The sequence below is a fragment of the Empidonax traillii genome, unplaced genomic scaffold (assembly GCF_003031625.1).
Source record: "Empidonax traillii isolate 1590-97213 ecotype Southwest subspecies unplaced genomic scaffold, ASM303162v1 scaffold99:size1466351, whole genome shotgun sequence".
In the NCBI taxonomy this organism is placed as follows: domain Eukaryota; kingdom Metazoa; phylum Chordata; class Aves; order Passeriformes; family Tyrannidae; genus Empidonax; species Empidonax traillii.
Genome location: NW_020955292.1, coordinates 1,114,771 through 1,250,793, shown reverse-complemented (window position 1 = coordinate 1,250,793; position 136,023 = coordinate 1,114,771). Strand labels below are relative to the sequence as shown.

The 136,023-nt window shown below is 46.3% G+C and overlaps 8 protein-coding genes across 34 annotated transcripts in view; 4 read left to right on the top strand and 4 right to left on the bottom strand.

Annotated features, from left to right (window-relative positions):
• DEPDC5 (DEP domain containing 5) overlaps nt 1–23,140 on the bottom strand; it is a 42,189-nt gene extending 19,049 nt beyond the window's left edge. For 3 of the 6 annotated variants that reach the window (XM_027882004.1, XM_027882008.1, XM_027882009.1), the window contains exons 1-28: nt 21,808–21,916; nt 21,116–21,233; nt 20,425–20,512; nt 19,698–19,744; nt 19,197–19,282; nt 18,373–18,456; nt 17,648–17,697; nt 17,098–17,167; nt 16,675–16,753; nt 15,704–15,765; nt 15,210–15,279; nt 14,757–14,829; nt 14,509–14,612; nt 14,114–14,188; nt 13,555–13,689; nt 13,044–13,105; nt 12,866–12,939; nt 12,242–12,311; nt 11,730–11,766; nt 10,881–11,001; nt 9,572–9,792; nt 7,874–8,077; nt 7,297–7,432; nt 6,459–6,556; nt 3,853–3,918; nt 2,349–2,532; nt 1,131–1,291; nt 1–104 (exon numbers count right to left, since the gene is read on the bottom strand). The exon at nt 1–104 is cut by the window's left edge and continues 14 nt beyond it. In XM_027882004.1, coding sequence (XP_027737805.1) covers nt 1–104; nt 1,131–1,291; nt 2,349–2,532; nt 3,853–3,918; nt 6,459–6,556; nt 7,297–7,432; nt 7,874–8,077; nt 9,572–9,792; nt 10,881–11,001; nt 11,730–11,766; nt 12,242–12,311; nt 12,866–12,939; nt 13,044–13,105; nt 13,555–13,689; nt 14,114–14,188; nt 14,509–14,612; nt 14,757–14,829; nt 15,210–15,279; nt 15,704–15,765; nt 16,675–16,753; nt 17,098–17,167; nt 17,648–17,697; nt 18,373–18,456; nt 19,197–19,282; nt 19,698–19,744; nt 20,425–20,512; nt 21,116–21,173 — 2,619 coding nt within the window. In that variant the 5' untranslated portion in view covers nt 21,174–21,233; nt 21,808–21,916. Of the gene's footprint in view, nt 105–1,130; nt 1,292–2,348; nt 2,533–3,852; nt 3,919–6,458; nt 6,557–7,296; nt 7,433–7,873; nt 8,078–9,571; nt 9,793–10,880; nt 11,002–11,729; nt 11,767–12,241; nt 12,312–12,865; nt 12,940–13,043; nt 13,106–13,554; nt 13,690–14,113; nt 14,189–14,508; nt 14,613–14,756; nt 14,830–15,209; nt 15,280–15,703; nt 15,766–16,674; nt 16,754–17,097; nt 17,168–17,647; nt 17,698–18,372; nt 18,457–19,196; nt 19,283–19,697; nt 19,745–20,424; nt 20,513–21,115; nt 21,234–21,807; nt 21,917–22,876 lie in introns of those variants that run through there. The other 3 variants (XM_027882006.1, XM_027882010.1, XM_027882005.1) reach the window with 2 other exon arrangements.
• Nucleotides 23,141–25,443: 2,303 nt separating this feature from the next.
• LOC114056649 (protein PRR14L-like) lies at nt 25,444–39,396 on the top strand. Of its 4 annotated transcripts, XM_027882015.1 has the most exons (8): nt 25,444–25,479; nt 26,566–26,631; nt 35,992–36,057; nt 36,770–36,938; nt 37,267–37,373; nt 38,167–38,238; nt 38,884–39,133; nt 39,212–39,396. In XM_027882015.1, exons 3-8 carry the CDS (start codon nt 35,999–36,001, stop codon nt 39,236–39,238), a joined length of 684 nt encoding a protein of 227 aa, XP_027737816.1. In that variant the 5' UTR covers nt 25,444–25,479; nt 26,566–26,631; nt 35,992–35,998; the 3' UTR covers nt 39,239–39,396. The 4 variants fall into 4 exon arrangements, with proteins under 4 accessions (XP_027737816.1, XP_027737819.1, XP_027737818.1 ...); XM_027882018.1 differs by lacking the exon at nt 25,444–25,479 and having other exon boundaries at nt 26,617–26,631; nt 35,989–36,057; XM_027882017.1 differs by lacking the exons at nt 25,444–25,479; nt 26,566–26,631 and adding an exon at nt 33,040–33,148.
• LOC114056661 (protein PRR14L-like) lies at nt 31,134–32,862 on the top strand. Its single transcript, XM_027882036.1, has one exon. It carries the CDS (start codon nt 31,134–31,136, stop codon nt 32,844–32,846), a length of 1,713 nt encoding a protein of 570 aa, XP_027737837.1. The 3' UTR covers nt 32,847–32,862.
• A 4,559-nt stretch (nt 39,397–43,955) lies between the features above and the next one.
• On the bottom strand, nt 43,956–62,644 carry LOC114056642 (melanotransferrin-like). 2 transcript variants are annotated; one of them, XM_027881995.1, is made up of 19 exons: nt 62,568–62,644; nt 59,143–59,219; nt 55,943–56,080; nt 55,214–55,377; nt 54,014–54,113; nt 52,838–53,014; nt 52,187–52,349; nt 52,028–52,092; nt 51,196–51,353; nt 49,997–50,183; nt 49,682–49,830; nt 49,364–49,454; nt 49,005–49,073; nt 48,569–48,751; nt 48,130–48,286; nt 47,340–47,422; nt 46,032–46,216; nt 45,468–45,654; nt 43,956–44,716 (listed from the first exon to the last, which is right to left on the bottom strand). In XM_027881995.1, exons 3-19 carry the CDS (start codon nt 55,992–55,994, stop codon nt 44,667–44,669), a joined length of 2,220 nt encoding a protein of 739 aa, XP_027737796.1. In that variant the 5' UTR covers nt 55,995–56,080; nt 59,143–59,219; nt 62,568–62,644; the 3' UTR covers nt 43,956–44,666. The 2 variants fall into 2 exon arrangements, with proteins under 2 accessions (XP_027737796.1, XP_027737797.1); XM_027881996.1 differs by lacking the exons at nt 59,143–59,219; nt 62,568–62,644 and adding an exon at nt 58,689–58,794.
• Nucleotides 58,843–83,316, top strand: PISD (phosphatidylserine decarboxylase). 6 transcript variants are annotated; one of them, XM_027882000.1, is made up of 8 exons: nt 58,843–58,894; nt 61,707–61,801; nt 65,708–65,883; nt 78,144–78,380; nt 78,546–78,684; nt 79,155–79,301; nt 80,006–80,166; nt 80,547–83,316. In XM_027882000.1, exons 1-8 carry the CDS (start codon nt 58,878–58,880, stop codon nt 80,769–80,771), a joined length of 1,197 nt encoding a protein of 398 aa, XP_027737801.1. In that variant the 5' UTR covers nt 58,843–58,877; the 3' UTR covers nt 80,772–83,316. The 6 variants fall into 6 exon arrangements, with proteins under 6 accessions (XP_027737801.1, XP_027737799.1, XP_027737798.1 ...); XM_027881998.1 differs by lacking the exons at nt 58,843–58,894; nt 61,707–61,801 and adding exons at nt 73,686–74,100; nt 76,189–76,354 and having other exon boundaries at nt 65,783–65,883; XM_027881997.1 differs by lacking the exons at nt 58,843–58,894; nt 61,707–61,801; nt 65,708–65,883 and adding exons at nt 69,572–69,644; nt 73,686–74,100; nt 76,189–76,354.
• SFI1 (SFI1 centrin binding protein) lies at nt 80,080–108,218 on the bottom strand. Of its 6 annotated transcripts, none has more exons than XM_027881981.1 (31): nt 105,729–105,905; nt 103,933–104,115; nt 102,885–102,956; nt 100,644–100,751; nt 100,268–100,362; nt 98,762–98,879; nt 98,039–98,141; nt 97,557–97,713; nt 96,789–96,950; nt 96,274–96,344; nt 95,797–95,889; nt 95,320–95,417; nt 94,839–94,920; nt 93,888–94,066; nt 93,574–93,649; nt 92,529–92,624; nt 92,050–92,126; nt 91,475–91,577; nt 90,896–90,988; nt 90,139–90,303; nt 89,654–89,728; nt 89,299–89,373; nt 88,761–88,937; nt 87,800–87,933; nt 86,770–86,865; nt 86,333–86,594; nt 85,758–85,905; nt 84,946–85,069; nt 84,160–84,259; nt 83,535–83,671; nt 80,080–80,192 (listed from the first exon to the last, which is right to left on the bottom strand). In XM_027881981.1, exons 1-30 carry the CDS (start codon nt 105,746–105,748, stop codon nt 83,564–83,566), a joined length of 3,450 nt encoding a protein of 1,149 aa, XP_027737782.1. In that variant the 5' UTR covers nt 105,749–105,905; the 3' UTR covers nt 80,080–80,192; nt 83,535–83,563. The 6 variants fall into 6 exon arrangements, with proteins under 6 accessions (XP_027737782.1, XP_027737781.1, XP_027737785.1 ...); XM_027881980.1 differs by lacking the exon at nt 80,080–80,192 and adding an exon at nt 108,145–108,218 and having other exon boundaries at nt 83,439–83,671; nt 105,729–105,812; XM_027881984.1 differs by lacking the exon at nt 80,080–80,192 and having other exon boundaries at nt 83,439–83,671; nt 87,800–87,930; nt 105,729–105,906.
• A 112-nt stretch (nt 108,219–108,330) lies between these two features.
• Nucleotides 108,331–128,933, top strand: EIF4ENIF1 (eukaryotic translation initiation factor 4E nuclear import factor 1). Of its 8 annotated transcripts, none has more exons than XM_027881994.1 (19): nt 108,331–108,389; nt 109,017–109,140; nt 112,325–112,398; nt 113,175–113,302; nt 113,741–114,021; nt 114,650–114,851; nt 115,997–116,172; nt 117,551–117,686; nt 118,014–118,193; nt 120,243–120,472; nt 121,604–121,675; nt 122,045–122,228; nt 122,648–122,727; nt 123,082–123,221; nt 123,397–123,481; nt 124,523–124,655; nt 125,773–126,117; nt 126,345–126,509; nt 127,028–127,703. In XM_027881994.1, exons 2-19 carry the CDS (start codon nt 109,045–109,047, stop codon nt 127,252–127,254), a joined length of 2,934 nt encoding a protein of 977 aa, XP_027737795.1. In that variant the 5' UTR covers nt 108,331–108,389; nt 109,017–109,044; the 3' UTR covers nt 127,255–127,703. The 8 variants fall into 8 exon arrangements, with proteins under 8 accessions (XP_027737795.1, XP_027737794.1, XP_027737792.1 ...); XM_027881993.1 differs by lacking the exon at nt 108,331–108,389 and adding an exon at nt 108,491–108,564 and having other exon boundaries at nt 126,055–126,117; nt 127,028–128,933; XM_027881991.1 differs by lacking the exon at nt 108,331–108,389 and adding an exon at nt 108,491–108,564 and having other exon boundaries at nt 125,836–126,117; nt 127,028–128,933.
• Nucleotides 128,934–130,178: 1,245 nt separating this feature from the next.
• Nucleotides 130,179–135,351, bottom strand: DRG1 (developmentally regulated GTP binding protein 1). The gene is made up of 9 exons (XM_027882003.1): nt 135,235–135,351; nt 134,932–135,055; nt 133,985–134,160; nt 133,524–133,593; nt 132,813–132,982; nt 132,063–132,193; nt 131,713–131,880; nt 130,770–130,892; nt 130,179–130,297 (listed from the first exon to the last, which is right to left on the bottom strand). The coding sequence occupies exons 1-9, from the start codon at nt 135,274–135,276 to the stop codon at nt 130,198–130,200; spliced, it is 1,104 nt and encodes a 367-aa protein (XP_027737804.1). The 5' UTR covers nt 135,277–135,351; the 3' UTR covers nt 130,179–130,197.
• Between the last annotated feature and the right edge of the window lie 672 nt (nt 135,352–136,023).

Below are 136,023 nucleotides of genomic sequence, written 5' to 3'. Positions count from 1 at the left end.
AGTCACAGTGATGATTTTGTCTTTCAAGGTGACTTTGTGGAAGGTACGGCCCATACTCAGCCAGTACTGATCTTCCTCCTCAGCTCGATTTCTGGATACAAGGCCTGGTTGTGAAAGGCAAACCCCTTTCAGCTTATTGCACTAGTCAGATTTTAATAAATTGTGCCCACAGACTCCAGAATTGGAGTCCAGAATTGGGCTTCTGAACTCAGGACAAACTAAAATCCACCTTTCAGGCCATGTTTTTAGGAAACAATTGTACAATGAGTCTTTTGTTCTTCCAGTTCAGATTTGTTGGTATCACGACCAAAGAGGGGCATTCGGGATTCATACACCTCCCACATGGAACTTCTCTGGTCAGACCCACCAGATAAATTGTTGAGCACCTGGTGTGAGATGCGATGGGAAAGCTGGGACCCACTTGCACTTCCTCTCTGTGCCTTATTCCTGGAACTTAAGCTTGACACTTAACCTAAGGAGCCTTGCTGCTCATTCCCAAACCAGCATTAACAGTGTATCCCATTCACCTGTATTCCCTGCTCTAAGAACACTGTGTCATGCTGACTTGCCAAGGGAATATCCAGGAAAAAAAGACAATCAGAAGTCAAACAGCGAGTCAGATTCTCTCCAAGGAATACAATTCTCCCTTTACCCACCCCAGTCCTCTGGGGCTTAACTCAGTTTAGCTGACTCATGGTTTAAGGACAACAAAGCTTTGCCTTGGACCTCCACAGCTGTTCTAGTGTTAGAAAACTGCTTCCAGATACACACACCTGGGAGCTTTAGGGCTGCCTTCTCCCAGAGATGTGCCCTGCAGTCAGCACGTGACTTGTGTTCAGGAGGTATTCACCCCAAGAGCACTGAAGCCACTGTTCTTTGGGTTCACCATCAGGAATATGAGGCCAGTTTCTTAATAAAATTTTTAAAATCCTGCACCTGTCCCTTCACGGTGCAGCCTTCGTGCTGCCCCAGACAAAGCTCTCTCCCTGCAAAGACTTCCATATAACACCAAGGAACAAACCAACCAAACCAAACAGAGGGCTTCACTGAGCACCTGTGCCTCATTCAAGGCTGCAGGGACTGGCAGCAGGAAAGACAAAAGAGGGAATTGTCAGTCTGGGGTCACTCACCTCGGCTGTAGAGGGGACTGCTGCTCAGGGGGGGTGGCACGGCCGGGGCCGGTTTCTGTGGCTTGGGTTGCACAATAATTTGATAGCCTTGCATGAGGCGCTGACAAATAAACTCCTCAAACACCTGCTGGGCTGTCATCTGCACTCCTTCCTCATCCCTCCTGGACACAAAGGGCAAGCAGACCACAATAAGGAAGCTGGCACACACCTGTTCTTAGCCCTGTGCCTCCCAGCTGAGGTTTGTGGCCGTGCAGGGCCCTGGGCAGTGCCTGGAACACCTGCCTGCAGCAGCAGGAGGGAAAACCGGCACCTTTGGGAACAGGGGACGATCAGCTGTCTGATTCCCCAGAGAGGAGTTCTCCAGCACTTTGCAGACAGTCTCAGGGCAGTTTTTGTCCATGTTCAGCAGAGCTCAGAACTGCCAGTTGGCAGCAACGCTCCAGCCTCTTCCACAGTGGGAAGTGAGAGCAGAGAGGGATTAAAGACACATCACTGTGGCATCTCATTACATCTCCTTCTGCTCTGAACTTCACCTTCCTGCTGCAAAGGGACATTTGACATTTCTTTCAGGTGTTGCTTCATTAGTCCTGCTACTCACTATGTATTATTTCAATCTCCCTGACTAATATTTTGGTTTTGTTCCCATAAAGCAACAACATGAACGGGTCTTTTCATGCCTTACAAGCTGTGGAAAGCCTGAAAAATGCTGAAGATGACGAGAAAGCTTCAGTAAAAAAAACAAAGCAACTCTATTAAAGAATAGTTACCACAGACCTCTGAGACAAGCTGAGTTGTTCTATTTATCCTACCAGCACTGTTTTCCAGCAAGATTCTTTAAGCTAAAAATCCTTGAGAGTGAGGATAAGCATCTTAAACACTGCATGTCCATGTGCATTTGCTCATTTAGTGTTTCCAAAACACTTGCTGGAAAATAGATTAACAAAGCTTGAAGTTGGGTATTTTGATTGAATACAGCAACAGAAGAGAGACGCAAAAATCTGTGCACAAATTCTAACATAAAATCTACAGGACACCACACTGAGGGATGGTGACATCGGAAAAGGTGCAAGGTTATCACGGGGAAAAGACAAATCTTAAGTATCCTGCAGCTCTGTAGGAATTCATCCTTCACTCGCACAGGTTCCAGTGATCCTCTTCCATCACCTGCTCCTTAAGCACTCGGATTCAAGGCATTTACAGAGAAGGTGCTGGCCAAACCTGTCAATGTCAGCCTCTGGCAGCAGGTCATAGCAACCCTCGGTGTAATCGTTCTGCAGGCTCTGGCGGTCCGGGAAGTAATCGGTGGTGAGGGGGAGACAGGCCGGAGTAGTGAGGGATTTCCAGTCCACTCCAACTGTACAACAGAAGCCTGGCACTACGGGGGGAGCAGACAGCGTCAGAACTGCCTCGTTGTGTCACGGGGGGCGCACGGGGGGGGCGTGTGTGGGCACCCAGGAAAAAGCGGGGTGCGGAGGAAGATGAAAGGAGTGCGTGGAGAGGAGCGTTAAGAGAGAACGGGGGACAAAAAACAGGGTTGGCGTGAGGTCAACAGGGACAAAAAAGGGGGTGGAATGGGAAGGGAAAAGGAAAATAGGACGGGAAGAAGGGAGGGAGAGAAAGAGACAGAGTTTGTTAAACAATGCAGTGCACATGCTGCTCAATCCCATCATGCAAATGGCATTCACAGTTAATACATTTAATTGTCTCTTGATTGAAAGCTAGAGCTGACACAGCCACCGCTCTTCCAAATTACAGCAAGTCAGGTGCAGTTACTGATTATTAATAAACAGATCAACATTCCACGTCTGAACAAGAAAATCAGACCAGTTTTGCATCCTAGACAACTGCAGAAGGAGCTGGAGAGGAGGAGAGAAAGAATGACAGACCAGCCTCTTTCTGGAATAGTACAACAGCAGAAAAGGGAGCATTTCTACAGTTATAAAAACAGAAGACACATCCAGAGGGGTGGGAAGACCAGAAAAATAGCAACTTGGAAAGCAATCCTTTCCCACACCCTTTCCTAGAGCTATGCTGCAGTTTTGAGATTACAGAGATCTAAAATGAGACATTTAACTAAGTTATACCAAATCATCAGCTCACCACTGCCCTGTTTGAGTCAGGTCAGAATGCAATCTGTATCAAGGCCCTTGGGCAAATACTGATTCTTAACTTTTTGTCCCAGAGATCCCACAGACAGAGATTTATTTTACTGTAGAAGTGTTAAAACTAATGGCAGGAACACTTCACAAGAAACTAATATAGGACAGAAAAGAAACATTCTGTAAAGAAGATGTTTCTCAGGCAGTGCCACACTTGTTTCAGTGTTAGGTGAAAGCAGATATTTCTCAGTAAAAAGTACCAAATGCAGAAAGCGACTGAACTACTTCTGCTTCAGTGAGCTGGTGCCAAACAAACTGCTCACACTGAGAGGCAGAGACGAGTTCAGCACCTTTTTGCATAATAGTCTGGTGAGGAGAGAATTTCAGATGTAACACAACAACCAGCTTCACATGTTCCTAAGAGCTCCAGAACTGCAATCCCAGAGAGAGCCAGGACAGGGAGATCCTGCAAATTACTGCAGGGCAAAACAAACCACTGCCAAAAGCCAAGGAGGCTCCTCAGTTCTTGCCTACACCTCCTGATGCCTCTACATGTGAACATGCCCTTTCCCTCCCCATCTTCCCACCTGTCAAACTCTCTTCCAAACCTCCCTCTTGCTTACTTGGATCTGAAGAGTTGGAGACAGCATCCTCCAAGGAATCCTTGTTCTGAGGTTTGAGGTTCACCCCTGTAAGAAAGAAAGAATGGGGTTTATTTTAAGCAGTTATGCACTCGAATTTCAAATAGAAATAAATCAAAAGCATGCTGATGTTTTAAGATACAGCATTTCTCTGCTGTAGAAGCAGGGGAAGAACTCAGGGTTCTGCACAGCAGAAAAAAAACCCACAAAGTCAATTAATGAGGAAAAACATATATTGGATCAAATTCAGGCATCTCACTAGAAGTGCTCAGTAGCCAAAAAACAAGCAAAAACCACCTCCTGAAACAGTAAAATCTATCTTGAAAAGTAGATATCAAAAAAACCCACATATAACAAAAATAAAAAAAGAAGTCACCTATAATCATTGAGCTTCATAATCTCAAAGGTCTGAGGAACAAAGTACTTTCAAATATAATAAGTACACAAAGCCAGATTTTTTTTTAATTGGTTTTCTCATTTTATGAACAAGTTAAGAAGAATTTCAGAAAACACAGGGGAAGCAAGAAAAGAAAATATAACAGACTTTCACTGTGGGAGAAGAGAACCCATATATAAAGTTGTAGTTATCTAAGACTCTGAAGAGTCTAAGTAATTTTTCAATATCCTAATACAGATTTACTCCAATTCTACATTTCTAGGCATAAACTACCAGTACATATTTCACCCTCTGCCAGGGGGCAGGGAGGAAACCAAACAAACAGTTGATTTTTTTATCAGCAAATACAAACTACTCTTACCAAGCTAAAGATTTTAAAAGTATTCATTAGGTCTTCAGTGCCCCTAAAGAGGTTCAGTATATTTACTGCAGGTTGTTTAAAACTACCACCTTCTGAAAAGGCAGCAACTTCCATTATGTTTCAGCCTGGAAGATACACCTTGGCCCATATTTCAGTAAGAAAGGAAGTTGTTATTCACTGGGAAAGGAGAGAAAATGATAGAAATGCACAGTTTTTGAACAAAATTCAGCTTATACTAACATAAATAAAGACTAATAAGGGACTTAATACCAGGGAAACTCAAATATCAGTTTTGATTAGGACTTCAGACACTGTGACTCCTCTCATTCTCAAATGGCTTTGCTCTAAGCAGCCTATTAACCTGGAAACCAGAGACTAAAACTGCAGCTCAGTGAAACTAAGCCAGCAGGATGCTATGGCCCCCCTTGGCCAGTTGTGCCTGGCCCCCATCTCACAACTGTCTGCTGTATTTGCATCATGTTTGTGCATTTACAGTGCAACAATCCCCACAGCAAAGACAAACCCGTCTGGAGCAGTTCCCTGGGCTGGTACAAACAGCTGCTGTGGCACAGGAGAGGAAATGAGTAACTAAGGAAACAAGAGAAACTGCTGCCTTCAAACCATTTACCAAAAATACAGATTTCAGGAAGTCCCCAAACATTTCAGAGAAGCAATCTTTTAAAAAACTAGCTTGTGTGGATTTAGCCAGGAGATTGGTACCAGCACCTGAGCTGTTACCCTCTCACAGAAAGGGTGGTCACATCTGCTGCCATGGTGATGCCAGGGAAACGGCAGAGGAGCTGCTCTAAGTGCCATTCACCTCTCACCAACTCCTGGTGCCACCTGCCATTCACTCTGGGAACTGCAACAAGATTTAGTCACTGAACTATCCCCTCCCATCTGCGGGACAACAGAGACAAACGGCCAGGGAAAAAGTGAGGTCGCTTCTCACTCAGGGTGACTCCACCAAAGCAGGGGGTAGGTCACAAAAAAACCAGAAAACACAGCAGAATGTTTAGTGGGGATTACTGCTCTACTTACAGGGCCCAAAAGAAAGGCTGAGAATTTCCACTAGTGGGTAAGGCAAGAGACACTAATATTCAGCTGGAAGTGCAAACATGACATCTCTCAAAAGTGTGTTGAACTATTCTGGGCTGTGTGAACAGCATTTAGTATAAGCAGCACCATCTTCAAAGTGCTTAAAATCTGGAGAGAGTGCATTTGCAGACACTGTCAAGAAATGCTAGAAAACACTGAATCTCAGAACTTACCATGTAAAATAAACCTGCCTTTTTACAGTTTCTCTCAAAACCTAGATATGACCAAACTTCATTCTTTCCATCAGCTTCCATATGTTACATATATATATATACACACACAAACAAGTTTCTTCATCCAGAGGGGTCACACCTTAAGGCAGTGCCACAGAAAAAAAAAAAAGTTCTGAACATCAGTGCATATTTAGTTGGGGTTTGTGTCTGGACATCAGTGTTTTGGACTCAGTAACTGCCTGAGTTTATAATAAGCAAACAATGAGCATCTTTCTATAATAAAGGTTCTAAGACATACCTGGAGAAGTAGACACACATTAACCAAAGCAAACTAAAACCAACAAACCAAAAAACTGCCACACCTCAAGAAGTCCAAGTAAGAGCACCAACAGATCAACAGATCAACAGATCACTCCAAACCGCAAACTGGTTTTGCATTATTGGCTCTTCCTCCTCGGCAATGCCTGTGCTCCCACCTCCCGTGAGTCCTGTCCCTGTCCCCCTGCCACTACCAGGGAAGGGTTTGTTCAGGGCTCTCAGCTGCAGGCTGTGCCCTCACCTGCCCCGTTGCTCCCAGCCAGCCCGTTGGAGAACTCCTCTGTCCCGCTGAAGCTCAGGAAGGAGCCGCTGTCCCCTGGCTGCCGAGAGCTGACGTGCCTGCAGGAAAACACAACAGCCTGGATTGGAAGACCTTCCCCACTTGTGCCATTCATTCCCTGCTCTTGACAAATACAACTACCAGTTCCCAGCCCTGCTGCCTCGGCTGAGCCCAGGGTGGATCCCAGCTCTCCTGCCAGTGTTTGCAGAGATGGCAGCACAGAGAGGCTGTAACAACATCCCACACCTGTCCAGGCTGCTTGTTCCCTGCCTCCAGCAAGAGCCAGAGCACTGCCTGTGCAGGACAGTAAAGAACCAGCTCCTTGTGTCCTCTCAGGAGAGAAATAAAGCTTAGCTGGTTATTTACAGATCTGATGTCATGGTCCATAAACCCCACATTCCAGACTGAGCCAAGTGCTTTGCATGAGCACGTCATCCACAGAGACGACAGAGATCCAGAGAAGGGATTGTCAGGAATATGACATGAGAGATTGGTGTCATGACAAGATGCTTTAGCACACTAGGATGTACATAGTAAGTCACAAACAGGACAACAATTTTTCTATAAAGTGAAAAAAACCCCAGCCCTCTCCAAGCTAGAGGAAGTAAATGAACTCCAGTTTTGCCAAGAGAGTTTTGTATCTCAAAATTAAAGTACATCCTGCACACTTGGCACTGACACAACACACAATTCAACTTGGAGATCACAACCCATAACTGCCTTACTGTAACACCTATAAAACTTCAAACAAAGGGCATGTTCATGCAAAGTCTGCCCAGACTGAGCCTGAGCACCTCACCTGCCCGTGGCCTCATGGTAAGCCAGCTCCAGGAGCTCAGCAGAGGAATGAGTCAGGTCCTGCTGCCCACTGCCCTGCATTTCTGCCATGTTCTGCCGGGTTTGGTGATGGATCTGGATGGCTTCTCCCGACGGACCTGCAGTTACAACTGGATCAGTAATCACGTCTGCCCTGACTCCTCAGTTGCCTGCAGCCTCCTTTTGCCAACAGCACAGGCAATGATAACTAAAGGACATTAGGAAAGCATGTTTACAAAATCTCCAAGGCAAAATCTCTGGCATTTCTGAAGCCAGTGAAGTAGAATTTTCTTTTAAACACTTTGAAGGGCCTACTTTAGGCACTAAACAATTCCGAGAACAATTCAGCATCCGAAAGTCAACCCAAATTGCAGTAACAATTCCCTTCAGCAGCTACTACAGGATTATTCCCTGGTGCCTGATGCTGCTTGTTTGCCAACAGATGTAATATTTCCCAAAAGCAGGTCCATCCGCTCCGCTCAGCCTGTGGCACCGTGCAGGACCAGAGTTCTCAGGGGTCCTCTCATTGTGGTAAATTGTGTGCTGTCCTGTCCCCTTACCCACGGGAAAGGTGTGCATCCAGCGGCGCCGGTTGGACGTGAGCTTCATGGGCATGCGGGAGGGGGCGAAGGGGTTGATGAGGGCCCTCTGGGGGGTGTATCCCCCCGGCCGGATGTGCAGCAGGGATTCGGCACTGCCCACGTGGAACCTCCCCGGGGCGCTGGAGTCCCGCTGCTGAGACTCCAGCATGTTCTCCAGGACGTCTGGAAAACACAGCACCGGGTGAGGGTGAGCCAAACCAACTGCTCAGGGATGTAAAGATTCCCCAGGGCAAGAGGAAACAAGGAGAGCTGAGGAGTAGGCAGGGAGAGATGCTGAAAGCAATTTCAGTCCAGTCTGAAAACTACAACATAAACAAGAATCCAGACAAGAAAAAGCATTATTCCATCTGCCATTACAGCATTCCTGAGAACTGTGACACTAAGTGAAAGAAACCTGTAAAGAAACCACTTGCCAAGTCAATAATGAAGAATTTTTCAGAGCTTAGAGAATTTCTGAGAAATAAAAACACTGACACCAGAAACTTCAGGATGAATACCAAGGACATGGCAGAAGCTACAGCTGAGCAACATGTGCCTTTTCTGTAACATCCAGATTTGAGCACTGAAATCAGAGATTACTCCCAGAAGACATAGGATGTGACCTTCACAAGTTCATTGTCACCACTGGATGTAGAATACAAGTACAGTTATTTAGAAATAAGAGAAATATACCACATGACTAAGTAGCAATTACTCTGCCCAACAAGCAGAAATTCCAAAGAGAAGGAAGGGTCTCATTTATTGCCATGAGACAAACCTCGATTTCTCTGACTCTTTGGTCTCCACCATTCCCATTCCACATGCCTCCCCATCCAGCTGAACACCTTCAGCTGGTCACCACACTATCCTTCAAACTACAGGAATAAAGGAAATACCAAAAGAAGTTGTACTAAATGACAGTAGATGGAAACACGAAAGGCTGCTGAGAGCAGTTCCACACCCGTAACTCTGATTCCTGTGACAGGATAAATATGGTATCAGTGTCATACAGCATGACATGAAAAAACAGAAAAAGCCTTCAGGGATAGAATTTGATAGAAGATGAAGCAATTGCAGGAGGAATACAATTTACCTAGAAATGGAGTTGGGTTTGTGGAAGACACTGCATATTTTCTGAGAAAAAAAAATTAAATTGGAAGGGAAGAAAAGGAGAGAGCCAGCACTGCTAACACACAGAGACAGCTCAGCAGTGCATTGTCAAAAGGAAGGATCTAGAAAGTGAGTCTTAATGACAACAATTCCCCATGGAGATATTGTTATAAGCAGGGTCCCCCAGGGCTCACTGCTAAGGCCACTTCTCATTTGACAGATTATAGGTGACCTGGATAATGAAAGTTCCCCGTGTATGTCCACATTTGCAGGCAGACACAGGAGAGCAGCCAAGTACTAAAGAAGGCAATAGACAAGGGAGAAGAGTAAATCAGTGTCAGGACACTTCTATTTAGGGCGAGCCAATAAAAAAAGCAATGGAATTGGACAAGGATAGCACAGGGAGAATGCACAACCCAGGCACAGCTGGAGCTATGGAGAAGCTGTGCCACGAGTGTTAAACAAGCACCACGTCCCCTCTGCTGGCCTGGCAGAGCCCAACACAAACTTCCACCTTGCCTTCCCCTCTGCCCACCAAAGGTGCTCGCCCACGTGCCCCGGGCTGACCTCTGGTGCTGGTGTAGCCCAGGGAGCTGCTGACTTCACACTGGTGCAGGTGTGGCCGCGGGATCATGAGGATGTTGGAGATCTTGCCCAGGGAGCTGTCGTCAGACGCCTGGCTCCTCACCTCCTCTGGGGGCAGCGCGCGGCTCTGCAGGGACGGGCTGCACGACACGTCATAGGAGCTCGAGCTCTTCCTCGTCCGACTTTCCCTCTCCCTCACAGACCTGGCCAGGGGTAAGGAGGAGATTAATTCCCAGGTTAACAAGGGGCTTGAACAGGCCCAAGTCGTGTAAAGGACTCCCTGCTCAGCAGGTGAACTCAAAGGGGACTACAAGGAAGGCATCACTGTCTGCTTTGACCACGTGGGCACTTGATACTCCTGTGCCTCGGACAGCAGAGGAACAGAGCACTGAAATGTTCCCAGCACGGCTGGGAGGAGAGCACACTCCACTCCCTGTGCAATGCCACAGACACCACACTGAGCTGGTAGCACAGACGTGGCCTAGAAGATACTAAACCTGAGCCTACAGTGCCAGGAACATGAAGTTGTAGGAAAGCTGCTTGGAATTATTAACTATGTTAAATTGTATTGGCATCTTCCAGCACGGATTTCTACAGGCTGCTGTATTAACAAGTATTAATATTAACAAGTGAGTCCACATGCACAGTTTTCTTCACATTTAGGTAATGCTACTGAAAGAAGGAAAGCAAAAAACACACTTCAAAGCAAGCTCATCAATCCCATGTTCCTGAAAAAGCACTGAAATGGATAGTTTGTTCAAAGAATTTGGCCAGGACCTGAGAACAATCCAGCCTTTCTCCTCAGACAAAAGGCCATGGAATAGTTGAGAACCTGCACTCAGCTTTTCTGTTTCTGCTCTCATCCAGGGCCACCAGGATCCAGGCACCATTTTCAGGGAAGATTCCCCACCACTCTGCGTTCAGCACCGGTTACTAAGCAGTGCAGCAAATTAATTGCTTTTCTACAACTCTGTGGAAGTCTATTGTGCAAGTACTTTCTTAATCCCCTTGCAAAATCTGTTAGGAACTCAGCAAGGGAGACTGGTTTCATTCCCCTTGAGAAAAAATGAAAGATCTGAGGAAGTATATTGATGCCTTTTCTTAGATCCCACCCACCATCTCAGAAGCAAAATTAGCCAATCAGCCCCAAAGACCAGGTACAGACACAGCTTTTCCTGCAACTGTAAGCACGTGGAGCTTAATTCTCCTTGCATTCCTCAAAGCATTTGATGCCTCCAGAAGCCCAGCATAACATGGGTGCTCTGGAACCAGTGCATCCCAAGCCTCCTACCTGAAGGTGGTGCAGCGCTGGGCTCTGGAGGGGCCTGGCAGCCGGAACACCTGGGCATCATAGCCATCGTAATCCACCTGGATAGGCAGGGCATTCTCAGCATCCTTGGGAGTTCCTAAAGCTAAAATCAAAATCACACAGCACTGGAACCTCTTTCAAAAATGTTCAAGATCTGCAAGTCGGAGTGCCCAGCTCTGACCTCTAAGGAAAGGAGCTATTCCAAAAGAAATCCCACGCAAAAGGCTCATGAGCAGAACCAGCTGGAGCAGCTCAATTATCAAAGTTGGTGCCTCTGAATGAGAGTTGCTGTGGCCCTAATGGCTTTCCCCCATATGCCCTAAACATGAAATTATTAATCAACAAATCAATCCTTGCATGAACAGATGCCTTGATTTCTCTCATGAGGGAACTGCACCTTTTAAAGTATCTTTGAAAGAATGGACATCCTCACTTACAGAAGATCCACCTTCCTGAGACGAGGTGCTGTCAGCAGAGTGCTGCTTCTCCCACTGAAATTGTGTGCTCACAGCACTGACAATAAATACTCCAAGCTAGAGAAGGCCTCTCTGTCCCATCCCCATGAGCAGCATCACCACCACACCAGCCTGACACCACGTCCTCCTCTGGCCAGGTGACACAGCCAGGCCAGAAACACCCTGCTCCATGTTAGTGATCTGCCAAGGAGCCGATGGGCACGTGCACATGAACATCCCCAGGAACAAATATGTGGGTTTGATGGTTTTCTGGCACCACTGTCCCCTCCTTCTGCTGAGGTGTCATTGTCTTACTGCAGCTGTTTGTTAGCTTGGGAGTCAGGGGGGTAGATCCTCCCAGAACAGAATTACTCACAGGCATCTCGATTATTTTTTGCTTTCTCAGTCAGTGGCTGGAGGGTCCAACAAAGGAAGTGTGAAGTGACAAAAAAAAAAAAAAAAGAGAGAAGGGAAACAATCAGCATGTTCTAAGGAAATATCCCCCAGTGTGATCAAGTAGACTTAACGTTCATCTTGCTGACTCAGCAAGGCAGCCAGACCACTTCAGAAATATTAAATACTGATACTTGGTCACAAACCTGTGTGAAAAACACGTCTCTACCTATCCATGGAGTTCTTTGTTACAAAATGAAACTCTACTTTTTATGGTGGCTAAAACATTTCCCACCTACTTTTATCCTAGAAAGAACTACAGACTAGTCCCTCATAAATCCCTACAACAAACACAACAGCTTTGCTTTCACAGTCTTTTAACACAGAAACTTAGTTCAGCTGTTGGAATACCTGCTGGAAAGACTCTGATGCTTGGCTGAGAAAAGGCACCTGACCAGCCAGTAAGAAGAAAAGATAAATCAGAAAGATCCTCACCTTCCTTCCTGCCAGCTTGATCCGTGGAGTGAAGCTGTTGCACAGGAGCTGGCTCTTGGATGTGTAGAAACTGGAAGGGAAAACAGGGTGGCTTTAAGGTCTTCTAAGAACTGAACACAGCTGGTTTGGTACACAGCAAACAGCCTGAGAGCCTGAGCCAGCTAGGGCATGGAGAGAAGGGGACACCCTTCTCTGCACAGCACACATGGAAAAACTGATGGATGGTTAACTCTAAATAAACTACTCTTCTTTCAGTAGAGACCAGGCTTTGATACCCACACAGCCTCAGTCTCAACCACTTCTTAATATGCTTGACACCTCCACTTCCCAGTTCACTTCCCCTTTCTACAGAAAGGCATCCACTTTCCCTGTGCCATTTACACAGCCCTCCCCAATGTACGTGACACCAGTGACTGCCACCAGCTGTTTGAGAACTACAGAGATTGCCTGTCATTTCTGAGGTGTTGCATTAATGTCCAGGGTTCTATAGGAGTAATGTAATATGTGTTTTGTTTCACAAAGAGAACAAAGGAAACAAATAGTGAAAGAAAAAAAGAATTCAACAGATTATGAAGAGGAAAGCAAAGCAGGAGTGTTTAGCAAAGGCTGGTAGAATTCACCTACCTGTGATTTATCCAGTGTGGAATATTGTAGTCATCACCCATGCGGGAGTCCCCGGGGCCACAGCGGTTATGGAGCTGTAAGGAAATCAGAAGCAGAGTCAGCAGCTGCATCCAGCTGGTCACAAAAAGAATAACATTTGTAGCAGGAACAGATAGGAGGGGAAAGGAGCACACCTTACCTTAAAGAGTGGCACAGCATGTAAGGGTTGCTCTCCCATGCACACCAGATCCACCCCAATCCCTGGAAACAGAGAGCAGCAGAGTTCAGCAGGACTGATATGCTAAGCCAAAACAGATCATCAACTTGAGCTGAAGACCCGATTTCTATTCATGTCACATTTTAAGATGTAATTTAACTGAAAACAGCAGTTAACAGTCCTGTGGTATGTTTACCAACCAACAGCGCCTGTGGGGATACAAGAAGTGTTTCTTCTAAACTAGTGCAAATCACGCAAGATTATCCTTTAAGGGACACGTCTGCATGGACAGATGAGGTTCTCTAACACAAACAAGAGAAATTAGAGGTCTTTAAGTACCCTGCAAATCTGCCTGTTTCCACATGAAGTGCAGATAGGTGTTCCAGCTGTAACCCCCCTTCCCAAGTCGCAGCAGATACTTTTTCACAGCCACAAGAGGCTCCATCCTTCCCCACCCTGCCTGTTTGCCTCCCGAGCACCTCCAGCTGGTTACCATTGTCAATCATCCTCTGCTTGGTCAGGATCATGAGGAGCCGGTCGACCTCGAAGACGCCCACGCCGGGGGTGATCACCACGGACATCTGCCCCGTGCGGTCGAAGTTGCGGTTGATGTAATGCTTGTCAAACACTGCGGGAGAGAATTCGGGAACGCTCCATTGAGGCACTGCATGTTCCTTTTCAGAGCAAGGCAGGTGACTCTCTCAGCTTCACCTAAATCCCATTTGATCTATCCTGATTTTGAAACACCTCCACAATTTAAGATTTCACCAGAGGTTCTCATACAGATGCACAGCTGAAAGTTTCATCATATCAAGGCCCTGTAAATGGTTCCTGAGACCTGAAATGCTCAACACTGTTATTTGAGAGGCACTGGTTTTCCAAGGACACATCAGAAAATTTCTTCTGAAGCTCAAAATGATAATTTAACACCTAATTTTTCCCCTCCTCGGCACTGTGTTAAGGAACAGGCAACAGAAGTTCACACCCATTTATTGGCAGCTGCTTTCACGTTCTTTTCCCCAGCATACTTTTATCCATTGCTCATAACTTACCATTGAATGAAAGATTTATGGCCTCCAGGTAGTTCCCTTGTGCCGAGGTGGAATTGTAACCTGGAGGAAAGCCCTCTGGACAAGGGTTCAGAAGGGAAAAAAAAAAAACAACAACAAAAATCATCATCTCTGCATAGACTACCTTTATAAAAATAATAAAAAACCCAAACACAGAAAAATGCCTTTCTACTAAATCCTATTACTTCAAAAATTACAGGCAAAATTGGTGTTATTATGTTTTTACAGAAAGACCTGGGCAAAAGAGCCCAGCCAGCAGAACAGTGAGTAGAACAACACCAGGCTCCAAGTGAAACTGGAGAGTTTACAGACAAATTAAAAGAAAAAAAAGAAATAAAAGAGAGCAGAGGGTAAAAGCAGGGAAAGGAGTCTTGTACCTGCTTGCTCCAGTCGTACCAGCACAGGGTACTGGATGAAAAGCTTTTTGATGGTCACGAGCAGTGAGGTCCATTCCTCTCGCCTCTCATTCTGAACTACAACCCTAGAGAGAGCACAGCTGAGTGAGGATCATGGGAGGAGGGAGAAGGGATGAACAAACTGTAAGGGAAAGCACAACAAGGTGCACTGGGTTGCACACACACTGTGAGACAAGAGGGGAGAAGAACTGGGAGGAAAACCAACATACTTGTAAAAATCCTCATAAAACCTTCCCTCATGGTCCTGCCGGATGGATGCTCGATGTGCTTCAGGGAACTCATCTGAAATGGGAGCAAAAGCACGTCTTGTCCCAGGATCTTGGAGAGAAATGACTCATCTTTTCCAGAAAGGAGCTGCTTTTCCATTTAAAAAACCCAACAAACCAACCACCAAACAAACAAAGAACCGAAACACTGGGAGAAATATCAGACCTCCTACACAACAAAAACTGCTTTCAAACCAATGTGAGAGTCTGAATACGATGAAGAAACTTTGTCATATATTCTTCTTTGTAAGGCTTTCACTGCAGTACTTTCATAACAATGGCTGTGTGCCTACTCTGATAGAAAATAGTTTGATTAGATCATTAAAAGAAAAAGGGAAAAATTAACTGGCAACCTGTGACCAATTTTCAAGAGAGAAGGATACAGATTTTACATACCTATAGATTTTGCCTCATAAAATGTTCTAGAAAATAGAACCACTGTCACTTCATGGCTGCAATTCTTCTCCTGTCCAGGAAAAATAAATGAAAAAAAGAGAACTTAAAAGGTCAGATTCAGCAGTAAACACATAGTAACACCCTCTTTTCCCTCACACCTGGAAACAAAGGTAACTAAAAAAAGGTAGAGTATTGTACTAATGTATCTGCACAAATCCTGTATCTGCCTCTCTGAAATAACAATGGTCTGTCCTACAGACTCTGTTCTTCTTGGTTACATCACATTTACCAAGGGCACTCTCCCCTGCTCTCTAAAGAAACTCCTCTCTGTAGCTGCCAACATACAAGATTTTTGTTTAAAAACGTAAAGACATTTGACTCAATTTGTTTATACCTACAGCAATTTGATATTCTGATTTGTTATTTTGCAGAGAGGTGCCCCTAACAATTCCAGGGAAATACAAAATTAAACCTGAACTCAATCAGCTCTTTACCTTCCACTTTGTGAAGAGGTCAGCGAGGAAACCATTCACAGCCTTCTCAAAGTACAGGTCCCCTGCAAAGTAAACATCTCCCAGGCATCAGATAACAGTGGTTACCTCAACCAAGGGACACATCTAACCCTGAGATTCCAGGACAATTGTTTTTATCAGCCCCAGAGCAGCTGTGTGCATAATGAAGGCTCCTACCACCGAAATGAGATGACATAAATGTTAAAAAGCATGAGTGTTTCAGAGGATGTAAACACGACTCTCACTGACAAAAGGTTCTGGCCTTTAAATTAATTTTTCCAACACACTCCCAGCATGCTGGGAAAGCATCTGTACTGTCTTTTAGGCAGAGGATGCACAACTGATCCCCTGCTCTGTTCTGAACAGTTGCCCAGCTCCATATGCCTGAACACATGGGCACAGGAAGCGGCAAGAGGCTCGATAAAGAATTGAGCCAAAAAAAAATAGGATGATGACACAGAGAAGTGACTCATTCTTAGTGCCTGAAGTTTTAATATTTTCAGCTGAAGCCACTGAACTCTACCTGGGCCAGAGCAGGTTTTACTTCCTTGCTAAGCTAAAGTCAAGAGAAATCTAAAACATCAAGGTCCTTTTAGCACAGGACTTGCACACATTTCTGGTTTCAGGATTCCCAGACTGGCCCCACCCTCACCACCAAACATGGTGAATCGCACAGAAAACCTCCCCAGTGCTCACAGGGAGTTGCTCCTCGATTTCATCACCGAGATAAGGGTGCCCAGGCTCTACAGCAGGGACAGGAAAATGATGGCCCAGCCAGGAGACAGAAAAATAAGGATTTGAGGCACCTTGAAGCAGTGCCCAGGCCAAGGGCAGGGCATTTCAGCTTTCCAATAAGTAAATGGCAGAAATGAACAGCAGTGGCAGTTTTGTAGCAGGGGCAGAAAGGAGAGTGCTGGCACCCCCATTCCCAGGCAGGTCACTTATCTACCTACCATAAATGTCAAAATCCCACATTTCACAGCTCATCTGGATAAAAATATAAACCATGGCAGAAGTGGAGCGGAAAACCACCTGCAGAGGAACAAAGACCTTATTTCAAACAAGAGGCATTCCCTAATAGGGCCACATGAAGAGGTTAATTACACAGCAACTTCTGTGACTGTGCCCCTTGCATCACAGGCAATTTCCCCTCTAACAAGGGGGCATTTCAACAGCCCAAGTAACTCCTGGTGCTGCCAGCACAGCAGGGCTGAAGTTCACTAATCATTCACCCTCCTGAACTTATTGCCACTCTTCACCTCACAGCACAGCCAATTCCAACCATCCACACAAATCTGCAAGCAAGATAGAATTACAAGAAACCTGGCAAGGACAGGAAGGGGAAAAGCGCTTTCTCCCCGTTCCTGAAATCTTACCCGGGTGTCCTCACTGATGTATCCACAGGTGACTTTCTCACTCTTCACCCACAGCTCCCCTGCCTGAGCCCTGGAAGAAAAGAAGTGCAAAATATTTGCTGACCAGAGTGAACACGATTAGAGAATCAATATTTGAGCAAATAAGGGATGGACCAAAACCTGCACTCAAGGATGACTTATTTGGCTCAAATCTGATCTTTAATCCAAAAGGTGTCAAACAGGCTCTGCCATCTGCACATTTCCTTGTCCCTCAGTCACTTCATCAGAACTATTAATACATCTTGGGAGGTAGGAAATATTGTAAGAGATAAAAGGAGAATTATTTGGCATTCAACAGAAGCCACAAGTGTAGCTGGCTGCCCAACTCTTAGTTTCTTCCACCTCAACTCAGGTAGAAGCCTTCCCCCACCTGGTGGAGACAGAAATCTGTAGATGAGCACGAGAACAATAAAACATGAAGGATCTTTCAGCGAAGATTCTCCAGTTGGATGCTCAGAACTCATAAATCTAAAGTCATAAGTAACATTAAGCCCTCAGAGGAGGCACTGACCTGATACCTGCAAATTCAACCTTCTGGGTGACATATGCACATGTGCTGACCTAGGAGGGAAGGGTTACAGGGGTCAGAAGAACAGGAGGCTCAGAGTGAGCACAACAATGGACAGAAAAACCCATTCACATTTAAACACCTGATCTGCATATAACAAAGTAACAAAACCCACTGAGTGCAGTTCCTGTTAATATCCCAGCCTGCAAAACCTCTGCAATAGGCAACAGAAAATAATTTTGAACACACGTGAACTTTTATTTGGATCATTTGACTAATCCACTGCACTTAGAAGGGCCAGAGTCTGCACTTCAGAGATGCAGAAAGAAAATATTCTCACAGCTGCTTATTAAGTGGTACTGTCAGAGAGGGGACACTTCAGCCAACTTCTACTCTGAAAACGTTTTGATTTGATTCATTCCAAATGCAGCAAATCATTAAAATTCAGAACACAAGAAAAAAAATCTCTCAACAGCATTTGCAGTGCCCAAGGCAGTAATTAACATTACACAGTGGAGCAGGAAGTGATGGGATTCATTTTTCTCTAACATTTACACCCATGTCTCCAGCTCTGAGGTGCCACTCACAGCACAAGTTCCTTGGGAGCTGCTGACACTGCTCCTGCCCTCAGATTCCTCTATTTTGTAAAGCACTTATTTTCTTTCCCAGCAGATACAGAAAAAAGGACAATCTCCTGCCCCCTGCACAGGAGGCAGCAGGGGCCTTACCAAGCTCTTCTTCAGTCTCCACATGTCCCCACGGCCGATATACTGATCCTTAAACGTCAGCTCCACCAAGTCCAAGGTCACCTCCTGGGAAAGGGAGGAAAAACAGTGCTCAGGTTTTTCTGGTTGTTTCTAAGTAGTGCCCATCAGTGTGTTCATTTAATAACCAAATGGCACAGGAAGGGCCACTCTAGAGCAAGTCAATATTCCTGACAAATATAAGATAAAAGGGAATACCCCAATAAATGCCAAAGTTGTGTGTGCGTTTTAACTACTGTGAGATACAAAACACCGCCCAAGGACTAAGGCTGTGCTGCAAGTCTCAGTGCAAACTGGAAACACAAGGAAAACAAAGTACTGCCATTGCTGATGACATTAAGGGAGCCTTATTTCCTGCAGATTTGTGTCCTGTGCTGAATGTGAGCTCTGACTGCAGCTCTTGTGATAGTCAGGACATTTACAGGAAATGCCTCTTTTAAGAGGCTCTCTGGGGTCACATAATACAAATCCAGGCAATGATTCTTTTTTTGACTGGCCACTTTCTGTTTCTCTTTACTCTGCCTGGTCATCAAACTTCTGGAATTTAAAGATATTTGAAATGCCTACATCTCCATCAGGCTGCGCTGAAGCTGGTTCATAGAGTTCAAAAAGAGAGCAGGGATGGGAGGGAGAGAAGAAACACATAAGAAACCAGCAAATAATTTAACTGCCCAAGGCAATTAGGAAAGAAGACTAAACACCTTTCAATAAAAAATAAATGCCTCTCTTCCCCCAGCACTACTGCAGATGGAAAGCGCCAGGGCTGTGATTCGAACAAAGCCACACACCTTGGGGTCCACAACGTTCACGTGGACATCCTGGTACGGCCGCAGTCGGAACACCTGGGCAACTGTCTGATCCACACTGATCGTCTCTGCCACAAAAACCACACAGGACAGCAGGCAGTGAACACCTCAGCATAACACAGCAGCTTGTTTCAGCTGTGGCCCAGTCTAAGAGTCATTAAAATCAAAGCAGGTGAGAGAAATGCAAAGTTTAGGCTGAATTAATTCCTGCGAGAAGATATAAAGCCAGTCAGAAAACGCAGAAACAAAAATTCCAGGCTAGAAAGGTAAGTTGGTTTAAACCACATCTCACATCACTCAACTAAAAGCAGACTTAGAATTGATTATTTTCTGTTAAAATTATAATCCTTCCCTTCCTAAATAGACAAAGCATGGATTTTCCTACAAAGTTAAGATTGAAGCATTAGCCAAGCACGGGTACAGTTCAGTCACATCATCCTTGTCTGTGATTTCACTGTGCAAAAGATGACTCTGGAGTTTTACCTTTCTGCAAATCTTCCTTCAGTGACTTCACTTGCAGGAGCAGGGGACTAGCAGAAAAAAAGAGAAAAAAATATAGAAAAAAAGCAGACAAGCTGAGGTACCAACAACATCTCTGGTAAATAACTCAAAACTATTTAGAAACGTGGAGCACAGACAAGCAAAAGAGAAACAATAATATTTTCTAGGAAGCTTCATCCTCCTGCCCCCCTGCCACCCCCTCTTGTTCTCGACACTCATCATAAGGTACTCCTGAGGTAGAAATGATACTATAAATGGGAAATTAGGCACAAGGGAACTTCTCAGAGCCTCGCACCAGTGTTGTGCTGCTTTTCAGACAGGGGCTGCAGGATGAACAGCTTCATACCAGAAGGTTTATGTTTTTATGGCTGACAACATCATTTTCATTTTACCTAAGATACACTGTAGGATGGAGGGTAATCCTTAGGTAACAGCAGCTCTGTGAAGAGGACACAGACACTGTACATTCTGGATTCAGGTGCTACTTGGCTTATGAAAAGTGAGCAAACTACACCAAACACAAAGTCCATAAACTTTAGGTAAGAGCCTCTGCCAAAGTAAACCCTTTCACTTTTCTTCAGGCAGAAAAAACTCACCACAGCAAAGCTGTATCAGCTGTAAGAGCCCCTCACTGCAGGAGCCACTGCAGGCAAACACACCCTTTCAGTGCTCCCACCACACCTGACTGACATCAGCAAAGGGAACTCACCTGTACTCATCATTGGGATGGGCAATTTCCACAACATCTCCCAGCTTGATTTGAAGGAATACTTTAGGATTCACCACCAGTTCATCATCTACAGGACACAAACAAGTGAGGACAGTGAGCAGATACACACGAAATACAGATACCTGCCTGTTTGCACACAACAGTTCACCCCAGCCCAGGCTCCACGTGCAAGGCTTTACACTCACCCCAGGACAGCCCCCCCAGCCTGGCTTCCCTCACTGGCACAGACAGCTCAAACAACACAACTGGCACTGAGGGCGTGCTCAGCAAAAGAATGTGCCTTAATTGGGCAGCCAGGATCATCTCCTCTGTTTTTCATGTAACAAACACCAGCAGGAGAGCAGCCAGCCAGGAACCTGAACAGGAGTTATCAGCACGTGTAAGTCTAGAAGCAGGGGGCAGTCAAACCAAGGACAGTTATTAGTGCACAGGAACACATCCACCTGCAGTCAGGTCATTGACATGTCTGTCACTTAGGAAAGTGATTAAATACAAGGTTAAAAAAAAAAGTGATGCAACAAAAGGGGAAGAGTTTCCAAACTCTGGCTGGCAACACTGCTTGTTACATCTTAGTTCCACTTTCAGTGTTTTGTCAAAGAGCTAATTTATCAATCAATTGCTTTCAATTAGGTGAGTGCTGGTCTCAAGTTGCAAACCAGGAGATACTGACCACTGCCTCCAAAGCCCTTCTTGTGTATGACGAGCTTGTACACCTTGTTGGTTCTCATCTTGGACTCCAGCTCTTCTCAGCTGCTTCGAGCAGAGACAGCTGAAGGCATCTCGCATATCTGACAGGAAATAACAGCAAACACAGCCCTCTTGTCAGTACAAACCCGCTCTGTGTGTTCTGTGCGTTAGCACAGCCCGCTGTCCCCGCGGCGCGGCAGAGCCGGGCCGGCAGAGGGGAGTGCTGGGCAAGGACAGCAAACAGCCAAGTCCAAAACACTCTTTGCGTTACTTTGTCGCGGTGGAAAAAAAACCCCGTACATTCAAAACTCGTTAAAATAAACTTTCAGACTTGGAACCCGCTCGGTGCAGGGAGAGGTGCCAGAGAGCGCCTCCGGAGAGCACCAGAACCGCTGCGGTCCTTGGGCTGGCTCGTTTCTAAAGAGTGACCGAGAGCAGCCAAGCGAGTTGGTGCCGGAGCAGCGATGGGGGCCGCCGGGGCCCCGACCCTCGGGGAGAGGGCGGCAGCGCAGGGCGAGCAGCGCGGCGGCCGCGCAGAGTCCCGGGGGAAGGGCCGTGGGGAGCTCGGACGCCTCAGTGCCCGGTGCCGCTCGGCGGGCCGGGACAGCGCGACGGCGGGCCCCGTGCGCGGCGCAGCCCCGGCCGCCCCCCGGCACTCCCCGGGCGCGTTCTGACCTGCGGGTCCGTGTCCCCGCCGGGGCAGCGGCACCGTCCGAGCGCCGCTTCCGCGTCCGGGGCCGCGCGTCACGTGACGCCGCCGAAGACGCGGGAAGGCGCGTGACGAGCGCGCCACGCCCCCCGCGACGGGTGGGCGGAGTCAGCGGGGGCGTGGCGGCCGCTCCTGGGGGCGGGGCCGCAGCCGTTCCCGCGGGTGTGCGCGCGCGGCGGCTCCGGATGCGGAAGTGACGCGCGGGGCGGGCCGGGCGGGCCGGAGCGGGGCCGCGGCGCCGCCGCCGCTCAGGTAACGGCGGGGGAGGCGGGGCCGGGACTCGCGGCGGGGCCGCCTCCGCACAGCGCCGGCCGGGGGCGGGCAGCGGGCGGCGAGAGGCTGCCGAGACCCAGCCCTGCCCGGGCGCGGCGGGGGCGGTGCGGGGCCGAGCCCGCCCCTGCCGGCACCGGGGCGGACACCGGCGGGGGTGCAATTACCGGCGGCGGCGGCAGCTCCTCCCGTGCGCTGCCGCGGACCCCCAGGGTACCGGAGCGGGGACAGGAACAAAGGGCTGCCCGGGTCCTGCCCGCGGCTCAGGCTGGGAGCAACCCGGGAAGGGGATCGGCTCCCGGGGAGGGGCTCAGGACCCGGAAAGGGGTTCAGGACCCGGGGAGGGGATCAGGACCCGGGGAGGGGATCAGGACCCGGGGAGGGGATCAGGACCCGGGGAGGGGATCAAGACCCGGGGAGGGGATCAGAACCCGGGAAGGGGATCGGCTCCCAGGACAAGTGGCCTTGCGGGTCCTCCGGGGCGGGCGCGGTGACAGCCGTTTGTGCCTGGGCTGCTCTGGGTCCAGGAGTGGCGATGAGCGCCCGGCGAGGGCCAGGTCTCCCCTCCCTCTCCCCCGCAGCCTCCGCGGTGTTTATTTGGGAGCTTGCAGGGGGTCCCAACCCCGGGGCTGTGCCCGCACAAGGCATCCCCCGCACGTCAGGAGGTGCGGGGCACAGTGTGAGGGTGATGCCTTGGAAAGTGTTCCTTTAAGGCAGAAACGTGAAGAAAAGTTGGGATTTTTTTTCCAAGGATTAGAAACTTACAAAATCCCAGGAAAACGAGCGATGCTTTAGCGAAGGAGCAGGATGTCTGATACAAGTCCCGTGATTTGCTTTGTAGCCTCTTTCCAGGTTTTTCAGGAGATGAGGTTAAATCTGTAGGGAGATGTTTAAATGTGAAAACAAGGCTTTGGAATGTCTATTTGGCCATACTCGGTTCTTTTGTTTGTAAAGCATTTCCTTAAATACCCAAAGGTTTCTCAGCTCCTTTCTTAAAAACATACTTGGAAGTACCTTAAAATCATTTTTGGAAGTACCTTAAAAACATTTTTGGAAGTACCTTTCTTAAACATATATGGGTGAGGCTTGAACTCTTTTTAGTCTAGTCCAGGAATTTGACCTCAGCAAGCCTTGTGGGTCCCTTCCAGTTCAGGATATTCTGGGATTTCCCTACAAACGTTGATGTAACATTGCTTTTATTTTCAGGCTAAAGTGCAAAGCTCAGGACAGCCAATCCTCAGCTGCCCTGATGCTCTCAGCTGGGCTGGAGTCTCTCTTGGATTCTCCCGTGGCTGCTGTGCTGGAGTTGTACCCTGGGCTGCCCGGGAGCGTCTCCACGGAGCTGATGGCAGTGCCAGGCCCTGCCCTGGGACTGGGGGCACAGCCTGAGGGCTCGGTGCCCGTGCTCACACACAGGGACATTCCCTGGACTTCGGGAGCAGGGAACTTCTGCCAGAACACACAGGATCTGGGGGATGTGCTCCAGGTGGTTTCTCGTGGTCCAGCGGAATCCCTTCCTGAGGAATTGCTGCAGCCTGGGGACCTTGAGGGGGACGAAAATAGCCAAAAGAGACACTTGAGGAAAGTGGACCGTTCCGGTGATGGACACCAGAAAGAAGATGAAGAGGCCCAAGGTGCTGAGGACCATCATGCTGAAGGCTCTACTTTCACTCCAGGGGAAACTTGGTCAAAACAAGTAAGCAAAAGCAAAAATGAATCCCTGTGTGCTGTCTTGAATTCAGGGGCAGTCACCGGGCAGTGGGTTTGGCCAGGGGGTTTCCTGGTTCTCTTCTGTGTCTTCTGGTGTTTGTCATAAATGATTTGGGTTGGAAGGGAACCCTGTAGATCATTTTGTTCCACCCCCCTGCTGTGAGCAGGGACACCTTCCACTAGCCCAGGGTGTTCAGAGCCCCATCCAGCCTGGCCTTGGACACCTGCAGGGTGTGTGTCAGCATTTGGATTATTGTGGATCCAGGGAAAAACGAGGCTGTGCCTCAGCAGAGCAGCAGCGTTTCAAACCATCGGGGGGGGGGGCGCTTTGCTCAGTGCTATTGGAAGGGTGTGAGGCAGGTCTGGAACAGAGCAAAGAGCAAAACTGCCAGTGACTGGAAAGGAGAAGAGAAGCAACTCAAGCTGGCCTTGCCCAGTAAAGGTGTTCTGTGGTGGTGCTGACACCCCAGCCAGGGCACTGACCACAAAATAACAGTTACCTCAGGCTGGCACTGGAATTATAGTGCTACAGAGGGCTCCAGTTTAGCATTTCAGTTTTTGGGCTTAGAATTACTCTTTGTAATTACAGAGGAAATCACTGTTGGTTTGTTTACTCTTTCAGAAGAGTAAAAGGGTAAAAGTGTTACGGCTTTTTTTCTTCTCCCCTTTAGCAAATATTGATGATAAAAAAGGTTATTTCTAGGTCAAAGCTGCTGAAAAATATGCCAAAGAATATTCTATTCAAAACTGAGGAGTCACCAAACTCTATTTAAAAACGGAGATTTCTAGTGACATCCTTGATAATTTTCTTCAGTTTGTAAATACTTTTCACACACACCAAAAGCACACAGGGGAGAAAAAATGTATTGGGATTGAAGACATACCAGCCAGGAAATACCTGGATTAATGTTTTACACTAATTACTGGGTTTTTCTTAATGCTAAAGTCATTTGTGAGTTTAATTCTGAGTTTTGAAAGCTGTTCGATTTTTTTTAAATTTGTGAAAATAAAATGAAATAAATTTTCCACAGTCCTTCCGTTTTCCAAGATGAATATTTACATCTTTCTAAGTTTGGTTGGGGGGTGTTGGTTTGGGGTTGTTTTTGCAAGTAGACCGAGGTCATCTGTTGGGGGTTTGTGGTTTTGAGCCCAGGGAAGGGCTGGTAAAGGCAAGTTCCAAACCAGCCAGAAAATGCCCCCATCTTCCCAGAGGTGCAGGGGGGTGCTTTGGGGTGTGAGACACACCTGGAGACTGGGTTACTCTGCTCGTTCAGAGCATTTGAAGCCCTTTAGTGCCATTTTGGCTGCCTTTGCCCCAGGAGCTCATTGCTGCTGGGTGCAGATGTTCTGTGGATGTTCCTCGTTTCTCGGTGTGCGCTGAAAGGCTGAGGAAGGAATGACAAGTGCTGGTGGGAAGCACTTGCAGTGCCAGGCTCTGTGCAAGGCTGACCTGCCCAGAGGTTTCCTGGTGATTTGCTGTTCCTGAACTCACCCAGCTGAGGAGGTGCAGTCCCCGAGACACAACAATCAGAAATCCATCTGTCCGTGCACCCCACTGACATCTGTCTTGTTTCAGGAGGACCTTCACTTCACCCAGCAAGAGGCAAAGCCTTCAAGAGCCCGTTGCACTGAGGTTGCAGCATCTCTGAGGAGCACAGGTAGCTACTTTAGCTGTACATCCCTCTCTACCCCCTGCTTCCCTCCCAATTACTCCTTGTTGATTTAGAATTGATGAATGGTTTGGGGGTGGCTCATTTATTTTATGGTATTTTATAATATTTCCCTGCCCAGCTATAACAACACCAAACCTTAAAGCTTTGCTTTGCCCTGGTAGCATTATGTACTTTTCTGGAGACCTTTTCCATACAAGATGCATTTTAGTTATTTAATTCAAGTAATTATTTACCCCAAAGCAGAAGGGGGTGCCAGTAGCAGATGTTTTGCATTTCTTTTTTTTTTTGTTTCAAAGCAGGATTGTATGAGAGCGGTAATAGCAAATACATGGAAAAGTATTAGTCATTTTTGAATGGTTTTAAAAATGAAATTAAAAGTTCAGAATCCAAAGGAAGAAGACAACTAAATCTTAATTTCAATATGATCCTCCAGAATCTTCTAGCTCCAAATGCTTTGGTCACTTTGCCTGCATCTAGTACTTATTTTCTTTCTCCCTCCCTGCTTACTTAACCTGGACCTTACTAGAAAATCTGGAAAAGATCTGCAAAATTTTGAGAAAAAATGTTCCCTGTAAAATTTTGAATATGAAGATATTCTTCAGTAACTGTAACTCTCTAATTAGCACCTTCTTTGTGATTTTACAAAAGAAGTTTATTAATAATCCAAATGGCTTGGACAGATGAGATATGCCCTGTGTTCCTTTGGATGAGTCACTGCCAGAAAGGTCTCCAAGGAGGAAGAAATGGAAATGGCCACTCAATGCCCAACCATCTCTTTAGGCTGATCAAGTCCTCAGCTATGCTGAGTTTTGAGGTTAAAAATAAGCTTTATGTTGGTGGCCTGTGTGTTAAGTTATAGGACCTGCAAGCACCTCGCTCGATATTAGAGGAATCTGAAATCCCCAGCTCTTGGAATGCTCCTGGGAATGTCTGTATTGAAAAGGATTCCTCCCTGGTAGAAACATCCTGGGCCCTGACACTGCACTATTGTCACAGCACCAAAAGGGACTAAGCTGAATGCCTTCCAAATTCAGGGTATGGTTCTGATTTGCTTTATCTTTTCTTATGCAGAGGAAAACCAAGCAAATGTTCAGGTGACAGCTGAAACTCTGCCAAAGCTCCCTGAAGAGGTACAAGGTATGAAGGCTGATGGGACTAGGATATTTAGTAAAGCAGGATACAGGAGTGCCAGAGTGAGGAAAGGTCTTCCAGCTGAGAGCAAGGAATGCCCAGATGTAGATACAGTCCTGGCCAGAGCTGGGGTCACACAAACCAGCATCTTAGATTTTTTAGAGCCTTTCAGACTCCTGGACGTTGGAGCAGCCACACAGCATCCCCAAGAAACAGATGACTGTACTGGGCTGGAAGCCCACAGTGCCAGCAGAGCAGGGGGGAGCGGTGTGTCTGCCTTGGAGACTGAAGAAGAAAAGTTACCCAGACCAAATCCTGTTAATGAATTCAGTGCATCACTTGCTCATTGCCAGACGTGTCAGCAGGATGAAGAACATGATGCTCACGGCTTCTGTAAGGGTGCTGTACCCAGACAGAATGACCCTTGTGGGTTGCCCTCAGCAGGGAGCTGCAGGACATTGTCCACAGCCAGTTCTGGAGTTTTCTGTCCAGTTCTGAAAAGCAGCTCCTATCTGGACTTCAGAAATATGCCAGTAGAAAACAGTAGTGCTGCAGTTCATGGAATTATCAATGAACCCCCCCCAGAGTATCTTCCCCAAAACGTGGAACGTCACACTCGTTACGATCACGGAACCGGCTTTGTAGGAAGCCGAAGCTCCACATCTGTGCCGGTAAAACACATCCCAGCAGTGAGGAACAAAGGATTACCTAGTGCTAAAACTGATCCTAGGGAATTCAGTGCTGGGGTAGGTAAATCATACAGCTCTCAGTTTGGAGAGGCTGCTGAAGTCAGGAGAAAAACTGCTGTGGGAGATAATATGGAAGTTTGGAGGCGGCCTGAAGCTCAGCAGGGTGTTGAGCATTGTCGTTCTTCAGTTTTTAATTCTGTTACTTCATTTCCTGAGGAGTTCTCAAAGAAAAAATTTAAAAGAGTCCCATCCGAAGGTGAGAAGTTGAAGAAGGACCAGTGGCAATTCTCTCTCAGTGACCTGTGCAAGGATGGTATAAAAGAAAATAGTCTGTTGATGGAAACAGGCAACACTGCCTCCCAAGGAACTGGACAGAGAGACATGAGCTCTTACAATACCTCCAGTAAAATTCCTCCTCCCACACACCACAGCTGTCTTGACCTTAGCAGCAAGCAAGAAAAAGATCCACCCAAGGCACAACTGCTTGCAAGGGACTCTGAGAGCAATACAACATCAGATGGGCTGGCTGGTGGCGTAGCTGAAGCTGCAGAAGCTGATGGGAGCGACAGTTTGTCCACTGGGAAAGCAACACATTTGTTTTATACACTAAATGAAAATCTACCTCCTGTTTTGCAAAAATCAAGAGAACCTCATCATAATGAGCGTCCTCCTTGTACTGCTAATGAAGTTTCACACAGGGACAAGGCTTGGGATAATCTGTCTGGAAAAGAGACTGTTGGTGCTTCTGGAACAACAGGGGAACAAATCACTGCAGTTTTGCTTCATAAAGACAAATTCAAGTCTTCAGTGAGTTCCAGGACTTTTGATAACCCTATCATGGCACACAGAGTATCCCAAAAGGACATGAAATCTGCAGGAAATTTGGAGAGAGTGGGCACTGGTTTAGAAAATGAACATTGTTACACATGGCATTGTAGTAATCAGGGTATGAAAGACCAGTGTCCAGCTGCCAGTGCTTCCTGCATTTTATCAGGGACTGCATGTGTGGGTGAAGTTTTCCTGAACAGTCATTGTGGTGATGTGGGTAAGAAGATTGAAGAAAATGGTAATTCAGAAGGAGAGTCCTCAGCTGGATATAGTAGTCAAGAGGCAATCATCTTTCCAGAAGCACACTTCCCTTTGGCATGTGGATCTCCTCCTTGTGAAGATGACTGGGGCAACAGAGGTGTGGCTCTGCATGGGAGAAATGACATTCCCACAGGAAAACCCATGTTTTGCTCAGCTTATGCTGCAGAGAGGTCTGCTGCTACCTTGGCAAGAGATGAGATTTCAAATAAGAATATGAAGGTTGTGAAACTGTTTGATGTTTGTGAAGGAGCACAAGGCAGCAAAGCTGTTTGTGACAGAGAGGAGGCAAAGGAACAGACGGGCACGTGTGCTTCCCAGAAAGAGCAATGTGATGGAACAACAACTGGGGCTTCTCCAAACGCCCCTGAAGGCAATCAGAGAAATCAGACCAGTGAACAGTTATTAGTCAGATATTTGGACAAAAACACCTGTGTTCATAGTTTTGGATTTTGCAGCTCTCTGGGCACGCAGGAGCAGGGGGAAGTGCCCTCGCTCCCAGCTGATCCCTCAGACTGCAGCACTTCAGCCTGTGCTGCCAACGGGAACACCCCAGCACAGCGTGCCAGCTGTGACAGACAGCCCACCCTCTGCCCACGGGAGAACCGGGGTCACGGCCCTCACAGGGAGTTGGGGGGCCCAGGGCCAGGCAGGGAGCTGTGCTCAGAGACCTCACCCCCCCAACCAAAGCCTGGCTTACAAACTGCAGACAGCTCTGAGGAGGAGAGTGAATCTGGCTCCAGTGTGGGGGACGAGGTAGTGCTGAAAGCAGGGGATGATTTGCCTCTGTTAATGCACAGATATGCAAGAGAGGACAGGCTGGGAGGAACTCTGCGAGAGAATGTAGTGAATTTGGACTCTGTAATTGGTGTGGGAAATGAGGACTGTTCAGGATACGTGGGCTCCATCAATGATCTGACTGAAGAGAAGACAATCAAACCAAAAGAGCAGGAGGATGACTGTGAAACAGGCAGGGAAGGAACTCCTGAAGAACAGACTGGAAAGGAACTCCTTTGCTCTTCTGAGAGCAAAGCACGTGGCTCACAGCACTGTTGTATCAAACCTGCACAGGACAAAGCAGAGCTGGTGTTTGCAGGAAACAAAACACAGCCATCTTTGCCAAAGATGAAGTCGTTGGTGGAGGACCAGGAAAATACAGTTAGTGCCCAATTTCTACCCATCTCATCAATCCATGGGACATCCCTGTCATATAACCCAGAAAAGACGAATGAGCTTTCAGATCCAGAACACAGAGAAAGTCTGAGCATAAAACCTCTCTTAAGTAACACTTGCCCACAGGAAATGTCTGAGCCTGGTAAAGAAACCAGTGCTCCAAGGGCTGTTGGTCCATCCCACTCTGGAAAGTTTGACATCCAAGAACCTTGCAGTGAGACTCAGGTGGATTCAGAAACACAGTCAGCTCTGAGCTGTGGCATCTCCCTGCCTGAGAAAGAAAAGCTGTGTATGTCACCTGAGAATAAACAAAGAGAGAATTGTGAGCCATCTGCAGCCAAAGTTTTTAGCGAAGATTCTTCAATGACAAAAATTCTTTCTGTAACAATTTCTGTAAAGAGGAAATGCAGCAATACTGAGATTCCCTCTGCAGAGAATGAAATGGCAGCAGGCTCCCTGACTGGGGCAAAGAGCTCAAGGGTTTGTGCCCCCAGCAAAGAAAGCCTGAAAGGTGAGGGGCACTGCACACCAACTGACGTGGACAGGACCTCACCAAAAAGTCCTCCCTGTGAAGAGGAGTTTAAAAATACATCTGAGCCAGAAAATATGAATGTGCTTTCAGATCCAGAACACAGAGAAAGTCTGAGCATAAAACCTCTCTTAAATAACACTTGCCCACAGGAAATGTCTGAGCCTGGTAAAGAAACCAGTGCTCCAAGGGCTGTTGGTCCATCCCACTCTGGAAAGTTTGGCATCCAAGAACCTTGCAGTGAGACTCAGGTGGATTCAGAAACACAGTCAGCTCTGAGCTGTGGCATCTCTCTGCCTGAGAAAGAAAAGCTGTGTATGTCACCTGAGAATAAACAAAGAGAGAATTGTGAGCCATCTGCAGCCAAAGTTTTTAGCGAAGATTCTTCAATGACAAAAATTCTTTCTGTAATAATTTCTGTAAAGAGGAAATGCAGCAATACTGAGATTCCCTCTGCAGAGAATGAAATGGCAGCAGGCTCCCTGACTGGGGCACAGAGCTCAAGGGTTTGTGCCCACAGCAAAGAAAGCCTGAAAGGTGAGGGGCACTGCACACCAACTGACATGGATGGGACCTCACCAAAAAGTCCTCCCTGTGAAGAGGAGTTTAAACATACATGTGTAGAAGAGAAGATGGGAGAAGAAATAGCCCCTAGAAAAAAGTTGCTGAGAAGTCATCCATGGGCCTCGTTAAAAGATTCTAAAGAGTCTGGTGGCAAAATAGTCCCTCTCGGTGCTGAGAACCATGGCAAGGTTTGGGAAGAGATCCCAAGATCCAACCTAAACTGTGTTTCAAAGGAAAGAAGAAGTGATGGAGAGCTCCCAAATGCAGCAGGTACCAGCGTGCTTTCAGCAGCTGTGCAGGACTGCCAAGCTGTGTCTGAGGCAGGGGCTTCCCCAGGGCTGCAGGGGGATCCACCAGCCACGCTCCACCCTCCTCTGAGCCCCCCAGCAGCCAGGGGCACAGGGCCATGCCCAGGCTGGGTGGTTGGCAGGGCAGCACAGGTGCCTTGCAGATTAACTGCACGGAGCATGGAGCACGGACAGGAGGGAGCAGAGAGCCAGGAAACAGGAGCAGCTCATGCTCTTTGCCAGGAGAACGAGGCTTCAGCTTCAAAGAGACTCCACCAAACAGAGGAACAGAAAGCAACTAAACAAAAGAAGAAGTATGAAATGATGGAAGTGCATCAGTCAAAGCAGGCACACCAAGAGAAAGCAAAAATCACCCCCAGCATGTTGCACAGTTCTGAACTCTTAGGCAGCTCTTCAAATGAGTTGGTGACATCTCGAAATAAGAAGTTTGAAGGTCCTTTAGAGGAGACTTTTGCTGTCAGAAGCAGTGAAAGTAAACTATGTAGCACTTTACAAGAAGTTAAAAGGCCAAAGATTACCACAGATATTATTAGTTCACAGTTTTTGAAGACTCAGGATTCAGAAATGGAAAACCTGAACCTTAATTTAGGGTATGATGGAATCCCTGGTGCCTTTGGAACTACAAATAAACTAGGAGGAACTACAAAGAAACTAGGAGAGCCTCTTCCACTAAGAATACAACCTGGAAGGATGTGCAAAAAGGTTCCCACATTGCATCAGCTAAAAACCATTAGAAAACTCAAAAAAACTAGAGGTCCACCTTCCTTCGAGTTACCCCTGCAAATATTCCCCCAGCAGGAAAACACACCTCTGGAATCTTTGTACTTTCCATGTAAACCACCAACAAAGGAAAGGGAAACAGCCCTGAGATTTGCTCCTGTGCCAGGAGGGCAGAGGGCCAGGAGGGGCAGTTTGTTGAACAGCTTGAAATTTCGGAAATGTACCAAAGAGCCAGCCTTGCTGAGCAAGTTGTCTGCCGTGGCCAGCAAGCTCCTGGCCCCTGCCAAGGGCGTCTGTGACTTCCAACCTCGGCCATACTCCTCTGAAATGCTTCCCGTGGGTGACAGGTACAGCCACCAGAGATCGAAAAATCTCTTGGAAGCCTTTTCTTGCATTAACAGGAACGTTCACTCACGCTGGGCTGGCAGTTGGTGCACCAAGATGTTCAGCTTTCAGCCTTTGGCACTTTATCCTGTAGAAACTACCAAAATCCTTTTTTCAGACTCAAGCCACAAGCCTCCGACCTCTTTGTCGGACACCCCAGTTTTCCCAATTTCTTTTCACATCAAATTGGACTCCAGTCCCGTGACAGACCTCCCAGGGATTCCATCCCCGCACTCTGGACATCACGGGCCCGTTTCTGGGGAAATGCCAGCGCCAGCTTCCAAGTGGACTTGGTCTTTTCTCCTGTCTCCGAGCTGTTCAGATACCACAGCCTTCAAGGAAGATTCTACTCTAAATACTGAGCTTGGTTCTGCTCACTCTGTAACAACCCCAAGGACTGTGGCTCATCCTGACCGGGGAAGAAACGCAGTAGCTGAGAGAAGAGGAGGTTGTTCCAGGCTTGGCCTTCACACAGTGTTAGCACTTTCTTCCCCTGGATGTTACAGGATTTGGACAAGAAGAAGAAACTTAAGCAGTCACATTCCTACCATCCAGAGACTATTTATATCCCAGCTGGCACAGGGTTTGAAAGGGGCAAGGTATCCAAGCTGTGTGCCCGCTGGCCTGGCCTCCTCATTGCCATACTCCCTGGGCAGGGTCCTCTCCATATGGAGCCAGCACGGTCCTTCTGCCCGTCCTTCCGAAACCCCTCCTCTCCATCCCAATCACTGCAAGTGGCAGCCAAGTGTGGCCATCGAGAACAGGTAAAACCCATCAACTTCTTTCTGAGGTTAAATCTGTGCAGGGTATAAACTGGCTCCTTTTTGGGAGGGAGAGGGTGATTGCAGCTTGCATTGGAGGGGCAGTTCCCCCTCTTCCAAATCTACGCATTCTGCTCCGAGAATGGCTCGACGTGGAAGATCCTGTCCTGCAGAACAGTCTGTTAGATGAATTGAAATAAATTTGCCTTCACTTCTTTAATACTGTCCTGTTTTGGCAGAATGGCTAACTCTATTTTCTTCTCCCTTGCAAAATATACACACCATGCCTCAGAGTATATAATGCAAAAGGTGAGCTACTTCATTAGGTCTATGCAGAGTGACTGCAGAGCAACTGGATTTCCGAGGTAGGAGAGTTTCTTTCAGAGGTCTGAGCCACAAGTCGGAACCAACTGTAAAATGCTCAATATCAGGTTAGGAAGAATCGGAAGGGGAGGGGGGGTGCATTCAGTAAATTTTTAATTGTATTCTGTGACTGTTCTGTGCTAATTAATCTCTGTGCATGTTATACCTTCTGACAGTGGGTGCCTGGTATTGTCACACACAAATGTAGCTCCAGCTCATGTTGGTAATGAATTTTTCTGTGTGTGTCGTTCTTGTTACGAGTGGGGAGAGGACTGAAATCTACTTTGCATATTTAATTTGACTTTGCTGTCAGCATTTAAGATCACTTTACTAATAAACAGAATGAGGAAGAGGTTCCTAGCTCTGTCACAGGATTTTTGCATGCTCTTGAGCAAAGACTCTGCCCTTTATCTCCCAGTGGCACGGGGCAGTCAGTCCTTGGTTTTGTTCCTGGGCAGAGTGAAGGCTCCTGAGCCCTGCAGCAAAGTGCCTTTGATGAATTCCTTTGATTAGTGTGGCAGTCTGAGCTGTTGAATTTGTCTTATGCCACAGCTTGACATGTGTAACCAAAAATCCTGCCAGGCAACAAATGCTGCACTTTGCTTTCTATAAACACACCTAAAAGTTTAATATAAATTCTAATGTCTGCCAAAGGTGTGAGTGAGCTTATGGAAGTGCTGCCCCATTCTGGGAGCTGTCTGCGCTAAAATAAATTGAATAATGGCATAGGGACAACTCTCAGCACATTCTGTGGGACCTGCTTCTGTTTCCTTTCCAGATGAGTCAATTTATCAGGCTGAATTTTCTAATGAACAAATGAGTGCTGTGGAATAATCTTATCAGTGAAGTACAGTTTGAGCACCAAGCTTAAAAACAACACACTGTTAAAAACAAAACTTTTTAAAACTTACCTATGTGTATGAGGTGAATGGATTGGTTGGTGTTGCTGAGGCTTGTCCTGGACTGGGAGTGTGAGACGAGTTCGTTCCTGGCATGAAGGGTGGTTTGAAAACTGCATGTTTTGCTATGAATGAACTTCTTCCCAAAGGGAGAGAATTTAAATCAAACCTTTTCACTTCAAGTGAAAAATAACCGAGAGTTCAAATAGTCTAAAACTCCCTTTGTTTTTTCTCCAAAATACCTTACAAAATGTGTGTGAGGCAGCCTTAATTCTCCTGCCCCACCCGGATTTTCCTTCAAAGTGAAGTTATTTTAGCATGTGGTGAGTTGAAAAGTTTAAAGAAGTGCAGCAAATAAATCCTATTTCTAAATCAAACTGAATATTAAAGGTTTGGCTATAAAACAACATAAAGAACAAAACCTAACATTTTGAATATTTAACACCTTTTTAAATTCCATGTTGCTGAAGACTGACTGCCTGTTCTCATCAACTAATAATTCTTAAAGTTATTAACAGGAACAGTGACAAAAGGATAATTCAGTAAATCCCTCCTAAATTTGTGTGTACTCAGAAAAAAATCATTAAATAAATGTTCTGTATGTAATACAAGAAGTGTGTTTGGTGCAGTCTAACAGCATTTTCAGCTCCCAGTATGTCAGAAACCTTTGCCTATTTTGATTAAGATAGTTAAAAATCAGAACAAATTTAAAAGTTCCCTGCAGGCCATTTTCTTCTGGATAAGATTTTTCTCTTCAAATTATTTCATTCATAGTGTTTTTAATAACCAAGGAACTGGAGCAGTTCTCCTGCCTAAAAATAATCTTCTGTCCCTTCCACTGCCAATAATAAAGCATTTTTTAAGTGAAGTCTTTTCTCTAATTAATGCTTATTTAGATTAAATATTTCTAAAGGGTTTTTTTTCCTCTTCTTATAATTTATTATTATTGTTATTGTAATTATTGGATAACACAGTAAGCTCTGCCTCTGGCCTGGAGGGCTCTGCTGCACTACCGAGATGGTTCCAGCAGGGTTAGAATAGTGGGACAGGGAGAGAAGGGAAATGTTCCAGTTCTGCTGGAAATGAAAAACACAAGGAAAGGGTCTTTCTGACCACCTTCTCTATAGCTGGTTTGACCTCCCTGTGCTGCCAGCATGGCTGGGTTTTAGAACAGCAAAGTGCCTTTAGCTGTGGATTTGAGAGCACAAGATTTGCTGTTTAATGCCATAAAAGCTGGCCCAGCTGATTTCCTGCTGGCAATAGTATGGGCACAAAAGGAAAGCTTAATATCAAAGGACTTTCAGGCCGTGGAATGATGGTCATTACCAAGCCTTCTGGAAAGCCCTTTGCTTATTCCAATCCATTAAGAGTATTCAAGGCTGTGGGAGTTGGAGACAACAGGGAGTTAATCTTATGGAAATACTTCCTTTCACTTGGCACTGTTGCTATTATGCACTTTTTTTTATTTAGTAGCCAAATCCTTCAAGGGTTTTGGTTACTTTAAAAACTGGGGGGGTTAAATAAGGAATGTGGACTTTCATAGAAATAATTACAACTTTTAGGCTTTAATGATTACATAGAAATAATTATGACTTTCAATACTGCTGTCTCCCTCTCTTTCTATACTTTTAACTCCTTATCTCATCACTACCATTTTTAAGCAAAAGTAGAACTATTTCCTTAACAAGCTGTCAATGAAATTTAATGGCCTAAATGGCAGGTATATCTTTCTTTTATATCATTTCAGTCTTTCATTCTCATCCCTGATATGAGAGTATCTTTTGTCTTACAGTCCAGTTTATACTAATAATCTTTCCCTCGCCTATTTTATGGTGTAGACCTAATTTCTGCCTTGTTTTGTTTTGTTTTCTCGTTGTCCTTTCGAAGCAGCTATGCCATGTTCCCACACTTCCCTGCCCAGAGCATGGCAGCACTGCAGACTGCAGGTGCCACACGGTGAGTCTCGAGGTGGGGGATGTTTATCTGAGGGATCCTGAGGGATCCTGAGCTTTCTCAGAGAGCCATTGCTGGTGTCATCTTGGCTTTCAGGTTCTGGCAGCTCACTCCAAGAACAGCTTTGTGATTAAACAGTTAGTGAAGTGACCTGCCTGGATGGTGTGGGGTGTGAATGCAAACACCCCGTAGGTCATTGCACAGAACAGTTCTGGTGCTTTCAAGCACGTTGTGCCACTTTGTATGAAATGAATATGTGAAACTAGAGAAGTTTTGGTTCCTTACTTGATCTGCGTCCTTCCTGCCTGAGTGACTGGACATTTGGTGCTGAAACTTCCTTCTATTCTTTCTCAGTGTAGGGATGGCAGATAAAAGAGCTGCATTTTAAGTTTATCTGTAAATAGAAAGGACGATTAATAGTTGTGTCTTAGAAATTTGCTGGTAGAAAATGTAATTAATCCCTTTCTATCAGTAGTTGATAAACAGAGCTGTGAACCAGTTATAGGAAAAGAGTGAGTTTAAAATGACGTGTTCAGATGCTCTGGCAGTTAAGTTTGTGTCAGTACCAGAGTGGCTGCAGCAGTCGGGGGCAGTGTCTGAACTGCATCGCTTCTCGTGCCCAGACTGAATGCAGGAACATCACTGAGAGCAGGGAATGCTCTGCAGTGTCAGTTGGGTATTAATCTACACGTGTCCCCTTCTTGCTCTGTTCCAGTCTGGAAGCTTCACTCCCACTCCCGTTCCCAAAGCCTCCCACACTTGCAGAGTCACTGCCAGCCCCCCCCAGGCTTTCAGCAGCCGAGCTGCAGGTCCGTGCCCTGGATGAAGCCGATGCTCCCGTTCCAGCCTGCCTGAGATCCCAGGATGACACAGAACTGAAAAAAGTGAGCTCATTTTATACTGTAGGTCTCTCAGACTCTTGGTTCTCGAGAATTTGAGGCTGCTGCTGCTGCTGCTGAATATTACCCAGTAACTGTTAAAGATGAGGGGAGAGAACAGGCTGCAGGGTCTGCTCTGTGCTGCTGCTTTCTTTGCTTCAAGCAGAAAGAAGGTGGCAAACCAGAAAGGAATGTTTAATGTGTAGATAATAGCACAGTAGATAATACCCAGCATATAGACATACTCAGCATAAAAGGGAATCCTGTTGACTGGTGTGGTTGTAATTTTCTTCATTTTAACTTTTTTTTTTCCCCCTTCTTTGTTTTTTTTAAGACTGAGCCAGAAAAGAGGCCAAAGAAAGTCTCAGAGATCCGAATCAGGAAAACTGTTCCCAAGCCGGACACAAACCTTACTCCCATGGGACTGCCCAAACCAAAAAGGTGAGCAGTGTCATGAAAGGGACTCAGGCAGGCTCCTGCTGCTTACATTTCCTGCCTGTGAGTACAGTCATCACTGTCCTGCACAGCCCCAGCTGAGGGAGGTCTGGTGTTCGCTGTCAGCTCTATCAGAGCCACTCACTGAGGTTTGGCCAAAACGGGGAAAACTAAACTGCAAGGGAATGATTTCTCTAAAGAAGCAAGAAGTTTGTTTTGATAAACATAGATTGAAGATCAGTCATTCTGCAGTGCACAGTGAGATGAAGGGATCTGTTGGAAAGTTGTGTGATCACAGTGCCAAACGCTGATAAAGCTTTTCCAGTCAGTCATCTGGTATTTTGTTCACTTTTGTCTTAAACACAAGTGGCAGCTTTGACACAGGAATGCATTTCTTCAGAGATCAGCTTGGGAATGGTCAGTAACTAAAGGGAGTCTCGAGAGATGAAGTGTTGATCTGTCAGACTGGAAGATTTTTCTCAGCTTTCACCAGAAAGTGACCTGTGAAGGCATTTCCCCTTCTCCTTTAGAGCATCATTATTTCAAAGCATCCCAGAATGCTGGAAGGAACACTGACCTCTGCAGAAAGGGCAAGTCTTGACCCAGACCTTATAAAAACACTGCATGGAATTAGGTCCTTAATGAGCTCATTCTTCATTCCTCCCCATCTCCAATTAAAGCACAATCACTCAGCGTTGAGGCAGAGGACCTGTACTTGTCTCTCATAAATCTGCTTGCTGGGAAGAGAAGTGGGTTTGAAATTCTTCTTTCTTGATTGATTTGTCATTACTTTTTTCAGGCTTAAGAAGAAAGAATTTAGTTTAGAAGAAATTTACACCAACAAGAACTACAAATCCCCTCCTCCAGCCAGGTTGGTTGTGCTTCCTAATTAGAAAACGAAGATGAACGTAAATTAATTAGGCAGAGGGAGAGAGAGGAGATGAAACGTTTCTGAAAGCTGAGAGGGAGATACAGTTTTTAAATTGCTACTTTAAAGTGGTAGAGAAAGTTAATTCAAACATAGTATCTTTTACTATTTGGGTGGAAAGCAGTAAAATAGAATATGAACTAAGAATTTATCGCTGGCTAAGCATGGATTTGTATATTTTTTTCATCTGCTCATTCATTCCAGTCTCCATCCAAGTGAAGTAATTACTTTTTCAGAATTCAGAGGGAACTACATGTTCTTTAAGATATTAGTGTCATCAAATGTTCAAACCTAGTTATTCTATAAAATCAAGATTCTATAACTGAGCTGAAATACAGCTAGAGAGATTCTACCCCGGTGTCTGTGCAGCAGGGAGGAATTAGCTGGCAGGAACATGCAGTAGTAGGAGGTGGAAGCTGTGGATAATTTTCCTTACAGGAGGTGTGGAGAGGCTGTAAAAATGTAAAAGTTAAAGCAGGTTTATTTGGGTTGTGAAATCCCCCCGTGTCCCTGGCCATGGAAGGGGCTGCTGCTGCTGCTGCTGCTGCTGCTGCTTGAGTGTTCATAAGCGTTCTCTGCCTTTACCAGGAGCTTGGAAACAATCTTTGAAGAGCCCAAGGAGAAGAATGGACACCTGATTTCTGTCAGCCAGCAGAAGAGAAAGCGCATTCTCGAGTTCCAGGACTTTACCCTTCCCCGCAAAAGGAAGACACGAGGCAAAGTCAAAGCGGTGGGTTCTTTCACCCGAGCCAAGAGGGCTGCCCTGCAGAGTGCAGAGCTGGATGTGCTGCTGAGTGAGAAGCTGATGGCCCTCGAAGCCTTTTTTGCAGAGGAGGTGGAGCAGCAGCAGCAGCAGGAGCAACAGCAGGAGCAGCAGCAGCAGCAGGAGCAGCAGCAGCAGCAGGAGCAACAGCAGGAGCAGGAGCAGGCCTCCAGCAGCTGAGGGAGCCACAGAGCCGGGAGTGGGCCAGTCAGCCTCGGGAGGATTTTCCTCTGGGGAGAAATCTACTGACCTCGTCATGCATTGCTCTCTTCTAACATCTGATAATCAGTTCTTGGCTGTGACCCTCTTTAAGGTGCTATTTTGTTTTTTATTTTGTTTTTTAATGCTATTGGAGGGATTCTTTGACGTCCCTGTTGGAGTGTAACACAGCCACATAAAATTTACCCTTCCTTCCTCAACCTCTGGAAAATACTGCTTATATTTAATTAATTATGTTAAAACACCTTTTGGGGGTAGAGTAGGAGTGTAAAGGAGGAGGTAGTGCACTTTCAGTGATGCTAGAACTCTGTACTCCAGATCATTTGCACATTTGAGTCTGCTGTTGTTACTGTAATGAATGGCTATTTTGAACAACCTGGCAGAAGAGATACGGTGTTTGATAAAGATGAATTCTTGATATACCACTAACTTTTTAATAATTAAAAGTAGCTGTCTGGGTTTGCATTCAATTGTTTCTTCCTTCTGTTAACTTAGAAGGTTCCTTCTGAGTTTCTGTGCCCTTCCTGGCTTCAGGCAGCAGAAGCCCCACATAACTAGACTTTATATACCTTGCACTTTGTATATGTTTCTTTTTTTGGTGCATGAGGACACCTTTTAACATTATTAAACTGAAAAAAGGGGTAATGTTTTAAGGAAAAATGGTGCCCAGTACTACTTTTTCCCAAATAGTAGATTTTTTTACTTACTTGGCTGATGCCAACCTCTTCTCCAGAGGAAAAGCCCATGAGGATGTTAAACTGCAGGATACATAAGCAGAGATTTCTGTTTAACTGACCTGCTGCATGGAGGGAGTACCAGCAAAGTCTTTGAGCCTTGCTTTTAAATTATTTTAAACCTATTAAAAAGATTAACTTGATCTTAATGTCAACAAGAAATGGTTTTTTTCCATCTCGAGGGGTTTTTTACCACTGTAGATTTACAGTTCCTGGAGCTCTGAACTGGGTACTCTCTGTGCACACTGTTGGCCGTAACAGCCAGGGTTGTACCAAGAGCCTCCTGGCACGAGGACATTTTTGATGTGAGGTCAGTTGTCATCACCTGGTGCAGCTCTGGGCAATGTCTCAGCTCCACCTTGGGAAGGAAGAGAGCTCCCTTGTGGCATAACTCGTGTTTCCCTCGCTTGCAGCATCATTCCAGGTGAATGGCAGCTGCAGTTCAGGTCATTTCTGTCCCTCAGTGCCTAGAGGAGTTGTTCAGGCAAAGCTGTTGTTCTGGGATGCTCAAATGGAATTAGTCTCTTCTTTCTTTCACTTGAACTTGCACTTTCTTATTTACCTGCCCATGTAATAGAGTTTCTATTTACCTTCAAATTGAGCAAATATCTAGTGGGTGGGTATTTTTTATGAAGTCCCAATAAATGCAGGACTGAAGATACTATTATTATCTTCTGTTGCTCTACCACTTCTGTTACTGACCAAACAGAAAACTAAAAATTATCAAGCAATCTGTTGAATTTCAGAGCTTTCAAAGTAGAGAAATGGAAGAGGATTATTACACTGTGTGTGCCTGAGTCTTGAAAGAAATCTAATCTGGGGTGGTTTTTGCTCCCAGCTTATGTGCTGGGATTCCCAAAGGTTCACATTCTTGGTTTTAAGGGTAATTATAATCTTTAATCAGGAAGACTGAAGAAAAGAGAGGAGTGCACACTTAGAGGAGTAGGGTTTGGAGTTTGAGGGTGAAGTAACAAGGCAGGCAAACTTTGAACATATTGACATACTATTTTTCTGGTTAAGCTGTTAGGCTGCTGTAGAACATTCTAACTGATCCTCTTTATTTTTGTAAAAAGAAATCCCTAAAAAACAAAGGTTGACTGCCTCCTAAAAAAAAAAAATGTTTGAAACTTTCCCTATCCTGGTTTATTAGCCCAATTATGGACTGGTTGGAAGTGGTAGCAAGAGTGAGAGATATATTTTTATGGATTTATGCTGTAGAATGGGGTTGTTGGAGAACGTTCATTCACCTTCTATTAATATGGGAGGCTTCCAGTGCTGTGACACAACTGAGCTGTAACCTTAGTGAGGGCTTTAAGGAAATAAAGATATGGGTGGGGAGGGAAGAAACTTGGGTCCAGGAAAAGTTCAGACCTCTAATGTACTTCAAAACACGGAATGTGTTGGGATTGGTTTATTTGTTTGTTTTGGGTGGGGATTTTTTTTATCTGCCTCTCTGTTCTGCCTTGTCTCTGATTGCTTTAAAAGGACATTTCTTAGCTTGCTTTCTCCAAGCTACAGCAGAGAGAGCAAAGAGAACACTCAATTCTCTTTGGTTTACAGTAATGGAAGGAGTTACAAAATGTTGCAGTTGCTTTGGCCTGTCCCAGACCTGAGTTTGTGGCAACCCAAATATCCAGCATTATTCTCTTTTGGTTCAGTGTCTGTATGATGATGTGAGCTAATGGAGACCAAGCACCAAACAGGTGGCAGTTGTGCTTGTGCACTTTTTTCTCTTCTCCTTTGCCCCCTCTGTTCCTGTTTGCAGCACTCCTGGAACAGCTGCTCCCTGGGGCTGCTGCTGGCACACTGGGAGTGGGGCTGGGCAAAAGCTGGGCATTGGCCACTCTAAGCTGCTCCTGTCACAGAGAACTGACACAAAAAAGGAGAGAGGTGCATCTTTGGGGCTCCTGCCTCCATCCCTAGCTGAGGTTATGCGCATTTGCCTTTTCATCAGGTGAATCCGCTCCACTTTTGTGTCACCATGGGAAGACCTTGTACGTCTTTGCTCTCAGAGTGATGACCAGAGCAGCTTGAGAAGGATGCAAAGCTTTTGCCACGTCCTGTCTCTCAGTAGTAAGTTATACAGAGCCAGGCAGCTCTTTGCTACATTTGCTGATTATGGGAGATAGAAAGATCACTTTCCAAGAAAAAAAGATGTTATTTTCATCATGCTATGACTGGAGCAGCTGAGGCTCCCTAATGTGTGGTACAGCATTAGCCTGGCTGGCCTCTTGGCTGCGTACATTGGAGTTCTGGTGATTGCTGGATGTGAATTCCTGCAAGCAGTTCTCACTGTATTGGATTTCAGGTGGGCCTTTGGGATATTCTGTTCCAGGTGCTTTTCTAGCATATGGATGGTAACTGTGGATTGAAACTCTGTATGATGCTATCAAGTTAACAAATAGCTCCATGAGAATTTGTACACTTGTGCCATCAGCCTCCATCATGCTCTTGGCATTTTGTTTCTGTTCAATATTGTGTGAATCTAAAATTTTACTGTTTCTTTTGTGTGTGTTTTTAATTTATGGAAATAAATTTTTCTGAGAACCTTTCAGGTTTTTTAAGGCCTGCTAGCTTGCATGGGTAAACATGCACGATCCAGGTCGCGCATACACGGGGGAAAGAGGGCAAATCTCCAAAGAGATGGACACTGTTGAGTAACAGGGGGTTGGTGAGCACAGAGCAGCAGTTCTGGTGTTCCTTCATCCACAGCCCCACCTCGAGAGGGATTTTAAGCCTGATCTATCCTAGCATTGAGGCTGCATCCATCTCTCGAGATAGCAGAGCAGTAGCAGCCCGAGAGCACGGCCAGTTCCTGCTCAGATTCCAGGCTGGAGCTGGCCAGGGGTCGCAGCTGATGCTTGGGAACCAGAGCTGGAGCACAGGAACATCAGCAAGGCCTGTACTATCCGTGTCAGAAAACAGCAGCCCTGCCCTTCCAACCCCTACAATGCCGTGTATAACCCAGACTTTCACTTGGCAAAGCCAAGCTCCGGGTGCATTCCTTCCCCGTTCCCAGAACTGCCTTCTCCGAGGTGCAGTGTTCCGTGGGCCCCGCAGAGGGCAGGGAAGCTCCAGCAAGGAAAGGCAGGGAGCAGCTCAGAGGCTAAGGAAGCATCCCAGGATTCCTCTGCTCCTTCAGGGCTCCAGCTCTTTGGCTGCAAGGCAGTATCCGAGGATTTGGCTCTCTCACCAGACTGGGACTTGCTTTACTCACCATTCAGCTCTGTCCTTTGTGTGAAAGGTGGAGCAGTTTGGACTTGGGTCCTCTCCTGTTTGGGAGTTGGTGTCAAGCAATGGGACAAACAAGATGGAGAAGAGGCTCAGCTCAGATGGACTGAATCCTAAACCCTCATTACTGCTCAGAGTACCAAGTTTTTCCTTCTCAGGAAAGGAAAAGTGAGGAGAGGTGTGACTGTAAGTCACACAACAGGAAAGACAAACTGTTTAAACTTGTTGGAAGAAACTGTTTTAAGCCAGGTCTGTTTAGCAGCATTTTTTCCAACTGAGTATGGCTGCCTGGCTTTGCTGCTGGTGGTTTTATGCTTTTCCTTTACATGGCAGCTACATTGGCTTTATTGTCTGCACTGGTTGCATCTCATTTATTAATAGCTGAGGTTTATACAACTGCAAGAGATGTCACGAGGTGTGGAAAGTTTTGAGTGAAGGATTGTAAATTATTTTGTTAATTAAGAACTTAACCTTGTCTGGGAGCAGAGGGTGGTAACGCCCACAAACTGAAGTGAGCCCTGCCCATGAAGAGCCATCCACTCCCAATCTTCATCCACTAACAGGCAAAACCAATACATGATACATTCTGCTCAAAAGGCTTCATACCATGTTCAGCCACTTTCTGCCTGTAAATCCTATGCTGCTTAATTGATAAGTCATATTTTGACCTTTCACAGAATCTTACACTCAAAGTGTCAAAGAACTGTAAAGTAATAGTTGGAGGTTGTGAGAAGGATGAATATCCATTGCTTTTTTTTTTTCACCTTAAGGCTGCAAGCATCCAGTTCTGCTGGCTTTTAAATGCCTTAATACATTTATTTGTAAGAAAAAAAATTGGTTTGATTTAGTAGTAAAAATCTTTGGTTAAAAAAAGCAAATACATTTTCCCAGCTAAAAGCAGAAAATACCACTGCTCTGATAGCAATTCCATGCACAGCCTATGGCACATTTGTGCATTCTGCAAGGACTACCTGGCTGCAACCAAACTCACAGATACAGGAGGACAATGGCATTTACCAAAATGTCGGGTTTGTGCATGGAAACTCTTTATAAGACAAGCAAGGCAAAATGCTACCAACTAACCTGTGCTACTGCTGCCAGTCTGTATTTTAGCCCATGGTATTGGCCCTGCTGTTTCCACAGAAATGCTGATTTCTCCAGAGTGGTTGCAGAGAATTGCTGATCCTATTCTGTGCTCTGGGCTGGGCTGTTCCCTGTGCTGCCCTGCTCCAAACAGGACAGGGGTAGTTTGGCATTATCATAAACATCAAACCTGCTTAAAAAAAAAAGACAAGAAGATATTCAGTATCCCTCTCTAGAAATGCCTGTTTCCTTGCTGATTGCTTTGGGTGGGCTGGACTTGCGCACGTCCTGGTTTTCAGGAGTGAGGGTGATGTACGTGCCTTGCACAGCCTCTGGCTCTGTCAGTTGGATGAGGATGCACAGATATCCTGTTTGCAGAAGTCCAGGATGCCTGCAAACCAGCAAGAAAATACACACCTCAAGTTGCTATCAGCTTTCAAAGTAATACATTCTTCATATATACATTCATACGGTATAACTCAGTAAAACCACAGAATAGAGGTAAAATTTCCCTTTTGAACTTCAGTTCTAAGTTCAACAACTTAGACTCACAGAAGTGTAACTTTCATTTACTTCAGTACAGATTTTCAGATCCATAGGCAGTGCCAGCTTTGCTGACAGCTAAATGCACACTTCACACTTCAGACACTTTGCAGTGGAAAATAATGAAAAAGCCACCTTAAGGGAAGAGTTTATAAAGGTTTTGATCTTAATTTCTATAGTGGGTTCTTTTTAAAAAGGAAATTATTTAACTTATTTTGAGCTTAATTCAAGAATGAAATATAAAATTTCTTATCTTTTTCCCCAAGTTTGGCATATACAAAGGAACGTTATATTTCCTTTTCCTAGAACTGATCCCTGGAATCAAAGGGGAAAAAATTCAGAGTGAAACAGTCCTATCTCAACAACCTCATATTTGCTCTACAACGTGTTGGTTATTCTGTTTCTACAAAGCTCCATTTTCAGTGCTTTGGGATATGAGTTTTCTACAGGAGCTCCAAACACAGGACTCCTTGGGAAATTAATACTAACAGGATTATGTAGAACATACTTTCCATGCAGCCTAAACAAAAGGGTAATAGCTGTGCACAGAAATGCCTGCTGCATTTCTCTCTAACTCGGAATTAAGGACTTGATTTTACCTGCAGGTGTGCAATTAAACACTGACTCTGCCAGCTGGATGAAGGAATCTCCCAGGATTTCCTGATAGCTCAGGTGACTGGCAGGAACAAGGTACTGAGTAGCGTCTTTGAAAAGCAGATCACTTCCACCGTACTTCCAGGACTGAAAGAGCTGGAATTCAGAATCCAGTTTGCTTCCCAGAGATTCCTAACCAAGGAAGAAAGTTTCACAGCTTGGATCAGAAATAGCAAGGTTAAGCTTGTGAGTCTCAATTTTAGATATAGCAGAAAGGAGGGTCCACATTCACCTAGCACCTTCCTGGTACCAGAAGATGCAGTTTTGCAGTGCCTTATTTTTCAACAGAAGTATGGCCACTGCTGAATGGGAACTGGGGCCAAAATACCCCTTCAGAGAATCCAAATCATTATTTTCTTAACACCCTCTGCACATTTCTAATTCTTTCATATTGGATCTGAAGGCACTTTATGTGTGTAGTATAGAAAGCTTTCCATCTTGGCAGGGTTTTCAGGAGTTGCACATAACAGGTGATAACAAGCCAAGCTTTTCCCTGTTCCCTGCCTTACCTGGGATTGCAGCAGGAAGTCGTGGATCTTAGTGACAGTGACCGGCCGGGTGATGACAGTGCTGGGGGGGATGTGGCCCAGGTGACACCCTGCCCACTCCGTGACTGCAGCGCGGGTCCCGTCCGGGCACAGCAGCTCAAAGTCAAGGGCGCTGTAACCTTTGGCCCAACCAGAGCTGTCCAGATCTGAAAAGAAAATGAAGTAAAAGCAAATCCTTTTGAAAAATTAAAACACAAGACAGGGTGAATCTCACGGAAAATGTTGAAAATGGAGAGGAAGAAGCTCAGTCGGTGTGTTCCAAACAGTCTGTGGGGCCATTTCTGGGGAATACACAAGGCCCAGGGAGTGGTTGCACTGAGGAAACAGGGCAGTGAATTTAAGCTGTGCCTACCAACTAAAACCAGAGGAATATCAAGGCCTATCATGTCTCATCTTCATCTGTGACCAGATCTTTTTCTAGAAACAAAGCACTTTGGCCTGCATGTCCTTTGCTTCCCCCAACAAACTGCTCATTGCTGCATGAACTCCTGGGGCTTTCCAGGCCCTTACACCCCCACTTGATTTCAGAGAGATTCTTCTCTTCAAAAAGTCTCCTTTTGTTACTGAAATTGCCTAAAATAGAATTTCAGTGTGCTTCACCAGGCTGAACAAATGAGGATTCCCTTTCCCCTCGACTCTGTGAAAAGCATGTCTGGGCTGTTAGAGCAGTAAACATCATTTAAGAGACTGAGGGGATTTAAGCTCCTGCAACCAGAATCATTTTCATCAACAAAATCCAATTGCTAGACTGTTGCAAAGATCAGTGTTTCCCAGAGGAAATTAAGTATTTCACAGTGTAGTAACACTGCTATTTTAGAGACTGTGAAAGGCAACATAATTTGCAGTGCTTTTGCCTATTAAGCTGCTTGGCCTGTTTATCCCATAAGTGCCTGTGAGACAATCTAAGGAAGTTGCCACAGAACATCTCCCAGCACAAACACCCACAGCACTACCCTTAGTTTCCAGAATGAAAATGGCAGCTGATTTAAAAACAAATTAGTGCAGTCTCCCAGGATGACTATCCCCCAACACACACACTGCTCTTTGCACTCAGGAATTCTTCCTCTTTCCTCTCCAGCAGTACCTGAGTGTTGAGCTTTACTGGAACCCCCACATGCAGGAAGGTTCTTGCAGTTTTCTGGTCACAAACACCACTCCACGGACCCAGATTAAACCCATAAAGGCTGAGCCTCACAAGTGATGGTCACTTTGTGGGAAGTCACTGACACTAAGGAAGATTCTCAAAGGGAAAGAGAATCTGCATCTCACCTTCAATGTTCTGGAGCAGGTTAGAGTGTTCCAGGAAAGCGACATCTCCAAAGCTTCTTCCACTGGGATTGCCAACTAGGCACCTAGTGAAGGAAAAAATCAAGTGATCAGAGACAGTCACTACACGATGACTGACATTTGGACAGTCAGCTGAAGCTAAAGAGGAGTAGCTGGAAGCATCCCTTCCATCTGTAATGACGTGGTTGTCATGTGGAACAAGTTAGTGATATCAGTACAGGTCTCATATGTGTTCAGGTATTTAAAGCTAAGACAACTCCTTCATCCCTTACACCTCCCAAGCCAAAGCTGTGGCACAGTGTGCACCTTCACCCATGCCTAAGCAGGAAAGAGAATGCGTTATAGATTTTTTTTCTAAGAGTTCTTTCACCTTTTATATTCTTCTCTGCTTCTGTCTTCAACTATTTTTTTTTGTTATCTCCAGTCTAATACCCTCCTGTATCCTACCCTGCTTCCTCTCACATCACCTCTTCTCTCTGAGCTCTGAACTATCTTTCATCCCTTCCCCTTAATGAGTCAGTACCAATGCTCTAAGCCTGACATGTTTGGAAGCATTGCCTTGCTTTGGAAATGGTTTCATGACTATTTTAAATCACCAGTCAGCTGCACATCCCATAGCAACTGCAACCAAAACAAAATACACTCTGGCAAAAGTTTACATGGCCAGTTGCTCAACAAAAAGGGGGAAAAAAAACTTTCCAAGGAAACCATCAGCAAAATAATAATCCAGTTCTGGTTATTGCTCTGCATTTTTGGCCGACCAAAAGCTCACCTGAGTGCTCCCATGTTGCCATAGTAATGTTCATTGTGACCTGCAGCACATCTGCTGGAGACTCGGGCCCCTTCCACCTCGCTGTCCCCAACGCACACCTTGCACATGTTGCCATCTGCTCCCGGCATGCAGCCCTTCCAAAAGTAATTCTGGTAAGCTGAGGAAATACAACCGAGGTGAGGTTAAGGCAAGGCATTCCAAATGCTCTTCACACATGGGAAAAGACAGGAATGGATTTCCATCCTAATAGCTGGCAAGAAGAGGGCTAAATAGTGTGAGGAATCACCCAGAGTCAGATATGGGGAAACGCTGCTTTGACACCCTCTGAGACTGCAACCACTTGCTGGCTGAGTCCTCTCGGCCCCATCTCTATTACTGCCAGATTTAGGGCTTCAGATTTTCATGGTCTAGTCAACAGATAACCCAGAGCAGCCCTTACCAGAGCCAATGTCACAGTTCTGGGTATCATTCCCCAGAGCTCCCACTGTGTGCCTGGACAGCAGTAACCATCCTGCAGGACTGTACAGGTGACTGTGGCAGGACCTCCTTCCCTTCAGGTTATGGATGTTAATCTGTTTGGCACTTTTCTTAGCTAAGGCAACAGCAAACACAGGTGGTAGTGCTGCAAAACAATGACAACTCGTTATGCCAAGGCAATTATGTATTCCAGACCGGTACAGCTCCCTCTTCCCTCCCTCATCCTGTCACAATATCTTCACTTGGAGTACAGGACCTGCATTCTTTGCTTAGCCACAAACTCTTGTCCTAGCCAGAAAATTCTTTTCCAAACCAACATGCAAATCCATTCTTACATAAACCCTAGAGCAGTCTCAGGAAAATCTAAGCATTTTACCCTCTCAAAGTTATTTTGTTACCTTTGTGCTTAACGTGAATTAGTTTTCCTGTTTTCTCCATGCTCTCGGCAGCTTGGGCACAATCTCCCCCTGGAGAGGAGAGACAGTCATTAAGGATGTTGCCACTGCTGTCATTCCTTTCACCAACAAAACCCTTGTGATCCTCTTCAGCCATGCCAGCACGTCTGTCCCTTTTACAGAAGGGATGTGATAAACACACCAGATGTTAGAGGCAGTGGAGGAGCTGGGGGGAGAATTTGGACATACATATTGATTCCTGCTCCCATCACAAACCATCACAAACTGGGGAAATGTAACTGCATTCTTAATGGCACTTTTTTGACTCCCTCTCTCCTTGAAAAGGTCACATGAGAACTCACCATAACACTCTGCAGCTACAGGCACCAGCCCACACCTGCCTGCGATGTAGACGTGTGTCGCATCCAGGGTCACCGCGTCCGCCTCGCTGCTCTGCCAGCAGCATTCCAGGAAAGAACAAAACCAGCACTGCCATCAGTTGTGTATCCAAGCAGCTGTGCTCCTCCACTGCTTACAAATTCCCCTGCACAAACTCCGTCTCATTCCCACTTGTTCACCCGCTTGGTGAACAAGTTGGTTCTCCTCTAGTTCAGGTCAGAGCAGGACAAACACACCCTGTGCAGTCTTATCACACGCTCCAGGCAGAGGGAGTGTCCTACCTTGATCATTTCAATGCATTTGGTCATGGAAGTTGCTTGGACACAGACTAAGGGGTCGGATTTGATGCTCAGTGCCCACTCCTCACATTTGCGAAGCTCGGCGTCGCTGATGCAGCACCAGCGCACGACGCTGTTCTCCAAAGAGCTCCCTGAGAGGGAGGGAAGGAGCACAGTGAGATCACGTCAATGCACCAATCTGTTATTTGATAAGGGGATGTTTGGGTCTGTGCACTTGTGCCTGGCAGGGAGGAATTTCATGGAAGGAGAACTTTTTCTTCCCTTTCCTTAGCTACAATCCTCTAGAAGGCTTCTCACCTTCGTGGCCCAGGCCCTTGAGGAGAGCCACATAATCCAGGCCAAGGACATAGGCAATCTCCAGCTGCTCCTCCAGAAGCTGCAGGTGCTGAGTGGCATCTCGGAACAGCAGGTTCTTTCCCCCAAAGGGTGCTGAAGTGAAGAGTTCAAATCTGGCTCTTTCCTTCCCTTTTCGCCCAAAGAGGCGCTGGCACAAGAACAACACTTTCAATTGCAACAGATCTGCTCAATTCCAGTATCAGGCAGCCTCATCCCTCCCTCCCTCCCTTCCATCAGTGCTTTGTAACATAGAACTCACAACAAACCCCACAGCTACTGCAGTGAGCAGGTGGTTCCAGTCCTAAAAGCATTATATGGTTCACCTTTTTTAAGTTTCTTTTCCTATTTTAATTATTTCAAGTTACTGGATTGTGCTCAATGTCTCCTACCCTGACAAGGCAACCAAGGAAGCAAAACTGAGCGAGAAGCATTTGTGCAGCAAAGGGGTGCAAAGGTATCCTGTACTTTCTGATTGGGAAGTACCACCTGCAAAGCAGCTCCATTCAGCCTGATGGCACTGGGAGAGAAGAAAGCACTGAGAATGCAGCAGGACCTCTGCTGCACAGCTAAGATGTGTTAATAAGTGCCCTGGCAAAGGCACATGAAGATCTCTCAATAAGGGAGAGATCCTGTACAACTGCTCTCTTACCACAGCGTGCGTGACAGCACAGCTCAGCCCACTGGGGTGAATTATTCACTGTCTACTGAACTAATTTAAGGGCTGAGTGGCTTCATAAATTCTTTAAGCATGCATTTCAGGTTCAGCTTCAAATAGATTCCAGGATGTCAAGATATCGGGTACTATTTGGAAGCTGAGAAGAAAAAAGAGAAAAAAAGGTGAGCCCTGACAGAACCTGCACATCTCCCTCAGCTACATAGAAGCTACACTTAAGTTCCAGGGCAGAGTGAACATCATCAGCCATTTTCCAGTTTGGGTGTTAGGGCACCTTCCCCTTCTTTACTTATTTACCCCCAGCCTCCTAGAGAAGAACACCTCAGAGAAAAGCAAAACCTTGCAGAAGCCAGTGCAGGAACCTTCCCCAGAACAAACGATTTTTAGGGCTTTATTCACACTAACTACAAACTTCTCAAGAAAAAAGGCAAACTGGGAGGTAATCACCACACAAGCTGGAGATCTACAGCTTGTAATATGCACTCACCTGGATCATGCTGAGGAATTTGTTGGTGATCCTGTGGAAGTTGCTGCGGGTGACGATGGCCCGGCCAGGCCCCTTGCCCAGGTTACAGGTGCTGTAGGCGCTCAGCTGGGCTGTGCTCCCATCAGGACACAGGAGTTCATATTCCTGCTCTTCTGACTCTGAAAGGAGCAGCCACTCGGGAATCTGCCAAGTGAACCCTGACTTGGCAGCAGGCACAGAGAGGGAATGTAAGGAACATTGCAGGGGAGGTTGCTCAGAGGTTGTGCAGGCAGAACAGGGTACCAAGAGCACTTGGGAAAGTGGTCTTTGATTTGTTCTTCTCTTAACAAAGAGAGGGATCTCAGCCAGAGGTGACTCAAAATACCCTTTAAGTTGTGCCCCTGTAACTATGTTTGTTTAAAAATACTTACCTGCTGACACTACTGCTAAGCACCTTCAAAAACATCAGTAAAGAGATCCACTGAGTTTAAAAGTACAAAGCAGGTATACAGGAACTTCACATTCCAGCAGCTCAATACACTGAATTTAAAAAGGAATCTTATAACTCATCTAAATCAAACACTGGCAGCTTTGTCAGAGACTTTAGTCTAAAGAAATCACCTGTATAAGAACATCTTTATGCTTCCATTTTAAGAATCTGTTGTGAGCAATTATTGCTCACTTACCCTTTCCTCTTCTGTTTCCTTGTGTGGAAAGCCAAGAAATACTATTGAGCTGCTCACAGGGATTGAATTTTCACTGGAAACAACATAAAGATTGGCATAATCCCCAAACTCCTCTGCAGCAAAGAGCACAGCCATAGATTAAAAGAAATCTGAGTTTTTAGGGTTACCTGTGGCCCTCATAATTCTTAGATGATCTAAAAAGGCAACATCTGCCACTCCCTCCTTCAGGCACCTGCAGGAAGACAAATGCCATCCTATTAACATGTCACCTGCCTTTCCTCCCTTACAAGTTCTTTTTGCCACAGTCCCAGTGTCCCAGAGCTCACCTGAAGGCTCCCTCAGAGTCATAGAAGGGTTCATTGCTGCTTGTCTCACAGAAGTGGTTCTTGTCTCTGACATAGGATTTTTGTCCTTGGCAGAGAGCACAGAGTCGAGGAGCAGCAACACCAACCCCGGGGATGCAGCTTGCATTGAAATACTCACTGATTGCTGCAGATGGAGGGGCAAAAAAACAAACCAAAACAAAAAGAAAAGAGTCAAATTGAAAAAAAAACCACAAAAAAACAAGGAAAGGGGGCCAAATATATCAGGGACATAACTAACACTATGGTGGTTTTACAAATAAATAAATTCTGCAAATGCAGTTTTACTTGCTCTAAACTGCAAATCTGAAATATTTGCTGTAAAGAGAGTGATCAAATTTTGCTTGTTTAAAATCATCTTTGTGCTGGTTAGATATTGCAAAGATTTGTTCCCTGCATACAGCACACAAAGATTTCCTGTTTTGGTAACAACTCTTGCTGCTTTGAGATCACTGGAAAAGTTCTGAAGAGAGCTAAGAGTCAGTATCAAAAACACTCCAAGAGGATCCAGTATCCACAAATCCCTTCAATGCCCACACAGCCCAGTTCATCCCACATCAGCTGGCATTTCACTGACTCCTGCTGAGGCAGAGCCCCGTGGCTCCTCTCACCCACCTTGGCTCAGAGGTTGTGCCTCATCCCAGGAAAGGTCATTTCTTGCAAGGAGGAAGCCAAGTGGAACATTCCAGCCCGACGTCCACCTGGCTCCGTTGTGGCAGCTGCGCACACCTCGCAGCCGCTGGATGTCCAGAGTTCCTCGTCTGGCCACGGCCACGGCAAACACACAATTTCCTGCAGGAGGACAAAATATGTGACAAAAAGAAAAAATACATCCTTGTTCTGCAGCTTCCACTTGTGCACAGGAGTTGAACAACTTTGGTGAATATGGCCAAGGAAAAATCGACATTGGGCACATTAAATGTAGGTGCTGATGCCAGAAACTCAACCATACACTGGGAATGTGGCACCTTGTCACAAAAGTGATGCAAGTGATGTGCAAGCAAGAAGGTAAAAATCTGGTGGGAAAAGCTTACAAGCCCATGCAGATCCATCATACAATCCAACTGCTTCTCAGGAATTTTGAACGTTTGCATCCCACTCTTTAGGTATTGTAATGGAAAGAACTCCTTATCCTCAGAACATATTCACCATTCATGGTGTGTCAGCCAAAACAAAGTTCCTCTCTGTTCTCATACCTTCTGCTTATTAATCCCTTCTTACATCCATCTGCTAATTTGGCTTCCTTCTCAGATTCCTGTCCCATAAGTATTTTCTCCTGTATGCTTGATTTTGGCTCAGACTTATTTATTCTTGCCTTATGAATCATTCCCTGCAGGACTGACAGGAGCAAAGAGGAATCTTATCGTGGTAAGATTCTCCCCCCTATATTCTTGTCTCTTTAGGTCGAGAAGGAGAGAATTAATTCATGAGAGAAGTTCACCTCTCAAAGAACTGCTCGTGAACGTTCAGTTATGCTGATAAAGAGCATGGTGTAAGAACTGACACAGATGGAATAAAATCCTAGAGGATCCAGAGCTCCAGCCCAGCAGTGCTGTGGGCAGGGGTGGGTACGGTCAGTCTGTCCCAGTGTCAATGCCACAGGCAGAAAGGCTGTTGGGTACAAAGCACCACTGGGGTTTTATTCATCATTACTAAGTATTTTAGAAACAGTTGTTTACCACCTCCATACTCCTATGAAGTTAATAAAAAAACACAGGGTTTTTTTTCAAGAACTCAAGAGTAACTTAGCCAAATCAGAAGTACAGTTTATTCTTTTCTTTGCCAGCCTACCTTGATCATAGATCTCCTTTGCCACCACTGCCAAACCATAAAGTTTTACAGCAGAGTAAACATCTCCAGCATCCAAGGAGGCAGCATCTGCTTTATTTGCCTTAAAAACAACAGCAAAACCCTCAAAACAACTGTGTTTACAAGAGAACAAACAGAAGCTTCAAGACCACATTTTTTTGCTTGAGAAGCAGGAACCAGGGATTTTTACAAGCATTTGTTTTGTTTTTAATTGAACCCCTGCTACAAAGCATAGTGAAATGTTAGCAGTGAAGGCTGAGTTACCTTCAAAAAATACCAGTTCTTTTCCACTAACATCCTTTCTCCCTTCTTCTCTGGGTCTTCCATTCCAAAAATACAATTCTGATGTCAAGTGAAGAAAAAGGCAACTTTTGTTTCCTCCTACTGCTCCCCAAGACCCCAAATCCTGCTCAGAGTTCTCCTGGGTATAATCTTTCCCTAACCCAGGAAGCTGAACTGAATTTTATTTAAAATGGCTGCAGGACTGAATGACAACACAAAATAAACTATTCCCTGAACCAACAAGAAAGGTTTTCTTTGTTGTATTTTCCAGGTCAGATTTGGACTCCATTTTTTGAAGGCAACCAGGACTGAATATAAATGTTAATGAAATTATTCTACAGAAAATGCTTATCTTCCTTTTCTGTTAATGATTTTTGTCAAAGCATTTACCATTATGAAAACTCCATTTCAGGACTGCTCAATCACAAGAGATTACACTTACAAAAGGTCTGATGTGTAATTTTATTCAAAATTAAAATTTTTTAAATGAAAAAGACTTTGCTCATTACTTCAGAAAGGACTGATGAGGGGCTAAAAATAGTATGGAAGAAAGGGAAGATGAAATATTAATTAGAGCCAGAGTAGGACCAGAACACACAAACAAGGGAAATGCTCTGAGCAAGTTCTACTTTAATAGTTTGAGTTTATCCATTTATTTCCAAGCAGCTTTCTATCTTTCTTAGAGATTGCAAGGGCATTAGCTGGGATAAAATAGTACTTTTAGTGGGATGCTCATGGGATTTAACTCTTGCCTCTCAAGGGACCACGCACTTTGTCATACATGCAGCTCTGTCTTTTCGGTATCATTTTATTCTCCCAGAGATTCTGTTTGCCAGTTACTTTGTTAAAAGAGGATTTGGTCTCAAAATCAACTTTTAAAAAAAGTCCCTGTGAACTCACCCTGATTTTATCGATGCAGTCATAGGTGTTGTGGGCTCTGATGCAAGAGACCCTGGCAAAGGCAGTGGCAGTGGCAAGGGGCAGCACAGCCGAGAGCGCCTTAGCCAGCTCGGCACATTTCCTCTGCTCCAGGTCAGACAGGGTGCACCAGCGGAATTTCTTTCCTGGAGCATCAAAAAAAAAAGTCAACATTTGTAGGATTTCACAAAAAAACCCTTCAGTTTAAGACCTTGCAGTTACTGTAACTCGAGAGAATCTTTAGCCATGTAATGAAAGCCAGGAGTGAGTGCCCAGCAAACACCACAACAGCTCTACATTGTCATTTCCAGATGTTTCAGCATAGCATCAGACATTAGTACTCCACTTGTTTTGATGTTAATTCAGCACAATTCCAAGGAGAAACTGTTGTGGATTTAGAGGGGAACTGCTTGAAGTTCCCTGACACATTTTGACAGCGTTAATGAGCACTCAGATCCCATCTAGTCAAAGGAAGCAAACCTTCCCTGAATCACTAAGGATACACTGAGTGTATCAAGCAGCTTCCAAACTAACAGTGTCACCATCTGCTGATGATCAAAAAATACAGGGAAAATACAGGCAAATGGAAACCACAGGCACAGCTCAGGCTGCAACTTCTTTGCAGAGAAGAAAACAAAACCAAAGTACACACGAATTTGAAGGTCACCCCCCTCCAGAGGTCACCTTTCTCCCTCTCTGCATCAGCCTTACCTGAAGACAGCGATGAGAAGATGATCAGGACAATTAAAATCACTGTCCTCATGGTTACAGCAGTTCAGCAAGGATCTTCTCTCTACCCTGACTCTCTGCCTTCTCATACCACGAATTCCACAGTGGTGACCACAGCTTCTGGAAGATAACAAAGGGGTTTTAGGCATCAACAAGGATAAAGCAAGATCTAAGAAAACAAACAGTCAGGGGATGGTAGATCCTTGTATGCAAAGGAGAAAGGGACAGTGTCCTGTTGCTATCTGCAGATGGAAAAAATCTGTGCGTTTGCTGCTTTGTTTTGATCAGACACAGGAAGAGATGTAATCCTCTGCTTCAGAAATAAATTGTGCTTCTGCTTTTTCAAAATGGGTAGGACTTGAATCTATCTTACAACAAAGATGCCTAAAGCTCAGCGAATTGTCCAAACTACTATTATCTCTCTGCAGAACACTGAAGGGTCTTTCTTACTTTATTTTTTTCACCTGATAATGGTTTATCTACTGAGTAATTTTTAACAGAAAGTAATCCTATGCCTTCCCACAAAATCAGAACAGAGCTGTGACACTGCTGACTGTCTTGATCCTCTTCATTCCATTCCAGCACAGCAATGTCATCCAAACTGCCTTATTTCCCTGTTTTCTAACACTTAGCCTGGAGTATTATTACCTCTTAATTACTTTACAGCAGCCATCAACATCATTAATTCTATGGCAGAGGGAAAACACACAACACATTGTACATATATGCTATGTGTATTACATATATATTTTATATATACAGGCATACTGATCTGATGATGCATAAATTATTGCTCATATGGCTTCATCTTTCCTGTTCAAGAGATAATTAACTATTCCAAGAGTCTTGGAGGAAGAAAGCCTTTCTCCTAACTTTCTTTTCCTTCTTCATCTTACAGATTTCCTCAGTACCTTTTCTGCTTCATCTGTTTTTGCAGATACTTTTCCCAGATTTCTTTTGCTGCCTTATGTTCCCTTCCCTCTTGATTCCCAGTCATCATTCATCACTTGCTTCCTTCACACTCACATATTGCTGATCTCTGAGTTTCACAGGTTCCCTCTCCAGATCTGCAACATTTGTTGGGGTGTTAACTGATCTGATCACACAAGTTACAGAATCACAGGATGATTTGGATTGGAAGGGACTTCAAAGCTTATCTGGTTTCACCGCCTTCCCTGGGCAGGGACACCTTCCACTAGACCAGGTTGCTCCAAGCCCCGTCCATCCTCAGGCTTTTCTCATTCCTTCCTGCACTCCCTGAGCAAAAGTTCTGAAGCTCCAAGATCTCCATTCTCTCCTTTGCTACGAGAACAGCTGTGCTCTGAAATCCCCTGTGACTTGGCTCACCTGCACAGCCCAGCACAGCTCAGCACCCTGAGGGGAGTGTGTTTTATCCGTCAGCGAGTGCAGGCTTTATAATCTTACCAGATATTAAAAATCCCCCATAAGCGTAAAAACAAAACACATGATAAAAGTAATTTTGAAAAAAGTTAAATGTCCACATATTTACTTTGAATTCCAAGGAGGAAGATTAGATTAGGACAGGTCATTAATCACTTCAGCCTGTGACAATTATTATATACTATATTATATACTATAAACAAGTGTGTTACATTTAACCTCTGAATCACTTCTGAGTCAATTCTGGGGAAACTTGTCTGTCAGGCCCACCAGCTGTTAGACATCAAAGCTAATGGCTCTTGCAAGGCTTGTACCAAAGCACCCCACACTGTCAAACCCCACCTTTTTTGAAGTTTTACTTCCTGACAATCCTACCATTATGTACAGGATCCCAACAGTTCAGTCAGTTAATAGCATGAATGTTACATGAGGGCTGCATCTGGATTTCTGCTCAAATTTTACATATTTAATGTTTAAAGGCTTTCCTGCACATGTCTAAGATATTTTTACAGATACTATGCTGCTGCTTGAGTTATGTGAAAAATGCAGAATGACATGAAGGTGTTGTAGACCTCATTCAGGCCTGGTTAGGAAAACAAATAAACATCAATCACAATTTAAATTAATCAGGATTGCCTGAGGACCATGTCCTAAAGCTCTGAGGATGCAGAAACACAGGACTTTGGAATTCTTTTCCTGCTGATTCACCCTGTGAAACTACCCCCCCTGCCACCGTGGGAGAAAGGTAATTAGCTACTTCCCAGTAACGTAGCATCTATGTATCTATCTAGGTATGCATCTAAGAGTGTGGAAAAGCACATAATCTCTGTAAAATTCACTCTGTGCTGCCGGGATCCAGGCAAGGGACACCGGAGTAGGAACAGATGTTACTGCACTACCCTGCCAGACATCTCACTTGGAGGAACAGCACTGTGTCTGTCCCATGCAGAGTGTCCTCTCCCTAAAATTCCTGCCCTGACACCCCTGGTGCTCCCACACCTGCGGTCAAGAACTCAGCTGCCCCTCCACAGCAGCGCTGAGAAGGGAACCCTTCCTACCTCACCCACAACTCCCCAGCAGCGGCCCCTTCTCCAACCCTCTCTCCCTTTGGCCACAACCCCTTTGCGGAGCAGCCTGATCCCCACTCCACAGCCCCTCAGGGACCACCATGCTGTCCTCACACTAATCCCCCGGGAAATGTCCCCACACCACGTCCCCTCAGGGCCGGCCCTGTTCCCCACATCGCCTCAGCGACGGCCCCTTCCCCGCAGCCCCCGAGAACAGCCCTCATCCCACACCAAACCCCCTTTGGCGAACAGCGTCGCACCCGTGCCCCCATTCCGCTTCTCCCCTGAGGAAAGACCCCATCTCTGCACGCCGTACTCCCTCGGGGAATTCCAGGGAATCCCTCCCACCCCAGCTCTCCCTCGGGCTCTCCCTCGGGCTCCCCTCAGAGCGCCGGCCCCGCCCCGGCCCCGCCCTCCCGCGCGGGCCGCGGCACAGGCGGTGCGGGAAGATGGCGGCGCGGAGCAGGTACGGGCATGGCAGGGGGGTCGGGGCTGGTGCTGTCATTGTCACTGTCATTGTCGCTGTCCGGGGCCGGCAGCCCTGTGTGACAGCCGGCACCTCGCGAGCGGGGGGCGTGAGGAGCAGCTGGGGCGCTTGGCCGGCCTCCCCCCGGCCGGGGACCGCAGCTGCCCCCTCCTCTCCCTCCTCTCCCTCCTCTCCTTCCTCTCCCTCCTCTCCTTCCTCTCCCTCCTCTCCCGCTGACGTTTCCCTACCGCGGCGAACGCCGCTGTCTCCGCTGCCTCGGCCCCGTCCCTGGCATGTGCGAGGAGCCTTGTGCTCGTGCCCCGGGCTGGAAGGGAAGATAAGGGGTTTACGTATTTTAAGAAAGAGAAGCGTGTGGCCTTTGATAATTTTAACTCAGTTTCCCAGTCTGTAGGTGTCAGTGTGTAAGTGTTGAGTAGGAATGGGTCGATGGGGGGCAGTTGCAGCCCCTCGGGTTATGCAATCCCGGGGTAGGATGGCTCTGAGAAGGACCTGGCCGGGCACCGGCAGCCCTTTGCAGGAGATATCCTCTTACAGGTTGTGCTTTTTATAACAACTAAACTGATTAAAGAATAGCGTTTCTAGGCCACAGTTCTGTGTTCTTAGAACGCACAGCCCCCTTACTCCACCTTCTCTCTGAGAACCTGGAGCAAACCCCTCGTGCACAGAGCGCTGTCACCTCCGGCTCGGTGCCGGCAGCCGAGGGTTGTCTCTTGTCCAGAGACTGAAGTCACCGAGGAGCTGAATTAACGTGGAATTCCCTGGCAGTCCCCGCTCCGACAGCCTCCAGTCGGGTGGCAGAGGCGGGAGGTCAGCACTCGCCCAGACACTTGTACCCACCAAGGTCAGGCTGTCAGGAGCAGGGAAGGTGAGGCTATTTAGTCTTGTCATCTTTACCTAATTTTCGACAGATTTCAGTGTAAGGAGGACACTGATTTTCCCGTGTTGGGCGCTAGAAACAATGTGGGTAAGAGCTAAGGGTCTGCGGGGAGGTGTTGTGCCCTTGCTCAGTGCTGATCCAGCTGAGGAAGTGCCACGTCCCGGAATGCCCTGCCCTGCCCCGGCAGCAGGAACAGCTCCTGAGGCTCCTGTGGAGCCAAGACAGCTCATCTGTTCTGGCTGTGCATTTTTTATAGGCTGTCATGTATGAAGGCTAATAAATGTCTTGAATACTAATGCCTTGGGCTGTAGCTAGGTTTGAATATTTTTGCCTCCATTACTTTTTAGGGTTTGAAAACTTTTCTGGTAAATTGAAGTCTAATGCTACCTGGATTACTTCAGTGTTTGACTGCCTTCAAAGTAGCCCACAGGCTTCCAGCTTGCTGATGAGCAAGTGCTCCTTTTACCCCCGGTGGTTTAATATGTTGTAAAACAGGCCTTGTAATAGCCCAGATTGGTGTAGGTCTGGTGTGTGACCCAGCAGTGTCAGCTGACCTCGTTGTTCGTGACAAATGACGTGTTGCTCTGTAAAACATACAGGTTCTGCAGCACTGGGGACTCCCTGCCTTGCCAAGGAAATATTATCCTGGGAGATGATGTAGCACTGTGGCACGTTTAGCACCTGCTGACAGGAATCTGGGGTTTGGGGAGGGTTTGTCCTGTCACATTTGGGTTACCATGAAGGTAGAGTGAGCTGTTCCACCCCATTGCCATGGGACAGGTGAACACTGCAGCTCTTTGTCCTTGGTTAATGGTAAATCACTGTTAGCAAGTGTCTGTAGTACCATTATGTGAATTCTAGACAAGAAATCTGCTATTTGTAGAATCGTCTTCAAAATAAAGGGATCATGTCTGTTTGTAACTCAGTAGATACCTGAAGTTAATTGTTGAAATTCTTTATAATCACTTCCTGGGATTGAATGGCCCCAAATGATGCAATAGCTTGTAAGCTAATGAAGTAACTCTCAGTGTATATCTGATCAGGAGCAGATGAAAGGCCAGAGGGCCAAATGAAGACATCCCAGCTGTGCTATTGCATCTCAGGAACAAGTGGGTTGCCCAAAGACCTGCCAGGCCTGGTTATTCCCAAGGACTTGAGCCTGTTGGTGTGGGAATGCTGCCCCTCTCCCCTCTGTGATCCTGCCTGACAGCAGGATGGGCTCTTGCCAGGCCACAGTCTAGTACTTGTTTAAACCTGCTTATTTACAGGCTTTGAGCAGTTCTTGTACAACTGGATGGCTCCTTTTCAGATTTATTAGAAACATGAAAAGAAATATATAATATTAAACATAAGAAAAGTCCTGGTTTAACCTTTTCCCTATGGTGGGCAGTTCCAAGTGTATTTTCTGTGTTTTCAGAGGGGCAGAACCACTCTCACTGCAAACAGAAGGGTAAGGCAAATTCTTAAGAAGAGCTGCTGTACCTGGCAGCCTTTTTACTTTTCCAGCTACACCATTGGTCTAGCAAATACCATTACTGCTTCATAAAATATACAGCTTTTCCAGGTATTCCTTCCCCCCCCCCCAGGATGGTGAGGAAAAAGGTACCTGAACCAAATCATGTCTCTTTAGATAGTTGCTGTTTGTTATAGGAGGTTCCAAATGACACACTTGAGTAGCACCCCGGTGGAGATGGAATAATCCCAAGTGCTAAACAATCATTATAAAATTTACCACTCCATTTGCAAGCAGGGTTTGTTTTGATCAGCATCTGCCCCTCATAAACATTACCTTGGGATGGCAGTGCATGTTATGTCAGGAGCTTCTGACTGTGAGATTGTCACTGCCCTGAGCTGCTGACATTTGCATTATTGAATATCTGTGCTTAAGCAGCTCTTGCTGTTTGTTGTTTGCAGTTTGGTGTGGAGCTGTGCCCTCCTGGTCCAGAAGAACCTGTGTGTCAGAGCTGGGGTCCTGGGGAAGAGGCCTCCTTCCAGGACATTTTTCAGTGGTAAGTGATGGCTTGTGCCTACCAGGGCTTTTAAATTCAGGGTTACTCCAGCTTAAGCAAATTATGGTCTCACAGTGGGCAATATGAATTTCTTGAAATAAAAGCAGAAGTGGGAGTGCAGCACCAGAGAACAGCTTATGGCATTTCCACAGATACAAGCTTGCAAATTGTGTTTTACTCCTCTGGTGTTATGTTCTCCAGATGGTAAAAGAAGTGTATTTACTTCTTTCATAAGTTTCATTATGAGCTGTTATTAATTGCTTTTAAGCTTTTCAAAACATCTCTTTTTTTTTCCTAGTGAAGATGATCCCTTTATAGCAAATTAAAACCCATTACCCATAGTTTTATTTTTCTTAATTTCTGCACATTAGTTGGTTTTCTGAGGCGTCTACAGTTCAGAAATTCCTTTTTTAAAGACACAATATAGCTTACCAGAGTGATTCATGTTAGGAAAATGTTTTTATATTTAAAACCTCCTGCTTTAATGAACTCACAGGGAGCAGGCCAGGGGTGCCTGGGTCCTTGTTTTGTTGGACAAGATCATGGAGGGGACCTGGAAGAGTCTGTGGATGTTGGCTGAGAGGTCTTTGTAGTAGCACAGTCCTGAATAAAGAACCTGCCAGCTGAAATGATTTCTGTTCTCAGTACACAAGCCAAGGGAATAATGATAGACATGAGGTGACACCGAGAAGGGCATCACCAAACTCTCTATGTAATGCATAACAGAAAGCAACATACTCATATTTAGAATATTCAGCTGTTTTACCTGCTTTGTAGTGCAGCTCCTACCAGCTGTTCACCTCAAAAAGCCTGAGGAATTCTGACTTCATCAGTTTATCAGGCCTGTAAGAAAGAAAGCTTATAAATATCATTTTATATTTCAATCTGTACTTGTAATTTTAATAAATCAGGAAATCAGAGTAGGTTTACGTGAAATGCTTAAGAGTTGGTTAAAATAGTACTTGCACTCAGAGTTCCTCTGGCTGGGTAATGCTGGAAGAGCAGATATTATTTGTTTTTAAGAAATATTTGTTTGTGAACTTGTAGTATATGCATTGTCATATATTAATATCATAACTGCATAGGGTCTTCAGTGTTTGTTTCCTTGCCAGCTGAGCTATTGATCCCACTTTCTATATCCATTTTTTTTGTTAACTTGCCTGTCCAAATCTGTCTGGCATGTCATATATGGATATTTCATTATTGAAAAAGATGCTTACACAGATGAATAGAAACAGCAGCTCTTTGTTGTCTAGAAATCCAAGATAGTCATTGCAGAAGAAACCTGGGAAGCTGAGACACATCGTGCAAAGTTGTTCATCACGTGGAAGAAAAGGTCGTTCTAGTCCAAGCTAGCTTTGAGTTTTGAACAAATCAAACTTTTAGCCAGTCATTTTCTAATTCATTGCGATTTCAGACTGATTTGCATGTAAATCTAGATGACTTGCACGTGATGTCATTAGAAAGAAAAGATAACTCCTTAGTTTTCTCTCTGCCCCTTGTAACAGCCTCCTCCAAGTGTGTGTGTCCTTTCCTAGAAAGAATTCTTAATTAGGTCAGAGTAATGAAGCAGCACTTCTGACTGCAGAAACCAGAGCACATCTGCCTTCTGCACTTTGCTTTTTCATCCTGCTTTTTTCGATGTTTCTGAGGGAATGTGTCTTTTTCACCTGTTCCAGAGCAGGAACTGGTTATTTTCTTTTCATTCTCTTTGCTGACTATACTTGATGCCTGAGAGAATTCTGAAACAGATTATCTGTCAGGGATTCAGATTTAGGGTAGTATCTAAAAATGTTACTAGCACATCAACAGTCCTGCACCTTTTCCCTCTTGTCCCGGACTTGTTTCTAGTGGTTTATGTGCCAAGACATGAGTTTTCCACACACTCTCGTGCTGCTTCCCAGGGAGCTGCAGCAGCATCAGCACGATGTTCAGCTGCCACCTGAGCAGGGCCAGCTGCCTGAACAGGAATTTGTTTCAGAATCAGTTACCAGTGGCTTTGCCTCAGAATTTCTAAACTTGTGTGAAATTCATTCATGTCTGAAAGGTGTGGAATTTTGTTTTGTTGGGGCACAAGCAGCAGAGTGCTGGATGCCTGTGAATCGAACAGTCACAGAGGTGCTGTTTCATTAACAGGGAGATGGGGAAAAGTCCACTCCTCATTTATCAGGAGATAAAGTTGTGTTTGCCGTGGCTCGTGGAACACAAATGGTTTGGTCTCCAGCACAGGCAGAGAAACTTCACATCGGTGCAGTCAAGAGGCTCTTGGGGCAGAAACTTCCCTGGATTCAAACCCAAGAGCCGTTCCCCCTGAGGGGGTTTGGTTTGGGAATTTGCTGAGCTCTGCTGAAACAGCTGAGCAGCTTTGCTAACTCAGAACCAGGGATGTGGTGGAAGGGAGTTAAAGGCTTTAGGGCTCAGGAGTGTGGTTGGACTGTGTACAGACATTTCTGTTGAAACACTGATGCAAAGTTGAAAGGTTGTAGAGTCTGTAAACTCAAATAAGTCTGTCTTCATAAACGTTTAGCTGTCCTGAATGATCCCTCTCCTTTACTGAGCATTGTTCCTTAGGAAAGAATAATTTTTAGAATCTTTACTGTAACTGTAGTTGTTGTCTTGTTTGTTTACTGAGTTTGGGTTTTAGATTCTTTTTTCTAAGTAAGAACAGAGCTGATTTTGTATTATGTTGTATTTTAGGACACATAATTTAAGCGGTGTTTTAAATCACAGATGTAGGAAAGAAATTATCCAAAAATATTACTTTGTTAAAACAAAATGTGAACAAGAATTACTTTTATTGGCCATCTTTTTGCAGCATCATGGCTGAATGCTTCTAATCAAAGCTACTACTTGGAACTAAAGCTTCCCAGACTGCAAAACAATTGTGCTTTGTCCCTGTGCGTGCCTAGAAATGGAGGTGGTGTTTAGTGAATTCTTTTTGTTGTTAATGCAGCCTTTCATAGTCAAACCCTAAGCCTGACTTCGCTGGAGGAAGATTTAGGGTTTGATTCTGGCTCACCCTGTTCATGATTGTTGTGGAAATGACTCCAGTCAGGATCAGAATCGGTTCCTCTGGGCCTTTTCTGTCAGGTAATGACTTGTACTCACTGCTGAGAAGTTGGGACTGACTGTTAGACAGGTTGGAGCAGCACATTCCAATGCTGATTTAGCCCTGAACAGGTTGGTTTTCTCTGCTTTGGAAGGGAAGCACTCCCCTGGTTGTGCAGGCCCTGTGCTTGGGCTGTGGCTCAGTGCTCTTGTTCCTCAGTGACTGGAGACTGGTGTGATGCAGGAGGAGCTTGGGAGTTACTCTGTGGAAAACAGACATAATACTACGTGTCTTTTTTATTTTTTTTTCCCGTGGTGACCTGTATTACAGCAGGAATGGGACTGTTTCCCTGCTTACCAGGAAAACTGACACCTTACTAAAGCAGGTCATCATTTCCTTCCTTCTTCCAGTTAGCTGGAATTCTGGGGATCTGACTGGAATGGAAGCTTTAATGACTCAGAAGCACCAAGTACTTCACATTAATACAGCCTGTTCCCCAGCAACTGATTATTCTGCATAATACCAACATTCTCACGGTTGGAAAGTAGGATGGTGCTGTCAGACACTTGTTTTATGTATTTCTCCCTGGGGCTTTCAGGGAGTGCATGTTATATATTTTGGGGAGAAGAATGTTGGAAGCATGTGGGGTGGGGGATGAGGTTAAAGCCACTGATGACCCCTTAGTGTTGGTCAGCTGGGTTTCAGTAACTTGCTAAGCTGCAGTAACATCCCTTCTGTGTCCCAGAGTTCTTTCCTGAGCTCATTTTCATCCCCTGAGCTCACAGCCCTCACTGCACAGAACTGCTTTGTGTTTACTGGGTAGCTGTTCTCTCCTGAGGTCTGTGTTTGTGTTGCAGGCAGGAGGAAGCTCCACACTGCTCCGCTGGGACAAGTGTTCCGCCTGCGCCCCTTCCACGTCCTGGTAGCTACAGGTGGAGGATATGCAGGATACAGAAAATATGAGGATTACAAGGTGGAACAGCTGGAGAAGAGGGGCATAGAGGTGCCTGTGAGGCTTGCAAGTGACTGGGAGGTAAGAAACTTGGGGCAGTTTTGATGCAAAGCTCCTTGGCTTCCATTCCAACAGGGGAATGTTGAGTTCGTCCTCTACTGCCAATGCCTCGTGGAACTAAAGTTTCTGTCACTTAAAGAACCCCTTTTGGCTGAAGTGGTGATACATTAGGAACTGCCAGTGACTCCTCCATCTTTTACTGTGGCTGACACAATATATACTTTACAAGGAGATGGAATTAATGCCTGGTTAATAAAAATCTACCTGTTTCCATGATGAATGTACAGCAAGACCATTTTCCATAGGTAACACCTGGGTCTGTAGTGCCTTCTGCTGATCCTGAGGGATTTTTGCCTTCTCCTTCTGGATTCCAAGGAGTTTAGAAATTACTGTGGGATTGCAGTGTGTGTATCAGATTCCCAGGTCAAATACCCACTGCAGCATTGCAGTAAGAAATACTTCATGACTTCCTCTGACTGTTGTATCACCTCTGAAGTATTAATTTACAACTCCATGTTAAGAGTTGTGTTTGTGGTTTTCTTCCACAAGTTTAAAGTGTTTAAAATATATATGATGTTCTTCCAAACAGCCAGGTGAGTGCCTGTTGCAGTGCCATTTCTGAAGGGAAGGAGTTAAAAATTCTAGGACTGTAAGGAGATGCCTTGGTGTGACCTTTAGCATCCCATTTCTTTGCATTCCTGAGCACACTGCCTGTGTGAGTGAGTTGGCCACGTGCCTGGGGGGGACTGGACTGGAATCTCTAAATTCATTTCATTAGAGACCCAAATCAGATATGGCCCAGACAGTGCAGATGCCAGCAGCTCAGGCTGTGATAGCTCCTGAGAAATCTGTCTGTAAGTCTCTCCTCTGTATATTCGTATATTCTTTTTCTGCTGATGCTTGTTTCAAACAGGTTCTGATTAAAAAGGAACTGGTAAGTGTCCATGGAGTATTCATGTAACGAGGCAATGTCAGTCCAATTTTGACACTCAAAAACAAATATTCTTTTGTTATTGTTCATACTTTTAGGTTGGAAATTAGTTCTCTCATTAAATTTGCTTTTTTTCATTACTGATATGCTGGTTTGTTGTTATTTGGTGAAGCTGTGAGTACTGCTTTTGATGGAACAGCTCTAAAGGATTTGGTTTTTAGAGTGGGGAATCAAACAGAGTTTCAAACTGATAGGCAGGGCCCCAAATGCAGCAGATCCCAGTAGGAGGCACTAACAAGATGTCCCAGTCCTTCCCGATGTGCTTCAGTTCTGTTGAATGCTTCTGTAGGAGGGAAAGGAAGCTTGACAGTTAGGAGGAAAAAGAGAAACTGTTCGGATGTTGTTAGAAATACTCCAAACAATGAAGGATTCAAGAAAAATAAGAGCTGCATTGTTCCTTTATATGGGAGAGTGGAGTGTCCTTTTTGCTGACCTATCAATTTCCATTCTTCTGAGTTGTTGCATCACTGGAGGCACACTTAGGAATGTGGCAGAGGGGTGTTGTCGTGTTTTTAGGGCAGAATAAGCCTTTGCAAAGGCAAAAAGAGACCAAGTGTGATTGAATGGGCTGTGAAAGAGTAATGCAGAACAAGAAGCTGCTGCTCGTGCCCTCCCTGCCGAGCCTGCCACTCAAGTTCTGATTCCACAGTGCCAGTCTGGTGTTCCTGTGGGAATAAGGACCATCTCCCACCTGCCAGCTCTGTGTGTAAGGCAGATCCTCTGCTTCTGAGCAGAAGACAGGGATGAAATGGGTAATCCTCACCCTGCTGTGCAGGCAGGGAAGCTCTTCCTGCTGCAGAGATAAAGTGTTGGGATCCTCACAGAGCTGTGCGTGGCTTTTGATTGAATTACAAAGGGAGTTACACTCCTGGAGGGCTTTGTTTTGCTTGAGATGTACAAAAGAATGGGGGGAAAATGAATCTGATCCAAGTCAAGTGTCCCTTAAGTTTCTCCACAGGGAAAAGCAGAACTATTGTTTCTTCAGCACAGACCCTTTGTTCCTGTAATTTTCTTAGAGACATTATGTTGCTAATAGCTTGAGCTGATTAAGGCCTTAGTGTCTCCTACGAGGAATACCAGTGGGGATCAGCTTTCATTTAATTAGATGAGGTAAAGCAGAGGGCTTGGAGGGAGACAGGTAGATGTTTATCAGATGGATGGAAGCTTATTGTTCCAAATCCTTGCTGTCACAGAAGCTTCCTGGCTGGGATCTGCATGCATGGCATGTCATTCATGTGCTAACTAGAGGCATTTTGCCTCTCACCTGGGCATGGGGGCAGTTTTGATACAGGATCAGAGAATTACTGTGGGAAACCGTGTGAGTTTGGAGAAACAGAGTGATCAGGTGAACAAAGAGTTTATCTACAGAGAGAGGAACTTCTTGTAAGTGTCCTTTGCTTCCACAGTTTTTCTGTTTCCTGTAAGCAAAAAGCAGCATTTGTTGGAGTGACATGGGCCAGGAAAAGTCCAGTGAACCTGTAGGGAAGTGATGCTGTGACAGCAGATAATACAGATGAGGGATTAAATCACAGTTCTGTCCTGTTACAACTGCAGCTTATTGTCACAGGCCATAGTTTTGGAAAACAGCTTAATACAGCAGGGAAGTGCTTGAAGACAGGTTTAGGATCTTGATTCTCTCGAGGGTAAAAACAACAGAGTTTTCCTACTGATGTTAGAAAGTGCGTGTATTATGTAGGAGGATAGTGGAGCTCTTGGCAATACAATACAGACAGTGCTTTTTTTGGCCCAGGGGAGACATTTACTATTATGGTAAGAGGTGTGTATCAAGTTCAGGAAAGAGCTAATAATGGAAGGGTATCTGATTATTTTTTTTAATCCAACATAATCTCCAGTTGGTTGGTCTCTTACTCCTCAGTCTTGCTCCTGGGTTGTGATATTTGGAGTTTTATTGGAGCAAACATGCAATTACAAAATAACTTTCCCTATGGAGTGACCCAAGGCACACAGCAAAGGTGGTGAGAAAATGTTGAAAGCGGTGACAATAGCGAGGATGTGATGGTGCAAATGTTTTTCTCAGCTGTCCTGGAAATTGAACCTAGTAAAATCAGTTTGTTTGGGTTTTTTAATCTGACCAGTGGGATGGCTTTTGGCTAGATGAGTCTGTTCTACCTCGTGCAATTTCCTGAGCATCTTGTGGGATTATGGAGCGATTTATCTGAGCGTCTGGGGAGCAGTTCATGAGTCTGCAGCAATACTTTCCTGCTTCGGCTGCCTGTGCGGGATTGTGTTCCCGCCCCGGGACAGGCGGTGGGAAGGGCTCTCGGGAGCTGTGCGATGTTCAGCTCCCGCACCGCTGCCTTGTTCCCGGCCCAGCGGCTGATAACGGGCCCTCCTCGGTCCCGACCCTCGCTGTGCAGCCCCTGATCCCGCGAGTGCCGTCGCGTCCCGGAGCCCTCCGGGCTCTTCGTTTTCGCTTCTCCTGCCATGGCCCCTCCTCCGAAGGGGCCGGGACCCTGCGGGCAGGGCTGGGGCGAGGCGGGGCAGGGCCGGCCCCGCCGCTTCCTTAAGGCGAGGAGAGGGCGAAGCGGGGCCGGGAGCGAGCGGAGCGCGGGCGGCGGGGCCGGGGATCGTGTGCCGTGCCCGGCAGGTAGGTGGGCACCTGCAGCCGCCCTGCGCTGCCCCGCCCGGGGCAGAGGGGACCCCGGGGGCGGCGGGAGGGGGGGGTTCGCATTCCGCTGTTTTGTTCACGTGTCTGAAAACTGCTTTGGAAGGAAGGGTCGTTGGAGGCGAAAAGGCGGGACGGGACAGAGGAGACCTCGCTGGGCATCAGGTAAGGGCCGCGGGACCGCAGGGCAGATGTGAGAGGGCGGACGGCCAAGAGTGATTCACCGCCGGTCTGTGGCTTGCTGGAAGTTTGAGGAGAGATGTTCCAAAGTCTCGGCTCTCTCATGAGTAATCCCTGAGCAGATGTAAAGAGAATGAGTCTCCTGGGGCGGCCTTATCGGAGTCCAGAGTCCCGCGGGGAGGGCGGGGGGCGAGGAGCAGCCTGTGCGCAGCTTCCGCCGGGCGCTGCTCCGTGCGGAGGATGGAGCGCGGCTGCTGCTTCCTTCGGAGAGCCTGTGCGGAACCGAGAGCTGGCTCTGCTGAGATCTCAGGCTAAAATAACGCGGGGGTGTGCTGGGGTAGTGTTCTAAACCGTGAATCGGAAATTATTACTACAAAGTATTAAAAGGATGCCGTCAATTTTCATGTCGCCTTGCAAAGTAAATAAAACTTCTCCTTGTTCACAGAAGAGATCTTTGTGACTGTGGAACAGGCTTTGCACAGAATTCAGGTTTAAGCTTCAGAAGTAATCCAACTTTCTCTACCTTTTTTTCCGCCCTGTTCATAGAAAGGAACTGAAACAGGAATGTAAAGTTAGGGGAAAACAATCAGATGTTTCTTCATAATACATGAAGAGAAAATATAAAGAAAGGCTTCTTCGTCTGAGAGAGAATTTCAGACAGGAAGGGTGGCTGAAGCCGAGCGGGGTGCGTTTCCTTAGGCAGCGCCGGGAAGTGCGCGGGGAGCGGTGCCGGTGCCGTTGGCTGTTCCTGTTCCCGCCAGTCCCGGGCCTTGGCTCGGACAGCGCTCGGGTTTCCCGGCACCATCAGCGCGGTTCTCTTGTGCTCTCGGCGTTCAGGAGCCTCCTGGCTGGGTGTGGAGCATCCAGTGTTCCTCCTGCTGGGCTGGCTCCGGACGAGGCTGGGTGGGAGCAGGGACGACGTGTCTGGAATTAAACAGTCACTGCTGGGAAAGGAACGGGACCTTTACCGAACGGTCAGCGAGGGCTTCGCCCCTCAGTGCAAGCCCGTGTTTTTGCTGGCACTGGAATACAGCACTGGGATGCTTTCCGTGCATTTTTTAAACAGTAGTTCTGTTACCAAATGTAGAAAGTGTGACCAGCGGGTTTTGAGTGCCCCGGCCGGCACATTCCAAGCCCAATGATTCACGCCTACAGTTAAACCGAGGCTGCAGGTTTGAAGTTAGTTGCATATTAGTCTTTCTTGCAACTGCCTCGCTACTTTTTAAAACTTGAGGGAAGGGCTTGAGGTGGTAATGACTAGTAATTAAATGAGGTCACTGGATTTGACGCTCATTTGAGCTGACAGCAGAACGGTGTTGCATGGCTGGCAGATTAGCAGTTGTCCATGAGATAATAATTCTCCAGGGATTGATACCTGCTGGTAACTGCTGCCTTATTTACCTAACGGGGATTCTGGAGTAGTTCAGACAAGCGGGGGAGTTTGGTACTGGTGTCCAACCTCCTACAAACCGACAATTGTAAGATTCTCCTCTAAGCTGATGACAGGCTTTGGGCACTGCCTGCATCCTGAGGGGTCCAGCTGTTGAGATGCCATTCTGTGAGATCCTCTGTCATGAGCTGACTGATGAGCAGTTCTTGTTCTTTTCCCCATGGAAAGCAGGTAAACTGAGGGTGGGTTTTTCCTTTCAGCCTTCTTACCCTGTAGGAAGTGCAGGCTGCTTGTGGGGCAGCCACAGCAGGGATGGCAGCTTGCCACGTGTGTCAGCATTTCAGCAGGACTCAGGTGCTGGCATCCTGGTGAGTGTAATGGGGGCAGTAGCACAGAGCTTAAGAGAAACTTCTTTCTCAGCTGAGCTCAGGTTTTTTAAGAAGGGGAGAAGAAAAAGCTTTTAACAGCAGTGCTTCTCCCTTTCTGGAGAGGAATCTCTCTTGCACTTTGCTTTGGACCAGAGTGGGGTAGTTCCCACTTCATTGGGCTGCAGAACATTTCCATGCCTGTTTTTAGGGAGCAGGTCAGACATTCAGCTTGTTCCATGCTTTGACAGAGTCAGGCTTATTCAGTCTACAATATAATAGTTGCTTGAAAATGTTTTGGGGGGTAAGATAGAATTTACTGAAAGAGCTTGTGGGTTACCTCCCTTACCCTCAAGGGAAGAGTCCTGAAGGGAGGGTAGATAAGGCTTGTGTAGGTAGATAAGGCTCTGCTGTCTGCAGAGTCCTGCAAGGGGGAAGGTCTGCCTGGAGGAGGGGGATTGGGAGCAGGGTGCCAGCCCAGCTGTGGGCTGGGGACTCTGCTGCTCCTGCCCTGCTCCACCAGTGCCAAACAGACTCTCCCCACAGGCCTGTGAACCCCCATGTTCAGTGTGAGAAAGGTTTCCATCTCGGCCTGATGAAGTGTCTTCTGAAACAATGTTGTCAAATTAGCTTGCTGCTGTTTAACACGAAGTATTTCGTGGTGGTCATTTCTAATGTTCCTGGTGAATCAAGAGAAATGGCTCCTCATTGCTTTTCTTTGGATTTTGGTGGGATTTTGGGTAACTGCTTTCATCATTTGACTAGACAGATGGCTTCATTTTTGTTGTGTGGGAGTTTCTTGTGCCAGCCAGAGAAAGACTGAATGATACTTTAAATAGGAAAACAAAAAGAGTTGGCACAGAGCTCAGGGAGGAAGGAGGATGTTTTGAGTGCTCTCAGTTAATCTCAAATTTGCCTTCTTTCAATTAACTGGATTTTTTTTTTTTAATATGCAGTTGTTAAAATTCAGCTTAAACAACAACAGGCACACACAGATCTTACAGAATAATACCATAGAACAGTTTTCTCCCTGAAAAAGTACTCTAATGCAGGGTCTCCAGGGGTGTTTCTAGGGAGTAGCTGTAATATTTGGAGTTGAAGGCCAATCCAAATACACAATTACTGCTAGAATATTTTCCTTTTGAGGCCTGAGTGGGATGCCATTAGCTAGTTAATTCTGGCTTTTCCTGCTGGTCCTCCCACCACTCCTGCCTTATCCCCAGTACAATACAACCCTTTCCCTCAGTCAGAGCAGCAGTGCTATTTTTGATCTACCCTCTTAGGCACACAGCTTTCATGGTGCTTACAAAGCTTTGGGAACAAGGAATTGTTTTGTTTTAAACACAGCCTTTAGCAGAAAAACAAAGTGAAATGGAGCCATTAGAGACTTAGCCCTGAAATTGTTCTGGGTAGTTAGTTTAATCTTGAGGTGAGATGTAGCTACCTGACTTCCACTGTCTGACCAGGGGGCTGGTTTCAGGCTCCCTTAACAATCCAAATCCAGTCACAGGAGATGCAGAAAATCTCCGTTTTGTGATGTGGTCTGAGGGGTCAAAGAGGGAAATTTCTTTACGTACATTTAGAATGTTCAGATAGAAACACTGTCTTTTAAAACCTAACCAGCTTCCTTTACCCCTGTTTTGTGTTTTATTTCTGCTGGGCATAAAAACAGTGACAGTGCTGAGAGTCACATGAGAGACACAACTTTATACCCAATTCCCAAGCTGGCCCCAAGATTGGCTTGTTTTGTATGGATCTGGTTATCTGTAGATTGCCCTTTACCTGCTCCCTCTGTGAGTCTTTTGGAATGAAAAAAGACTTGAGGAGGTGGAAGTTTGTGCCTGGCAAGGGTTGTAAGATGATAGAGAGCCATCTCTTTTCTTTCTGTTTCCTTCCCGAGCTGGACACTCCGAGCAGGGAAGGATTTTTGGTGCCCGTCAGTCCAGAATTCTTTCCGCGGCAGCTGCAGCACTGCAGAATTGGAGCTGGGGGTTGTCTCCTCCTCCTCTCCGCCCCATTCCTCCTCCCAGCCCGGCGCTCCGGCTGCTCTGGGATGAGCTGTGCGAGCCCTGCTGGCTGCTGCCCTCACTGGTGCGTTGCTGCCCGGCAGGCCGGCACTGCAGGGGCTTTTGGGGGAGTTGGGTTTCAATGGCCACCCCGACTAGGGAGAAGCAAGGACTGCTCCTATGGACAGCTCGTCTTTGTCTTGTGCAGACTCGGCTTTGTAGTGGGATGTTGAAATATGACACAATGCCTGTTTGTTTGCAATAGCTGCAACCCTCGTAGCAGAGATTCAAGTGGGAAACAGAGAGGGAATCCAGAGACAAACCAGCGGGGGATTTAGGAACTGTGACGCCGAGTCCTCTCTCCTGTGCCGGAGCAAGCAAAGGAAAGAGAGGTAGAGGAAAAAAGACTGAGCCTTGCACCAGCCATCACCTGACGATGTGTCAGTCAAACACCCTGCAGGGACCAGATCTGCACACAGGGAAATGGTGAGATGCTATAAAGCTTTATCTAACCCTCCACCCTCTTGCTACAACCTCCACAAAGTTAAAATCCATGTCCGGAGGCTGCGTTCAGGGAACGGCGGCAGCAGCAGCTGTGCCGGGGACCAGCACCCACAGCTGGAGAGCCCAGGCCCGACTGGCTCTGCCGGTGGGACACCAAGTAGGAGAACTCGTTTCAGGTACTGTTCAGCGTTTTGTGCTTTGCAGGAACGGTGACCGAGGGGGAGGGAGGCCGGGAGGGTTTCTGGGCAGGAGGAGACGGAGCCATCTGCGAAGCTTTTGTTTGGCCTAATTACTATAAAGCTCCTTATGCACCGCGCGCCGGCAGGGAAGGGCAGGCTGTTCCGCGGCAAGGGGGATGAGGAGGCTTTCGTTCCTTTCCTTTCTCCTCTCCATCACTGGCAGAATGGAAAAATTAGTTGAGGGGCCGCTCTGAAACCAGGCCAAGGCAGTGAGGAGCCCGAGGGCTCCGGAGCGATGCAGCTCTGCAGGGATTGGTCCAGGAGCGACTGCAGTGAAGGGGGGGAGAGCAGCAGGAGGGGGAGCCGGACCCAGCCCGGCTCCCGGCCCGGCTGGGGGGTGAGGATGGGAGGGGGAATGTGAAGCGGCCCTTCCTATTCCCATGGCAGTCCCACCTCCTGCTGAGATAACACTTTTGCTCAGGGCTCTGTTTACCCCTTGCATTGTGATGCACAGATCATCATTCTCTGTTGTTTATTAATTCCTGGGGGGAAAGAAGTTGTGTTCACTGCAGAAAAAAATCTCTGAGCCAAAGGCACCATCTTGCATTTCAGAGTGGTGGCAGTCATACCTGCCCACGTGGCATTTTAATTCTGGTCCAAGTTTTGGAAAGAACGACTTGGCAAGAAAATCTCCTTTAAATTCTCAGCTTCTTTCTGTCTTGGAAGGACATAGGCAGTATGTTTGTTGTTCATCCTTCGTGTCACAGAGTCCCTTGAGAGAGGGAGCTGTTGGGAGCAGCCAGGCCATCCCACTGGAGTTTGTGAGGCCACTGAGAGGGCACATCAGCGTGTCCCAGCTGCAGGGGAACAGTTTACTAGCCAGGAGTTCAGTCAGTGCCAGGTTTGAACAGTTTGCCCTCAGGTGAGCAGACTTCTATTTGATAATGTGACCTTGGAAGTGCCAATGGTTTCTTCATAAGCAGAAGCCAAAGAATAAATGGGGACCTGAAGGCTCTTGCATCCAGACTTCCTGCCAGGGCCTGAGCTGAGGCCTGTGATGTGCTCCAATAAGCTGAGTAGCTTTTCCCTCCGAGAGTTACAAGGTCAGCTTCTCCTTATGGCCAAAAAGAGACCCCTCTCAGGACATCCATGTGACGAAAAATCAGAGATGCAGCTGGTTCTGAGGCAGAGGAGTTAGTTATTGTACTCTGGAGACCAGCTTGTCTGGCAGCAGTAGCAATATTGGCTTTGTCCACACCTTCCCTGTTCACAACCAGGGTGCTTGGGGAAGGTTTTAAGACCTTGGAAGATGTCTTTTGGCATCAGGTATTTGTGTTAACTACCTTAGGAGTGCCACTCCTGTTGTTTCTCAAGTACTTTTTTCCTAAAATTAGTGAGTGACCAACAGGTCTGTAAATTTGACTCCATCATCCCTTGGGATATAAAATACAACTTGAGGCACAATCTAGTCAATGCCTTCAATGCATGAACCCTCGGAGGGGCCTCAGTTTATTAGGTTTCAAAGATTTCTTTCATCAAAGTATCTGTTCTTTCCATAAATTTGTCCCTTGGTAGAGTGGTTTAAGTCCCAGCATCACAGATTCCCAGCTTTCAGAATATTGTTTGCTGCCCACTCTGGCTATCCAACAGCTGGAGCAGTCCAAGAAATGTTTTCTGGGCTTGTAATCTTCTGATATTTGGGAGAAGCACCTTTGTGCTTTGTTATTTCCACTTAAAGTCTCGTGTTATTATTTGGATGAACCATCTGTGACTTAGTTTTCCAATGCCACCTGCAAGTGGTCTTGTCTTTCATTTTTGAGAGTGTCATTCCTCAAATGTGACCTGTGCAGTGAACACCATCTTTTGGACAGAGGATTTTTCTTCTTTTGGGGTTTTTTTGGGTTTGGGGGTTTTTTAGGTTCACCTATTTTGGGGAGGGGAAGAACTGACCAAAATAAAGGAGTGCAGACGTGCAGAATGGATGCTTAAGTAACGTTTAGCAGCAATAAGTCGTGCCCAGCTGTCAGAGCTGGTGGCTCTGCAGCCGAGCTGCCTGACCCTGTGCTGTTGTGTGTAATCTTGCAGGTTGCAGTTCCCCCAGCTGGCCCTGAGGCGGAGGTTGGGCCAGCTGAGCTGTATGTCTAGGCCTGCTCTGAAACTCCGTTCTTGGCCTCTGACTATTCTCTATTACCTTCTGCCTTTCGGTGCCCTTAAACCCCTGACCAGAGTGGGATGGAGGCCCATGAGCAGGGTAAGTGTGAGCAGGGCTGCGCTTCGGGCTGTGCTGGCAGCACCTGGGGGAGGATTCCTTCAGTTAGGACAGGCTGCTGATGGCTGGGGTGAAAGCAGAGATGTAATTCATGTTTCAGAGGAGTGTTGGCTAATTGCTTCCCAGACTTCTTCAGTAGCAGAGAATTTGTCCTGGAACAGTCAGGGGAAACCAACAGAAACTTGTGAATGAATTCAGTCACCTCCCAAGTTCAGGGGTAGGACAAGGCAGACCAAACCTCCTGGCAGGTTCCCTTTCCTGGCCACCTTGGAATGGTCTCTGGCTTTCTGTTATTTTTGCACTGGGAGGGTTTGTTCCTCAGGTTCCTTGAGCATTTGTGATCCAGCCTGTCCAGATGATGTGCAGCTCTGCTGTGACACTGTTGAGAGCAGGGTGTGGATGCCTTGCACGTGGTTATTCTCCCCACAAATGGTGCCATTTCAGAATGCAACAACCACACAAATATTTTGATTGAAAACTGCAACAAAATTGCCATTCTTAAGACTATTTCCTTGAGCAGCTGTTCTGTTTGATTCCATCAACTTCAAAACAAGGTTCTTTTGAAGAGAAGGGGTTATTAGGAAATAGCACTTTTGACAATTTGTGTGACTTTTTAAAAGTTCTATCTGCATATTCTCCGTGTTGGTGGAAAACAGCAAAATTTATTTTAGAAATGAACACTCTATAAGGTCAGCTTAAAAAACCCAAGGTACTGTTTATTTAGAAGGTTTTATCTGAGGTAAGATTAGGTTGGCATTTTCATTCTGAAATATCACTGTATGGACATGGGATGGTGATTTGTAAGTGAAATCTTAATTTGCTGGATTTTATAGGATGGACAGGCTCTGAGCCAGTGTGTTCTGTCTCTGTTTATGGCTGTATTTTGCAAGACATTTTGAAGGATATGATTAATGTTAAGAATAAATGATGACTCTCACTAAGAAAAAAAGCCAACAACTTTAGCTGAGCTGTACTGTTCAAAACCACAGCACCAGAGTCAGCAGACCACCAGTTCTTTTCCAAAACTGGTTTCAGAGCGTTCAGTTCCTTTGATCCACATCCTCCAGCCCCCCCAATTACATCATGGCCACGTGAGCTTTTTGGCTGACAGGAAGTACCACAAACCCCCGAAGAGCTGTCTGCTGGAATTATCAACAGGAAGTTGCTGTCATCTGTCCACTTACATCAACAGCAGATACCTCTCGCCAACTTCATTTCATTTGTTTTCCTTGCTAGTAAAACTCAGGCTTATTGCAAGTCCAAAGGTACATTTCTACAGAAGTAAAGGCACTTAATTTAATACTCTTGCAATTAGCAACTCCCGTTGTTGTGAGAGAAGGAGTAAGGCTGGTGTGAGTTTATTCTGGTGTAGCTGCATCCACATGGGTATGTTTCTTTAATGGTACTGGAGTCACAGCTCACAGGACTGGGATGTGGAAACACAGTAAATGCATCTGAGGAGCAGGTCATCAAACACTGGGACATTATTTTTCAGTCAGTTTTCATTTGGTTATTCACAAAAATTTGGTAATGTTAAACCTTTGTGATTAACGTTCTACTAGAATGTGCAATGTCTCTTTTTTTCTATAAGCCTCACGTGGGCAGCTTCCAGTAACTTGAATGTGGAGCTTCAGCCTGCAGGGCACTGGGAATTCTGTCTTCAGTGGAAGGTTATAGTGACCCACAGTTGAAGGGAGGGTTTGCAGGCAGTGTGATCCTCTCTGTGGCACGGGGAGAAGCCCTCAGTGAGCGGGTGCCGTTCTCTCCGCAGGTCGCTCTGTACAAGTCGGTCCCCACTCGGCTGCTCTCGCGGGCCTGGGGGCGCCTGAACCAGGTGGAGTTGCCCACGTGGCTCCGTAAGCCGGTGTACAGCCTGTACATCTGGACCTTCGGCGTCAACATGAAGGAGGCGGCTGTGGAGGATCTGCACCACTACAGGAACCTCAGCGAGTTCTTCCGCAGGAAGCTGAAGCCGCAAGCGCGGCCGGTGTGCGGCGTGCACAGCGTGGTGAGGGAGGGAGGGGTGTGGGGAGGGAGGGAGGGAGGGAGGGCCGGGGTGAGAAAGGGAAGGGCTCTGCACAGCTCTGCCATCTCCCCTCAGCCCCAGGGACACAGCGCTGCCTCAGGAGGAAGGAAGGAACTAATGTGTCTCATTTCTTTCTCCTCACCGTAGATTAGTCCCTCTGATGGAAAGATCCTGAATTTTGGGCAGGTAAAAAACTGTGAGGTGGAGCAAGTAAAAGGGGTCACTTATTCTCTGGAGTCTTTCCTGGGACCTCGTGTCTCCACAGAGGAACTGCATTTTAGTCAGGGTGAGTTTGTGTCAGTTCTGCATTTATTCTGCTCTGCCCTTTCGGTGTTCCTGGAGATCATGAGAAATCACTTTTCCTCCCCCTTCTCTTTCTTGCATTATCAGGAACAAAAGCAGGTCTGATTTCTGTTTGGTTTTTTTTAATTTGAGGATGAACATGTCACTGTTTTAGTTCTTCTCTTTCTCACCAGTGGCATTATAGTGTCATGCCACTCTGATTATCTGAATTTAATTGCTTGGTTCCTACCCTTGGCTCTAAGTTCTGTCACTGTGCTGAGGCTGGAGCCCCCCTGCTGTCACACTGAAACAGGCCCAAGCACCTGCACACCACAAACTCTCTAAGCTGCCCCTTAACAAGATTCATGCTCAGTGCTGACCCTCTGATGACCGACTGGTGCTGTTACTGCTCTGCTGCACCAGCACTGAGGGAAGAGGATCTTTAACCCCTTCCTTTCCCTGCTTTCTCTGCAGCCCCACCTGGTAACTCTTTTCAGCAACAACTGGTGACCAAGGAGGGGAATGAGCTGTACCACTGTGTGATCTACCTTGCTCCAGGGGACTATCACTGCTTCCACTCGCCCACCGACTGGACGGTGTCGCACCGACGGCATTTCCCAGGTTGGTGTCTGTTCCTAGGAAAAGCTCTGGAGGGAAGCAGCACTGCTGTGGCCACTGCTGAGACACAGCAGAGCAGCAGCTGTGCAGACACATGAGAGATGATGGCAGCAAAGGGATTTGTCACAAACAGGGATGAGTGTTACAGCACTGTGGTTTACCAGGACAAGCCACATATAAATGATGCAAACACCAATATTGTGTTCAAGCTCTTTTAGTTCTTTGAAATACCTGACCTGATTTGTTCCCAAACACTGTTTATTCAGTTTGAACCTGAAATACAGATAGTTCTGCAGATCACATGAGACAGTAAACCAAAGTGTGATCTCTGATTGTGCTGGGGAAAGAAAATGCAACTGAACAGTTGCACTGCTGGAGCAGGGATCGGAGGTTTTGCAGACCATCATACTCTAGCTCAGCAGAGAAAAATATTTTACGTCTTGTCAAGTGGCAAAAACCTAAGTATTTGGATTGGGTTTCAAACACCCTGAGAGACATGACCTGCCACACACATCCTTCTGTGACCCCTTTGTTTTCACCACAGCCTTCTCTCTCATTCACCCTGCCAAGCATTTGCCTCTCTCCCTACAAACAAGTGACATTGTTTACTGGATCAGCCACAGTCACACTGGAAACCCCATCTGGGTGGCATTGCAATGCGGCTCCAAACCACACAGCCTAACCTGAGTATTTTCTGCCTTGTGCAGGCTCTCTGATGTCTGTGAATCCCGGAGTTGCTCGCTGGATCAAGGAGCTGTTCTGCCACAACGAGCGGGTTGTGCTCACGGGGGACTGGAAGCACGGCTTCTTCTCCCTGACAGCGGTGGGGGCCACGAACGTGGGCTCCATCCGCATCTACTTCGACCAGGTGAGCGGGGCTGTAGCAGCAGCTGGCTGGGTTGGATGGCTGAGGTTGGCACAGCAAAACAGAATTACAAAAAAAAAAAAAAAAAAAAAAAAAAAAAAAAAAAAAAAAAAAAAAAAAAAAAAAAAAAAAAAAAAAAAAAAAAAAAAAAAAAAAAAAAAAAAAAAAATTAAATCTTATTACCCTGAAATTTGGGTGTTTCTTGTACTGATGTTCTAAGAGTGATCTAAACATCATGGCCAGTATAGATTACTTCTTTAATGTTTCTGTTGCACCTTTGAATTATGAGTTCTTGCATTGAAAATGCCTGAGCATCTGCAGTCTGCAGCTGTGCTAATGAACACTGAAATCCTCAAGTGACAGTTTCTTCCTTCTCTGTCCAGGACTTGCACACCAACAGTCCAAGTTACTCTAAAGGTTCCTACAATGACTTCAGCTTCATATCCAACAACAACAAGGAGGGAATCCCCATGAGGAAAGGGGAACATTTAGGGGAATTTAATTTAGGCTCCACGATCGTCCTGATCTTTGAGGCACCCAAGGACTTCAAATTCAACCTGAAAGCCGGACAGAAAATCCGCTTTGGAGAAGCGCTGGGCTCTCTATAGAAACTGTCTCAGCAAGAAGATTTTCTATACAAAGGGACTCTTTTCACACCACTGAGTGTTTCACTTTACAAAGTCCTTATCACTCAGCAGGACCTGGGTGAGGAGAAGATGTCACTGCTGTGTTAACCTGGAGAGTATTTGCTCTACATTTACCTGCTGCTGAATGTAGAAACTGAACTGAATGATCATGGATGTATCGGGTACAGCTGCCTTTAAAGATGCTGCCCATGGAGGTTTCTGTCCCACCCTGTGCCTGTTTCATGTTCTCCCCTCAATGTGCCACAGGATAATTATGTTCTTAAGTCCCTTTTAAGCCTTCTGAGGCTGTGCAGGTGCACTGGGGAGGGAGGGAGATTACCTGTGTTTAAAGGGACACTGACAGGCTGAGCCAGACCTTGTACTTTGGAGCTGCAATATTTGTTTTTCAGACCTCGAGTAAAGAATATGTTCTCATATTTATTTTGTGCTAAGAAACTCTGCTGAATTTGTTACATAAAGAGAGCCTGTGAATGCACGCAGAGCCAAACAGTGACATTGGCTGGTGTGGCTTCACAGCCCAAACAAAGCAAAACATGCAACAGAGCATCACCAGAAAGAATTACACTCAGCCAGGTTTTCCACTGTTGGATAACTCCAGTGCTTTTGCCTGACATTGTCCCTTTAAAAATGGACTTTGCACTGTATTTTAAACCTGCAAACACTGTGTCTACATTCCAGACAACAGCACTTGTCATCTTGGGATTTTCTTTTAAAAAACAAACAGACAAACCCAGACAGAGGTGTGCGTCCTATTCCTAATCCATGGGTTTATTTTGCTACTCCAGGCCTTAAAGTTTTTGTCTGTATGAGAGACAGTTACTTCACCTCTTGGATTATGGAGTTGGAAGACACAGGGAATGTTTTTCTTATGTGATGTGATAACAACTAAACTATGTTTTTACTTTCTGCTATGTATCTTCATTATTGCTTTGTCACTAAATTATTGAAGAATTAATTCCTCTGTTACAGAACAGCTTCAGCTACTTCAGGACCATTTTTTATTGCTCAGAGTGAAATGCCCTATGCACTGACTGTGTTTAAAAGCATTATGGCTCTTTGAAGAAATCCCACGTTGCCTCCCAGGTGCCAACCTGGCCCTCCCTTGACCGGCAACGATTTCATCTCACTCAAAATATTAAAAGAATCCCACACTGGCTCTAACTTCTGCCCTCATACTTAATGCTAGGAACGTGCTGGGGGCTGAAAGCTCTGTGCTGAAGCTTCATCCCCAGTAAAATTTGAGAGTTCACGTCAAGGAGAGTTAAACTCTCACACCTGGGATCTGTTGCAGGTGGCACCATGTGGTGCTGACAGAAACCGCTGCCAAAGTGAAGAGGAATTGAGTTTTAAAGCAATGCAAGAGTTGTTTTTGGAGAATAAACTGTTTCAAGTCCCAGCACTCAAACATTTAGAAGTGATTGTGCTGTCCAGAGCCTGTTGGAGTGGACACGCTTATGAAACCTGCCTTTCTGCTTTTGAAAGATTTCTCATAGTCCTTCCTTGCTTGAGCTACTTTTCTGCTACTTTCAGGAGTCAGGCTTTGAGCAGCTCTGATCTCCTAAAGAAACCCTTTTCCTTCTTTGTATGCACTGCAGAAAATAGAACATCATTTTGTTGTCCAGATGTCCAGTTTGCCAAGTCCTGTATGCTTAGCTTGTCATCAGGGAGGAAGGGATGATGAACTGCCTCTCAGTGATGTAGCCCAGCCCTGGGGCAGGTGATGGTGGTGGCTATGGGGGTGACAAGCTGGAGAAAATTCCTTTGGCTCCAGGAGTCAGTGTTTCCTCACTTTACACAGGGGGGAGTTTGAAAGCTTGAAGTGGCTCTCAGCCACCTATCTTGTTAAACTTCTTGGCATTAGCAAGGTTACTCCTGCAGCAGTATAGTACCAGATGCGAAGTTGTTTTTTTTTTTAAACCTTTGAGAGTGAGAAAAGAGTAAGTCAAATATCAACCCCAAGAGGATAAAGTTATGGTGAGATTTTTGATTAAACTTCAATGTTGTGTTAACAGTAGAAAGCAAATTTGTTCCAGTGGATGAGAGAAAGAGACAAGTGAATCTTTTCCCCCTTTTCCACTGGGGCCTGTGGCACCCAGACACAGCCAAAGGAAGTTTAAGCTTTAATTTCTTCCTACTCAGCATCATCATCCACAGTATGTGAAGGTCACTGTTAGCCTGGGATGGAGGATGGATTACCTGATGTTTGCTTTATTAGAAAGCTTAGGAAGAGGAAAGGATCCAGCAAGTGGCTGTTTTTAGGATGGTTTTGATACTGTGCAGAGTGAGCTAATAACCCAACATTGCTCGTGATGCAGGTCCAGCAACACACCCAGAACTGAAAGCAGAGTTCCTGGAGGGTACTGATAATGCTGTGAATTTCTCCTGCCTGGAGAATCCATTTAATTCAACTGTATCAGTAGCACGGTATTTTTGTATGTCAAAGTGTATGACTTACTGACATGAACTCATTTAATTGCAAACATTTTGAAATAAAGAGTCTTATCTGTGTTGCTTATCTTTCTGGCACAACAGGGTAACCTAAACTAGGTACTTCAAGTGCAGCACGAGGTAAATGGAGCTCCGGTGTAATTTTTAATCAGCTTTAGTAACAAAACAAGAAAAAAGATTTTAACTTAATTTATCAAATATAAATGCTGTCCACAGAACTAAGTGAATGTACACATCTCCATCCTCCCCTGCTATCAGAGGGGCAAAAATTCCTACCCCTGAGCTGGCAGGTTGGTTGAGAGGCTTTACAGATGCAGGGCCAGCTGGATCTCACGCAGGCGGGCGAGCAGGCTCTGCACGTGCTGTCTGTCTGTCTGCTGTGCTTGGCTCAGAGAGCTGATCCTCACCTGCAGCTGCAAGGGAAGAGGAGAGCATGAGCTGTGTGTACAGCAAGAGCTGCTCCAGCAGCCTTTGTGTTACCCACTTAGAGCCAGTTAAGGGACAGGAGGTTCCCTTGGGAACAGCTCTGCTGTGGATTCAGAGGTACCAGAGCGGTCCCACTCCTGGTGTAGGAACATGGGGATAGTGTTGGCGCAGGCTGCACACAGGGGAACTGTCTTGAGAAACTGCAGACTAGATTCTGAGACTGAATCTCCTAAAGCCTGATCTGTAGCTTGGAAATAATCTCAGAGAGGTCTGTTGGAGCTGGAGGTGCATTTCTGAACAAACAGGAAGATGCATCCCCAGAGCCTGTTGTCCTCAGCCCACTTCTGCCTACAAGTTCCCCTTCCCTTGGCATTTTCCCAGCAGCTTAGTACAGAGTTCCTCACAGCTGCCATCAGCCTTTATGCTGAGTGCAGAGCACAGTGACAATCACCTCTGCAGTTTGCTTTGTACACACCTGAGCCAGCTCTTCCTGAACTCGCACACCAGCTGGGGCTCCTGGTCCTGGGCTCAGTTCCAGCCACTGCTGCAGAATCTCTGCCTGCTGCTGACAGGACCTGATAAAATGGATTAGAAGGATTTTTACTCCAATTAAGAGCTCAACAGTCTAAGCCAACTTAGACTTGCAATTGATACTTGCAATAACACCCAATTTTTTGTCTCAAACCTGTGAATGGTTAAAATCTTTTAAAAAAGTGGAAAGGAAAAAGGATGCTGGAAAGCAGAGGAATCTGAAAACTGTTTTCTCCATCTACTTCTAGTCACTGACTTCTTCTTTTCCTGAAGGAAAATCCCCTCCAAGCTTCATTTTCTTTTAAGCAATTTTGTAAATGTTTTCTTGTTCTAGTTGAGCAGTTATCAAATACCAGCCATATTTATTCTTTAATTGACAGTTGGAAAAGCTCAGTCTTCATTCCTCTTGATAAAAGATCTAAAAGCTGAATTTCAGCTGCTCTGCCCAATTAATTTTTCCTGCCTTCAGATTAGACTGTGATACTTCTGACATGTCTCTCCAAGAGCTGCCAAAGGTATAATTAAACCCCTTGCTGACTACAGAAATTGTGCACATACTCCCTTTCACTGGGAGGGAACTCAAAAGGAGAAAGTTAAAACCTCTAGAACTTTTGTCTGTTCTATTCATAGTTCCACTGTGAACAGACTGACTATTTTCAGGGTAGATGCATACAAATAGTGCAGCATTGACAACACAGAGAAGGGCTGGCTAAAGGGCCTTTGAACATACATGAGCTCCAGCTTCCTGCTGTAGTAGTACTGCATCTGCTGCTGGATGTGTCGGAGTTCAACCTCCACCTTTCTCTGCAACTCCATTTCTTCTCTGGAACTGTGCTCCCTCTCCTCCCCTTCAGCTGAACGGCAGACACAAAGCACAAGCAATAGGAGTAGAACAGACATCCACTGTTTCTTCTTTTCAAAGAATCAGGAAACATTTTTAATAGGCAGGAAAAAATGGAACCCTCCTGAGTCCTTACACGGTTTGTGACCCTGTGACATGTACCTGTTCACCCAATAGGTCAGTACAGAGAGAGCAGCACAAGCTCTGAAGGTTCAGTTTGAATATACACCAGGTAAGAAGTGGTCTATTCAGGATTTAGTGGTTTATATCTAGTCTAGAAGAAATTCGGTAGTTAAAGTCTAGTCCTGCAGAGCAGAAATGTCATGCCCTCGTGTCATTAAAAACACCCCAGTGAGGGGTCTCAGACACCCTTCACACCCACAGTGTCACACAGGGAGCTCTCAGAGCCTTCCTGGGTGAACTCTTCCCTCCTGAAGCAAATTCTGCCCCAGCACTGAGCACATTCTTGCTAAAAGAAACCAACCCTAAGTAGTTCCCACCCTTCAATCCCTAGAACAGCAGGTTCAGCAGAATCCACACAACTGTATTACCATCCCAAAAAGGAACACCGATACCCTTTCCCTCTTGATGATGTCATACAAGACTGCCTTGTCTCCTGTCCATTTTGGGGAGGTGACTTGCAGTCTTGCATGTGTTAGAGGAGGCTGCAGAGCTGCTACAGTTCAGATCTGAGGACCTACCTGCAGTTTGGTGACTCCACTGTCCCATCAAGTCTTCAGGTGACAGCAGATGTGGCTGCAAATTTGGTTGAAACTTCATCTCTGCAGAGTTCTGTTGGGAGCCTTGGGAATGGGCTCCTTGGTGATGACTCACTGGCTGACCTCCTCTCTGCAAGGTCAGAAGGATACTGGGTGTTTTCTTGCCTCAGCCCTACAAGCAGGATGCACCTGACCTACTCCACTCAGACAACCCCTGCAGTCACTCAGCCCCTCTCATATAGTGCCACAGAAGAAGCAGAGCTTAAAAAATGGGCTCTTTCATTTCTAGCATAGAGACATTACATCAATATTAACCCCCTCATTCTGTGTGGAACAAGGGAGTTTAAAATGCAAGCACTGACTTGCAGGTAAAGTGAATTCCAAGTTTTTGAGCCTCTCAGACACAGCCTTTCCTCCTAAAGTGAGTTATCCCTAAATCCCTGTAAATCTGGATGGCCAACTGTAAGTGCTCTGAGCTCCAGCTGGGCAGCTCAGAAGAGCCACAGAAAAACACAGCAACAAGCAACAGGCTGTTGACAGCAGCCCAGTGCACTCACCTGCTCTGATCCAGCTGTCATTTGGGGCATGAAAGAGGCAGGAGAGCAGAGCTCTGGGCCCTGCCCAGCACGGGGCACACCTGGAGCCCACAGTGGGAGAGAGGGGAGAGCAGCACGTGGGAGAGCAGGACGGGAATGAGCAGCACTGCCCATCTGAGACAAACATTTACAGGTGCTGCCCTCCAGGTGAGGTGTCTGCAGTAAGGTCCCAGTCTGGGCAGAACATTTATTCACAGGTGTTTGCTGAAAGGACACCTCTGACCTGTAAAAGAAGAAGGATGAGGTCACTACACAGTGCAACCTGTTGGTCTTGTCCTTTGCAGTCAGTGGGAATAAAGGGAGAATCTTGCAATCTCCTTGCACACAGCTCCCCAGTCAGCTGCCTCACCATGCCCACTGTAAGTCACCCTCTTTCCTTCTCAAAATAGATTTTCTACCTAGCAAAAGGAGGTTCCAGCAGTTCCTGGCTTTCTAGAGACTCCAGAAGGAAGTCAGGCCTCCGTGGTGGTAAGCTGGCTCGTTGAATAGCATTTCTGAAAATAAAAACAAAATAATGCTCCAGATTAGGGATTATTTTAAATTGGCATAATCTGCCCTTGCAGCTAAACAAACAGTTGTGTTTCATCATCCATCCCTGCTCTGCAACATTCCCCTTGCATGCAATAATAATTCCTACAGACTAAATTTCCTCCTGTATTGATGTGACCATCTGGTTCACTGTGGGAATGGCTGTGCCCACACAGGGAGTGGTGGAAGGGACACAGCTGACCAGGGCAGAAACACTTCTGGCAGCACAGACAAGCTTAAAGCAACGTGAAGTTACCATCTTGTTTCCCTGTAGGGTTCCTGTCCTGGGCTGAGAAGCTTCATGGAAGATTACTCCTTGCAATTGCCCTGTGATCAATAGGAATTTTTTTAAGAAAAAGCTTCCCCAGGGAAAAGGGGCAAGATGAAAGTTCAGCTTCTATATAGCCAGGATCTTGACGTTTATCACTTCATCAGAGCTTATGCATGTCTTCAGTGAAAAAAACAGGAGCTTCAGTGACAGCTCTAGGTCACTTGGGCAAGATAAGCTCTGCTGATGGCCAGTCCCACAACAATCTTTCAGTTGTTCCTCTGTGTAACTGTTCCTATGACAAATGACCAACACTCCATGAATTCAGCTGTATCTTGAGATAGTGAAGGTCTGCAGCTGAGCTGCTTCTACCTGTTGCTGATATGCAAATATAAAGTCAAAAATTCCTCCATTGTGTGTGGGCTGATGTTTGCATTTCACAGCAGCTCTTTGTAATTGCACCACCAGCCACACGATGCAGGCTCAGAGAAAGAGTTAAGGAGAGTGCATGAAACTAAGTCATCAGTGTGAAAACTTGGAAACAGAAATGAGACACACTTAGATGGACTACATATAGGCAAAGCTACACATATGCCAGGGAAATGGGGGAGGCACTAGAAGTTTACACTCACAGATCACTGCCAACTGAGCCCCCGTCAGCAGGGTGCAGTGGTAGATGTCTGCATTTTGAAGGCCGTGGCTCTTCCTCTGCTGCATGTCCTCTTGTCTCAGGGCTAACATCAGGCCTCCTAGATGTCACCTGCTTCTTCAGAGGTGGCAGAAAAGAAAAAGGTTTATTTATTTTCTTGGAGAGAGCCTTCCGTTTCCACAGCGTGGAACAGCGGTACAGGAGTGGGGAGGGTTGTGGGCTGCCTGGTAACACAAAGAACAGCAGAGATGTGATGGCTGAGAGCAGGAGCAACACCACATCCCCCAGGGAGAAGGACACTGCAGAAAGAACTGAGATTTCTGATGACCTCACAGCCAGAGCAGCTAAATTAAGAGGTTACTGTGGAAACATTGAGGCAAGAAGGATCGGGTAGTTCTGCAGCAAGGCGAGCTGCACATTGTAGCAAATGGAACAACTGGTGTCTTGGAAAGCTGCAACAGAGCTGGGAAGGCTGCCCAGGAGCAGGAAGAGAGCAATCAATACAGGCATCCCTATCTTCCTTTGCACACACAGGGCTGGGCTCATACTCAAAGGCAGAAGGGACATAAGCCCACATTTGAAGGTACAAGCAGAGCTGAAGCTAAGGCAGGATCAGATGCAGCCTCTAATGCTTCATTCTGGCACAGAATTTAGAGACCAGACCCATGTCACATGCAAAGGTTTTATCCAGGAATATTGTCTGTGGCAGAAATTGGTTGGTTTTGAAATCGTTCCATTAAGAAGGTTCCCAGTGAGCAACAGGAGTGTGAAGTGCTCCAGTCTCAGCTGAATAAAATGCTCTGAACCACAGGCAAAGGTGTGTGTGGGATCCAAACAACAGCTGGGATGTGGAGCTCCAAGATACACAAACACATCCCCACACAGAGCAGGGACCAGAGCAGCCCAGTTCTGGATGTATCTGAGCAAACACTTCTCTCTCTCACCTGCAGCTGGTGCTGGGCATGGAGCTGATCCTGCAACTGTTTCAAGCCACCAGTGTTTCTCAAGGCCCAGGTTCCCCCTTCTCTCAGAGAAGCCCTGTGGTGAACTCCTGTGCCTTTTTCAATGCCAACTTTCTTCTCCTTTTGCTCCTTGGCAAATGTGAGCCAAGCATCAAATACCTGCAACAGGAACGAGAGAGAGCTGGGAGTGTTACCCAGACAGATTCCAGGCCAGGGACTCCCCCTGCAGACAGAACACTCTCCGTTCCACAGGATAGGAACAGACAGAGCTACTGCAACAGGACACTTCCACAAGGACAAAGGGACAGGGATTTCAGTCAGCTGAGGCTGGATGGGGTAAAACACATATTCATTTTTTAATGGGCTAAGACAATTTAAGGACAGTTTTCCAGCATCCCAAAATAATGTACAGAAACCCAAAGATGACAGGAAGCAGATACTCAGTGTGCACCGTGCTGACTGCAGTCAGACCTGTCCCTGATCTGCACATCTGTAAACCCCTGCCCCACAAACCCCTCACCTTCCTCTGCACCGCCAGGGACCAGTGCCACAGTGCCTGCACCGTCTGCTGCTTCTCCCACTGTTGCTGCAACAGCTGTCAGGGAAAAAAAATGCACAGCAACCAGGTTAGGAGTTCACACACCCCACACCAGCCAAAGCATCAACCAAAGAGGAAATGCTGGTAGAGCCAGAGCAGAGAAACCTACTCAGTTCACCCAGTCTATGGTAAGGTGTGTCTCGTGCTAGTAGAACCAGAAACTCCTGAAAATGTTTAAATAAACTTTTTTTGGTCCTTGTGTAAACAGAACATGACAGAGAAGAATGGATAATGATTAGCAAGGAGCGAGGGATCTCCCCAGGGGGAAATTCCTTACCCGGGCCTTCCAGCAAGAGAAGGCAGCAGAGCAAAGCCTGCGAGTCATGAGGTGATCTCCCAGTCTCTGCAGCAGCTGCAAGGCAACCAAAACACTGAGTCACTTGCAGGCAGACCTCATTTATCTGAGTCAAATGCTGCTAGAGCAGAACAGCTACCAAACAGCCTTTATCAGCCTCCCTTTGTTCTGCTGAGGTCACCCTCAACACCCACATGCCCTACAGTGTAACCCATCTGCAGGTATCTGAGTCCAGCCAGGATTTCAGGATTTCATTCACAGTAAATGTCCCACCCACGGCAAGCTCAGCTTGTCATCTCTAGTTAAGTCTGTTACTTCTATCAGTTTCTTCAGGCAAGACACAGGCAGGTTCCTTCCTCCTCAGCACATAAGGCTGTCACGCTGCTCCTCAGCCAAGACTGTCATTCCCCTCTCCAGGGCACACGTGGCACTTCCCACAGGCTAGGGAGGCTGCTGATCCCTCTCACCATTTTCTCAAGGCACTGCTGATGATAATTTTTCCATTTCCCCAGGTACTTGTGGAGCAGGTGCTGCTGGTGGTGCTGTACTGCCCTGAGGTGCTGAGCCCTCAGCATCAGACACTCCCTCGTTAACTGCCTCCAGTGAAGAAACAAGGTCTGCAAACGCACTGTCAGGAGAAGATAAATTAACCCATGTACCAAAAGGAGACTATTCATTTCAGAGTATCAAGTGATCAGCTGCTCTTGCAGACTGTTTCATCAATACTGAACACGGACAACACACAGCACTGACAGAATTCACTGTAAGGAATAAAAGTGAGCTGTGACTTGCAAGTCCTCCCTGCTGCCACTTACATTCTTTATAACCTTTAGGAAAACATTTGCCCTCTGTGCTTCAGAGTCCTCATGTCAAGAATGTGGCTGGTACCATGAAAATGCTTGCAGAGTTTGAGGGCCTTGAAGCAGTAATATTGAACTGCCCTCAAAACAGGTGTCTGAGCTTCTCAAAATTAGTAATGGGAAAATTGCTTTGAGGAAGGAAGTGTTACCATCCCTTATACAGACAAGAAACCAACAGAGAAGCAAAAGCCACACCAGCCGCCTTCAGCAGATCACAGGAGTGCCAAGTCATTCTCCATTCTCTGGGGATGTCCTTTGTAAGTTACCAGACCATCCAGTCACTTCATCTGCCCACATGACACAACAGACCATACACAGAAAACGAGGTGTTTTGAGAGATCAGTATCTCCATCAGCTCACCTACATCCAGATGTTTTCTGGCTTCCCTCACAGCTGTCACCTTCTCCTGGCGGTGACGCGCTCGCAGCCAGGCCGTGTGTCTCCAGTGCAGCAACACCTAAACACACCATGCAAACAGGGATGGGACACTCACTGGCACTGCAATGGAAGGGGAGGCAAAATACTCCCCACTGCTGCCAACACAACCATTTCCATCTCATTTTCCACATAAGGCTCAGCAAGAGAGTGAAAATTTCCCAAAAATTAAACACAGCAGTACTTCAGAGGGTCCCCCTGGCATTTTTCAAGGCATCCTTCTTTTCCATCCACCCACCTTCCTGCTCCACCTCACCAGTATTATTATGCTACATCAGACTGGTTTCCCCTTCCTGCTAAGAAATGAGGAGAAAAAAAGGAAGAGGAAAAACTGTGGGCTCTCAAGTTTCAGAGACAACTGTAAAAACAAGATGAGGCTCTCAGTTTTTAGACCTTTCTTAGTAGTGACTCTCAGATCAAGTTTTTGGTTGTTCTAATTGCATTACCTGACGCCTGCCCTGAACCAGCACCTGTACTGACCCCTGGGCAGCTGCTGTGCACACCCTACCTTTGACAGCACTGCCCTCCTGCAGTGCTCATCTGCCTGAGCTGTTGCCTTGGTTTCCTGTATGAGAGCAAGGGCATTTTCTCTCCACGTACACAGCAGCTGCCTGAAGGCAAAAATACACCAAAAAATGTAAAACCAAACATTAAGAATGATTCTCACTTGTTTATTTGGCACCTTCCTACTCACAAGGGAACCAAAACCAGCTGCCTCTATAAACTCAGTCATGCAAATCACCTTGTGCCCGTTCAGGTCTCTGCTGAAGAGAAGGCAGTGCAAAACACAACTCTCTGAAATCCAGAGCTCAGCCAGTCAGGCTCTGCAAGGGACTCAAGTTTCATAGCATTAAAAAAAATAAGGTAATTAAAACTAAAGTAACTGCAACCAGTGCAGTGTGGTAATCTCTTTAATCACTCTCCTCACTAATGGCAGACAGCCTCTACATCTTCTACTAAAGCATGGCAGAGTCAACCCCCAGCACTGAACACTGGAAAAGTTACACAGGTGGCAGTGAAAGAAAGTGGTGAATTTGCCTGCAGGGCAGTCCCTTCCCCCAGGCTGCCCAAGGAAAGGCTCACCCCAGCAGCAGCCTGGTGTGCTCCTCCTCCTTTGCAGCTACTCGGTACAGGACACACTGGACATTTTGTTGGTAACTCTGAAAAAAAAAAAAAAAAAAAAAGCATTGAGAGGTAAATTTCCCTCAACTGTTAACACCTCTGAGGAGAGGAGACATCTGGAATCTCTAAGTAGCAGCTCAGAAGAGTAACAGTGGAGAAAAAAAAATACTTGGAGCCACTGAAATCAGATGCTGCTTTTCCGTGACAAGCAGTGAACACAGCCTAGTTCCTGCTCCCTGTGATACACCCTTCACCAGAGCCACGAGATGACACTGGGTGTGCTCCACAGAGCAGTGCCAGAACTTACACAGCCCTACCTACAACAGCCTGCATTCCACCTTCCTCACCTGGTGCCTGGAGTGAAGCAGTGGGGCAGCTCTTCAGCTCTCACTGCAACACTTAAGCACAGCCAGACAACAGAAAGGGACATTCCCTCCTACCTTCCAGGCTGCCAAGGTCTTGCCCAGCAGTGTCTGTCGATAGTGCAGATCTGCTCGCACCAACTTCCTCCACTTGTCACGCTGATGTCCCACATACTGCAAGGAATCATAGAATTAATCATCAAGTCCAATCCTTGATCCAACCCACTGTGATTACCAGATCATGGCACTCAGCGCCACATCCAGCCTCGTCTTAAAAACCTCCAGGGACTGTGAATCCACCACCTCTCTGGGCAGGCCATTCCAATGCCTGATCACTCTCTCTGAAAAGAACTTCTTTCTAATATCAAACCTAAACCTCCCCTTTATGAAGGGGGAAAAAACCCAGAAGATGCTTACACATGAAGGAAGGAAAACAGGCAGTGGCAGAGGGAAGAAGGAAAGGCACCATTCTCAGTCTCTGGGGAAACATCAATTCTTTATCCTGCTCTGAGAGGTTGTCACACAAATTGGTGCTGCACTCTGCTATTCCTACAAAAGGTCTAGTTGAGGTGGGTTTTATTCCTGCCCTTTGTAGGAATCCTCTTGCAGACTGATTCAGGTCACTGAAGTTAACAGGTCTGCACCAACACACAAGTGCCAACTGTAACATTTCTCACAGATTCTCACAACACGCTGCAGGGCACACCTGGTACATCGTGGTAAGGGAAAGGCCCAGCATAAAAGTACCCTGGGACAGGGTCTGCTACAACCTGCACAGAGCTACAGGCCACACACAAAGGCCTGGCTGCAAACGTCCAACCTGAAGTTTTGAGGACACACAGAGTACTGGGTAGGGACAATTTCATCACCTGACTCTGGTTACATTCTCAGGTGCATCTAAACTATAATCCCATCCTCACCACATCTAGACACATGAACAAGAAGTCAAAGAGCTCCCTCCCCTCCCTCTACTGTTCCACCCACACTGAACTAGTTTTACCCACCTGGAACAGGACAGCCTAGGACTGACTAGTGTTTAAATAAATAATTTAATTTCTAGCCATATGGGTACAAGCAATCTGACCATAATAAAGAATTCTTCCCCATCTCTTAACTCTCTCACCTCCCTCCACTTGTTCCAAGTCTTCTGCAGACACTTTGAACAGTGAAATCTTAAGGCTTGCATCTCCTTGAGCCTCCTATAAAGAAAAATAATTATTTCTCCTTCAATGCAATCCACGTTACTGAACCCTTCTAGCACAGAGCTGAGTCCACATTTGTTATTTTCAGTAAGTCATTTACTGAAACACAAACTAGTAGGCTCCAAAGCACAAATGAGGAGTCGGCATCATTGTGAATTAAATGTTGTTTGTCCTCAGTAGGCCAACGCAGGGCCAATCCAAACCACTCCCCCTTTTAAAAAAAACCTCTTCTTACTCTTTTTTTCTCTCCTGAGTACTTTGCTTCCAGAGGCAGAAGGCCTTCAGCTGCAGGAGGTTCCTGTAGTGATCCCTGGCACGAGCCAAGGCCTCGTGCTCCTCCAAACGTGCCGCTGTTCTTCTGCGCCAGGAGCACCAGAAACAGAGCAGCAGTCGCCTTTCAAAATGACACCTAGCCTAAGGGGAAGGAAGGCGGCAATGAACACCTGACACAGGGCACCTACAAACAGAGAAAATCCTTAAAGATGACAGCACAGAACTGCCCAGTGCTGTTTTCCTCTCCTCAGGCTGAACAGCAATGGACACACCAAAGGCCCTTTGCTGTGAGGTTATGTAACATGTTCTGCAGGTCCCTGTGTGCATGTGGAGGGAGGAACTGTCACCAGAGACCAGCAGAGCAAAGAGGGGAAAATTACAAATTGGCAAGTGGCATGTGAAGGGCTCCGAGAACCGATAAGCCCCAGAAACCAGTCCTGCTGAATTCACAAGAGCTGATAATCTCCCACCAGCAAGAGTCAGCCATATCTGCACAAGGTCACCCACACTACCAAAACCTTGGAGTTGTGTAACAGACCACAAAAAAAGAGGCAGTGGCTCTACATATAAAGGCTCCAGGATTACATATATACATATATATATACACACATCTTAGGAAATGAAGGACTCCTCAAGCAACTTTATGGACACCTACCTAGAAGCAACTAATTTGTCAGTACAACCCTGGACTTCTTAAATAGGCTGGGGTTGGTCCTTTAATTATTATTATTGTTTCAGTGAAGTAACTATGAAAATGACAGTGTGAGAGTTTCCCCTGACTTGATCTCCCACCAGGGAACAGGGAATTTACAACACCCAAGTCCATCTCATGCTAACTCACGTTCACAGACAGGGAGTAAGAAATCATCCCCTCTATTTCCTAAGCAAGGGCAGGTAAGAGAGTTACATTTACCCTCTCCTCCCCTCTTCGATCCTCCTGCAGCTTGCAGGCCTTCAGCAGCCACGTGTCAAACGCCCATCTCATCAACGCCCTCCTGCAGGCAAAAAGGGACAATGTCAGCACAGGGGAGAATTCCTTCAGAATACACACTGACTGTATGGAAGTCAAACAGCCAACCCATCTACAGCTTAAGCAGTTACTTGGTTTTTCAAATCATGCAAGCCTTCTTTAGAAACGAGGCAGCAGATAGATCATTACTCTGATATAGTCCAGCTCTGAAATCCAAACAAGCCTCAGAGCTTGGCTTAATCAATCTCTCTCTCACAATCCACAGAGAAGCAGGAGATGTAAATTGTTCAGTACTCATAGAAAATATCAGAGCAATTGGCATCAAGATGGTCATGTTCCCAAAGTATCACCAGACTTTAAAGGAGAACCAAAGGCCCACAAGCTCCACATTTGTACAAGTTTGTATTAATATTTCTCTGGGTACCTGTAACGGACACAAGCCACTGATGTTAAGGCCTGATGCTGCTGCTCCTCCTTCTCTTCCAAACGGCTCTTCCAGCGGTTCCAGAACTTCTGCAGCACCTGAAAGAAAACAAGATAGACACAAAAAAACCCCATAGATGTCAAGGGAGGAGAAGAATGCAGAGAAATCCATTATTAAAGTTCTACTGAAACTGCATACTGCAGTGGTTGCCTCCTGCACTGCTTCACATCCCAAACCTGCTCAATAACCTGCTGTGAATTTTTCTGGTAAAAGAAAAAAATCAACATAAACGTAAGGAAACAGAAAACTGCATTAATGTATCTAAGAGTGGCAGTTGACTTACACAGGAGATTTTCTGTGGTTATCAGTATTTAGGAACAAAGCCACTGCTGTAATGAAAAAGTACTTTGTAGGTGAAAGTGGAAGTTGAGGGGACAGCTCAAGAAAAACTAACCCAAGAACAAGAGTCAAACTCACTGTGACTTGGTGCTGACGGTGTGCCAGGTTTTTCCTCATTCTCTGAAGACGAGTGTTCACCACATTCTGCCAAAGCCCCTTGAAGCCAAGTTTCTGTAACAGCCAGAAACAGACACAACTTTTATGTAATCCAAATCAGGGAAGTTTAGAGCTGGCTGCTCCTTACAGACAACGTGCTTGATGCTAGTCCTTGCAATAGCCAGGATTCATGAACTTCTCATCAAAGCAAGGCATCCATTTCCTCTCACAAACTGTCACTTCTCCAGTTTCCCAGCTGGAAGAATAATTGTTCTGGAGAGTAGCACAGTTTCCCCATTTGTATTTAACTGGTAGATTCCAGAACAGCTGAAATTTAGAAACCTGATGTCCAATCCAAACTTGCTACGGCATCTCCCACTGAACACCCCCACACCACTGTCAGCATTCCAGGGACAGTCCCCACAGCCCCTGCCACCTGACACCCGACAGTGCTCTTACCAACAGGTGATGTCTGTAGTGCTCTTCAGCCAGCTCACACTGCTGAGACTCTTCCACACACAGCACAACATCTGTCACTGAGTTAAAGGACCTTTTACACAGAGACATCCATCCCAACACACACACAACCTTCTCCCACAGAGGGGCACTACATCTCCATCTAAATTTGCTGCAATATTTGAATTTCCAGCACTGTTATCAGCAGAAGTTTTGACTAAAGTCAGGGTTTTTTTTTGATTTTGATGGCTTATCACAATGGATTTCTGATTCACTGTTAAGGAATTCCTGCACAACCGTAAATTATCTTCTGCAGGCTCTCAGGTGTCAACATGCTAACATCCTGTAATTGCAGCAGGTTAATTAATTGTTAGTATGGCATTACACGCATCTCTCCAATGATAACATGTTTGTTGTCACCCACGCTGCTGCCCAACATTCCTGCTTATTAACTGGATCTTTCCCCCACGGGAATGCTTTTAACCTGTCCGTGCTAGGGGTAAAGACAGACGGGATACAATGCTTCCAGCGTGCAAAGACTCTCCACAAGGCAATCCTTGCTGCTTGTTTTTCCAAGTCCCTTTGGTGAGCACAAATTCTTCTCTTGCACTCCAACAACTTCTGCCAGTTGGAGAAACAGCGCCGGAGTGTCCGGCTCCGGTGAAGCTCCTGGGCCAGCTCTGGTAAACAAACACAAATTACCCCTGCCTTGTTCTGTCCCGGGCTCTTTTGTGTCAGGAAGATCATGGCATCTGAGCCACTGGTTCTGAAGTTCAGTACACACAAGCTTGCTCACATTTCACCATAGTCCCAGCACTAGCTCCTAGTTATCCAAGCTGGGTTCTTCTCCACTACCACCAACCCAAAGGCAATTCACACAAACATCCAAACTCATTTCAGTGACTCCAAGGGAAGAAACAAAAGAACTGGTGTAATAACCTTTACCATCCTGCAGGAGTTTTGATTTGTCTGATTATCAAGAAAATCCACAGAATGCTCAAAATCCTGAATACATCCTTCCCACAGGTACCCCAGTTAGAATATAATACACAATGTGCAAGTTTCCATTGAGGGAACAGCAAAGCATTTCCTCTTCAATCACATGGAAGGCAGGTGATCTTCCCTGTGGTTCAGTGCACAACCTCTGCCAGCCAGGCCTGTCACAGTGTGCAGCCTAAGCTGCATCTCATCATCTGCTGGGCAGAGACACAGCAGTGTCTCCTAGAACAAAAAACCCCAGCAGTGTGCCCTAAGCAAAGGGGCTGAGCCCTTCCATCCCCACTCACCATTCTGACGTTTCTTCACTCTGTGGAGGTTTAAGTATCCCAGCCATGCTCGCAGGCATCTCCTCAGTTCCCAGTGCTGATGGTGAGTCACTGCCCTGGTCTCCTTCTGCTTCTCGTTCCGGCTGTACAAATACAGCTCTCGCCACTGCAACCAAGCCTGACAGAAGAATTGAGGGAGGGCAGTAAGGAGAAAAAACAAGATCAGGAAACTAGTACAAAGAAGAGAAGAGGAAGAACACACAGACAATAGGAAATTCCATGTAAGTTCTAAAAGGTGAAAGCCATGAGCAATGAACTTGCAATCTGAACTTGCCCTGATGCAGCTTCATTCCATTTGCTCATGTCCTGATACGCTACTCCTCCATAAGTACTGCAGTTGGCAAAGTAAATTAACACAAGGCCTAATTTTTATTCATCTGTGACATTTTCACATGTGTGCCACTTAAAACATTAGAGAAGTTTAAGAAACTCCTGGGACTTACTCGAAATTGCAGGCTCTGGGCCCAGTGCTGCAGAGCCACGATATTCATTTGATGTCCAGTGCATTTCTGGTGGTGTTGTCTTCTCCACACCGCCCACGAAACCCTGCCAAAACAACGTTACAGACAGGATCAAACACAGGGGCCATAATTCTGGGCAACAAATCACCCTTTTCTCATTGAAGAAAGGTATGAAAAACAACCTTTTCATAGACTCACAGAACAGTGTGGGTTGGAAGGGATCTTAAACATCATCTCATTCCCCTACCACGGGCAGGGACACCTTCCACTAGCCCAGGTTGCTGCAAGCCCTGTCAACCTGGCCTGGAACACTTCCAGGGATGGGGTAGTCGCAGTTTCTCTGGGCAAACCGTGCCAGGGCCTCCCCACCCTCACAGAAAAGAATTTCTTCCAAATATCTAATCTAGATCTACCCTGTTCAGCTTAAAGCCATTCCCTCCTGTCCTCTCACTGAGTGCCTTTGCAAAAAGTCCCTCTCCAGCCTTCCCGTAGGTTGCAGCTGGCTATTGAAGGCTGCTAGAAGGTCTCTTCAATTCACAGTCTATGGGTGTGCCAGAAGAACTCACACACCAAAAAGAAAAATTAAACCATTTTAAAAACAATCGAAGATGGAACAAAATCACTGCAGGAAAAGGTAACACAACCCAGGTAAGAGCCATGGCCTCGTGGTCAGCACCTCTCTGCCTGTTTCCATCCCATCCTTACCGCAGACAGCTTCTTTCCCTGAATGCCAGTGCCACAGCCTGCAGCCCACGCTTTGTCCTTTGAACATCAACATAAACCAGCCAGCACTGCCAGGTCCTGAGCAGCTTTTGCTTCTTTGCTGTGCACAATAACAAACAAAATGACAGCAGCTTAATTTCACACAGGAACCTGGCACGTTTGAGCTGCTGTCCTCGACTCCTGTCCCCTCAACCTGCAGGGACACCTCGTGGAAAGCCCTGAAATGACAGGGAAGCTCAGCCTGGGCGAGGGTGTCACACTGCCCAGTCCCAGAATCGCTGACAGCACCATCACCCACCGGTTCAGAGCAGCGTGAACGATCAGACAATGGCACTGCTTTGTCTTCAGCGCTTACAGGGTCTATAATGTGTAACAATGCTCACTAATGACCTTAGTGGGTAAGAATTACGGGATTTTCTTTAGTTCATTTTCAAAAAAAAAGAAGTTCATCAGGTTCATCAGTAGCTTTTCAGGAGTTACCATCTAGTACAAGCAGAGAAATCAACCAGAAACAAGCCAAGTTTATTTAGCAGGCTGGTCATGCAGCTAAAAACAGAAGTGGTGTCACAAATTCCATTTACCACTTTATGCAGTGGCTGCACTTTCTCCTCACAGTAGCCTGGCTGGTCAGAACTGATGCTATTGAAGCAAAGTTGTCAGAAGAAAACATCATTGATTCTATGCCCCTTCACATTTACACATGAAAAAAAAAAACCTCAAACTTTTTTTTTAAGATTTCCTTGTGAATCAAACATTAACCTACCTTATACCAGGTCATTTTTCTCTATTTATGACTAAGTAACACACAGCTTCTGCTGGAAATACTCGGGCCTCACTCAGTGAGAAAGGAATTCTAAATGGCTCTCTGATAGTCTGAGGCTACATCCTTGTGCAAGGAGACCAGGTAATTTATTTTGAAAATCAGCTCAGAACAAAACTATTGGAACCAATACAGCTCCAAAACAAATCCATTGCAGAGCAAAGAATCTACACAATGAGACCGGGGCACTTCAAAAGCTTGGGCTTCTTTTCAACTGTAAGACACAGCCTGGAAGGAACAGTGAATTCAGGTAAAATCAGTGCAGTTAATACCACAGGGAATAGTTATCTAATGTCTGTAGCCACAGCTGATAGAGAATTCCAATAATACATTCCATCAAAAACATATTTGAACACTTATTAAGTTAAAAAAAAATAAACCAAACAGATGATAAAACCAACCAAACCACCCCCTCAGAAACAAACACTGCCATCCAGAGCAGATGGAGAGGCCCTTAAGCTTATCCAGTGGCATCCCTAAATTACTCTGTAGCTACACCATAGTGCTCCCAGGGAATCCTCCTGCCAGCTCCAGCCATCTGCTCCTGGAAGCACCGCCCTGCCAGGGCCTGGGGAGCACAGGGACACAGATCCTGGGGGAATGTTCCCCTTGGAAACCCCCACCTCAGTATGTCCCCAGATAAAGACAGTTACCCTCACTTGACTTACCGTGAGACTCTGCAATCCAGTGTTTGTTCCTCTCCCCTCGCTGCTGGCACACAGAGGCTCTCCAGGCCTTCAGTATCCAGCTACAGAGGAAACGCCTGGAAAATGAAACCAGCGCCATGTGGTGAAACAGCCACCAATGACCACAAGTAGGATTCTTTCAAGTTCAGTTGCACTCTAAAGATATGTTGAAAAGGGAGTTTTGACTTCATCCTTAAGACAACAGCAATAACAAAGGGTAAGAAGAATATGACGATGAAGACATTGCTCTTGGCCTGGAGGTAGCACGGCTGTGACTGTTTACTGCTATTACTGACTCTTTCAGAACCCAAGGAAAAGCTCTCACACACACACCCCAAAGGGAAGTCATTTCACAAACCTGTAGTGGTTCTCTGCTCTGAGGCTGAGCTGCCTCTCTCTGCAAACTGTCCACCGCTCCTTCCACCGGCCAAAAGTCTTTTGAAGAATCTTCTGCTCATAAAAGGATCTAAACAGTTGAAAGATTTGGACACGGGGAACTTCACACAGGTTTCCAGAGTGACCACAAATCACTTTTAATGAAGATTACAGTACCTCTTCTCCAGCCTGGCCTGGTTAGTCTAACAACATCTAACTGCATTTAAAACCACTGCCCTACTGTGACACTTTATTCCAGGACTCTGTGAATATGACAAGAATCAACCAGTTTACTGACTGTAAAAACCTCACATAAAAGCAAGGAATAAGACAGATGTTGTTAACTTGCCAATTGACTTTAGACCCCCGAGTAACTTGCATATTTTATCCCCAGTTCTGTGTTTTACTCAAACAACCAGGATAGTTAATAACAATACATTTATTTTCCTTGTTATTTTGTTCTTTGCTATTTTAATACAAAAAATGTTATATATAGAAACAAATGCAAAACCTACATCAGATTTTATAATGCTTTGATGTTTCCATTGTGCTTCAGAAACAGCAAATTTAAAATCTTCCCAAAGAGCACCTAAATAGGCTCAGGAACTCCTTCAGCCAGTTGCACATCACCTGTGCTAAAAATGAAGCTGTTCATCTGTTCCTGTACCTGCCCCTTCCAGTGGATGCTGAGCCACGCTCAAAATGGACTCACAAGTCATATATGACCTTCAAATTCTTTAACCTCAGCAGAACAGTCTCTGCTTTTATGATTCTATTATCACACACCTGGCCAGGGAAGAAGCGATGGGACACATTTCAACTGAATTGTGAACAACTAAAAATTCAAATATGGGAAGATCTGCATGCAGGCATTGGGATTCTGCTCACCTAACTCAAATAATGGTCATAATCTAATATTCCAAAACTTTTCCATGTGGTCAAGATGACCTGAGCAGCAACCTAAGAACCTAAAAGTCTCATCAACTGGAATATGAATCCTTTCAAAAAATGTCTCACCTCTCTGTATCTCTGATGGAGAGAAGGTAAACAGAAGGACCCATGAGAACATACAAGCTAATAAACAAAAAGCTCACAAGCCCAACCTCACACTTTAAATCACAACTATCCCACCAGCTCTGTGAGATTGGTCGTGTCTGTAATAACAGCAGGATTAGGCCCAGAATACCAAGAGGTCCCTCAGTGCACACATACCAATCCTCTCACAAGTTGCAATTCACAGCCACCTACCCCAAGCCAAGTTGCTAAGTCATTCCAAACACTCAAGCAGAAAAGGGGAAAAAAAAAAGAAATAAAGAAGAAATGAGCTATATGTTATTTTTGGGGGGACTTGGTGCATTAACAGAACATTGCAAATGAAAGCTGTGGAGAACTAGGGATTTCTAAATCTAAAAAAGCAATTCATTGTTGCTTATGTTCCTTGCTGATCTTTATAAAATGTATTTCCACTTCTAAAAAAAAAAAAAAAAAATCAAATAATCATTGCCCTGAATTTATAGGCAGCCAGAGTAGTGCTAATGCAGTAGATGGGACATCAGTGATGGTGAGGTTCACAGGGCAACTTCCATTTACCAACTAAGGCATAACCAGAATACATTTGATACAGTGCAATCAGACTGAATCACTAAAGGGCCTGATCTGATTCCAAACGCAGCAAATGCAGCTCTTCCCACTGGGAACTGCTCCAGTTCCCAAGGGTGTGGTCAAGCAAGAATGAACGTGCAAATGAAAGCCAACCAAGAAAACAGTATCAAAGCGTTGGGTTTCAGCAGCTCACACAACACTAACAACAGAAAGGGATTATCTGCCACAGGTATTTCCACGTCAGACAGACACCAAAATGCACACTAAGAACAGCGCAAACGGCCAAATGAACTGAATTTTCAGATCTCTCTCATCATACCTTGGAGAAATGGTCAAATTTAATGCAGGAATCACAATCATACCCCATCATTTATATGCACAAACAGTTCAGCTTCATTGACACACCACAATTCCTGTGAATTCAGTTAGTAAAGTTTCACCATGACTGTTAAAGAAAAAAAGCAAGAGCAAGAAGGGTACTTAAAGGAAACCTCCAAGTGATGTCAAACTATATCCAGATACTTTCTTGGCAGGTAGAACTCTCTAAGCCCAGTGGTTTACCAGTAAGTCATCTAAAAAAAAACAAAGGAAACCCACCCTTGAGTTGTGTAATTTTATCTACCTGGCTTTGGAAGGGAGAACTTGTCCAAATGTCATTTTTGCCCACAGATAGAAGAATTTCTTTGTTAGATGTCTGGAACATAAGGAGAGGTTAGTTGTCTTTGTACTCCTCTGCAAATTCCCAAGCAGCAGTAAAAATAGGAACTTTTAGTTTCAGTAATAAAACCGAGGGTCTGGTTTTCAGGGATCAATGCATATATGAAATATTTACACCCTGGAATTAATACCTGTGACAGAACAATTCATCAGCCACAAACAGAGGCCCCAGCATCACTGCAAGGCTTCAAAGGGGACATACTTTAGGAAAGCCAGGTAGCCAAAATGTTTCCCACCTACACCCAGTGGCACCACTGAGCAGGGTGCTGCCTAACTGAGGGCCTTTCTGTGCTTTAGAAGTGTTAACATCACCGTTTCCCTCAAAGTCAACCAGCTGAGTCCAGAATACTCGAGCCAGTTTAATGTTTAGCCCTGCCTGAAACCAGATCTTCCTTGTTCCCACCTCCCCCACAGCAGTTCGGCTTGTCCAGCTCCGGCTCAGCTCACTGATGTGTCGCTGTGACACTGTAACCTTCCCTCCTTTTCTTTCCGGTGGATTTAGGAGTTAATTGGCACACGGAGGGCCCCAATCAGCACCGAAGGCTTCCCGAGTTAATTAAAGCACAGCCGTGAAAGGGGCCTCCCTCTTTCAGCAGCTCCAGTTGCTCAACAAATAACAAGCTTTAATCTCGAAAACAATTACATCCCACCTTGGTCAAGATTCTTTCAACAAACAAAAGAAGTAAAAAAACACTAAAAGAGAGCAAGAGGAAACCATTACACCTGGCAATGTGTCACAGAATACTGTTAAACAGCCTTTTTTAATGTTGCATTAGAAAATAAAATAAATGGGAAAGACTGTGCCAATGCTTGTCCTCAAGTTACCACAAGACATCTTCAAAACTGTCTGGCACGGCCAAGTGCAAAAACTTCTGCCTCAGCCTGCACTGGGACTACTAAAACCAGACTTCCGTAGCCCTGTGCAGCGAAAAAATACATTTTGTACTTATCACCTGGTCCGGAATCTCTTTAACCACCTTCTTTGATTCTGGGCACACCCAATTGGACTGGGATTGTCACGGCCTCCGTCCTGGAATTCCTGTCTGGCAGAGTGGGGAGCAACAGATTGGCCACTTGCACGATGGACTTGATGCCCAAGTGGTTGTTGGATTTCCTGCATCTTCAGGGATTTTGAACTTAAAAGGAAAGAGGAAATATTCTGTGTAAAAATCACACTAATGGTAAAGAAATGGCATTATTTCAATAAACTGATCTATAACAAAGGTATCCAGTCACCCACAGAGCAGCTACAAAACGCTAAAATATTTATTGTCTCTTTATCGGGTGTTTTTCACTATCTGGAGTTTCAATGTTAAAGTTTCCCCAGCACCAGCAGAAAGACACATTTCACTGCAATCATGTCACAGGCAATTCTTTTTTCCTCTAAAGCTGAAATGAAAAAGTACTAAAGTGCATTTGTGCTTCCACTCCCATTTGTGTGCACACAAGGTGTTTTTACAGAGAAGATTTGAATGTGGTTTTCTGCCTTTTATTCTCAAACGTATCTATTGCTGAGAGATTCTCTTGAGGACTTGGGAACTGAAGTGAGAATTTTCCAGTTTAACATGAAATGTTCTTTCACAAGAAACTTTTTCCTAGTTTCACTCATATCTTAACTAAGTATGTTTCTCCTTAAAAAAAACCCTAAAAATGTCTTCCTGTTTTACATATTCATCATTAAAAAACAAAATTAGACATATTTTTCCACCACACAGTTTGCTTTCACATGTAAAATCCCAAAAAATAACACGTATGTTCTCATGAATTCTAAGTATTTTGTCTCGGTAATTTTCTAAAAACAAGGATAAAAAAACCACCCCTAACCAGATAAAACTTGCTGAACCAGTTGCATTGAAGCTTCCTTCCCGAAACAAATGCTGCCACCACCCTGAGAATTTGCACATTAGAACCACCAACACATCCTTGAGCTCCAGAAGAGGCAACAGAAGAGGGTAGTCTGAAATGTCACCCCAATAATCACCTGAACTGAGCTGGGGAAAACACGGCTGCAACCAGAAAAAAATGTTGGTTTCACAGAGTGGTGGGAACAATGCAAGTTGGAGAAGTTCAGCTAAATAAGCACGGGGTTCCTGCACATCTGTTAGGACCAACTCCCTTTAAAACTATTTAATCTGTTCCAAAGGCAAACCTGGTCTGACCATACGCGATGGCAACGTCACACAAAGGAGTTCAAAAAAACAAATCAAGCTTGGGTAAAACATGCACAAGTTTTGTATTAAAGTCTAAGGCATGTGAAAATCTAAGGATTTTCCTAAATTTGAAACACTGCAGGTGCTGCACATATTTACTGATGATGGCCTGCACCCATGAGAATTTACGGCAACTATGAAAAATAAAATAAGAGATGGATCATTTCTCCCTTGTGAAGTTTGAAATGAAAGCATGGGAAGAATAAGAGAGCTGATACCATGGGTTAATCTGTGGTTGGACCAACAACCAAATGTGTCCCAGGCTAATACCTCAAGCTCAAGAACATTATTTTTATGTTTAAATGTTGTGATAATTTAAACCCCCACAAAGTTGTGTTCCATGATGGGTTTGGGAGTGGGGTGCTTGTTGTTCTCTTCATTTTGCTTTTAGGCAAGCATTCCACAGAGACCACTAAGGCTCCCTGTGAGAACACCTTAACTTTCTTCTGTCGTATGGAAAGCCTAAGATACCATAAATTAAAATAAAAATAAATTACAGCTGAGGTCTTTTAACAGGGTAGCTTCTTCTTACTGCTTACCTGCTCCTGACTTTCTCCATTTCACTGTGGTTCCAAGCCTGCAGTGCACAAATTCCCTCTCTGTTCTGCTATGCTGTCCCTCAGCTTAGGACAAAGCATAAATTGGTGCCTGTTATTTGTGATGAATCTATCAAATGGATCTGTGCTAAATGCAATATCTTAAAGACATGAATTCCACTCAGGTGACCAGCACACAAACAGCACAACACAACATGCAAAGTGTGTGTCTCCCAGCCTCGCTGCCCTGAGCTGTGCTGACAAAATCTAATGGTGAGGAAGTTACAACCCTTTGAATCCTAAGGCAACAACTGTGCCCACCTAAACAAAGATCTGCTAGAAAAGTGCTATAAGAGGATGACTCCAAGCTATGTTCCCCTAATTAAAAACAATTTAATAACCAAGGGTGACACGATCAGGAGCTAACCAAATGGACTCCTTTCCAATTATTTTTTTTTTAATACTAAGCTTCTTTCCTTCACAAGTACACAGAAATTACGAAAACAATGAATTCCAGCAACAAATTCTGTGTGCACAGAACCCTGTGCCTTCCAAAGACCTCGAGGGGATTCAGAGGCTGGGAAAGCACCTGGGCTTACGGACAGGCATCTCCTTGTAAGTGTGAGACTTCAAGAAGTATTTCTATAAGCCTGGCTTAGGGTGTGACAGAAAGAAAGCCAAACAGAATCCAAACCAAAACAAACAAAACCTAACTCCCCCAAACAAACATTCAACAAACCAATCAACCAAACAAAAACAAAAAAAAAAAAAAAACCAAAACCCCCACAAAATTTCTCTGCGGTTTTTCTCCACAAAATTCCTTTCAGCAGATAATCACATCTTGAATTTTTGTGCCAAACACTCGACACCCACACAACGCTGCTCCGCAGCCCCCCCTGCCCCCATGAGGGGCCGAGGCCGCGGCTCCCGCTCCCCGCCCCGCTGAGGGCGCTACGGACCGCGGGACCAGCGGAGGCGGGACCGGCACACGGAGCCGCGGAGCAGCAACCGAAACTCCGAGCCGCTTCCCAGGGGTACCGGAGCGGGAGGAGCTGGAGGAGCGGGAGGAGCCCGAGGCGGCCCCGCCGTGAGGGGCGGGCGCTCCCCGCCCTCAGCCGGGCGAAGGCGCCGCGGCGCCCCCTGGCGGCGGGTGGAGCGCGAACAGCCCCGGAGCGCCCGGGATTTACCGAGCGCCGGGACGGAGCGAGCCCGGGCTGGGGAACCTGCCGCGGGCACTCGTGAGCTAAAAACAGAGTCCCGACATTTCTGTGCCACCGGGCTTTCCTGCTGGGAGCGTCCAGCGTCCAGCACCCGCGGCAGGTATGCCCTCGGGAGCCAGCTGAGCAGCGATCCAGCTCATAACAGCCACGTGAACAGTGGAACACCACACGGCTCAGGACCTCTTAAATCCCACAGCATCTCATAACAACCACTCAGCCACAGGCTGGCGGCCCGCTGGTTGCTATCGAGTCTCGCTGTGTGTTTGTTTGTAAAGCAAGCTGGCCCGGGGAGACTAGGCAATTGTTGCAGTGCTGTCTCATTTAAAATGCAGCACTTTGTCGTGGAAGAAAAAAAAAGTGAGAAATATTTATTTCTTGTTTATTTCCGTCTCGTTCTTTACAGCTTTTAATGATGCTATTTAACTTTCTTGAAAGATCTGGGACGAAAACACTTTCTTCACCAGATCCTACATGAAATTCCTTTCTCATACACAGACCTCTGTGCCCAAGGTGTTCGGGGAAGCTCTGGTTCCCCCCTGGGCTCTGTGGCCGCAGTCGTGGGGATGCTGCGGGCAGAGCCGCGGACACACGGAGCCGGCGATCCTGCTCAGTAAATTCCCTAAAGTCATGTTGAGAACAATGTCTGGTCCTCACTGCTAATCACTAAAATCTTTGTCCGGTGCCTCCGGATCAGCTGCCCCGCTCACTGCACCAGACTCCGTCCCGCTGTCCCCGGGATCGCCACACCCGCACCCGGCAGGGACGGGTAACGGCTGGTTGGGAGCGCCGGGCCGGGCTGGGCAGGGTGCGGGCTCGGGCTGACCGGCCCTGTCACCCGCGGGCACGGCGGGACAGCAGAGCAGTGCCGGGGAGGCCCCGAGCCCGCGCGGAGAGCGCTGTCACCGCCCGCCCGCCAGCGCCGTGAGGGGCCGCGTGCGCCCCGCCGCTTCCCCCGCTCCTGAGGGGGACGGGACCGGGCTGGGATCAGGGACGGGGCCCAAGATGGGATCGGGGACGGGGCCCAAGATGGGATCGGGGACGGGGCCCAAGATGGGATCGGGGACAGGGACAGGGATCGGGACCGTCCGGTGCCGCCGCTAACCACACGGCTCTCCCCGCGCCCCTCCGGCCACCCGCCCCGCAGGGCTGCCCGCCCAGACTGCCTGCGGGCCCTCGCCGCGCCCCGCGCCGCTCCTCACCCGCCGCGCCGCTCTCGAGGTGAGCCGCCGGTGCCGCGGCCGGCCCGCGGCGGGGGCTCCCTGAGGGGGCCGCGGCGTTTCCCGCCCGCTCCCCGCTCAGGCGCCGGGCGGGGGAGCCCCCGGGCCGCGCGCGCGCGCCGCGCCTGCGCGCGGGGCGTTAAATGGGTGCGGGGCGGGCGGCGCGAGGCCCCGGCTACGGCGGCTGAGCGGAGGCGGCGCCGGGCGGAGCGGGAGCGGCGCGCGGGGTACGCGGGGGCCGGGGCTGTGCGGGGGGGGCGGCGGGGCCGGCCCGCGGCGCGCGCGGCCCCTCAGCGGGGCACGGGCGGCCGGGCGGCGGAGCGGGGTCGGCGGCCGGAGCAGGAAGCGCCGCGGGCGGCAGTGAGGCCTGGAGCGGAGCGGAGCGGCGCGGGACGCCCGCCGGTGAGTGCGGGCGGGCGGGCGGGCGGGTGGGGATCCGCTGAGTCACCTGCCCCGCCGCTGCCGCCGCCCAACTCCCGCGCGGCCCCCGTGCCTCGGGACGGCGCCCGGGCCGCGCTGCCCCCGCGCCGCGGGGCGAGCGGAGCCCGAGCCCGGCGAGGCCCGGGAGGTGGGTGGGCAGGCGAGCCCGGCGGCCCCGCGCCCCGGCCGTGCCCCCGGAGCGGGGTTCGCGGTGTGGGAGCTCCCGGGCCGGGCTGCGGGAGCGGCTCAGATCCTCCGGCCGGAGCCGCTGGGCTCGGGGCTCGGGGGCGGCACCGGCTGGGAACGGGCGCTGTTGGGGAACCCGGCGCTTCCCTGCGGTGCCCAAGTGCCGAACTGGCTCAGGCTGGAGGGAAGACTCCCTCCTCCAGAACCGCACGGCTCGAAATCTGACGGCTTGGTTTTGTTTTAATTAGCTCCGTGGTCAAAGGCTTTGAAGTAACCATGGATAAAAGAGGAGGTGTAACAGAAACGGAAAATGGCGATGCTTTCCTGGAGCTGAACAGAATCCCAACCAAATACCCGCATCGTTACACTAAGGTCAGCTCCCCTTTCCTCCCGGAGTTGTGTGTGGAAGTCTCGGCCACACAAGTAGAGTGGGAGGTGGAGGTTCTGTAAGAGGGAAGCAGTGAGGTGAGAGCTGAAAAGCCTTCGCCTGGATTAGGATTTGCGAGGTGGGGTAAAACGAGCAGCTTGTTAAATGTGATGTAGCTGTGCAATCCTGTCCTCGAGATACTTCTTGATTCCCACTACCTCATTTTAATATCTGAGCACCCCACAGCATGTGCTGAGATTATGGTAGAGACTGAAGTATGTTGTTCTACCAGCTCTCTCAAGCACTTACTCTTCACAGTTCTAGTTCTGCTTTCAGGAGAGTTCCTTTCAGAGGTTGACCAAAATGTTTCCTTGCAGTAGGTGCCACTTCCTAGGAAGGTGTAGCACACAAGATCTTATCAGGAGTTCTAACGTGTTTACTGGATGCCTTCTGTAACCTTAGAATTGCTCATATTTGGCTGCTGGAAGCTTAAGCAGTTATGACTCCAACCAGTACTTAGTATTAAAACTTAAACACAGGTGCTTTTGTTTAACTGCGACACCTAAATATGTGTATGAGTGGAAGAACAATGACTAAATAACTTGCAATTAAAGATTATTTCAGTGCTGAGTAAGTTTAATGTGCTATGTTTAGGGCTCAAATCTTGTTTGGGGTTCTGGTACCACTGATGAAAACTGCCTTTGGAAAGAGTCTGGGATGGGGGCTGGTTTTCCTGTGGCTCCAAGCTGTGGGAACAGGTGGTCATTGCTTTGTGGAAATCTGTTAAGATACTTTACAGCAAATGGCCTGAAGTGTGGAACAGGGTGAGACAGTTTACTGTTGCTGACTGTTATCTTCCTTGAGGAATTCAGAGCTGTTGGTTTCGTGGTAGGTTGTTTTTTGAAAGAAAAAAAAATTATCGTTGTGGCCCTGTTCTGTTGAGATAGTGGAGCTCTGGCTTATTTTAACTAGACATCAACAATAAACCACGTACTTCAGAACTGGCAGAACTTCATGGGAATAGCGTGGCTTTCTAATTCTTTAACTTCTTAGAGAAGATGGGCACTTAACCTTGGAGGGTGTAGAGTATACTTTCAGGGCTTGCTATTCAGTTGAAGTGAAGGAGAGGAGCTGCTTTTAGACTTTCCCTGCTGAAAAAGTGGTGTCTATCCTTGCTCTGTCCTGCCCAGCTCCTCTCAAGAGTACTAACTGAATGCAGCTTCAAATCCTGCTTTTTGGGCAGCTTTCAGCCAGTGCTGGTAGTGGCTGTGCACTGAAACCAATGTATTTTTAGCATCAACTTTGTTAATTCAGTACCTACAGTTTCTGATCATGATAAAGTTGCAGAACTAGTGCCAGAAGGTGTCTAGTCTTGTTTACCTGTTGGTTTCCAAGGAGCCTGGATCAAGAAATACCAGAAATCAGTCTGTGTTGAAATATCTTTCCTCATATTATGGCTTTTTTACATGTAACAGGTTAAACGTAGCTGGTTTAAGGTGCTCGTTAATCAATATTGTAAGGCACTTTCAGATGTTTCAGTATCCTACTAGTTAGGGATTGAGGGAGCACTGTTTTAGGATGTGTGCTGTTGATTTGGAAAGGGGACTGATTTCCTTTAGTGCTTTATATTCACTTACTAGTAGTAGGAAAACAATTGACTCGTACTATGAGTGGTTCTGTTTGATTAAAACTGTTTAGTAACAGCTAAATACGCTTTTCACCTATCTACATAAACGTCCTAGTGTGTGAATGAAACAGAAAACCACCAACAGCACACTCTGGAAGTGCCAGCATTCATCTCCTGTTCCAGGAGTGCTGTGTAGTCCAAACAGTGTCTTTTGTAGCTCATGGGAAGCTGTTGCTCCAAAGATGCACAGCTAATGAGGAAAAGCCAAGAAACAATTCAAATTTTCCTCACTTGAATGAAGGATTGTGATAGGATGTGATTGAGAGGCTGTGGACTCCCTCTCGTGGCCAGAGGAGCAGCCCATTCCCGATGTGCTGATGGACGGGGCTGTTAATACTGGTAGTATCTGCACCGGGCTGTGATAGTATTACAGCTCTGATGTTACTCACAGATTGAGGTTTATTTTGGGAAGCTTGTGGGCAGGGAGGGCAGTGTTCCTCCCTTTAATGGAGCTCTTTTTGCTGAAGGCTGGTTCAGGATGATGCTTAATTGTGTGTGTGTGTGTAGGTTTTATCCAGCTACCAAACTGCCATCTGGAAACTTTCAAGTATCAAGCCCACATAGTTAATGAACTGATTTTAATCACACGGGGATAATGATGTAAAAACTGTAGAGGATGTTGTGTTCTTGGGGGTGAAAAGGTAAGAGATTTCCTTCAGTTTAGCTGATGTGTGGTATCTGCTGTTGGGATTTCTTTATCCTTCCAGCTGCCCACTGATTTCTGCACAGGGGTGAATCAGTTCAGTACAGTTGGGAGGGAGGCAGATTGAGGGAAGTTAATCTAGGGAGAAGGAGTAAAGTCTAATTAAAAATGTGCATCTTGATTGCAGCCGAGTTAATGATGATTTAAAGCACTGATGATCACATCAATAATAATGCTTTTCAAATGTAGCAAACTCTGGATTGATTGCCAGTCAAATGACTGACTCAGGGTGTGCCATGGTAAACCAAAGGCTGTTTGAAAGCTGGTACAAAGTGGGAAAACAAGTCATCTTTCAACCTTGATTTGGTGTTGGGTGGAATGGGTAACTGTATAAAATACATCCTGGTATCTCAGAATTGGTGATGGTCAGAAATGGTGAGTTTGTCTGGAATTTCCAGTGAACTGGTCTTGTGGTAATGCTTTTTTTACCTGCTGAACATTAAACGCAGCAGTTCTGATTCCTCCCTGAGAACTCAGCAGCTCCAGTGTCCACAATACCTGTCTTGCTTCTAAGCTGAGTGAATATGTAAACATATATGGAGTGAACAGCCTGAGAGTGTTCCCAGGGACTGAACCTGATCTAGTAAGGATCAGCGCTCCAAAGGAGTGTTTGGTCAGTGGCCGCTGAAAGAGAACTGAAACAGAAACTTTCACTGCAGTAACTCACAGAATATGAAACAGCATATTGTGAAACTGGGGTTGTCCAGTTGCAACACTGCATTGAACAGGCAGTTTGAGTCACTTAAATCTTGTCTGGGTGAGAACTGGAACTAATGCCTTGATTTATTTCTTTTTCTAGGAGGAACTGCTTGATATTAAAGAGCGTCCCTACTCTAAGAAAAGACCTTCTTGTCTTTCTGAAAAATATGACAGGTATTTTCTTGATTGTACAAAAACTATATACATTTCTTTCAAAGGAAAGGTTAAATTGCAAAGAACTCTTATCTAAGAAGTGTTGATGGGAGATGTAGGTGCTACAGAGCTCAGTGTATGACAGCTTTCAGAAGTACTGACCCACTAGGAAAGGTTCAGTGCTCTGGCCAGGGGTTTTGTGCTTTGAACAGAGATTGTTTTCTGCTGGATCTTGTGTTATAACTTCACACAACACAGGTCTGACAGACCTGCAGGAAAAGCCACCTCCAGTATAGATGGCTGTGTAGCACAGGCTGGCTCAGGTTGTAACAAGCTGCCTTGCTTGGTGGATTACTCTCCCATCATTACTTCATTTAAAAATGAAGGTGCGTGTTCTTGGCTTGTGTTTTTAGGTTTGCCAAGCAGCAGTTTCTGTACTGTTCAGATTAATTTATTGTAGTAGTAAGTGTGAGAGGGAAGTAAAATTACCTGAATGCTTAAGAGCAGCAGCACATGAGCTTTTTGAGCTGTTTCTCAGTGTAGCAGGCAAACGTCACCAATAAGTAGCCTTTCTAACCTGATGGTGGGTATTGTACTTCGTTACTGTTACAGGAGGGGTCCAAACACCACGTGGGAGGTTGGAAACCACAGGAAGGCAAAGATTTAGAAGTTGGGTGTGAAAAATGTTTCACCTGTACAGGTTGCTGAGCAGTGAATTCTGGGTTTGCAGCAGCAGCACCATGAATTGTGTATTGGACTCCAGGGTAGCAAACAGTCCTGCAATTGTGTTTCCACAGTGATGGTGTCTGGGATCCAGAGAAGTGGCATGCATCTTTATATCCAACTTCAGGAAGAACTTCACCAGTGGAAAGCTTTAAAAAAGATTTGGATTCCGATCGTACTTCTCTTATGCGTAGGATAGTAGGTGAGTGTTCTTACAGCAGGGACACAAACTGAACCTGGGCTGTTGGCAAAACCTTTCCTTTGGGATAACACAAAGAAGGCTACGTAAAATCTGTCTGAAAATTGATTGACTGCATAGAATAAGTGTCAAGGAAGTCTTGGTTACGGCAACTAATGCCAAGTGCAGGGCATTATTTCCCCACAGTTCAAGGCTGAGCACTTAGATCTATAGTGGGAAAGCAGGTACTTCTGAGGAGAACACAGTGATTCCTCAATATCCAGCTGTAAATTCTTTGTCTGTGCTTTCTGTGGTCTCAGCTAGACTAGCTTCACAAAAATAAACCATGAGTGTTGTCCTTCAGAAAGCCCTGGGATAGCAGCAAGGCTGTGGAACAGACAACTCACTTGTCTTCACTAGCACTTGCAATTTACTGCTCTTTATGCATTCTTTGACTTGCAGACCCGAGGGAGCGAGTGAAAGAAGATGATTTGGATGTGGTCCTGAGCCCCCAGAGGCGAAGCTTCGGGGGGGGCTGCCACGTGAGTGCGTCAGTGAGCTCCCGGCGGGCGGGCAGCCCCCTGGAGAAGGACAGCGACGGCGTGCGCGTCATCGGGGGCCGCAGGATCGGCAGCGGCAGAATCATCTCCTCCCGCAACTTCGACAAGGACCATCGGGGCGGGGATTCCAGGGATGGCAGAGACCGAGACCGTGACAGGGACTACAAGGACAAACGCTTCAGGGTTTGTGCTTTCTCTTTCTGTTTGCACTTTAATCTGAGTTTTGGGGCGCTTTGCACCGAGAGCACCAGGGGCAGATGAGTGCACGCAGCGGTTCAGTGTCCTCTGGCAGGAGGCCACTTCTTCTTAAAATCACCTTTGTGGTGTAAAGGGACAGCACTTGGTGCTTCCAAAACTTACTTACATCCCTTCAGGCAGCCCAACTGGGATGTGTCTAATACTGTTTGTCTTGCCTGTGGTTGACTTACCAGCAAGGCACTCAAAAGTCCAATAGTTCATTTGTAGTTCTTAACCTAGCAGTTGTCAGTAAGTATTGTTTTTAACCTCAGCAAATGGAAGCTTTCTGTGCTTTCAGGCTTTTTTAAAAATATTTTTTGCTTTTAAGAAGAATGAACCACTAACCTGCATCTTAGGATGCAAAACTGAGTTTAGAGAGGCACTTGTGGATCAGTAGCCTTTGGTGCAACGAAGCAGAAATTTGGCCACGATGTTTAAAATTTAAAAGTTTAGTGAGCATACAGGGTGTTTGTATAAACCTTGAAAAAAGAAAACCAGAAGTGGACATTTGCTTTGGAGGTCAGGGAGGAATCTTCTGAAGCAGTGTTTTACGGGTAATGTTTTTAATATTCAGAGGGAGTTTGGTGACAGCAAACGTGTCTTCGGGGAGCGGAGGAGGAATGACTCGTACACTGAAGAGGAGCCTGAGTGGTTCTCTGCTGGTCCTACAAGTCAGTCTGAAACCATTGAGCTGACAGGCTTCGATGATAAAATTTTGGAGGAGGATCACAAGGGGAGGAAGCGCACGAGGCGACGCACGGCCTCCCTGAAGGAAGGTAATGGGCATCACCAGGGGCACCTTCCTGGGTAGAGAGGGGGTTGTCACACAGCCAGGCAAGGGTAAAGAAAATGCAGTTTACCAACATTTTATCTTAAACTTGCACAGCTTTTGGTCACCCTAGAGCACAAGATGTAAGTCCTGTAAAAGGTATTTACAATCTGAAAGATCAATTAGATGGTAAAATGCTATTTTTTTTTCTGAAGAAGGGCAGGGTTGAGAGACTGGGAAAAAAACTTGTATGGATGTTGAATGATTTCAGGAGTTGATAGGCTGTTAAAAAGGTCTCGTTGACTTCTATATCTTGGTGGGTGCTAAAGCCTTGATTTAAATTAAGCTAATGCTCTGAGGTACTTGAAACATTCTTTTTCTTATAGTAATACTTACATTACAACATGGATTTGGGCATACAGAGCTGCCAGGAATGTGGCTGGGAACTGAATATGGAGACTTGAATTTGTGTCCATTCATTGGACTTCAAGTCTCCAGTGATTATTACTGCTGGAAAAGCTGCAGCATGGCAGGAGAGAGGATGACCTTTTAGTGCTAGGAATTCTGCAGGTGGCCATCAGGAGTGAATGCACAGCTGCACCTGGGCTGTCACTGGACTGCAGTGCAGTTCCAAGCACTGGAGGTTTGTAGTCACGTCACAGCTTTTCTGCAGAACCTGTTCCAGCTTGTTGAGAAGTCTTTAAAGCAAGAAGTGCCTTCCTCCTGATGGAGGAGGAGCAGTATTTGTCATGTGTTGCCAACACTAAGAACCTGAGTGAAGAAGGCAGGAGAGATTCCAAAGGATTCTTGATGGCAAAGCAGCAGCAGCTGTTGCCTTCACAGCTGTGTGTGCTTGGTGTGGCAGCACATCTGATGTGTGTGTGAGCAGGGGCAGTTGTTAATGCACAGTTCAAAGGCAATTCTGCTTTTTTTGAGCTAGATAGTCTGCATAAGAGCCTAGGAGCTCTGTGCTGGGCGCTGTGAGTGCAGGAGAAGGCAGCCAGCACAGTACAACTGATGAGATAGCACGTGGGGTGGGGTGCTTTGGTCCTGGGCTTCTGATCCCTGGGCAGATGCATTGGCTGTTAGGCACTGTTCCCACAGGAATTACTGAGTCCAGTGATTCAGCAGCCACTTGGTTTTCTTTTTAAGGGATAGAATGCAATGGTGGAGTGGTAGAAGAGGATGAAGTGCAAACTGTCCTTGCCAATGAAACTCCAGCAGATCAAGAAGTTCCTAGAGAAGCTGCTTTACAAGAACCAGCTCCAGGAGAGTTTGACTTCAATGAGTTCTTTAACTTGGATAAAAGTGTTCCTGGCCTGGCTTCAGTGAGTTTTCTGGTTTTTAAGACTGGCTGTATTCATGAGAAGTGTTTTTGCTGCTGCTGCTGCATTCTGTGAAAGCTAAAACTTGTTGCTTTGTGAGAGTTGTTTGTGCAGTGTGTAAGTCTGCAATGAATTTGCAGAGATGTAGCTTTGGAGTGTTAGGATGTCACTGCCAAAGTGTTATCCCTGGGACTGGATCCATCTCCAAAGGAAGTGGTTGAGGCAAATTAGCTGACTGTCTTTCCTCTCTTTTGATCACTACTTGAATACTCAAAATTGTCATCCTGAGTGAATCTTCTTTGGAAGTGTTTAAGGTATCTTCAGAGAAGATTCACTGGCCAAATTTAGTACAGCTGAGAACAACCTTTTCCATGTAAGTGTGGGAATTGCAGCAAACAGATCTGGGGAGGTTTCCTGGAAGGCAGTGAGCCTGGAGACCCCATGTGAACACTCAGACCTGGCTGCACTGTTAGCAATACCACTAATGCTGTGGTGGGGTTTTCATCAGCAAAGATTCATTGTACGGTGGCAATAATTGGACAAGCACATGGAGGAGAGTTTTTCTCCCTGTAGAAGATGTAAATGATGTGTCTTTAGACTTGACAATCTGATTTTCAGCACACCTGCAAGATGGTGACTCCTTTCAAAAGCAGGGAATTCCCAAGTCAGAACATCTGCTGATGAGACAGAGGGGCAGATGTTATAATTTGCCAAAAAAGTGAGTTCCTTTGTAATGGTGATGTCTGTGACAAGTGTTACTATAGGTTTGTACATTACTTGTCTTATTATTCTAATGTGTTGGAGTCAAACAATCCAAGGGGATCAACACTGTCTTGTTTTTGCTGTTGTAAACCGTGCTGGCACACTTGTTTCAGACAAAACAACTCCTCTGACAGGAGGAAACTGCTCTTCTTGTGTCTAAAAGTAAACATGCTGCATGTTGAAATTCATCCATGCCTATTGACCAGGCTTTAACTGCTTTAACCTTGCAAGACAGAAAAACATTTAGTTTGAATTACATTTTATAATGCACCTTTTTTTTTTTTTAAATACTTGTTGGGCTTTTTTTTTTACACTTCCACTTTAGAATGGTGTATTTAATGGCCTTTGGGGAGGGCTCTGATTGTGCAGTTTGAGTTACAGTTTTACTCTGAGCAAATATTTGGTGTCAATAAGAGATGTATGCTGGGTTATTTTAACTGGCTATACAAATTGCTGCCATTTTGGAAGGAAAAAAGGCAATTTAAAGCTTTGAAACTCTGGGAGCAGCATCTTGTTGTCTGTAGCAGAAGAATCCTGGTTGCACAGTAAAGCTTTTCAGGGGTGTTGCTGATCTTGCTGCCGTTAAGATTTTTCTCTTTGTTTCTCCTCCCGTAACCAGATGATTGAGGACGTGCTGGGGGAAGGTTCGGTGTCTGCCAGCAGGTTCAGCAGGTGGTTTTCTAATCCCAGTCATTCTGGAAGTCGATCAAGCAGCTTGAGATCCACCCCCCACGAGGAGCTGGAGAGGCTGGCAGGTAAGGCTCTGGGGCAGGGCAGGCTCAGGGAGCCTCCTCCCACCTTCTTCCTTGCTCATTCAATGAGAACAGGGCAGACAAAGCTTCAGGACGCTGAATTCTCCCGCAGTTTAAGCACTTGACATTCTTTTGGAAGCTCTTACAGTGAGCAGCTGTAAGTTCTCTTTTTATAAATGTCCTTGTCGATGCTTCCTGATGGCTTTCCAGGCAAGGGGTGTGAGCCATAACTTGGCAGTGCCGTGTTGAGGTTGGTTACCGGTGCATGTTCATCTTGAGCCCTTGGGTTGGTGAACTGATGTCGCAGTGCTCCTGGTTTTGCTGTTGCAGGTCTAGAGCAAGCCATTCTCTCCCCTGGCCAGAACTCTGGAAACTACTTTGCTCCCATTCCATTGGAAGACCACTCTGAAAACAAAGTGGACATCCTAGAAATGCTACAGAAAGCCAAAGTGGACTTAAAACCTCTTCTCTCAAGTCTTTCAGCCAACAAGGAAAAGCTTAGAGAGAGCAGTAAGTGCCTCTTCAGCTATTGTCGAGTTCTTGTGCTGCAGTGTCTCACAGCAAGAGGCTTGGTGTTCTGGAAACCTCCCCTGCCAAAGCCAGGAGTAGGCAGGATTATAGATTTACTGAAACCCAGTGTTCAACAGCTCTGTGTCCTTACCATCCCTGATTCTTTTCATCCTATCCCAGGATGACACCAGGGCTATCAGACTGCTTTACTGGCCTGCAACAATCATAAGATGATGCAAGCCTTGATCTGAGGTTCCAGCTTTGTGTATGGCATTTGCATAAGTTTTTCATGCTGGAGGCTGGTAATGTCAGCTCTGAACCTGTGGCATTTAAACTCTGGCTTTACCAAAAATACCAAAAACTGTCAGTGTAAGTCATCCTTGGAAGCATCTGTAATCACACTGATCCATTCAATGTCAGTGTCTAAGAAGCTGAACTGTGGCTTGAGGGTGTGATTTATTTATTTTTAAGTGCATACTGTAAACTTGAACCTGCCAAGACTTGCTGCCACTCGAAGCACAGTGGTCTGTACTCCCTGTTTGGGGCATTAATTAAATAACATAAAGCTACAACACAGCATAACAAGAGAAGTGTTGGCTGGAATCACAGGGTTCCAGGGCACTGAGATTGTTGGAATTCCCTTTTGCCAGCATCAGCTGTTCTAAACAGAGCTCAGGCCTGACTTTAATGTTCAAGGGCACCTCCAGGTTAGGGATTTGCACGTTTGGGCCCACAGCATGCACAGAGGGTACAAAATGCACGTGTTCTTGGAAATCTCCAGGTCTAATCCCAAATTGGCTCCTCTTTGGCGAGCAGCATGTATTGCCATGTAAATGGACTGAACAAAAAGTGCTCTGGTTTGTGTGAAGCAGCAAGGAAGGAAAGCATCCAAGTACTGCAAATGTTCTTAAGCATCCAGCAGGGAGCGTTGGCTAACATGTGGAGAACTTTCTTAATTTATCTTAAATAGAACTACAACTCTTCTCTGTGTTCTGCTTAGTCTGACTTTCCTACTAAAAACTCGTTCAACTTTGATCCTCACAAACCAAGAACGAAGGAACAAAAGTTTGTGGGGAAGCTTCCATTCACTCGAAAGTACCTGATGCAGGTTCTGTGTTCCCATAAAATGCTGTGCAGTTCTTGGAGTGATGTGGAGCTTTCAGGTTCACCAGCATCACATTTGCTCATGTTCCATGCTGCATGTCTGCATCATTGTTTCCTTTCCTCCACCTTCTTGCCCGAATTTCCAGTAAGTCTCTTTTTCTTTGGGCTGACATCCTGCTCCAGCAACCCATGGCATGCTCCTGTCTCTCTTCCTTCCTCTGAAGGTGTCATACCTTGTGATGTGTGTTAGCTGCTCCATAGGCATGTTTAGCCTTGATGTTGGGCACCACTAGGTGTTTTTCCTGTGTGTGCAAATGTACATATATAAATACTGCTAATTACGCTTGTACCTTGTTCTGCTTAAGCCAGTGGAATCTTTCTGTAGAGGCTTTACTTTCTGAGCAAAAAAATCTGCTTCAGACTTTATACCCATCAGGTTAAGTGTGTAGCTGAGTCTCCACAGTATCTGGGTTTTCCAGGTTTGTATTCCTTCTACTTGTGGTGGCTTCAGACAATTTGGCATGGCTTGCACTGTGGCTGGAAGGCCATCTGGTCTCCTGGAGGAAATGCAGCTTTCCTGAAAAAACTGAAAAAGAACCAGCTCAGTTGTCACACCAGTATTCTCTGTGAAATGCAGGCAGAGTTGTGAACTGCATGTCTTGTAGGGTAAATGGAAGGTAGGGGAGAGCTTGGCAGCTGAAACCTAAACTGGTTCTTGTGGAGCCTCACGTACCAGTAGCTGTGCATGTCAGGTCTCTGAATTTGGATATTAGAATCGGTCTAAACACGGGTCAGTCATAGTTTGACAGCTAGGAAGAGGAGCAGAAAACAGGTTTTTGGCTGTTCCTTGTTTTCAAACAACTTGTATTAAACACCTGCACAAGAATTACGAGCTCACCTGAGAACAGAATGGTGGTTTACCAGTATTTCTTCTGTGTTTCACAGCACATTCAGGAGTCGTACTTTCGGTGGAAGAAGTTGAAGCTGGGCTAAAAGGCCTGAAAGTGGATCAGGAGGGGAAAATTGCCACTCCCTTTATGGCTGAGCAGATGGAGGAAGCACTGAATGCCACTGGCTCCAGACAGATGAAGAAGGACGGAGATATGACGGCGTTTAACAAACTCGTGAGCAGCATGAAGGCCAGCGGGACCCTGCCCTCCCAGCCCAAAGTCAATGTGAGTAGCAGAGCCCTGGAACCCCTTACACAGCCCCTGGGATAAGCTGTGATCCACGGGCAGTGTGATGTTAAATACAGGCTTGCATTTGGTACGTTGTTCAGAGGGGAAACTGAGAGGTCCTTTGGTCCCTTTTCCCCAGCCAGAGTAATTCAAAGTGAGGGGTTTCCACTTCAGATCACAGGGTTGATTTCAGGTGAAGTTTCTGAAAGCCCCAGAACTCTGAAACTATATGAGAAGTCTGATAATTGCTACCTCTGTTAAAATGCTCGTGGTGTGGGTACAGCCAACACTTAACCTGGAGCTCAGATGTTTTTAGTGACTTTTGTTTTAATGCAGGTATGTCAGTGCACAGGCCAGTATTTTAAACTTGGCTCTTAACATTATTTGTAGTAAGATAAAACTGAAGCAAATGCTTGTTAGCTGGAAGATTAATGTTAAACAACAGATGATACGAAGGTTTAGGCTAGGAGATCGTAGGATGAAATTTCATCCTGCCACTAACTGCCAAAACTGTGTTTCCCCAGAAGCTATCAGCAACCGCTTCTGGCACCAAAACATACTTCTAACAACTGAGGAAGTCTCAAACACTTGTTTTTCCTGCCAGACTGTACCCAAGGACTTCTAGACTCAGCTCACTTCACTAAAAAATAGGGAAAAATGTAAATTTGCCCTGTGAAGAACTTGCAGATTGATTTCAGACCTAAATCAAGACTTTCATTTCTGGCTGTCTCTTTGCACTGATGTCCTATTTGGGTGCACAGAAGAATATCTTAAATAATTTCTCAAATGTACAAACACTTTCCAGTTTGTGCATGTTTTCAGTTAACCACTGGCTGAATGTTCCATCTCCAGTTTACACAATTCTATAAATTCATGTATTTGACCCAAACTTGAAGGAGGCACAGTGAACTCCCTGGATACCGTCCAGCACAAGGCATTTGTCTTAGCTAGGGAAGATCTGAGAGTCAGCTCAGCCCTTCACTTCGCTGGAATTTTATTTGGCTGATCCATAAACTCCTGTTCTAACAGAACAGGTGAAATTATTTCTGTCACTGAGACAAACATGGTTAGTCTCTTAATGAGTTTGGTTGTATCTATGTCTAATTGACAGTGTCTTCATTTTCTTAGCAGAGCCTTGAAAGCCACTTAATGTCACCTCCAGAGATGTCGGGCCAGCCTCTGTCAAAGAATATTCTGCAGGTATTTTACTGGGGGGAGGGAAGTACTTAAAAGCATATCCCCAATGGGAAAACAAGTGTTATTTGACAATAACACATTTTTTATGGGAATTATGGGGTCAGTAGTGAGAAGTGATTGTGCAGAGAAGACAGAACTCGTCACTAGTGCAGTTTAGTTAGAAATGTGTCTTGTCCTGCTATTTCCTGTAATTGCAACTTGGAAATGAAAAGCCTGTGAAGTGCCTAATTCTGGGCAAACCAGAACTGGTGCATCAGTTGCACAAGTGCCCCTTGTCTCTAACTTGCTGTAAATGGGGTGTCCTGCAGTGTGGTAAATGACTTGTTTGTGCAAACCGCTCGTATCTCAGCATCCTTTATTACTTACTCTTAGGAACTTCTTGGCCCACCCATTGCCAGACCTGCTTCATCGAATGTCTTGAGTGGCCTGATGGGTGGTCTGGAACCTGCAGCCTCCCTGCTGACACAGAGAGCCCCCTCTCCCCCCATCCCCTCGGTGTTCCCAGCACGAGCTGCCTCTGCAGATTATCTGCGCCACAGGATATCGTCCCCTCTCGGTGAGTGCCTGCACAGGGCTTGCTGGTGCTGGGGTTTGCTTTGAGGAGTGTTTTACAGAACTGTAAAAACTTCCTGGCTCTTGGTGGGCAGCAAGGTCAGTGTCTCTGATGCTGAATTGTTGAGCCAGAGCTCCCAGCGAGCTGTGCTGTGGGATGACGTGCCCAGCTGCTGGGGAAGAGTCTGATTTTCAAGGACTGTTTGGCCATTTGTATTGCAAAACACCATCAGTGGCCTCCTTTGTAGCTCTCCAGCCCAGTGACAAGGAAGAGATAAAGCTCTGTGTGGATTTAAGGGGTGAGCTGAGAATCTTCAGGGGGAATCCTTAATTCATCTAGAATTGTTTTGCCTCAGGATATATATTGTATGTATTGGAAGGAACTGTTAGTTCTTTTAAATGCAACTGTTAAATGTTCTTTAGGTTTTGGACAAGGTTCTCAGCAATTGCTTGGTGATCCATTCCCAGGTGTCAGGAAGCCCATGAGCCCAGTTGCTGCACAGGTCAGATGCTTTTTGCTTAATGTATATTCATCTTTTTTTATGGTGTCTGGTCCAGAACTAACCTTTGAAACACTCAGCTGTTGCATGCAGATGTTTGTGCTGAAGTTTACTCTGAGTGTGAGGATGCAGAGTCTGAGTTAGTACAGTCTCAAAACCTCATTGCAATTTGACCCATCTTAGAGTACCTCAAGTACAAGATTTTTTTTGAAGCTTCTATTGCCTGTCAGTAAAATAGAGGCTGTTGGCAGACACTTTGTGAAGACATCAGGAGCTATAGCAGTCAGTCTTCACTATCTTAAATAAAACACAACCAAAGCCAGGCTTTGATTTGTTTTTTATGCATTTCTGCTTCAGATGAGTCCCTTGGACATACAGCAGGCTGCATTAGAGGGACTTACACTCCCACATGACTTGGCCCTACAGGCAGCAAACTTCTATCAGCATGGCTTTGGTAAACCACAAATGGACAAAAGCAGAGATGGCTACAGGAACAGGTGAGCATCTGACTGCAAAATTTCAGGGGGACACTGTTAATTGATTTTTTTGTGTGAATATTGTCTTTTAGTATATCTTGGCAGCAGTCAGGCTTGCATTAGTTCTTGGCAGTGCTGCCTCATTCTGTGCCAAGAGCAGAGCTGAGCCCCTGTTACTGATTCTGTCCCTTCACAGGCAGCAGCGAGTGACGAAATCCCCCGCCCCAGGACACAGAGGGAACGCAGCTTCTCCAGCCCCTGCAGCCTCCATCACGAGCATGGTCAGTGCTGGTGGGCTGGGTTGGAGGGAAAGCTGTGGAGGTGTCTGCAGGAACTGCATCCTAGCACTGGCAATCAGTGGGGACAGGGAGGCCGTAGAGGAGTCCCTCAGATTCCTGTTGTATCAGTGGCCACCCATACAAGAATGAGTTACACTTTGTGCTTAACTGAATGTCTGCTCCTTGGGAATCAGCCTTTCTGGCCACTCTGGTAGCTAAAACTGTTCATGTTACCTTGACCTGGTCTTCTGAAACCAAATGAAGGTGATTATGAACACTCAGCCCCTTGGATGCTGGTGCTTAAGTCTTCAGAAGACAAGTGCTGAAAGCCATTAGCTGCCTCAGAGAACAGTGGTCCTTGGGTATGAAGTGTCTGACCTAAGTGTAGGTTGAAATAATACCTGGGAGCTTCGGGGTCACTCTGAAAATCAGTAGGACCTCAAAGCCAAGCTGCTCCCTCCCTGCCTTCAGTCCTGTGTAGGATGTTGCTTTGATCTAAATTTTCCCAGTGAATCAGTCAAGCACTTGCAGATCAGGACTGACACAGCCTATCTAAATCAAACAAGTACTTCTGTTTGTATTCCAAATGAGTGACTTGCACAGGTGCTGTGGGACTTTGAATGGGGGGGGAACAGGAATGAGGCAATAGTTCTGTGCAGCTCAGTCAGCCCTGAGCTAACACAGATAAAACAGCTCTGGAGGAACTCCTCTGGAGCTGCTGTTTTGCACCAATAGTGAAGAGGAAACGGCTGTAACTTTAAATCCAGCTCAGCTATTTTGTTTCAAGCCTGTTAAAGTACATTTGACTTTGAGAACAGCTGAGGGGTTTGGCGTTGGACTTGTGCGAAAGCTAAAGAGAAGTGCTTAAACTGGAGAATAAACTGGGAAATGAGGTGAAGTAAAATCGTGGGCACACAGTGGCTGATTGAAAAGAGCTCTAAATGGACAGGATGTGCTAGAATTGGTGTTCACCCACCAGTGAGATAGTGTGGCCTGGATGATGAGCAGTGGGTAAAGCACCACATGTGCCTGTGCTCTCTGCAGCTGTCTCCTTCCTTCACACCTACCTCGGTGATCCGCAAGATGTACGAGAGCAAGGAGAAGAGCAAAGAGGAGCCAGTTTCTGGGAAAATGAAAATCAGTGATGTGAAAGATGAAAATCAGAGACCAAATGAAGGTATTGTAATGGCTTTAAAATACCACAAGCAAAAGGGATTTGGAATAGAGTCAAATTGCTTCAGCACATAATACACCCAAGCTACCTTTAGACACTCCTGATTCATGGGGGTGAGGGGGTAGAAGTGAGTGAGGCTGTAATGAGAGGAGGGCCAGAGCTATAGAGGGGACACCCTTCCAAATGCAGTCTGCCAGCAGTGTTGGGTTTGTCACTTTGTGGGCAAGAGACATTAAGATAATAACTGTTGGTTGGCACCTTTTCTTGATGGCCAAGCATAATAACAATTATGCTTCCCTAGTCTACACCAGTAATTGAGAACTCAGAGTTCTCTTGAGACATCCTAACTGAGCAGTCAAAGCTGAGACCAATTAAGCTCTTAAGTGCAGCAGATCAGGGAAGCATTTTGTCACCCAAACTGATGTAAGAGGCTATTAGAGAGAAATGCTCACCACCAGTGTCCTGACCCAGTCAGGCTGGCTGATGAATTGTACTTCAGTGCTGGTAATACAGAGGTACCTCGCAGTTCTGTTACAGTCCAGCTGGAGCACCTCCACTGGTAGCAGTTGATGCCAAGGTATTTTAGGCCTTGTCTAACTGATCTGGATGGTCTATGGAAGTAACTTCTTGAGGTGCTTTAGTGTTCCAAATCTTGCTAAGCAGGTGGCAGACATAGAAGGCTGCTGCTCACCCCCAAATACATCTAAACTGAAAAGCCACTTTGGGCTGGATTTCGGGAGCAACTCCAAATTATAATCTTGTCTAGGGAGAATACCTTATGCCTCCTGTCACCTTTGGCACTGACTCATCTGTGCTGCTAGTTCCAAATTCCTAAAAAAAAAAAAAAAAGAAAAAAATAATAATTAGAGATGGAGTTAGTGCTGATTCTGGTCTAATTTAAGCTTGCTGTTGAGGGATTTCTGTGGAACATATTCCTTCTCATTACTCTTTTGAAATAATTTGGCCAGAAGCATCCAGGAACAAGATGCTCCCTATTAAATATACATGACTGCAGTTCAGCTAGATCTGGAATCTTAACTAATCAAATCCAGTCGTTAGCTTTAATTTTCATTAGGTGCAATCTCTAGCTGTGGACTGTAATAGTTGTATTCAATTCTAGCTACAGATAACCTACTGTCTAGTTCTGTGGAGAATGCAGATCAAGGAACTTTGCCCACCTTAGGTACCAAACTACCTGCACTGCAACGCTCTGCATGTTCCACACCTCTTACCCAAGCAAATCGTTGCACCAAAGAGCAAGACTACAGGCCCAAATCAGCTGGTAGGAAGACTCCTACAATGGCCTCCCCAGTACCAGGAGGCCCTTTCCTTCGTCCTGTTCATCAAGTACCCCTTGTTCCCCATGTACCACTTGTACGACCTGCTCACCAACTGCACCCAGGACTGGTCCAGAGAATGCTGGCACAGGGGGTCCACCCGCAGCACCTTCCTCTGCTGCAAGCAGGTAATCCAGACTTTTGTTTTTCCCCCCTGAAGTTAATGCATGCTCTCTTTAAGACTGACCTTGCGTTAGGAACAGCACGAACTGATATCACCAGTGATGTTTATTACATGAGAACTTACCTGTAAAACCGGACAACAAAGTCCAACCCATCTGAATATAAATGTTTTGTTTTGCTTTAAGTCCCTTGTGCTTATCGGCTAAGAAGTTTTCTTGCTCACGTCCAACAGGTATGCTTCCTCCTGGAGTGGACCTGTCTCACTTGCAGGGAATATCTGCTCCCATCCTTGGCCAGCCTTTTTACCCACTGCCAACAGCAAGCCATCACCTCCTGAACCCGCGCTCGGGGACTCCTCTGCAGCTGGCCATGATGCAGCAGCAGCTGCAGCGATCAGGTGGGTCACAGCATAGCCAGCAGTGGGAGCTGTGGAACGCTGGGAGCCTCTCAGGTCCTGTGCTGGCTGGGCTCTTGGAGTGCTCTGTGCTGGCAGGAAGCTGCTCTGATTTAGTTGTTCCTAATCACTAACCTTGTGTGGGTGTGAGGCAGTTCTGGCCACTGCAGGCCGTGCCAGCAGGAAGCCCAGGCGAAGCGCTTGCTTTCAGAACGTGTTGCCACTGACAGCTCTGCCTCTTGCAGCGTGTGTGCAGCTTTCAGCCCTGCTGGGACAGAGGCCACCCGCCATCTCCAGGGAAATGCCATTTGATCCTGGTCTTCCAGCTCAAACCTGTGTGTCCAGAAGTGGCAGTGTCAGGCCATTTATGGGAGCACTAATGGGAATAAACACGCGGTGCCCAGATTTCCCAGGGCTCATAGGACGAGTAAAGGCCACATTCAGCTCACGTGCCTTACCAGGTGATAGCTCGAGGGCAGATCTGGGTGTTACTTCCCCTCTAATAGCTTTACATTTCGCAGGCTCTGGAGCACAGGGATCACCTGCTGGTGCACAAACAACCCCTCCAAACGTGCTGCCTCGGACTGGATTATCTCACGGGCACACACAGCTCGACCATCGCCCCAGCCAGAGGAGTGGCTCTCCCATTGGCCTTGCAAAATGGTTTGGTTCAGATGTCTTGCAGCAGCCTCTCCCTTCCATGCCATCCAAAGTCATCAGTGTAGATGAACTGGAATACCGGCAGTGAACAGTGACCGCTGGGTGGAACACTTGTGATTCTTTAGACTGGATGAAAATGTCCATAGTCAGGACTTCACATCTTGTTTGTTTTTTGGGGCTTTTATTTTTAGTACTCTGTGCAAAATTTCTTTTCGAGAGACTAAAGCACATGGCACCTGTCCTGGTCTCATGTCTGCATCAAGACTAAAGGATCCATTATGGCTTGGATAGTGAAGCCTGAAGAAATTTAGATGCAAGACAAAGCCAGTTTAATCCTGGAAGTGTCTATTTTTTTTTTGTTTGTTTGTTTTTGTAAGATATGTGAATGAAGTGCTGATATTCTCTAGTGTAGAGGTAGCAGCTATAGATTCCTTCTGCAGAGAACTACATGTATAGACCCTTCTGTACAGACTTGTGTATAAACAATCTTTTGTACATACACACCTAGAATAGCCTTTTTGAATCTATACAGCTGTACATAAGAGTAGCTGGTAACAGTTGAGCTTTAGTTGTGCCTATGGTTTGGACCTTTCTCCATTGTACGTGTGGGACTTCCTTTAAGATTAAAGTTGCATATCCTCAGTGTGAGTGAACAGGATGAAGTTGCTTTGCCTTTCCTTGCTGCTCATCTCCTCTAGGTCTCCCTCTCACATCTTTGTCACGTACTGTGCGCTCAGTGTAGCTCAAGTGTCAGGGTGAAAGCCCACATCTTGCTGTCTGTGTAACAAAGGTCTGATTCCCTGTGTGTGACTCTTGCCACCAAACGAGAGGTTTATTTAGTCTTTGAACAGCCTTGAGGATGGGGCCTGGTGCAGTCATGATAAAGCCAGATCTTCAGTCTGGAGGTACCTACTGGTCGTCGCTCTCTCGGGAGGGCTGGTGCTGGTCCTTGTTTAGCTGCAGTATTTTCCTTGTTTTAATCTTTCAAACCAGTTACTAAAGGTCATCAAAATGGAGCCTTTGAATCCTCACCCTTCAACCCCTCAGTCACGGCTGTGGAATATCCTGTGCTGCCTTCAGTGCTGTTTCTGGAAGGGAGTCCCAAGCACTGTCCTCAGTCCCGTGTGCATCCAGCGATGCCATTACTGTGAAACTTGCCTTTGGAGGCTTGTTCTGTGGCTTGAAAGGGGGAGGATGGGGTAGTTTTGTGATCTTACTGTGTATATTTGGTTTTTAAAGTACTACGTTCCTTTTAAGCCTGTTTCACTTTCCTGAACAGTTCAATGTTCTCCTCCATCCTTCTGCATGGTTGCTCACTTCACTCCCTCACTTGTGTTGAGTCGTGTACATGCTGTCAGTACATGCTGTCATGTCCTCTCTCTAGCTTAGGCCATCGGGCTCTTTTTTTAAGAAGAGGTGGAAGCAAAACCAGAATTCTCACGGACTTGCTCTTTCTTAGGTCTCACTGAAAGCAAAACCAGCAGCAGGGGGGAAAAAAAAAAAAATCACTTGTCTGTATCCTAACCCTTGGCAGAGTGCTGTGGTGGGTTTGTTTCAGTCCAGCAGAGACGGAGTTTATGGAAATAGCAAGCTGAAAAATCTCCAAGGTGGAAGCTGTTGGGGGTCACCCATCCTTCTAATGGTTGTTCCCAAAGCAATCCCTGTAAAACATGCAATCACCAGCTTGTCCTTGTAAGACTGTTTTCATACTTTTTTAACTTGACACTTTCCCAGTAACATTCTGTAAATAAAGTTGATTCTACCAGCTGTCTGTATCAACTGCTCTTGTACTGAATTATGTCAGTATATTGATTAACTTTTAAATGTTGTTCTTGTGTGCAAGCTGGAACCAGGGTTTGAGCTGATCTGCAGAAAGTTTTAGTCCAGAGCTGGGGAGGAACAAGCTGCTTTGATGAAGGTAACTGGAAGTGTTGCATTTAAATGTCGGGGTTAAGTGTGAGGAGTGAGGAAGAACTTGTAAAACAACCAACTCTCCACAAAGGGTGAATGGGGTTCGCTGTTATTTCTGCACAATCTGAGCAGAACCCTCCTCTTCCCCTCCCCTCAAGCTGATAACCCCACACACCTGCAGCGCTTCTCACTTACACACGAGTCTACAAACAGTTCCTGGTGCAAATGCTGGGAGTAGAAATCAGGCTTGGATGTTTCCCTAGCAGGCTGAGTAGCACCCACTGTTGTAAGGATTTGGTGCTTGAGTGGGTGTCCAAAGTCACCTTTATTTCTCTCTGGATGTGCAATAACATGGGGGGAGCATCTTTGATACATTTTAGTAAATACCCCATAACTAACCTCCCTCCTTGCTGGTAGGAGAGCAAGTCCAGAGGCTGATGTATTTCATAGCCCTCCTGACAAAAGCTAAAAGCTGCTTTATTCATCTCTGTTCAGCAGCAGAACCACTCTTCAAGAGCAGCCTGCTCCTTCTGGGCACCTTACTGACTTCTCTAAACTAGGCAGGAAATTTTTTTCAGAAAACCTAAAAGACACAAACAAACTGCTTCCACTAGTCTAAACAACTGAAAAAGCAACTGCTCCTGAGCAGAACCAACCAGCTTTTCCCTGCCTGCGGGACTATTAATAGCCCTGAAGTATTCAAACAAGAACACTTTCAGATTAAGGCAGCTGGAACTCTCTGTCCTCCAGCATTGTTTCCTAAGATATGGTTCTCCAGCCTCTGCTTTTCATCTTTTGTTCTAATCCAGAACAAAATAATTCCTGATATGTGAACTTTTTTCCCATTTGGGAAGACATGTATGTGCAGCAGAAACTCATCCTGGCATCATCAAGGCTTTTTGTAAGGTTTTGCCCTTCTGAAAGTCATTTAACCTGAGTTTCTCATCTTTAAGTTCTCCTGGAATGAGACCCTGCAGTGCAAGTTGACCAGAATTATCAGTTTTACCATGCAGGAAGGTACTACAATAGAAAAACAATTTCCACTTAGAAATGTCCTTTCTTTACCACTTACAATTAGTGACAAATTTCAGGCACAGCAACAAACTGTGGGAGAACAACTTTATTTCTTCACAATCTGAATAACATCCTCATCTTCCAGGGTGTGGTCCTTGCCAACCTTTTGAGGGTTGTGTTTAACAGATGAACCCCAGACCAGTGCACTGAAAGGAGAAGAAAAATCCAATTGACAAGGCTCAGAAGTAAGATATGCAGGCAGCAGAGCAGCAGCTATTTCTGTCACAAAGCTAATACAGAAAGCAATGTTCAAAGCTATTTTTATTCTCCTGCAAGTACCTGGCTGAGTGGTCTGTGAACCAGGGCACGAGCAGAGCAAAACAAAGTATGAAGTTATCCATAGTACCCAAGGGCACGGGACAGTGGCCTGTAATGCTGCATCTAACAATACTTTCAAATACAAAGAAAAACATTTTCCCCATAAACTTATGCAGGAAAGAGTATATAAATGTCAAATATAGCGATTGAAGTGTTAAGTTTAATTGTCATAGGGAGATTAAACACTAATTTTTTTTTTAATCCTGTTTTCCCTTTAAGTTTACAAGAGAATGAAATAATATACCAGGATGCATATTTTTTTCTATTCTCTAGAAATTAGTCTTTTAGAATAATACTTACTATTTAAAGTCTTTAATGAGGTTTTTGTGGATCTTCATGCAAAAATCCTCCACTGTGGTCTTGCAGTAGGGTAGTACCACAGGAGAGGTGTAGTCTGGGAGCTGCCCCTTGGGTTTGGTGTAGCTGTGACACAGATGGGACAGTCAGTCAACACCTAAACCTCCCTTCCCCACTCGTTCCATCAGTCATTATCTGCACTGTCAGCCCAGGGGGGGTGCCAAGTTCCACTGCTGCAGTGGTGACAATGGAGATGCTGGGAAAGGTTTGGTGTTCCTAAGCTGAAAATGCACCTGGGCCAGGGGGAATGGGAATAATTGGTGGAAAAAAACAGCTACAGTATTATGGTTCTGACTTCTGATTTTTTTTCCTGTGAAAAAACACCTGATGAAGTTTATAGCCCAGATACCTAAACACTAAGTCAAATTTTCCCAACAGATTTTATATTATCACAAGAAGGTAGATGTAAATTTAAAAGGCTACGATTACTGCATTATGAGTGTGAATAGATTAATTCATAAATTCATCCCAAAATGCATCAGAACTGTGATGTAAACCTGGAATAACCTATAGTAAAAATATCTCAAATTCCAGATGAAGAACTAAGTTCTGTTAAGAGAGCTGAATGCGTGACAGACTGAAAAGATGACTACCTCTGGAATTCACACTTTTCCACTAAGTTTGACTAGAATTCCACATTTTCAGGCGTTTTTTTAAGGTGTGCTTTGGTCTTGGTTTCACAAGATCCTTGCTTAATTGCCCTAGAAGTTCAAAACAGCCCTTGTGGCTGTCAGACAGCAGACAAGAGGAGCACAGTTTGCACTTGACAAAGCAAACATCATTCAGCTTGTAGAAAACCATTATAAAACTCATTCATCCATTCTTGAGACCTCCTTGAGTCTCAGCCTTACACTGAACTCCACAGAAGGCAGCAGCTGGGACTCACATTCGTACAAGCTTCAAGTAGTCCCAAATTTTCTCCAGCAGATCATCAAAGTTCCAGCGATGATGAGCAGATATTGGCACACAGTGGGGTACTTTGTAAATAATATCTAGTTCCTCGATGGAGATTTGGTCAATTTTATTTAGGACATAAATGCACGGGATGTAGACCCTGCGAGGAGAAGGACAGGGTTACAGCAGCCTGGCAGCAGCACCCTGCTACCCTCACTGGGAAGAAACAGTTACTTAAAAAGCATATGCTGGCTCAGCTTTTGTGGGAAGCAAGCACGAGAGACAACTCTTCTTTTTTTTGTAACAAACTGCAGTTGTGCCGGAGCCAGAGCCCAGCAGTACCTGTTTCCTTCAACCACGTCGATCAGGTCGTCGGCCGTGGCGTCGCTGCGCAGGGTGACGTCGGCGTTGTGGATTTTGTACTCTGCTAAGATGCTCTTCACTGTCTCAGTGTCCAGCTCGCTCTGAGGACACTGGGCACAGACAAGCACAGGATTAGAGAGTGCAAGTTTGCAGCCAAATCAAGTATTATAATTGACAGTGCTGTCACCCATTTATTAATGCCCCACTGAGAGCTGCAGTCAGACATTTCAGAAGCAGTTTCCTGTCAATCTGGGACCAGCTGCAACACAAACCCACATATCTACCAGTTACAGCTACACATTAGGGGCTTAGAGCCCAGAGTTCTGATTTTTGTTATCTCTGGACATTTCTGTGCTTTTAAAGATTCAGTGGGAAATCAGAAATGGGGAGTAAATCCAGGTTGCAAGGCCCAGAACTCTGAGCAATCTTCTCCAGAAGAATCCCGTAGCTGCCAAGTGAGAGGCAGTTTTTGCACATTCTCCTTTGGACCTCACACTTTTACAGTGTGGAAAATGACTGAGCCTCTGATTTGGGGGCCAGGAGGTGGTCAGGCTCCAGGAGAAGTGTAGATGGCCTCCAAGGAAAGTAACTGACTGTAGCACAGGACAGCAGTTCAGCTCCTAAGGAAGTCACAGCACAGCCTTGTCCCCGGCATGCCATCAACTGCAAATGCCTCTTTCTTTGAGCAATTTGGTTTTTAATTTTGGTTAAAGAAAACTTTCAACTTACTGTGGCTGTAAGGTTAATGCCTCCTTTATCCTTTTTTTTAAAGCCAATATTGGGGGGCTTACTATTCAGACGAATTCCAAATCCCTCCAGTTCATTCTCAATGATTTTCTTGTGGCCAAGGGGTTTCAGCACGTCCAGAACAATCAGAATGAGATTACAGGTTCGAGCAACTACGAATCAGAGAAAGAAAGTCACCTCTCAAAAAAGCACACTCACACAACCTAAGACAACCCAAATCTGGCTCAGTGGACTGATGACCATAGGAAACCTCTGAAGGCCAGCACACTGACGATTTTTAAATCCCACTAAAAGACTTAAGTTTATTGTGCTGGCCAAGCATCATTGGTAGACAGACCCTTACAGGTTGCAAGAATCACAGAGGCTGGAAAAGTAATCTTCCTTCCTGTCTCTATTCAGACCCCAGACTGAGGACAATAAGCTGAAGAAATGAAGACAACAGCCTTGTTGCAAACTTGTAGATGTACTTCCACTGCAGTGCCAACACAGAGCAGGAGCTCAGCAAGAGCACAGAGCCAGAACTGAAAACAAAACACAGTGAAAGCAGCTACTGCTCCTCAGCAGGCAGCTCAAGTCCAGCACACAATCCCGATTTTAAAGACAGCAGAAACAGTGATTCAACCCCTCCTTCTCCTGGGCTCTGTTAAATGAACCCCTGATACGCTGCTGCCTCCACCTCCAGCTCCAACTCACCTGCAATGACCTGCCGTCCTCTGCCTTTACCATCCTTGGCACCTTCAATAATTCCTGGCAGATCAAGCAGCTGTTTGTTCACAGGAACAAAAGTAAAACATGAGAAAAATATTATTCTTCATTGACAAAATAAACACTACTTTTACCTTTCTCCTAAACCAGCTGACTCTACTGCAAATCTGATCAGAATTCGACACGATTGTTTCCCTTTGACTCTTATATTGTATCATCCCAAGTACTGGTACAGTGGAACAGATCATCTCAGAGAGAGTGTGAGAACTACCACAGGAGCTTCTTCCCAGGGCAAGTGAAAAGCAGGGAAAAATCATGGAAACATTTCCAAGGTATTCTCAAGCAGCTGCACATGTCACTTCTACCCCACTAATGCCAGGCCACACCACTGAGCCCTAACGCTGCACCTACAGAGACCATCGACCCTCACAGACCCAAGGGGATCTCACCTGTATCTTTGCTCCTTTGTACCTGATGACTCCAGGCACAGTGGTGAGCGTGGTGAATTCATATGCTGCCACCTCAGAGTACACACCAGCAAGGTTACTTAGAAGAGTAGATTTCCCCACTGATGGAAAACCCACAAACCCAATTCGGGCATCTCCTGTCTTTGCAACGTCAAAACCTGCAAATCAGGAGCAGAAATGTTTGTCCAAAATTGACGTGTTTTATCTTCTAATGTTCTGGACAGTGGTCCCACTATTATTTTTTTAATACTGCCTGAGCAAAAGCCAAGTAAGTTTTCCTACCAGAAGGATGAGGGTGTGCAAAAGAGTCACAGTCTTTATTACCTTGCACCCTTTTGTCCCTGTAACACTCCATGGCATGTACCTGTCAATTAAGTGTTGTCTGCAAGGCTTCCCATTGGACTAGACTTGACTTTGTAAGTGGAGCATTTCCCTTAAGTACTGGGCTTGGACAATTCACACCTTTATATATAAAAATGGGTGGCTGCTGCAAGCTGCTTCTTCATGTAAAACCTTAAGACTTTTGCAAATACAATACCATATCAGCCAAAATGAGAAGCGCTTTCCTTTGCACTTCAGGAAGGGCTCCCCCTCACAGCCCGAGGGCCACAAACCACGGCACAGGCCCTGTACCAGGGAGGACAAGAGGGAGAGGAAGGTACACGCTGCCCAGAGAAGCTGTGGCTGCCCCATCCCTGGAAGTGTCCAAGGCCAGGCTGGAGGAAGGTCTGGGCAACCTGCCCTAGTGAGTGGCACCCCCATCCGCGGCAGGGAGTGGATCTTTAAGGTCCCTTCCAACCCAAACCATTCCGCGGTTCTGTGATTATTCAGCAGCCACTCTGGCACGATCGAAGCGGACAAGGCCCCCCCGTTAGATCGATGTCCGTCACACGCTCCGCACTCCGGCAGCTACCGCGGAGACAACGCACCTTCCCCGGGGCCGCCGCCGCCGCCTCCCTTGGGGGTGATGAGCTCCCGGCGCAGCTTGGCCAGGCGGGCCTTCAGGAGCCCCAGGTGGTGCGCGGTGGCCTTGTTCTTCTGCGTCCGGGCCATCTGCAAGAGCACACCCGGCACGGCGGGCTCACACCGGGACGGCCCCGCCGCCCCCGGCCCCGCGCGGCGCCGCAGGGCAGGGCCCCGCCATCCCCTCACGGAGCGGTGCCGCGGCCGTTCCCCCCTCCCGACACCCCCCGAGCCCCGCGGCCGGCCCAGCGGCGGGGGCGGTGCGGTACCTCCGCCTCGATCTCGGCGATCTTGGCCAGGGTGCCGCTCATGGTGCCGCCGCTCCGGGCCCGCCTGGGGCCCCCTCAGCGCCGCCGCTCCCGGCCACCCGCCGGCCCCGCGCACGCGCCGCAGCCTCTCGCGAGACGGGGCGGGAACGCGCCCCGGCGGCGGCGGGCGGGAAAGGAGCCGCGGCGCGCGCACGGCTGGAGTCCTCGCGCGCTGCCCTGAGGGGGGGGACAGAGCAGCGCCCCCTGCGCCGTGTGCAGAGCGCGCGCCCCCTCAGAGAGAGCGAAGCAGTATGAGGGGAGAGAGCGAGGGGAGAGTGAGAGAGACAGCGAGGGACAGAGAGTGAGGGGAAAGTGTATGAGACACAGCGAGGGACAGTGTGTGAGGGACAGAGTATGAGGGGAAAATGTGTGAGAGACAGCGAGGGACAGAGAGTGTGAGGGGAGAGTGTGTGAGGGACAGAGTGTGTGAGGGAGAGAGTGTGTGAGGGACAGAGTGTGTGAGGGGAGAGTGTGTGAGGGACAGAGTGTGTGAGGGGAGAGTGTGTGAGGGACAGAGAGTGCGAGGGGAGAGTGTGAAGGGAAAGTGTGTGAGGGACAGAGTGTGAGGGACAGAGAGCAAGGACCAGGTAGTGTGAGGGGAGAGTGTGAGGGACAGAGAGTATGAGGGACAGAGAGCGAGGACCAGGTAGTGTGAGGGACAGAGAGTAAGGCACAGAATGTATGAGGGACAGAGATCCGTGTGTATGAGAGATCCATGTGTGTGAGAGATCCTGTATGCGAGATATCTCT

What these genes read in the sequence shown, in the direction of transcription:
- LOC114056661 (XM_027882036.1), top strand. Translation starts at nt 31,134, where the DNA reads ATGGAGCACGGACAGGAGGGAGCAGAGAGCCAGGAAACAGGAGCAGCT.
- LOC114056649 (XM_027882015.1), top strand. Translation starts at nt 35,999, where the DNA reads ATGTTCCCACACTTCCCTGCCCAGAGCATGGCAGCACTGCAGACTGCA. An exon ending in CAGACTGCAGGTGCCACACG is followed by an intron (nt 36,058 to 36,769) that starts GTGAGTCTCGAG and finishes GCTCTGTTCCAG; the next exon opens with TCTGGAAGCTTCACTCCCAC. An exon ending in CCTTTTTTGCAGAGGAGGTG is followed by an intron (nt 39,134 to 39,211) that starts GAGCAGCAGCAG and finishes GAGCAACAGCAG; the next exon opens with GAGCAGGAGCAGGCCTCCAG.
- LOC114056642 (XM_027881995.1), bottom strand. Translation starts at nt 55,994, where the DNA reads ATGAGGACAGTGATTTTAATTGTCCTGATCATCTTCTCATCGCTGTCT. An exon ending in CTTCTCATCGCTGTCTTCAG is followed by an intron (nt 55,378 to 55,942) that starts GTAAGGCTGATG and finishes TTGATGCTCCAG; the next exon opens with GAAAGAAATTCCGCTGGTGC. An exon ending in GAACTGTGACATTGGCTCTG is followed by an intron (nt 48,287 to 48,568) that starts GTAAGGGCTGCT and finishes GTATTTCCTCAG; the next exon opens with CTTACCAGAATTACTTTTGG.
- PISD (XM_027881998.1), top strand. Translation starts at nt 73,904, where the DNA reads ATGGTGAGATGCTATAAAGCTTTATCTAACCCTCCACCCTCTTGCTAC. An exon ending in AGTAGGAGAACTCGTTTCAG is followed by an intron (nt 74,101 to 76,188) that starts GTACTGTTCAGC and finishes GTAATCTTGCAG; the next exon opens with GTTGCAGTTCCCCCAGCTGG. An exon ending in GATGGAGGCCCATGAGCAGG is followed by an intron (nt 76,355 to 78,143) that starts GTAAGTGTGAGC and finishes TTCTCTCCGCAG; the next exon opens with GTCGCTCTGTACAAGTCGGT.
- SFI1 (XM_027881980.1), bottom strand. Translation starts at nt 105,748, where the DNA reads ATGGAGAAAGTCAGGAGCAG. An exon ending in AAGCCAGAAAACATCTGGAT is followed by an intron (nt 90,304 to 90,895) that starts GTAGGTGAGCTG and finishes TATCTTCTCCTG; the next exon opens with ACAGTGCGTTTGCAGACCTT. An exon ending in CTGGAACCTCCTTTTGCTAG is followed by an intron (nt 86,595 to 86,769) that starts GTAGAAAATCTA and finishes CTTCTTTTACAG; the next exon opens with GTCAGAGGTGTCCTTTCAGC.
- EIF4ENIF1 (XM_027881987.1), top strand. Translation starts at nt 109,045, where the DNA reads ATGGATAAAAGAGGAGGTGTAACAGAAACGGAAAATGGCGATGCTTTC. An exon ending in ACCCGCATCGTTACACTAAG is followed by an intron (nt 109,141 to 112,324) that starts GTCAGCTCCCCT and finishes TTCTTTTTCTAG; the next exon opens with GAGGAACTGCTTGATATTAA. An exon ending in CAGGATATCGTCCCCTCTCG is followed by an intron (nt 122,229 to 122,647) that starts GTGAGTGCCTGC and finishes AATGTTCTTTAG; the next exon opens with GTTTTGGACAAGGTTCTCAG.
- DRG1 (XM_027882003.1), bottom strand. Translation starts at nt 135,276, where the DNA reads ATGAGCGGCACCCTGGCCAAGATCGCCGAGATCGAGGCGGAG. An exon ending in TCGCCGAGATCGAGGCGGAG is followed by an intron (nt 135,056 to 135,234) that starts GTACCGCACCGC and finishes GTGCTCTTGCAG; the next exon opens with ATGGCCCGGACGCAGAAGAA. An exon ending in GACGTGGTTGAAGGAAACAG is followed by an intron (nt 131,881 to 132,062) that starts GTACTGCTGGGC and finishes TTCTCCTCGCAG; the next exon opens with GGTCTACATCCCGTGCATTT.